This window comes from Molothrus aeneus, chromosome 14 (assembly GCF_037042795.1).
Source record: "Molothrus aeneus isolate 106 chromosome 14, BPBGC_Maene_1.0, whole genome shotgun sequence".
Lineage (NCBI taxonomy): Eukaryota > Metazoa > Chordata > Aves > Passeriformes > Icteridae > Molothrus > Molothrus aeneus.
In genome coordinates this window covers 353,323-489,858 of record NC_089659.1, presented here as the reverse complement: position 1 = coordinate 489,858, position 136,536 = coordinate 353,323, and the positions used below count along the sequence as shown (strand labels likewise).

At 53.6% G+C, this 136,536-nt stretch overlaps 1 protein-coding gene across 1 annotated transcript; it reads right to left on the bottom strand.

The window, feature by feature from the left end:
• Positions 1-41,360: 41,360 nt before the first annotated feature.
• On the bottom strand, positions 41,361-104,583 carry MID2 (midline 2). Its single transcript, XM_066559551.1, has 10 exons — positions 104,499-104,583; positions 88,483-89,204; positions 61,907-62,002; positions 58,222-58,329; positions 55,934-56,082; positions 55,353-55,480; positions 54,232-54,375; positions 50,629-50,790; positions 45,786-45,993; positions 41,361-45,603 (listed from the first exon to the last, which is right to left on the bottom strand). The coding sequence occupies exons 2-10, from the start codon at positions 89,146-89,148 to the stop codon at positions 45,201-45,203; spliced, it is 2,064 nt and encodes a 687-aa protein (XP_066415648.1). The 5' UTR covers positions 89,149-89,204; positions 104,499-104,583; the 3' UTR covers positions 41,361-45,200.
• Between the last annotated feature and the right edge of the window lie 31,953 nt (positions 104,584-136,536).

The following is a 136,536-nucleotide window of genomic DNA, read 5'->3' as shown; positions in this document are numbered from 1 at the left end:
GAGACAGGGATTATGGGGTATCAGGGTGATTGTGGGGCGGTGCCGGAGCCGGGCACCCTGAGACCACCAGTGTGGGGATACCAGGGCTGGACGGCCCCCAGGGCGATAGGATTGGGCTGGGGGCCCTCGGGCTGGGTAACCCCTGGGGATTAGGGATGAGTGGAGGAAGTCCAGGTGGTGGGGCTGGGCATCCCTGAGGCAATGGGGCTGCGTGTGAGGTCCTGGGGCTGGGCACACCAGGGGTGTTGGGGCTGGGTAGGGACCCCAGTGCTGGCCCTGTGGGGTGGGTGGCTGATCAGGGGATAGATGGCAGCAAGGGGTCGGGGACATCTGACAGGAGGCAGAGGTCAGCTCCAAGAGAGCAGCTGGAGTCATGCACAGAGGGAAACAGGAGGTGTTGGGAAGAGCTTTGGGACTGGGTTCGGTCAGGAAACGTGTGTGAGAGCTACAAGACATTGCCAAGGCCAGGTCTGGGGGTGATGTCATCTCAGGTAGGACAAACAGGATCGTCTCTGTCTGCCAGTGCCTCCAAGGTCCCCATTCCTAGTATTGAGAGTCCCGGGCAGTGCCATGACTGCACAAAGCTCAACTGCATGCAGGGACCCCCAGGAGTCTTGGATCAGGTACTGCCCTTGGGTTTCTTCCCCTGGCTCAAACCTCACCATATCCCTCTCATGGGGAGAAAAGCCCTTCTGGAGTGGGGAAACCTCTCCAGCATGCCAAGACACCCACGTGCAGAGTGCTTCACCCCTGGGAGCCAAGAGGCATTGGGATGGCTCAGCCCAGTCGCTGTGTCCCAGGACCGAGCATCCCCGACACATCGGATCTTGGCATCCATATAGCAACAGAAAGGACCAGAAAGCGCTGGGAGGTTGTTATGGAAACAGCCACAAATTGGATCAGTACTTGGTGCAAGGAGCAGTTTGTGTGACTGATGTGGGAGCAGGTGGGTGTGACAGCCGCAGCGGTGCGGGGGTCCCGCAGTGGCACCCCTCTGCCCTTGCTGGGCTGTGGCAGTGCCTCTGCCCTCAGGGACCCGGGCATGGGGCTGTAGGTATCTCACCCAGCCTCTGCACTCCCCAGGGAGGTGAAGGACTGGGACGAGTTGGGGGTGGTTCACAGAAATTCCAACAAGAAAATACTTTCTGCCACTTCCCCAAGTTCCAGCCCAGCCCAGCACACGGTGTCAGGCAGGGGGGCAGTGGCCCCTGCGCAAACAGCCACACTGTGACTCATGGTGCTGCGATCCGGCAGCGCGGCCATTGTTCTGCTCCCTGCCCTGGAGAGCCACACCGGGTGCCGATCACTCCGAGCCACTTGTCACCTTGTGCGGGGCAGCCCCAGACCCTGCATCCTCCTCGAGCCCCGTGGGCACCCACGGCTGCCTGCACTGTCCTGGCCCACACGGCTCCCAGGAGCCCAGACAGATCCGGGTGGCTCATCCAGAACACCGGGCTCACCGTGCCGGGCCAAGGGCAGGGAGGGTGCAGGTGGCTGTGCCGGCGCCATGGCTCCATCCGGCCCGAGCCCCGTGCGGCTCCGCTCTGTGCTCCCGGAGCAGATCCTCTCCTGGCAGAGAACCCAGCTATGAAGAAGCCATAAACATTTGCTAAGTGGCCGAGCTGGTTATTTTCGGGCCAAGAGGCCATATTAAAGCTCACAGTCAGCGAGGCAGATGAGCTCATTGGAGAACAACGGCTTGGGGCCGGGCCAGAGCCGAGGAGCAGGGCCAGGGCTCCCAGCCCCGCGCCGGCACCATGGCTAGTCACTCCCAGGGCTGTACTGGACCCTGAAAGGTGCCACGTTCCAGCAGAGCCACCGGCAGGGTTCCCGCCAAGCTGGAGGGCAGAGCTGGGACACCGAGCCCCACAACACCTTATGTTGCTGAAGGTGACCCCCAAGCTGCCCCCCGGGGCCGGCAGGGAATCCACGTGCAGGGCTGGAACTGCCGTGACACCTTCGTGCCACCTCGAGTCCCCTCCAGGCTCTGCATTCCTAGGATTCCTTCCGTGCACCAAACATAATTGGTTGCTCTGTGTCCTGGTAACTGCGCAGGGGGGCCTGACCATCCCGCCCAGGACTGGCACTGTCAGGGCTGCCCTCCCTGCTCCCTGTGTGCCAGGGCTGCAGGATGCACGCACCTGGCTCTGCTTCACCCCTGGAGCGAGAGCTCGGCATGAAGCGGTGTGTGGGGTCAGGCAGAGGGAACAGGGGTGCCCCAGCCCCGATCACCCCACAAGTGCACCCACACGCCCAGAGCTTCCTCTGAATGCCCCCCTAAACAGCTGTGCCAGAGAGCAGCACGCAGCCAGGCTGCCACCACGTGCCGTGGCACTATCACTAGTACCTGTCATTTGTGAGCCTCTTACGGGAGACGTGGGGTGCCAGGGGTGGCATTGGCACCTCCCCCGCACTGCCACTGGATCCCCCAGCCCCTCTGCAGGAGCACGCCGTGCACCTTCCTCCGGGCGGGGTCTCTGGGGAGGCTTCCTATGCCAGCCCGAGTGGGTGAGGAGGAAGAGGAGGGACACATCCAGTCCTTGGGCTGGGCACGGGCACTGCCAGGGAGCAGAGGGCACCGCACCCTCCCGGGGCTCTGCCTGCCGCCATCATCGATGTGTCCTGCCTGCGAGCCCTCCCGTGATGGGCACTGGGTGCCCAGCTGGCCCCATCCCACCGTCCCCATCCCTTGGTGCGCACAGGCAGGAGCGAGGAGCCGAGCAGGCGGCTGTGCCAGCCCCGGGGCTGCTGCTGCCTGCACCCACCTGCAGTGATAGCCACCATGCCGTGCACCCACGACTCCCTGCCCTTGTCCTGCGGTGCTGCCAGGCCCTCCCGGGGCGGGGCAGGGAGTCCCACAGGCAGGAAAGGACAAAACTCTTACTTACCCAACTCTGCCTCCTCCTCTTCCTCTCCCCACCGGGCCCCAGGCCCGGGGTACGGCAGCTGCCCCACAGCTCAGGGGATGCCCCGAGCCCCCATAGCCGGGATGGACTGGCGGCTGACCTGGCCGGGAGCGGGAGGCAGCCACAGCGCCAGCTCTGGCAGTCGCTTGCTCGCACTAAATCGAACCAGGTTTCTGGAGAAAGGCTGGATGGAAACGCTTCTCCCACCCCAGCCCAGGCCCTTCTTAAAGACATAGCTACACAACCCTGCTGCGGGTGCTGGAGCCGTGGAGATTGAGCGGGGATGGAGCATCCTGCCAGCCGGCGTCTTTCCGGTGGGTCTGAGAACCACAGCAAGGGATGAGATTGGTGGAGAGGAGATGGCATCCATTACCTCTGCTGTCAGCCGTGCCAGCCTGCGTGGGTGCTGTGGGCAGTGCCAGCTGACCCTCCTGTAATTAACAGGGGCCAGGCATCCAGGTGAAGGTTTCCTGTGGCTGGCAGCACCCTATGGCTGTCAGGGAGGGGGCTGTCCATTCCCCCCTCCCCTTGGCTGGGGTCCCAGTGCAGCTGGAAGGGAGCTGGTCCCACACAGGCAGTGCCTTGCAGATGGCCTCGGCAGCCCACGCTGTGCCTGACAGCCAGGACCACCCGGGAGGCTGCTGCCTGCAGCTGTGGGGAGGGAACGCCCGGGGGATGGCCACCCCATGCTGGGTGTGCAGTGGGGGATCTGCTCTCCCTGCTCACAGGACACAGCTATGTGAGAGGCCCTGGGGTCGGCTATGACTGGATGGCAATGGACCTCTCCCTGTCCAGTGGAGAGGTGTGGGCATTGGGCAGCCATGGCCACAGCAGCCAGCTGGGAGGGATGGGAAAGCACTGGAGCAAAATCCTGACACAAGGGGAAGTGATCTCAGGGCTGACTCCACAGTCCCCCCATTTCCACAGAGCACAGACCAAGCACACGACAACTCAGGAGCGTCCTTCCAGAAGCACCGACAGCACAGATCCTGGCATCCTCAGCATGCCAGGAGCCCCCATCTCTGCAACAGACACAAGTGTGCACACTCAGACATGTACAGAATCACAGACACATGTGTGCACACTCAGACACATACAGAATCATAGACACACGTGTGCCAGGGGGGTTTGCTCTGTGCTGGGGATATTTGGTGCACTGCTGTCCCCTTCCTTCTGCCTGGCTATGGGGACACTGAGTCAGGATCCAAGCTCACAGTGGGGCCATGCTGCTCCATATAAATGCAGCCGGCCACTCAGGGTGCCAGGAAGGGAGGAAATGGCCTCTCACAGCCACTTTCTGGGTAACAGGCAGAATTACCTTTTTCCCTGTCTGCTTCGATCTGCTGCCATTAGTTAACTCAAGGAGTAATGATCCTCCCCTGATCCCTGCCCTGCCCACCATGCTCAGTCTCCCCATGCAATGCCATTCCATGTTGGCTCCTGGAGCTGTCCCCAGCTGCCAGACACTGTGCTGTGCCAGGCTGGCATCTGTGAGGGGTCAGGCTCCAGCAGACAGAGGGGACAGTCACCGTCCGTGTTGGTGGGTACTCCCACAGAGCCACATGCCTGCCACTGCCCGAGGTGCCAGCCCAATTCCCTGCCAGGCATCCCGGTGCCAAGGTGGGCAGGCAGCGGGAGAGCAGGAGGAGGATGGCAGAGCCTGCTGGCATGGCTAAGGAGAAGATTCTCCTTGCCAGCATCCTTGGCCTGTTGGGCACTGTGCCAGCTCCTGCTCAATCCAGACTTTGTGCTCGCAGGCAGTGGCTCCTGTGCACACGCGGGGACTGGAGGGTGGCCAGCCCTGTGCCAGCACCTGCAGGGCTGGTGGACCCTGCAGCCAGCCATGGCATCCTTGGCCAGCGGGCATGGCACTGAGTACCCAGGGAGTGCAGACCAGGCTGGGAGCTGGAAACGCATCCCCAAGGGACTGCTGGGTTCCTAAGCAGCCAGGAGGGTTCCTGTGGGTTCCCCAAGGGTTATCTGCTCTCCAAAGCACAGCCCTGCAGTCATTGGTGCCTCGCCGCATGGATAACTTGCACAGGTGCCATGGGGAGCCATCCTGCACTCCCACCTCTGCCTCCATGGAGCACCACAGAGCTCCCTACAGCTGGAGAACCATCCTGCACTCCCACCTCTGCCTCCATGGAGCACCACAGAGCTCCCTACAGCTGCAGAACTGGCTGCCAAGGCACGCTCCAGCGCTTGCTTCCACACAGAGGTGAACGCATCCCACATGCTGACTTAGGATGACGCAAACTCCAAGGAGACACATAGTTGAAGCCAATCCATGTTCCTGGTAAGTGCTGCCATATTCCCAGCCAAAGTGAGGCTGTAAGTGCTTCCTAAGAAGAACCAGGAGCACCGGTGCTCATGGAGTTCCTTCTAAGCTTGCTCTGCAGAGATGGGCCCAGGCAGGAGGAACCAGAAACACCAGGGGTGTCCAAGGCTGCGAGGGAACAGCAGTGGCTGTACTCCCTCATGTTTTCATACGGTTCTTACTGGGTGATGGGAGTCCTGAGGACCTGCTCTCCCCAGGCGACCCATTGCCTCTGAGGTCCACAGCCCAGCTCCTGAGCAAGGGCCACCAGCTCAGCTCTCACACGAATCCTTCCAAAACACCACACAAGGGTGAAAACACTTTTTTTGGAATGAACATTTAGATCCATCTAAGCAGGAATCTCAGCCCTGAAGAAAACCCAGCAGGGTGGAAGAGAGGTTGCAGCAATGAGCTGGAGATGCTATCCTCAACATCAGCTCTAAGGATGTCCCACATGTCCCCCCCAGCAGAGTCAGGCTCTGCAGGAACCCCACACCCACGGGCAGGGGAGCCAGGGGAAACTGTGGAGGTTGGAAAAGCCCAGACAGGGCTGCCCTTTCATTGCAGGAACATCAGCAGGGTATCCTGCCCCTCACATTTCCTGCAGCACACATTTTCAGGGAGTGGCCATCAGCCCACTGCTGAAGATGGCTTTCATCCAGAGCAGGGCCATGGGAGCCGTGTGTTATCCATCCATCCATCCATCCCCCTCTCGCTGAGCCCTCAGACGGTTCCCGTTAAGAGGAGGGTGTGGCTCCTCTCCCCCTCCTCTGGCAACCAAGCCAACTATCCAGCCTTGGTCAGCATCCCATTTCCCACCCACACCAGCAGCCTGGGGAGATGTGCTCGCCCCTCTGACACTGCAATCACCACTGGCTCAGGGAAATGCAGGCAGAGAAAATGTCTTGGAGATCTGGAAGGGTTTTGGGAGCTGCTCTTCCCTGCAGAGGAGGCTGCAGTAGGTTGTGGCTGGGATGAGCAGTGCTGGGCTCCTGAGGGGGAGACCCCCACAAGCCTCTTCAGCATTAATGTGAGGCTTTGGCACTTCTGTGGGGTGAGCAACCCTCACCCCACACTGTCCACAGCCTGTCCTGGTGGCTAAGAAGGTTCCAAGAGCCATTTCACAGTGGTGGTTGTGGCCACAGCAGGCCAGGGCTGCTTGGGAAGAGAGCATCAGGGTGAGCTAAGACCACATCTCACTCCAAAGCGATGCCTCTTGTCCCCTGAATTTGGGACATCTCTTTCCCATGGTCCTGCAGTGAGAGCCCTGCCCCATTCCTGGCACTTTGTTCTAACTTGAAGGGCACTGACCCCATGGACAGGTGCTGACAAGGGCAGCTGTGGGATCAAAGGAGTGAGGCTCAAGTAGGTTCACATGGGTGAGCCTTGGGACCGCAGTTACAGCTTCAGCCCCTGTCCCCTGTCCCAGGGACTGAAGGACAGACAGCCACTTCAGCCTGGCAGGAAACTCCAGCATATCAGAAGGGTTTTTTTCTTTCTTTCATTCCTTTTTAAAAAATCCAGTCTCAGAATATGGGGAGAAACACCTGTGCTAGCTCAGCCAGGGAAGAGCTGAGCAGAGGGTGTGGGGCGCAGCAGCCCTGGCTGGCAGACAGCTCTGTCTATCTCCATGGCTCGTTTCAGAGAAGGCTGGGAGGTCAGAGGATGGGAACACTGCACATTTCAGCAGGAGCAGTAAACAGCTGCTCCTGCCAGCACAGCCTAGGGCTCCTTCCAGAGAACGGTCCTGCAGCTCTTCAGGGACTGCACCTTGAACAGCTCTCGGCGCTGGCCCCATCCTCTGCTTTGCTGAGATTTATTTCTGGAGCTGCAGGGTTCTGAAGAGGAGATTGAGCCATACTGGCATGTGTCACCCTCCAGGACGTGGCTGTGCCAGTGGGACAGGGGGCCTGTCCCTGCTCTGCTCTGGCCACAGTGGGACCCTGCAGCCAGCCGTGGCATCCTTGTCTGGCTGCACCAAGGGATGAGGGATGCTCCCTGCTCCCAGTGCCAGGCGTGCAAGGCCCTGCTCCCAGCTCAGCCGGGGAATGAGAGCAGAGGAATCCAACAGCCCTTGGCTGCCGTCTCCTGCTGGAAACAGCCACACTGCCTCGTCGGACAAGTGTTTCCCCAGCCCTTTGCTGTGTGATTTCTTCATCTGGAAGCAACACTGCTCTACTAGCATTTCCCCTTCCTGAGGAGGATGAGGCAGCTCCCTCAGCTCACAGCCTCTGGAAACACCAGTGGCCATGTCCTTCTTCACATTAGTGACCTGACCTCCCCAGCCATGGGGTGAGGAGGCCCATGGCTTTTGAATCTTTCTAACCTGGCTGGTAGGAACCAAAACGAGGCAAAGGCTCGTGACCCAGCTGATGATACCCACATCTGGGAGCTGGCCAAGAACCATGCTTGGGCAGGGCAAACCACCACAGGCCCATGGAGCTGGAGTCAGGTCATCTGTGAGGGCTGGACAGCCACCCCCATGCCCTGTCTGCACTGCAGCTGGGCTTTGGTCATGCCTGGAGCGTTTCTTTTTCCTGAGAACTGTCTGGTCCCCATCTTGTGTGCTCAGAGGAGCTAAAGGATGGAACTACTCCAGCCCAGGATGATGTCGGGTGTGCAGCAAGGATGTGCTGCGGCCGGTGCTGGGCTGATGTTGTCTCCAGCCCTGCCTGGGAGACAGCTGCTGGATCTCCAGCCTGATCCATCCCTATCCTTATGAGCTGGCCAGACAGGCTGTGACATGTCACCTGGACTCACACTGGCTAAGTAGAGGCTGCGCCAGGGCATGACTGGTCCTGGATGAGCTCCCCTGAAGCATCTTCCATGGGCTTCCATTCAATTTTAAGAGGGAAATTGTGATTTTTGCCATTGGATCCTCTTCAAGAAATGAAAACAGAGGAGAAAATAAGCCCCAAACCCAGTGCACTCCTGGGTACCTTCTGTGCTGCAACTCAGTGGGAAGTTCTTCCTCAAGCCCTGGGCAGCCATCACTGTCCCGCAGTGCTGGGGCCTCACAAGGAACTCCGTCCCCCCAAGACATGATTTGATCCCCCACCATGGGCTGATGTTGGAGCACTCAGCAAAGCAAACTGCCACTGAAGTATCAGTGAGAATTTGATTCTTTACCCAAGTAAGTTCAATCACACTGGAAGCTCTGGCATCCTGCTGGTTGGTGGTGAATGGATGTGGAGCAGGTGGGGGTGAATGAGCTGTATTCCCTTAGGATGCAGGAAGAAATGAACCTCCTAAGCCTCTGTGCCACTGAGCAGCAAGGAAGGTGAGTTTGGCTCTGTTCATACTGCCCCAGCCCTTCCCACAAGATAAATCTCAGCATTTTTATCACTACACACCTCTGACCCCAGCTCTGAGCCAGCCCAGCACATGCTCACATGCATATTCATGGCTCTGATGAGGAACTGTAGCACAGGAGGAGAATTTGCTGCTGCCTTACACACACACCTGCTGCTACTGGTGGTGCTGCTCGCCAGGTGCATGGAATTAGCTGAACACACAGGGTGGGCCTACACACTTCACCTGCCCACAGCAGCTCCTGCAGGGTCCCCTGACAATCCCCCCTGCACCATCCCACAGCTGACCCCTGTCCCCCACCATCTCCTCCATGGTGTCCTCCTCTGTCCCCCCACACTAACGCCCTGCCACCACGGTGGCACACGCACAGCACTCCTCTGGCCACCTGGAGCAGTCCCGGCCTGCTGGCCAGACACAGGCAGTGAGGGACCATCTGGCTACGGGCACTCAGCTCCTCCTCCAGCAGAGCCCATTCCAGCATGTACGGTGATGCTGCTGCCAGGTTTGGCACACGCTGGTGCAGTGCCTGGGTCAGCTTGGGTGACCGTGAAACCTCTGTGTCCCGTCACTCGTCCTGGGCCATGCACAGGACAGTGGGAACCTCTTCCCAGTCTAATGACGGGTCCACAGCGCTGTCAGGAGTAGTGCAGCTCCCACACCGAGGCTGGGTGCTTCGCTCGCTCCCGGCATCCGGGACGCTGGCTGTGAGGATCTGGTAGTCATTTCCCATGGCTCCAGGCAGATGGAGCAGCAGGGGAGCTCTTGCGCGGGGATTTGCCGACAGCAGAGGCACACGCTCTGCCAAGGGCCTGGGAAAAGCGCGGTGCTTGAGGGGAATGTGCTGGAGCAGCGCTGCCCTCCCTGCCCCACAAAGCCTTTAAAATAAACTTCTATAAACAACTCCAAAATGAGCTTATTTTAAGATCTTCTGAAACGGCGCTGCCTGTTCCTGACCCAGCACAGCAGCCTGTGCCAGACCAAAATACTTGGAATGGGAAGTGGAAGCAGTCCAAGGCAACCCAAATCCTGTGGCTGCCAGGAGAGGGGACGAGCTGACACGATGCCTGGATGACAACCCAACATTTTCCTCAGATACACAACACCCCGAGTGAAAACTGCCCCACACTGGGCAGGACAGCCCCCTTGGTCCCCTGCCCCAGGATGAGGTGAAGCACCTGAGGCAGGGACAGTGTGGGGGTGGCAAGGACCGGCCCTGACAGCCCAGTGTCCCCGCTTTCTCAAAACAGCCCCCAATAATTGCAGACACACCATGAGGTGTGCTTGGCTGGCAGCCTGGAAAATGCCCACTGTGAGCAGGGAAATAAAGTCTAGGCAGAAGGAAAGGGTGCAGGGTTTTCCTGGCCTCACCCCAATGTCCTGGCCACCAGCATCCCAATGACACCTCACCCCAGTGCCCGGCACGGTTCCCTGGCCACTGGCACCACGGGCCTTGGCGAGGCATTGCCACCCCCAGCCCTCCCTGCCGATGGAGCAGGGATGATGGGTCCCAAAAGCAGGAGCTGGCATGGGTCACCCGCCAGGGGAGGGGACACGGGGTGACAACGTCGAGGGAGCAGCAGCGTAGTCCTCCGGCACTGGGGCAGGGAGCGGAAGCCCTGGGAGCGGGAAGCGGCCCCAGCAGTGGCGATGGGGCCCGCAGGGCGCCCCGTCCCACGGGGGTGTCCCCTTACCTGTGGCGGCGGCGCGGAGCGGGCGGCCCCGCAGCAGCGACTGCAGGCGGGCGGCGCGGCGGTGCAGGCGGGCGGCGCGACGGGCCAGCGCCCGCAGGTGGCCCTCGATGTCCCCCAGGAGAGCGACCGAGTGGCCGCAGAGCTCGGCCAGCTGCCGCAGCAGGGCGAGGGCGGCCAGGCTGCAGGTGTCCCGCAGATCGGTCAGCGGCCCCGCCGGCCGGACCCGCACTGCCACGCTCCGTCGGTAGAACGGCATGGGGCGGATCGGCTGGGGGCGGATCGGCTCTGTTTCCCCCGGTCCGGTTGCCCCCAGGCCCGGTTCGGTTCAGCCCAGGCAGGCACCGTTCCCTTCGTCGAGCCCCGCGGCTGCGAGGGCTGTGGTCCGGCCGCAGCGCCGGGGCTCGGAGCCGGTCTGTGGGAAGGGGAGGAGGAGGAGGAGGAGGAGGAGGAAGGGGAGGGAGGGGCGGCCCCGCTCGGGGATGCTCGGGCCGGCGGCGGGGCACGGCGGCAGGAGCTGCGGGGACGCTGCCGGCCGGAGCCCGGAGCTGGCGGGCTCGGGCTGGGGCACGGGCACCCCGGCCAGTGCCGGCTGTTCCCTCCCGGTGCCTTGCCCGGGGGCACGGGCACCCATCGGTATCGGCAATTCCCCGCTGCGGGCTCCTCCAGCGCTGTCTCCAGCTGCAGCCGTCCTTCCTGTGCTGGGACCAAGGAGCCCCCCGAGTCCTGCCCCGGCCTCTTCGGGCTCCAGGGCTTCATGGTCCCCCGAGGCGGGCAGCGCCCAGCAGCCGCCGCAGGACAGACACTTAATCCCGCTTTTTCCCCGAATCTCCCGTGGATGTTCCTGCTCTAGCAGCTGCTCCCTCCCCATCTTCCCTGCTCCAGCTCCCGCTAAAGCCAATTTTGTGTGGCCCCGGGGTGGCACCAGGGTACAGTGGGGATGTCTGGGCTGCCCAGCCCCGGGGAGATCCAGGCTCCATGGCTCCTGGCGGCAGTGAGAGCAGCAGCAAAAGCTGAGAAAAGAGTGGCTGTGGTACATCTAAACCTCCAATCCAGATGGCTCATCCAACACCCCATCCCCAGCAGCTCCAGTTGCCTGGGACAGAGCAGGACTAGAATTCCTACTGGGAATTTCTTGTGATACCGTTTCTCCATGCATGGTGAACCTTGCGGGACTCCTGAACTATTCCTGCTCTGCTTGGGTTTGTGTAAATGTCTGTGCATCCAAATCCAGCTCAATGGGGCTGCTACCACTGAGAACTAGCTTTTCTCTTTCCCTTTCCCTTTCCCTTTCCCTTTCCCTTTCCCTTTCCCATTTCTTCTCCCCTTTCCCCTTTCAGCTTTGTGAAGTGCCCTGAGGTCCTCTCTGTGCAGAGAGCTGAGCAACATCTCCTGTAGGAGTCTTGGAGCTCTCCCATGTTGTCATTCCCTGGGCTGATGGACTGCAGTGTTTGCCACCTGCCTGGATGGAATTGAGGCAGAAGAAGCTGAGGAGTGCTGGTGCCTTGGCTCTGTTCCTAGCACAGATGGGGAAACTGAGGCACAGTGGCACACCCTGCTAGGATGTGGGGAAGGATGAAGTCAGCTCGATTCTCTTGGCTTGCGCAGCCTCAATTATGAATCATCATCTGGGTAAGGAGAGCATCTGGAGCCCATCAGGGCTCTGCTCACTCCCCATTCCCAGCCCAGCTGCCTTTCCCAGCACTGACCTCTCCTCCTGCTGGCCGAGAAGGAACACGTGGACAGTGTGCCTGTTTCTGTAGTTTTTTCAACACAGATCTTGAAATTTAAGTGTGTCTTGAAATTCAAGCACGAGGCCTAAACTGTCTTCCTCAACACCCACTTGGGCAATGTCCTGCTGGTCAGGGCAAGGGCAAACAACCCTGCTGAAATGGGAATTTATTGCATTTTTTGTTTGGTTTTTAGGTGGTTTTCCTCTTGTTCTGCCTCATGATGCAGGTTTGTTGTGGCAGCAGTGCCCAGGTCTCGAGGCTGGCTTAACAAGGAGGATTTTAAGCCAGGTAAGTCCAAGGGCTTTCCCTTTTGCTTTCTGATTGCCTTGGACTCATTTCCAAACCTTTTTCTGTAGCTGGAGAGGTGAGAACACCTTGCCACTGAGTGTGAGCCAAGATCCAGACTCTGTCCCCCTAGGAGCCAAGGGATTCCTAAAACCATCGTGCAGTGCAACAACCTCAATAAACGGTAAAAATCTGGTCACTTAGCAACTTAAACTGGCTTTTTTTTTTTTTCCCTAAATGGATTGTGTTTTCTTGAAATCTTCTGTCAAAGATTTAGCGTGAGAAAATGACAAGGGCCTTTTCCATGTGAAGTAAACTGCACCATGAAGTCACCACATTATTGTGATGATCAGGAGTGGGGCTGGCCAGGGTGGGAGGGCTGGAAATGAGGAGCCACAGCCCCGTGATGGCCCTGGAGCTGTGGACAGGCCCAGGGAGAGATGCCGGGAGCAGCGGTGCCAGAGCATTGTTTTGGCTCTCGGCGGGACCGGCTGCCCTGGCGCGGGCAGAGCGGGGTCCGGGGCTGCTCGGGACGCAGTTGCTGTTCCGGACGTGCGGACCCTGGCGCGGGGAGCGACGGGCTCGGCATCCCGTGGGAAACAGCCCCGCTGGCCAGTGGCCGGGCGGGAGCGAGGCCAGTTCTGCAAATACTGATTACAACCAGATGTCACAGGGATTGCCTTCCCTTCGCCGGCTCCGCTCTGCCCCGCGGAGAGCATCCCCTCCGAGGAAGGGGAGGCGTGCCCAGAGGGGACACCTCGGGTGGGCTTTGTGGGGCTTTGGCTGAGTCTCACTGGGGGGAGGGGGTCAGGGGATGGTGGTGCCCAGACCCTGGAGGGGGTCCTGACCTTCTTCCCGCTTTGTCCTGAGGACTCCCACTGCCTCTGCCTTGTGCCTTCTCACCAAACATCTGGTGACGAGTGAGGATCATCGGCTCTCCACACAACTGCCCGTCCCACGTTGCATCCCTGGATGCTGGTGAATCCAGAGCAGTGTCACTGGTTGGGCCAGCCCCAAGACGTTCAGTGTCCAACAGCCAAATTCTCTACTTTTGCAGAACTGCTTCTTACTGCTCCAAGACCTCTGGTGCCAGGGCAACGCTCAGCTAGAGCCCACAGCCGTGCAGGTGAGCCAAACGTGGCTCCTTGTGGACAGCTTCTGATGGGAGCTGCTCCAGCTGCCTCAGCACCCCTCACCACGGGCTCGCTCCTGCTGCAGGGACGCTGGAGCCCCCCGTGCCCAGCGCGGGGACTCTCCTGGCCTCCCAGTGCCCGCTGGAGGGTGCTCTCTGCCAAGATTTGCACCGTGGTTGCTTCTAAGCGGCTCTTGATGAGAAAGAGATGAGGGACGGGTTGGAGCGGTTTTGGTGGAATCTGCGAGAGACAGCACTGGACCCTGATGGGCACCACGCGGGATCCTCACGCAGCCACATGCCCCAGCACCAGGTCCTGCCCCCGTTTGCTTCCCGCCTTGGATTTGTCCTCGCAGGCTCTACTGTGGGGCAGTGGCTCTGTGCCCCAGCCGTGGATGAACGCCTCCAGCCCACTCTGCTGGCCCCAGAGCTCCCTGCCTTGGAGCCTTGGAGCCTGGGAGCCTGTGCCTGCCAGGCCACCCTTTGGGGTGCCTTTTCTGCTCCAGAGCCCGACAGTTCCGGCAGCCCACCTGCTCTCCCTGTGCCTCCTCCAGCCATCCTGTGCAATGGTGCCAAGGAGATCCAACGTGGACACACAGGCTGCCGTGGGTCTGCTCAGACATGATCCCGTGCCCCAGGACACTGAGGCAGGACAGGGAACAGCACCTGGGATCAAGATTTTCTCCCACACCATTCACTGTATTTCCCCAGCTACGTACAGGTTTTTTGGAACTTCATCTGAGGAGCGTGAAATATCCCCAACCAGGCCCATGGATCCAGCTCCCACCACCTCCCAGTCCCTGTCCTCCTGCTAAAAATTAATTGGCACAGCCATTACCCCAAGGGTGTCCTACAACCAGGTCTGGTCACTGATGCCTTTTGCTACCAAAATGTGCTACAGCATCCACTGTTCTTGGCTCACACATGGTCCTAATCATTATAGCAGCTCCTTTTCCCTCCAAATTCATTCCCTCCCACCCTGGCAGTCCCTACCGTGCACTCCAGGGGCTGGGCTTTAATCTCTTGAATAACTTGTTCATTGAAGAGAATGTTCAGCTACAAACTTGTCGTCCACCTCCCTGGCTTGGCTGTTTGGAGGTGCAATGGACTTTCTGAGTTCAATTGACTTCGCTCTGTGTCATCTGTGGACTGGGCTGCACTGCCCTGTCCTTTTCAGATTGTTGTGGAAAACATTAGTGTGCACAGTGGTGAGATCCATGGTGAAAAATTGAATATCAAGTCCCTCAGTTCTCTGTTCAAGTAATTTTTTCCATACAGGCACCATTCCCCTGGCTCTTACCTGTCTATAGTCCTGCAAGCCTCTGGCTGCCCCAACCATCCGCACCTCCTGCTGGGAGCAGGAGCAGGACCAGGGATGTTTTGGAGGCACTGACACGTTTTCCATCACAGAATCCATGTCATCCCATCTGTGCTTCATTAGCCTATTTTTAATCACAATTTAAAGCCATTTTCCAGGAACAAACACAGACTCACTGGCCTGTAACTCCTTCAGCCCCAGTGATGTTTTGGTTCCAGGTATGTGAATTGCTCCCAGGTAGAGTAGAGGCTGCACTAGCAGGATGAATCTTCATAGAATCATGGAATAGCTTGTGTTGGAAGGAACATTAAAGGTCATCTCATTCCATCCCCTGCCATGGGCAGGGGCACCTTCCACTATCCCAGGTTGCTCTAAGCCTCATCCAAACTGTCCTTGGCCACTTCCAGGGATCCAGGAGCAGCCATAGTTTCTTTGGGCACCCTGTGCCAGGGTCTCATCTCCCTCACAGGGAAGAATTTTGAGAGCAGATCAGCAATTAACAACTCCCTTGTTGTATAATTACATTATTACACCCGCTGAGTCACTGTTGCACCAAATTGGTTTTTATTCCCTACAAACCTCAGCTCCTGCAACCCAAGATGCTGAATTCCTCTGATGCCCCAGTTGTATGTGCAGACTCCTGGCACCACAGCCCTCCTGGGTAGGGAATGTCAGGATGAAACTCTGCACTTCAGTGAGGAAGTGATGTGGATTTCACAGGTTTCACGTATTTTTTGAATTTACTCCCTCCAGATTTCCTTCCACACCCGGACAGCAGGTGGTGTGCTTGCTTTGTGATGAGCCCCCCAAGCCCCGTGTTGCAGAACAGCACAAACAGGAGTGGGAGGGGGTCCACGGTTGGTCCCTTGGGGGCTTCCTCCCATGGGAGAGGCCATTCCCTCATACTCACATGGAAAGTGCCCCAGTACTGGAGACAAGCTTGTGCAGTGCTGCCCATGGCTGGTCCCTGTGGGATCCCTCTCCAACCACTGCAGGGAAACAGGGGAAACAGGGGAGGGAGAGAGTGGCAGTGTGCTTCGGAGAGTCTCGGAGGGGGCACTGAACTGGGGGTATTGCTCCTACACCACGAGATCCTCCAAGTGGGAAAACATCCCAGCAAGCACTGTGAAGCAAAGAGCATGTGGGGCAGGAGGAGCCTGAGCAGGAGAGGGGACCTGAGGATCATCCCAGAGGGGCAGGACCTCTGTCCATCAGCACTCACCCCCGGTGGCCCAGCTGGGCTCACAGCAGCGCAGGAAGCAGTCACAGACACACTCATGGACTTTGGGGGGCTTAGAGCAAAGCACCTCTCTGCCAAAATGTGACTTTACATTTTGGGCTTCACACTGTGTCCTTTCCTAATCCAAATTGTTAATGTCTGATGTGGCTGTGAATGGCTGAACTGAGCTGTGTGTGTGATGCAGCTCAGATCCAAATAATAGGGGCTGCTTTACATGCAACCTATACCTCAAAGGCACACTACATCCCAGTGTATTTTTCCCTGGCTTCATATAAATATTTCTAGGGCCCAGAGTGGGGGGGGGGTGGTGGTGTCAGTACATGAAAATAAATAGTGTCACTTTTTTCTAGAACAGAAACGAGTTATTTCAGGTGTGCCTATCCAGCACCAACGCAGACCATGGAAGGGAGAATTTGACCCCGTGCTCACCCCTGGGTGGCTCTGAAGAGCTCCTCTGTGAGGATGTCCCTGTCCTCTCCTTTGGGGTATCCCTGTCAGCTCCCTCCCGGCACTGGCACGGTGGCTGGGTGTGATGGGGCCAGCTTGGGGGCCTCTCCTGTGGGTGTCACTGTGCAATCGCTCTAGAGCTGCTGAGCAGCGCTGCCTGGGAGGGGATTTGGCCCAGCAGAGGGAAGGAAAATATTCCTCATGGCCTGACATGCTGCCAGTGCTGCTGACGGCCAAGAGCTCTGGATTTGGGTGCCGGTCCTCACTGGCCTGTCCTTTTCCAGTTACTCTCCCCCTCCTGCTAAAATCTTGGACGTCACTCTGGTTCTCTCCTCCTGCCTCTGGCTCAGGCTCCTGCTCCTCCTGGGCAGCTGGTGGGGCTCTGAAAGGCTGTGGTAGCTCCTGAAAGTCCAGAGCTGGTGGGAAGCAGACATGGAGGAGAGGACCTGCCATGGGTACAGGTTTATTTATGACCCCCTTTTATCGCTGCTCTGATGCATTCAGCTGTTTTGAGCCTCCCACACCTTCAAAAGCCACTTGTTCCAGTTTCTCTTCAGGTAAAACTTCACTTTTGTGTTAAAAAGCTCTTTTTGGAGGAAGAATTCGATCCACCTTAAACTTCTCAGAACATTTCTTCCTGCCTCAAGACACAATCACCAGATGCCAAAATGCGGGGTGCAGCCTCTGCCTTGTCAGTGCCCAGGCAGCCCCAGGCCCTCCCGCGGGGTAAGCAGGGGCAGAAGATGCTCCCGGAGCCCAGAGCTGTGCGGCAGCTCCGGTGGGAACGGAGCAGCCCCGGCTGGAGAGGGAGGAAAGCGATGGCAGGGAATGGGCGGAGCTATGATTGCTTTCGTCGGGAAATCAATGAATCAGCGGGTCTGGCACTTCTCTGGCATCTCATCCCACTCAGACATCCAGGCGGGAAGCAGTGCAGGGAGCCGGGGGCTCTGCCGTGCAACTGAAGTGGGAATCCAGTAAATACCTAAAAATAGCAACCAGCTGATCCCTGACCCCATTAGTCATCTCCCTCCCCAGAAGTACAGATGAGACCAGCCTGGACTCCAGCTGAAGCCCTGCTCCTTGCCCGAGGGAGCTTTACTGGAGTGCCATGTGTCCGCAGCAGCCCAGCAGTGTCATTCCATCGCTGGTGGTGAAGGTGGGGTGGGAGGAGGGGTGGGATGTGGGGTGGAAACGCCTCTATTTCCTTTTACAAGCAGATCCACCTGAAACAAAAGTTGATGGTTTTGATTTCTCCTTTTATCTCGCAGCAGTTATGACATTTATGTCCCAGCACTTCTGGCCATTTCAAACTCAGCATTCCTGGTGAAATCAACCAGAGGCACTTGATGGTTTAACTTGTGACAGTTTAATTCCCTGTCCCCTGTTTTAGCATCAGCTGGTCTCCGTTTCAGAATTAGCAATGGTAATTGACACCTGAGCACGGGATAACTGCTCCTGGGCTGTGCTCCAGTCAGCCCCAGTGACAGCTCTGTCAGTCACCAGGTGATTTATGCAGGCTCAGGGCCTCACAGGGATGGGTTTTGGCGCTCCTGATGCAAACTGCTTTTATTTTTTCCTCACTGCCTCTCATGCTCACTCACAAGTTGATGCTCATCGTTATTATGGTTTATTTGTCTGAGCACAGAACAGGGTGAGCACAGCATTTGTTACACAGACACAGGGGTGGGCACACCCTGGACCTGCGAGTGAGTCCACATCCCAAGGCTCCTGTGCATGCCAGGAACAGCTCTGTGATGTGCCAGCTGCGGGCACCTCTGGGGGCGCTGGGCAGCATTTTGCAGAGCTGTCCCCCAGCAGGGCTGGGCAGAGGGGTCAGCATCCTGCCCAGCTGTTCTTGATTAGGTGGAACCTGCTTGGATGGTGAGCACCTCAGCACGGGAACAGTGCCCCGTCTCTGACAAGGAGCGGAGCTGCAGTCTGGAGCTTGTCTGGCATCACTGCAGGACCCTCAGAAGCCAGCCTGGGGTGTCTGGCACCTGCAGGGTGCCTGATGCTGCCAGCAGAGCTCCTTCCCCGGTCCTTGTGGGCTGGAAAGAGGTGCTGTCTGCTGGGGAGGGTGGGGAGCTGTACAACTTTGCCTGGACAGGTGTGGTGCTGCCCTGAGGGATGGGGGCCAGGAGCAGCTGCACCCCACGGGGAAGACTCCTGTCCCAAGCACACCTCACTGCCTGAGGCCGGGCACCTGTGGCCGCAGGTGTCCCAGCTCCATCTGGGACACGTGGAGGCAGACGCTGCCCTGGGAGCCCGGGATGGCTCAGCAAGGAGCAGGGAGGCACAGGGAAAGCACACACCAGTGTTGGCACACAGCCAAAAATTAAATAAAAGGCCCTTTGTCCTCCTTCTCATTAGTCTGTGTCTCCCCATGCTGGGGAAGTAATTATGCATTTCTTCACGCCGTTGTGTGTTCTTCACACTGCCTGGGGTTCGTGCCCAAACACCTTGTCTGCAGAGTGAATTGATGCTTCTCACTCCCCCATTCCCTGAAAGGGCTCTGTGTTTCCTGTGTTCCACGTGGTTGGGCTTTGTCTGCCTTTGGTTTGCCTTTTTTTTTTTTTTCTCCCTGGTGCCCACTTAATTAACCAAATAGGGGCAATTTTGCCTTTAGGGCGGGATTATTTCCCTCATGGGAGAAGCAGCTCCAGCTCTCCAGGCTGTGGCACAGGGATACTCACCAGAGCTGAACCAGTGTGGGAGCTCTGGACCCCCAGCTCCAGGATACCTCTCTACCCATGGGATGTGGCCACCTCTTCAGGAAAAGTAGATTCAAGGTTATGAAAGTTAAATCTCTGCTGTCTCCCACCAGATGTTACCCAAGGGAGTCTGAATTGCTGTGACCCAAAGAGCAGGAGGTGATTTTCTGGGACAGCATCTCATGGTGGCTGAGGAAGGAATAACTGGCTGTGCCAGGTTTAATTCAGATGGCAAATTGTGTGCTCAGCTCCTGGGCAGTGTGCGAACTGCCTCAGCCTGCGTGTCCCACACGGGGTGTCCCCGGGTGGGATGGAATGTCCTGAGAGAGATGGGATTCCTGCATGCTGCTTTGACAGCCCTGATGGTTTTCCATTTTAGCCTTGAACACTTAAAACTCACCTCCTGTCTCCTGGTTATGATTAACCAGGAAGATGTTGTTGAATTAAGACTATTGATGTCCCCTCCTGAAGATTGGGCTGGTAATAAAGTCATATGATAGTGTTTATGCTCATACTAAATTAATTACCTGCCATTTTCCTGCCTGTTAATGATTTATTTGTGATGCTCTTCATTGTTGTAATGGGGGACCAGTGACTGATGGACCTCCCTTCTTTATGAGTGTAATTTAAAAGGCAGCAATTAGGGCATTTATGCAGAAATAACAGCCGGGATCCAAACCTTGGGTAGGGTGTGTGATCTACATTGTCTGTTAAATGTCACAGTCACAGTTAGGGGCTCCTGCCGGGCTTTACATCAGGTTGCTGCAGTGGGATGCAATCTTTGATAAATCCATGAATATTTTCCTCATAGCATCTTGGTTTCTCCTGTCCAGAGGGACGGTTTTAAAACTGGCATTTCACAGCTGAGACTTGGAAGTGAGGTTTATTGTAGAACAGAGATGTGATGAGGCTGTTCCCATTGGAGCTGGGAACATGCAGGGCTGCATCCCTGCTTTGCTGGTTTAGGATCTCTCTGTAAAGCCAGGTGTGGAGCTACTCCAGCCCAAGGTGGGGATGCGAGTCACTGAGCTGAGCTCAGCCACATTCCAGCTGGGGCAGGAAGCACTGGAATTGGTGTGGATATTGCACAGAGTCATGGAAAATCCCTCCTCCCTCCAAGTTCATCAAGTACAGCTGTCCCCCAGCACTGCCAAGGCCACCACTAACCCATGTCCCCAAGTGCCACATCCACACATCTTAAATTCCACATGTTTGGGGTTGTCCCTCCTGGCTCTGTCCAGTGCCCTCTGGGGCCAGCTCACAGTGGGGTATGTGGGGCTGCTCTGAACTTCCTGTTCTTGTGAAGCATCTCCAGAGCTCCCCGTTGTCACACGCAACTCTGTCTATCTTGCAGGAAACAAAAGATCAGAACAGGCTTCAGAAGAACGGCTTCTTGGCAGATTGGCTCTGAAAATGGAAATGGGTCCTCACAGAACTGAAGTTTCCGACTCTGTTATAACCACTTCTCAATATTCTAAAAATATTTAAGGCATTTTCTGAACATACACAGGGGATTTACTTTGGGTCTCTGTCATTGAGACCAGCACGGATCTGTGACTTCTTCTGGGGACAAGCTTGTCACCTATCTCTAGTTCCAGCAGAAGATGCAAGCCATCCTCTCACAACCCTACTGTGCAGAGTAAAGCCAGGAAGCACCAGCACTTGTCACACGGCCTTCACAGCGCAGGATTGTCACTCCTGGCACTTCACCTCTTTTTCTGCCACTGGCAACCACAATTGTCCCTAATTTAGTGGGACTGCAGTCAGGGCCAGGGCAGAGGGGGAGCTGGGTGCCCTTCACCCTCCCAGGGGCAGTATGGCATTGGAGCAGATGGGCAGGGGCCACGCCGTGGGGTTCATGTACTTCCCTACATTTTCAGCCAGCACTTATGCAGGGAGGGAACAATATTCCCTGTGTCTGATGAGTATCAAACATTCCCCAAGCCACGAGGTCCTGGGGTGCATCAGCATATGGCAGAGCTGCCTCAGCGCTGGCCACTGAGAGGGGCATTCATTAGTAAGACATTTCTATGCATGAAAAGAAAAACATTCTGATCCCTGTGGCTGGCAGCAGGCTGGTGTTTTACAGTTCTGGGAGGAATAGAAGGATCTGCTTGTTGGCACACTGCCCTGAAATGTTTATCAGCAAACATTTGTCCTTGTTTTCTTAAATAAAAAAATTGCATATTGCATGTTGGAGTAACAGTCTGCTGGAAACGGGCCCTTTGGAAGGGAATGGGCAGTGGAATCTCTGCTGCAGAGATGCACTTCTCTTCCTTTAATCAGAAATATACACATGGTTTAGGGGAGAGTTCAGCTGGGAAGAGGAGTGGGGGGATGGAGGAGGTTGGTAGCAGAGCCATTGGGAACACTGGGAAGCAGAAATGGAGATGCAGGGGTATGGAAGCACCAGGAGCAGCTGGGGATGGGGAATTAGATGGAACAGTGGACACAGATGGAACAGTGTTCCATCTAATGTCAGGCTTGGGCTGACATTAGCCTCTGTCATCCCTCTGGCTGGACCCAGAGGCCAATGGTACCCAGACCACATCGCACACTTGATCAGAAGGAGCCTTTGTTCCAGTAATGGGAAAGTGGCACCAAGGGACAGCATCACACAGGGATTTCTCTTCCAGAGGGCAAATGGTGCATGAAGATGCCCAAAACCAAAGGACAAAACACTGAGCAGGATGGCATCTGGGCACTGAATTAGCAAATGTGGTCCCCAGACAGAAAAACCCCCAGTAAATGCTTGGCTTCTGAAATAGATGAGGTGCTGCCCTAAGCTGCAGGTGTTACAGTGTGATTTCAGGGTTTACCTCAGAACCCCGGGTCCCTCCCCTGAAGATTCCCTCCCAGGTGTGTCAATCATTCTTCCTTTCCCCTCCCTGACCCCTCCCAGCACTGTCTGTCAATCCTGGCATTCCAGAAGGGCCTCGAGTGATTGGCAGATCCAAAGGATGCCCTCTACCCCTGGGGGGCCCTGGGCCATCCAGGTGTCCTTTGTCCCTTTGTCCCTCCCCTCCTGTACCTGCTTGGTGGCTCCCTGCCCCTTCCCTGCCCCTCTCCCCGGGATTAAAGGAACAGCAACCACGGGCTCAGGGAGTTCTGTTGGAGCTGGTGCTGCATTCAGAGGCCTGAGGGCCAGAATAAAGCTCTGGATCCAAACCCTCCATCAGAACCGACTCCTTTCCTTCACCATTGCCTTAAAGCTTCTCCAGCAGAGGGAAACCTGAGGAGCAGCCCCTTTTATGGGGGAAAGCTCCATCCCAGCACCAGAGCTCCTGCAGGCCTGGACTTGTCCCCACGTGCCCAGCTGCAGCGCCCAGGCAGCCAAAAGTGTCTGTGGGGTGAAACACCACACACCCAGCCAGCCAAAAGTGTCTGTGGGGTGAAACACCACAGTTGCCACTATTTGGTTCAGCAGCAAGGGCCAGACAAGCTCAGGCACCTCCTGTCCGGCTGTATTGGTAAATATTAATATGCAGGGGCTGTGGAAACAGCAGCACATGCTCCTCCAGGATGGAGACCCTGAGGTCACCTGCTCGAGGCCCTCCTGCAGTTCCCAGGCATTCCCAGGACCAGCTCCTTTGGTGACACCACTCCCCAAGTCCTTGCACTACTGGCTGCGGGGAGAAAATTGTGTCAAACTACAGGCAGGGTCAGCTCACCTTGGCCTCTTCATGGGCTTGGTGTGCAGCACAGAAAACTTTCTTTTGATCCTTTCCTGAATCACTCTATCTCCTTTAAGGCACTGACGTCACATTGTGGCTTAGAAAAAGGATTGATTCATGTGGGCACAGGACTTGTACAGCAACGCATGGCGGCCGCAGATTATCACTCCAGAAACCTCCCCAGCAGAGGGCCTAAGGGAGATGCACTTTAGCCATGGCCTTGTTGGAAGACTGAAACTGGAGCCCAGCTTTGGAGGAATCCTGGAGAGACCACCAGCTTTTGTCCCCAGCTCGTGGCCACAGGGCAAACTCTGCCTGTGCCGATGCCACTGCAGACACTTCCCCTCCCTCTGCAGCCCGGAATGGATTGGCTCTCAAGGTCCATGTGCAAGGATTTCTCTTCCCTTGCTTCCCCTTTGTTGAATCAGTGGAGGCAAATTAGGTCATGTGGAGCTAAATTGAGCATTAACTGTACTCCCTTCAGAACTGCATCTGCAGCCTCTCTTGGGAAATCAAAATCATTTCAAAATGTGACTGGGATCAGATCCTTTCCTTTCCAGTGCTGGAGAACTCTGGGCTTTTCAGAGGAGACTCTGAGAGAAAGCTCCTCATGAAGAGCAGGGCTTTGTGGAGGCAGGAGGATGCAGATAGGCTGGGAAGGGGCTGGGATGTCCCACCTGCCTTGGTGGCTCCCCCTCCTCAGTTCTGCTCCCACATCTCACGGTGCTGCTGTGCCTTTCCCTTCTTTCTGCACACTCACGATGCTCCTTGTGCAGAGTCAGCAGCTTGGGGTGGTGGGTTCAGTCCCTGCAGTATCTCTGACAACCCAACTCTCTCACTGCTGCTGCAGGACTTGGGAAAGCTGCTGAGAGTCTGGAGTGAGAGCTCCAGAGACTGTCCCACCCCTGTGGAACTTTGTGTGGATTTGACCTGTGCTGGAGCCCCCATCCCTGCCCACTGCACTGCCCACAGCTCAGCTTCCTCCTACAGGAATCCCTGGCAGCAAGGACCGCATGGGTTCCCTGAGTCCTGGGGAACCAGCAGACCCTCCCTTTGGGCACTCCTGTACCACGGGAAGATCTGTGGCTGGAGCTGCTCTCCGTTACCCTGTGACCAGGAGCTGTTTTCTATCGCTGCCTTCACGTATTTCTTCCAGATTAGCAAGCTCTAAAGGCAGCCTGATGGTGACCCACCACCAGCACGTGGAGTAGTGAGGGACGTTCCTCCTCACTCTGGATGCACCTGGACTAGGGCAGCTCCTGCCTCTCCTGGAGGAGCCCAGCCCACCTGGCCAAGCCTGAGAACCCTGGGATCAGTATTTCATAGGCACAATTTGGCCAGTGTTGGTGGAAAGGTGCAGGAAACTCCTACTTGGCACCTCGTGGCTTCTGTGGCACAAGGTGAGAAATCCTGTCTGGAATGGTGCCTGCAGGAATAATGGGGTAAAACCTGAGAAAAGCTGAGTGCAGGGAATGGCTCCAGTAGTGAGGCTGGACTGGGTGGGAGGGAGCCTCTGGCTACACATACCAGAGTCATTCTGGGGCTCTTTCCCCCTTCCCACTCTTTTCCCAAGCTGCCCTCTCCAAAAAGGCTTGTCCTCACAGGCTGGTTCCATGGATAAATTCCAGGTAAGTTAATGAGACCTGAGAGGTGCTCATGGCTGCCTCAGCGTCAGTGAAATGGTGCTCTCCAGTGTGTGAGGTGGTGAAAAATTCAGCAGGAACACCACACCTGGTGTGGGCTGTCCATCCATCCTGCTCCCAGTACCAGCACCAGGAAGGGGGGATGGCAGCAGGATGAGCCCAGAAGCTTTGATTGCAGGGTGAAAGCTGCACTTGGGGCCTGCTGAGGGTGCCAGAGCAGAAGGCTGGATCCATGGAAGCTGCTGACACAGGAGAGCAATGTGTGGCTGGCTGGGCTTCCCTCAGGAAGCATGCACCTGATGGAGGCTTTTCTTGCTGCCTGAGGTGAGCAGCTAAGTCAGGCTGTGTATCTCAGGAAAGTCCACGTGCTCAGAGGCTGCAGGAGCTTCACCAGCCCCTTGGGAACTCTGAGTGACTCCTGGAGAATCCTTACATGTACGGAAAACCCTCCTGCACTCACCAGCTATTCACCAGCAAACCTCTGCCAGCTAAAACCAGAGAACTTGAGTGCTGCACAGAGGAGGAGAAAACCCTGAGTGAGTGGTCTGGTACCTCAAGAAACACCTGATACCCTCTGGAAACAGATTGTGTCTCTTCCTCATGCTCCTGACCTGACCCTCCCTCCCTGCCCTGTGGTTGCTGGTCTCAGGCACTGTCAGGCTCCAGGAGCAGCAGGTCCCAGGTGCTCCTCTTGCTCATTTGGTGGGAATTGAGAAAGAGTTGCAAGTGGTCTGATAAGGTTTGGAAGGAACCTTAAAGATCATCTAGTTCCAACCCCCCTTCCATGGGTAGGGGTGCCGAGGTGCCTGAGGGATTTTCCTGGGATGCCCAGTAGCCTGTTGTAAATACCCTGGGGATATTGCAGAACACACATGGCCTTTGGAAAAACACCCACATTCCCTAAAATAGTTTCCCAGCCAAAGCTGAGACGTTATTTAATGAGCCTTGAGTTTGGATAAGGCTGGTTTAAGCAGATCCTTGGGTTTTCTCAGCTATACAGGGCTCTGAATGAGCAAAAATCCAAGTTTCTGCCAGGAACAAATGTGCGTTTGCACAGATAGGAGGGTTACCTGGTTCTCTCCATATGAGATGTGTTATTTACCATAAACATGTTTGCACTGGAGTTGTGAAATGAAGGCATGCTGATTGAAAACCTTGGAGCAGCTGTTGTCTCGGCATCCCCCAGGAAACTGTCACTGCCAGCTTTTCTTCCCATGGAAGTGACACTGCAGATCAGTCTAGGGAATGAGTGTTGTGTTGAGGAGGGGTTTCTGTCATGCTGCCAGGGGAATAGCAAATTCCTGTTTGATGCATTAAGCAGCATGTAAAAATTTAATCAAAACCACATTTATTATGCATGATAGTGGGGAAAAAAAACCTGGTAAGGGCTTCTACTCTTCATTAACTGCCTTTAAATGACTCAAGAGGAGAGGGAAAGAGCTTCAGCTTAGCAGAAAAGCCTGAAAATAAGAGTGTTGCCATTAGTATTGTTGAGGTGACCCAAAAAGTGTTTGGAGCAAATAAACTCCCCCTGGATAAAGTGCAGTGCCTGAGCCAGTGGTTCGGAACAGCCCAAGGGATTGCGGTGTACTGGGGTCCTCAACCCCTGGGGTGCCTCCTGTGTGGCATTGACTGGAGCTGGCACTGGAGCAAGAGAAGCTCTGTCCCTGGAACTGGCTTTTTCCATGCTGGATGCAGTGGCACGGGCACAGCCGTGGGTGTGACTCCGTGGGTGAATTTTGTTTCTCCTCCAGGAAGGACAGTGGTGTCCCCAAGGTGCATCAGGTGTGGGCAGGTCTCCCTGGCTTCAAGGTGACCTTGGGTGGACAGGAGACTGCTTCTGCTGCTCACAGTGCCCTGGATGCTTCCCCAGCAGACAAAAGCTCTTGTCCCCCTTGGCTGGCAGTGGGTAGACTTGGCTGCTCCTCTGCTCTGTTTAAGTAGAGGTTTGGTGAGCTCGGTAACTGGGCAAACAACATCAGCTTAGGAAGGTAAAGAACTGTTATTTCCAAGGTTACAGCTGAGTGGAGGCATGACAGCATCCTTCATTGGTGGAAGGCAAAACCAACAAGGGAGAGGCTCTTGGACTAACGCAGAGCAGAATGAAAGGAAGGAGTCAGAGCCTTGTGAGGATGAGGGAATGGAAATCTGGGAGGTTTCCTCGGTGGCATTCCTTGTGCTCAGTTTGTCACATTCTCCTTTTCTCCCTAGAGCTGAGGACACCAAGCACAGTGCCCTGGAGCCCACTGGAGGGGAGGGCTCATGCCCAGCCCCATCCAGGCACTGCCTCACTCGGGGTGAGGAGCAGAACCTCATGGGAAGCCGTTCCTGGGAAAGCCTGCTGGGCTAGTGTCCATCTTGCTGGGACAGCAGGAGCACGTCTCCAGCTTCCTGTAGGGAAGGACATGGACAGGAGAGTGTGGAACACGGGAACTCACTTCTGGCAACTGCTGTTATGAGAGCGTGAGGGGCTGAGAAAATATGGGCAGGCTTTTATGGAAAGGCTAAAAGCCTTAAGTGCAGACTGGAATTCTTAATGGAGCACCTCCCTAAGCCTCTTTCCTCATGGTATGCAGCGGTATTGCCAAGGCTGAGAGTTGAGCTGTGCTTGTCTGAGCATGGCTTAAACGGCTGGAAGGGTCTGGAAGGCTCAGCCTGTAGGAGGGGTCGGGGCAGCTGCTCCTGCCCTGCATCCCAGCAACCAGTGCTGTCAGATCCCCTTCATGGGGTGGGAAAGTGCCCCCTCCTCTTAAATAAACGCCTTTTCATTCCCTCCTCTGCCTCTACTCTGTGCCTGCGGCCCTGGGGCAGCAAAGGAAAGGCTGGGGTTGGCACTGCTGAGAAATCAGATAAATCAGGAGAAGAAAACTTTTATTTTTTTCCCCAGTAGTTAAAGAAAATGAAAAAAAAAAAGAAAAAAAAAAAGAAAAAAAAAAAAGAAGAAAGAAATGAAAGGAGAAAAGCTGGTGAGAGGAAAATTAATTTGGAAATCAGGTCTCTAGGAGCCAGGGGGAAATTGTTTTCAGAGAGAAAATTATTGCAAAATACTGCATGAATAGGATTTTACCCTGTCAGACAAAAAATGCAGCTGAGGGAAGGCTGGGCTGGTGGCAGTGGTAATTGGTTCTGACTGAAATTTAAACAAGGCAGAAGCTGCTGGAGCAGGGCCTGGCAAAGACAGAATTCTCCTGCTTGTGAGAGGAACTGGGTGGCCTATTGCTGGAAAACAACTTTGCTGAAATGTTTAATTTTGTGATTTTTTTTAAAGGAAAACAAGCCTATTTCACTTTTCAAACTGATGTTCTTAAATGCAATGTGGGGATTTTTTTTCAGATTAAAATGAAACAAACTCCATCCCAATTAAATAGTTCAATAAGAAAATTGTAATACTTCTATTTTGGAGGAACCCAGAGTTTTCTTGCTTTAATACTGGGCTGAAAAATAAATGCTTTGCCCCGATCTGGTGTGTGTTTGTGGGGGTGGAGGGGTTAGTTGTGCCAGCTGCAGAGTCTGGGAGCCCTTTTTGTACTGAGGGGAGAAAATGTTGAAATGTAGAAAACACATGTCAAGAACAGGATGAGGGGTTGGGAGGTTATTTGGCTCTGGCTGTATTGTTGGGTTTTCATTGGAAAATCAATAATAATGTTGTTCCCACGTGCCAGCAGCAGCCACTCAGTCTCTCGCAGATCCATGGGGATGAGCTGGTCAGTCAAGTCATCTAGATCCAAACCCTTGGAAGGTACTTGGAAAAGGGAAGACTCATTTAAGGCAAACACGATGTTAAAATTATATTTTTTCTGCCAGGACTCCCTGCCAAGGGATCCCTGTCCCCACCACATCCCTTTCACTCCATCCCTGACCCCCCTTGCCTGGAGCTTCCAGCCAGCACCGGGCAGACATGGGAGCTCAGGAGAGCTGTGCCCAAGCACAGCAACAAACCTTTACTCCATGCCAGCAGCACCAGAGGGCTCCCATTTCAGTCCATTTCACACACTGGACTCTCCCAGGGGTTTGGAAATCCGTGGATGTGTCCATGCCTGTGGTGGCAGCTGGAGATGTCACCAGCCTGGGAATACAAGAGAGAAAATTTTTATTTAATAGCAGCTGTTGCCATAAAAGATGGAAATATGGAGTGAATGCCCCAGAACTTCATCACTATCCATGGATTTTACTGAGGGAAGTTACTGCCATGGCTCATATGCAAAAACTGTCTCCTAATGATTCCTGGGCAGAAGCAGTGCTTCCCAATTTGTGCTTTTTTGGTTTAATCTGATGTCCCAGCACAATGCCATCAGAAGGAGCCAGAGCTGTTAAATCCATCCAAGCCATGCTTCCCAAAACAGCTCCTGAATTTCCTTTCTCTCTCTGTGCTATTTATATTCCTTGTGCTTATGGTGAGAACTCAGCTCCAACACTGCCTTTTCTGCGAGTAAATAAACCCTCTATTCTACTTTTGTATTCCTTTTTTTTTTTTCCCCAGTAGGGCTGAAACAGACACTCAAGCAGCAGCAGCAGGAGGCAGGGGGCTGTGAGCTGGGGCTGAAGGGGTGAACTCCCTCTCTGTCCAAAGGGATGAAGTGAGAGGTGTGTCACAGCCAGGCGTGCTGGAGACCCCCAGGCTGGGAAGGATGCCGGAGAAGGGAAGCCCATCACCCCACTGGAGCTCATCAGCCCAGACCAGCCCCTCTCCACATCACACCACATTTCAGCCATCTCTTTCACGGGCAGACCCCCTGGAAGCCCCCGATTAAGCTTTGCCTCATTTTTTAAATTTAAAATCCAGCTGCCTGCAGATGCATGTGCAGCTTCAGTGACTCCTCAGTCCAAAAAGCTGCTGAGTGGATAAATGGCTTGAAATGGTTGATGCAGAAACTGGGTCTTGTCATTTCCAGGAGGAGGAGCTCCCATGTCTTTTCATTTTACAAAGTGCTTGGAAATGAGTTAAAAGATCAGCTGAAATGGAATGGAAATTGTTTGAAGTTCTCTAAATATGTGTATATAGGTACACACACAGGGGAAAAAAGGGAGAAAGGGAGAATTCTGAATTCAGCTATTTTCTTTTTGCCTTAGGTATATTAATTTTATTTCAGCTTTTCATCAGGTTTTGTAAAAAACTCTTGCTTTTTATTTTTAATTTTCTTGAAGATGTTTCTGGGATCAAGATACAGCATCAGCAGCCTGGGGAATAGGGAAGGAGACGGGCACAAAACCTTGATAGGTCCTAAGTGATGGAAAGTACCTGTGCTAGGGGTTAGGGAAGAAAGGAAAACATTTGTGCAATATGAGTGTATCTCTACTAAAGGGTTACACAGCATCCAGACTAAAGGGTTACATGGCAGAGGTGTGATTATGTGGCTCATGCAATTATCACTATCAGGAAGGTGATTTCCAGCACAGGCTGAGGAATTCCAGTGCTGATGCAATTTCCTTCCTCTCTAATTCCTCTAGCCATTAATCTGAACAGACTTTTATCATCCCCTTGCTGCTTTCCTGTGCATGCAGGATGATAAATGATCCACGGGCCACTCTGGGTTGTTGTGTTGTGATTTACTGCACAGCGTTGGCTCTGGGGCTGGGCTGGGCTCTCCCTCCCTGCTGTCCCTGGACCCAGGCTGGGCTGTCAGAGCCTGGCAGGGCAAGGAACCACCACCCAAGACTGTGTTAGGGGACTGGAGGGGGACTTGATTTTTTTTTCAGATAGCAGTTTCTGCTTAATTTTCAGAACTTGGGTCAACAAAAGCATCTTTGGAAGTAATGTAACAACATCCTGCAGTGATGGCAGGTCTGGAGCCAGAGACACTAAGCTTGGGATATTGTGCAGGGAAAAAGGCAGCTGCTCCTGCTCATCCTCTCCATGGCTCCTCTGTGTCACCAACACTCTGTTTTTTTCCCTGTGTTGTGCACCATGTGGCTGATGCCTCCCTGTCCTGGGGGATGCTGTGGGAATGGCACAGGGATGCCTTCCCTCCCTGTCACCGTTGCTCCCATGTCACACCATTACTTGCTTGGGTCAAGCACCTTTGGTGATGGAGGGGATTTAAGCACCACATTTGATGCTGAGCTAAAGGTGGGAATGTGCACTACTTTTTCCCCCAAAAAACCCCACTGTGGTGGTTTATCTCTGTTTAAATCACATTTCTTCCCTGGCAGCCAGCACAGCATGCTGCAACCTCATAGAGGGTTTGGGAATGGGGAAGGATAACAACACAAAGAGGACATCTCCCTGGATCCTCCATATGTGTAGTCCTGTTCAATTTACCAGCCCAATGCTGTGCTGAACTATTTTACCATCATCTGTTCTCTTCCACAACATTTCATTTGAATTCCCAGCCCCGATGTTGTGGATGTGTTGGACATCAGTGAAGCTCTCGCTGCCTCTGAGAGCCCTCCTGTGCCTCACTCCTGTGCTCATTCTCCCTGCTTCGATCACATATTCCAAATGCCTCCTTCCTCTTCTGGCCTCATTTCCAGCACGGAACGTTCCCTCTTCAGCATGGATGCTGCATACCATGGATGCTGCACACCAAACATGCTGCAGAGCCTCTGACGTGTTCAGTTCAAGGTCTTTTCTCTAATGGCCTCAGGTTTATCTTCTCAAAATCTTTCCAAAGATCTTGCTGATGATTTGGGAGGAGCAAGGCATGTGCTTGGTGGTGTCATTGTGGGTGTGAATCTTAATGTCAACCTGCAAGGTGGGTCAGACTGAGGGAGAGGTAACACCCCCCTCTGTGCCACCGTGTACCATTTGTCCCATGTGCACTTGGGGATTAAAGAGACCAGTCTAATTAAAACAATACAAATACGGATTTCCTGAAGTTGAACTGGTTAATGTTGTGTCATGCTGCAGCAACCTGGAGCTGTGAATTAGCCTGGCTGTGCCTGGCCCCAGCAGGCTGCATGGCCAGGGCTGCGAGCACCAGGCTTTGAATCACATCTGCTCGAGGTCTCCAGCAGACTAGAAAGGCTTAATTCCATGGGTTCAATAAATAATGTGTCTGTTTTAAACACAGAGAGTAATTCATGGCCTCTGTGTAACAGTAGCTCAGAGATCTTAATTTAAAAGGTCTTTATAAGGATGATGCTCTCATGTGCTGGGGATGGTTATGGAGTCTCTCATTTTCAAATTACTGGGTAGAACTGAGCCCTGTTTTAATCTGGCCATTAATTAGAGGGAGTAATTGTTGCCCAGTGTCTCTCCAGGCGCTCTAATGTGAACAGGAGCAGTCATTTAGTGTGGTGCTGGTGGACGGACGCCTGTGGCACTGAGCTCTAATTGGGTCCCAGCCCTGGAGAGGATGGGACTGAGCAGAGCTGGAGGCTCCAGACTGCCTCGTTCCTCCCTTTGGTTGTGATGAATTCACTGTCTGACTCTGGTGACCCAGGGGCGGGGACGATGCAATCCGCGCTAATGAGAGCGGGGTTTGCCTGGCGTCCATGAGCGCAGCCGGCACGGAGCAGCGGGCGGGGATGGCGTCCTGTCCCCTGGGAATGGGCTCTGCAGAGCCCCTGCGCCTGCAACCAGCTGCGAAATTGGCACACACGTGCCCAGATAGTGTCTGACACACTCCACGCCTCTGGGCTGTCCCGACTTTGGGGCATGGCAAGGGGCACTCGGCTCCGTGCAGGAGCTGCGAGGGAAGGGGAATGGAGAGGGAGATGGAGCCGAGGGGCAGCTCCCGGGTAAAGGATGCTCGAGCCATGGGGAGCAAGGAGAGGACCAGGAACAGGGAGTCAGCGAGGATTTGAGAGCTGATGGCGGGGACTCAGAGGGACAGGGCCAGAGAGAGCAACCGAGAACAGGCAGAGGGACAGGGAGCAGAGACCAAGCGAGGGTACAAGAGGGGATGGAAAGGAGGGAGAAGAACTGGGAACAGGGAGAAGGACTGGGAGCAAGATGCAAGGGAGGATATGAGAGGTGATGGAAAGGAGAGAGAGAGAGGAACTGGGAGCAGGAAGTGGGGGAGCGTACGAGAAGCAATGGAGAAGAGCCCATCCCATGGAGCAATCGGATCAAGGATGGTCTGAACACCCAAATCACCATTTGCCTTTCCTTGCCCTGTGTCCTGGAGGTGATTTGTTAGAGCAGGGGCTCCCTGGGTCCAGAGCCTGGTGCCCAAGCCCAGTTAGGTTTCTCCCAAAGAAAACATCCAAGATGAGGATGCCAAATCCAGACTGTGTGTTCCCATCTCCCTCTCCACTGGTGTTTTTGTCTGATTCCTGTGCCTCACTCTATCCTAGAGGGCTGCAGTGAGCTCCATTGAGCTCCACAGATTAAGCTCCCAGGATTTACTTGGGGCGAGGGGATGAGCAGAAAAGGTGACTTTAGGAGGTGTTTTCCTTCTGCAGCCAAGGTTTCAGAGCTGTGGCTCTTGGCTCCCACATCGTCCCAGCACAGAGAGGGGGCAGTGGGACAGAAGGAAGGCCTTTGTTGTGGGAAATGGCTGTGGTGGGGCAGATATTTATTGAACCCATTTTCACCAGTGGATATAAAAATCGTTTTCATCCTGATCAGGCTGCAGTTTCCTTCCTCTCCTGTCACATGCTCCTGCTGCCACTCACCCAGTGAAGCACTGCAGCTCAGAGAGGTGGTTCCTTGGAGTGCCCAAATTTTCATGGGTGCTTCTGGTAGAGATGGATGGGGGTTGATGGGGGCAGTTTTCGGGGATTTGGGGCTGCAGCTGCTGAATGGAACAGTTTGAGCAGGGACCAGCATCACAGTCAGCACTTGCACCCCAAAAGTGTCTGAAAGTGAAATGGGGTCATTTCCCAGCAGAGGGGAGAGGTGCTGCCTGGGGGTGGATCCTGTGGAGGTGGCACTTGGGGACATGGATGGTGGTGGGCTTGGCAGTTCTGGGAGCACGGTTGGGATTGATGGCCTCAGAGCATTTTTTCAATGAAAATGATTTCATGTTCCTGTGTGCTGTAGGCTTGCAGGGAGAGAAGCAGGCTTGGAATTAAGGATAATCTCCACATGCTGGAAAAATAGCCCAAAATCAAAGATAGAAAATTCAATAATAACAAGTGCAAAGCACTGCACTTAGGCAGCAGAAAAAAGAAAAAAAGCACACAAGAAGATTAAAGGAGGAATAATTGGCTCTGCAGTGGAGTCCCTATTTTTTTAATTTATTTACTTCTCATTTTTATAAAAGCAACTTCCCAGGCCTGGGGCAGCAGGGCCAGAGACAGGTTTGCACACTTGTGGGGAGCCCAGAGAGTGGGCAGAGGGGCTGGGATATTCTCTGGGTGTCCCCTCCTCCAAGCACCTTGACCCAGTGCCAGGCTCTGCTCTCCCTCAGATGAATTATTTCACAGCCTGACTGTGACTACAGGCAGCCCCCACCCTTCAGAGAAAGCTTGAATGCTTGGGATAAAATGATGTCCAGGCTGCTGAGAGGGACCCTGGCATCATCCCAAATGGGCCCATGGCAGGATAGAGCCAGCCTGGGGCTGCAGCCCCACATCATCCCTCAGCACTGGAGTGACTGCAGGACTGGGAGCTCCAGGCTGCAGAGACAGAAGCACTGGAGTTAATGGATGGGGAGCAGGATTCAATGTGCTTTAGTGTCTGTTTGAAGAGTCATGGAACACTTGGGGCTATTTAATTGAAAGTAACTGTGCAAAACCCAGAATTAATTCTTATTAAACATCTGCAGTGACATTTTCTTAAGTGGAAATTAAACAGGGATTAAGGTGAAGCCTCCTAAGACTCTCCCTGTTGTGACCAGGAATATTTTAAGGCACTGGAGTATGTTAAATTTGAAGAAATGAGCTGATCTGGATGCACTCGTGTTTTTCCCTCTCTCTGTAGCTGCTCAGGCAAGCAGGGGGAGCTGGAAGTAGAGCCATAGCAAATGCAATCATGGAATGGGTTGGAAGGGACCTTAAAAAACATCCAGTTCCAACCCTTGGCCATGGACAGGGACAACTTCCACTATCCCAGGTTGCTCCAGGCTCCATCCAACCTGGCCTAGAACACTTCCAGGGATGGGGCAGCCGCAGCTTCTCTGAGCATCCTATTCCAACAGGAAACCCCATGCGAGCTGTTGGTGTGTTTGAGGTATGAAAAAGTACAGACAAGGAGAAGGCAAGGGAGGGCTGGGAAGAGTGGCCAGGAGGGATGCAGTGTCAGGGAAAGGGGCACCTTGAAGGCTCTATCCCTCTCTGGGGCTGAGCCCTGGTCACTGGAGCAGCAGCCACGTGGCTCACACTGTTCCACTGATGAGAAGCATGACTGGCTGAGAATATAAAAATTTGGCTGGACATCAGGACAGGAGAGCTCCTGTGTATTTTATATTATTAGGTTCCCAACAGAGGCTGTGTGACACTGTGCCCAGAGCTGGAAGGAGAAGGCTGCTGCCCACCAGCTCTGTTCAGCACAAGACTCCCAGCTTCCAGGTCCGGCCATCTCCTCATCCAATGTGCTATTCAATTAATTAAATATTCTCTCTTCCAGATTGCTGGCTGAGGGTGACACATGCTTAATGAACAGCTGCAGGTCCCTAATCACATTGGCAATTAGGAATGTAATTAGAGCACTTGCAAATGGTTTTCATGCTGATAAAACATGACAGAATGGAGCATTTTCACTCACTGTCAGCTGCCAGACAATCTGTTACCCATCTAATGGCAATTTAATTACAAATTCCTCCACTCCCCTGGTTTCCGGTCACTTGGGTCCATGGATAATTGGGCATCTCTTGGGTTCTGCTGAAGCGTCACCTGGCAGCACTGGCCTGGAGCTGGGCATGGAGCAGAGGGATTTCTGGAGAGGAGGTCCAGGACGTGCTCCCCTCCCACCTGCCTCCTGCTGAGCCTGTCTCCACCTGAGGGAAGGGTTCGAGCTGTGCCAGGGAGGGTTACGTGGGAGATTAGGAAAGGTTCTTCCCCCAGAGGGTGCTGGCACTGCCCAGGCTCCCCAGGGAATGGGCACAGCCCCGAGGCTGCCAGAGCTCCAGGAGGGTTTGGACAGCGCTCCAGGGATGCCCAGGGTGGGGTTGTTGGGGGGGTCTGGGCAGGGACAGGAATTGGACTTGATCCTGATGGGTTCCTTCCAACTCAGGAGATTCTCTGATTCTCTGATTCTAAGAGGATTGAGGGGAAACCCAGGTTAAATACAGTGGCAGGCCCAGATACATGGGAAAGGCACAGGGGGTAGATCCCAGAGGGCACAGGGGGTAGATCCCAGCTCCCATGGAACCATGCATGGTAGGATTGGTTACCTTGGCTGATCCAGGGGGAAATCCCACTTGGCTGAGGAGCCTTGAGAACACAGGTGTTTGTACATGACATCTGATGTACCCATGCCATCAGGGATAAAGGGCTCCCATGCCATTAACCAGCCCCAAAGTGCTCCAGCACTGCCTGCCCTGGGCAGATGAGGGTTGCAGTGACACAGAGGGAGCATCCCCACCTGGACACTTCCCCCCTTGCCCACCTTCCCAGGCCATGTGGGGCTTTGGCCATTCCATGCTGGCCACCTTGGGCCCCTGTGGTGGGGACTGGGTTGGGAAGTGCCTGAAGATGTAGCTGGGGCAGTGTGGGGCTGTGCAGGGCACAGGGCTCAGTCTCCATTGTGGCACAAGGATGAAGATGTTCAATGGGCCCAGAGGATGCTGCTGTGTATTTGTGCAGTGAGTGAAATAAAATAGCACTGTAATTTTGTCATCAGCAGCACTTCTCTCCATCCTCCAGGTGCTGTGTGAATGTTAAGAGAGTGTTTAATTCATTATCAGGTGGAGCAGGATTAAAAAGCCCATTTTACAAATGAAGACACCACTCAAGAGAAGTTATTCACATCAGGGTGACACACTGGGAACCGAACAGATGGATTTTAATGAAAAATGAAGGGCAAAGGTCTGCCAAATGATGGACATATATTTTGGTACATGAAAGCTCAGAGCCCAGGTATCAATTAAATCATCAAAGCAGCTGAAGGTGGTGATGGTTCCTTGTGACCATCAGTAACCACGGCAGCCAAATTTGTGGCTCTCATGGGCCTTGAGGAAACTCTGCAGGTAATTTTCTTATTGTTCTGTTGTTTAGCTTCCTCAAATCATGGAATGGTTTGGGTTGGAAGGGACCTTAAAAATTATCCAGTTCCATCCTCCAGTTCCATCCAGTTCCTCCTGCTCTGCCCTGCAGCCCCCTCAAACTACTTCCCCCATCGCTGCTGCCCTGACGGCTCAGCACTGGCCCATCACTCAGGTAATTACTGACAGGCTGTGGAGGCAGAGGCCCCTGTGCTCTGGCAGGGGCACGGTGGAGTCTCTGCCATGCGGCTGCTGAGCGCAGAGCAAAGGCAGCGGCTGCACACACAGAGCCAGGCTCCACCCGAGCATCTGGCTGATCAAAGGAGCCCAGCACAGCTCCTGTCAGCAAGGAGCTGTAATGAGGATTTTCACACAGACAGCCTCTGCACAGAGAATCCCAGTGATGGATGTCAGCCTGCCCGCCTGTGTAAATAAACAGGGACAAATTAGAGCCAGGGAGGCAGGAGGGCAAGGGCCATGTGGAGAGAAGGCACTTGGCTCAAAGCAATGGGGAATAGGGGGCAGGGAGGCTGTGGCTGAGGGAGTTTTTGAGGCTCAATTGCTCACTGTAGCTGTGGAGGTCTGTGTGTGCCTTGGGGACCAGGCAGCCCCTGCTCTGTGCAGCCCTGGATCCACTGTCTCGTGCAGAAGTACCCACGGGAGCCTTCCTGTGCCCCCCTCCCTGGACAGGGCTGGGACCCCACTGCTTTCTGTGACATGTGGTGATGGGGGCTCTACTGCAGCTCTGAGGGTCCCAGGGTCCCCTTGTCCCCCCCAGCTCCTTGTGCCTTAATTTCTGCTGGTGTTTACTTATAAAACTCCTGGGAGTGCTTGGCTCCTTGCATCCTGCACTGACCCAGTTCTTGCTCGTTGCCATGGAGAACTGGACCCAATTCCATTAACAGTCCCTGTGTTGCTCCTGCCTGACTCCGAAGCTTGGAGGATGCAGTGGTGAGCCTGGATGGGATGTTCTCAGGAGAGGGGCCAGGTGGGATTTGCAAGGGCTGATGAAGGGCTGGAGTCTCGAACTGCCTGCTCCAGGTGGGTCAGGACAGTTCCTGCAACTCAGGACAGGCTCCTGGAGCTCAGGGTAGGTCCTGAAACTCAAGATGGGCTCCTGCAGCTCAGGAGAATTCCTGAGGCTCCCCCTGCAGCCATTATTAGTCTGAGACAGAAGCACTGATGTCCTCACCATCTCCTTCCTGCCTCCCTCCCTCCCTTTCACATGCCTTAAACACCAGAATTATTCAATAAAAGTTTCTGGTCTCATTCCAGGCATTGTCCATCACTCCATAGCCAGACCAAGAATATTAAGTGATGCTCAGTCTAATGATCTAGAACACTTGATCAGTTTTAGGGGGTGGTTATTCAGATGAGTATTTAAAATCTCAAGTTCCATTAAGGATTAATTTGGGCCAGCTCAGACTCTAACTCATTCACCCTGTGCAGTCTATGAGCAGGTCAGGTTGTCATTTTCTTTTCCATCCATTTATTTAACTATTGTTTTTTTCCCCCCCAGCCTGGAGTGAAATCACCAGTTAAAGGGATTTTCATTCCTGGATGGGAGAGCTGTAGCATGTATTCCAGTGAGGATTATCCTACCCCAATGCAAGCCATTGCTGCTGCAGATGGGACAGATGAGATATCTTGATGTCCCTCATCATATAAACCCAGTGATTTCTCTTATCTCTTCACTTTGCAGCTTCCCAGAGCAGGGGGGAAGCCCCAGGATTCCCAGGCAGTGTGTTTTTAAGCTTTCTCAAGGGAGGGAGTTTTAAAATTTCCTATTTTGTGAACTACAGAAGAAATGAAAAGTAAAAAAGAAATAAAAGGCCAACACCAACCTTCCACTCAGTCCCCCAAACCTGCCATTAGCCTTCCCAAGCCCATGCCACACTCTGCTTTTTCCCCTTCTGGCTGACTTGTGGAATGCATTTCTGGTTTGATTTTCAGTATTTGTGATGCTGAAACCTCTTGTGTTTAAAGCACATTCCTCGAAAGCAGCAGCAAAGCTCATTCCATCATCTCAGAGCAGCCTTTTCCTTTCCATGAAACAACCTGCCACGTGAGTGATGGTTTTAAATTGGCTTTCACAACGAGGGATGCAGTTTCCTAGAAACCCAAGGTTGACAGGGAAAGGCACCAGACAAAGCAGGAGGAGAAAGGGCAGAGCTCCTTCCTGGGCTCATGCTGACACTGGCTGTGTCACTGGCTGTTTTGGGCAAAGAGGTGACCAGGGATGACATCCTTTGAGCAGCTTCCACTGGTTTCCAGGAGCTGTGCCAGAGAGCCTCAGGTCATCCCCAGCACTGGCGAGGGCTGGAGCAGTGTTTGGCACTGGCTGGAGGGAATGTGGGAGCAGTCCCACGGTGGGGAGGGCGCTCAGGGAGTTTTAGCCACAGCCAGAGGACACACGGGTGGCACTGCCACATTTCTTCTCTGTCAACACCTCAGTACAGGCTGATCCTTTGCCATCTGCTCTTCCCTTGCCTAGCACCCCCCAGTCATGCCCATTCCTCAGGCTGGCACCAAGTGGGCTCTGAGCCAAGGCAGCTTGAGCAGCCCCAGCAGGGACCAGCTCCCGGCTCTGCTGTCCCAGTGCTCCACATCCCTTTGGGCCTTGCCTCGGGCTGTGGTTTGTCCTGGAGATGGATTTCTAGTTAATGAAGCCCATGAGTTTCAGGGATAATGAAGTGCTCCTATGGAAAGCATCGAGGAAAACGCATCCTCCCCTCCCAGGACTCATTTCCCCACCTAACGCGGTCGTGGTCGTTCTAGGGACAATGAAGCAATCTCTGCAGCTTCCTCTCACTCCATCGGCGTGGAGGGAGGAGGGATGGGCAAGTGTGAGTCCTGGCACCCCCGGGACCCTGCTTTGCCAAGGTGTGCCTTTCCCAGCACTTCCCAGCCCTGCCAGCTCTCCAGGCACTGGGCTAACATCCATCCTGGTGATCCACAGCAACGCCCACGGCCAGCCTGAGCCACTGAGACAGGAATCCTGCCAGCAGCATGGGGGAGCAGCGTGTCAGACACATCCACGCAGAGAATTCCTGCCTTTCTGGAAGCTCTGGATGCACTGAGCAGATGGTCCACGCTGTTGAGCTGTTGTGACAGCCGGGATGAGCCCCCCACATGAAGCCCCGCAGGGTCTGGAGGCTCAGCCGGGCCTGCCAGGCTGCACGGGGGCGTTCTCAGGGCAGCTCAGGGTGGGCTGACAGCAGAGCCGGGCAGTGCCTCACCTCTCTAGAACCCAGGCTCTGCCCTTCAAGTGCCCATTTGTGGCCATTTGGGAAATGTTTCTCATTTGGAAGGTTTTATTTTTCAGTTTAAAAGAAAAGAAGGTTCCCACACTGTGTCAATCCCATGGAGGGGGGAGCAGGTTGTCTCCCAGGGAAGACTGTCCCATGGTGAAAGGAGAGGATCTGTGTCCCCTTATATGTGGGAATAGCCAGATTTTTGCTCCTATTGTGTCCTTGCTGCTTGCTGGTGCTCACTGGGCTCCGGGCTGGGTGGCAGGGCTCTGGGTCTCTCCTGCCATGGGGGCTGCTCACCAGGATTGGGGCACCTCTGGCTTTTGGCAACCGTGTCAGGGTCTGTTTGATTAGTGGCCAGAGCTCAGGAGCACCTGGAGATACCTGCCAGACTCCACACACTTGTCCCAGGGCATGCAGCAAACCAGGCTGGAGCAGAGGGATGGGATGGATGAAGGGATGGGGTTGGGACAGCCCCCTGGCAAGCTGTGGTGCTCTGGGGCTACCCTGCCAGTCTCTGGACCAGGGAATAAAAAGTCTGGAAATGGAGGCTGTGGGCCCTGGGCACTGCAGCTCCCCACTCCTCAGTGTGGGGCTCTGGGCAGTGGGGTCTTTGTGGCAGAAGCAGGAGCACCAGCACCAGACCCAGCCCATCACTGCTGCGTGGCACTGACAACCCACAGCAAGGGCGGAGCTCTGACCAACACAAATGCCACAGGTTTGTTCCTAGCTGAACCAGCAACTCATCCTCCAGGCAGGTTCCATGTGCTGGTGGTTTAACAGGAGAAGCCTGGAGCAAAGGCATAAAGTAAGAAACATTTAATTCCACAGTGCTGGTATGTTTTCCACTTAACAAATATTTTAGGCACATGTGCTCCAAAAATGGGCTCTGTCTCCTGCAGGTTTGTGTGCCTGTGCTCCCCCACATGAGGCTGCCCCCAATACCCCTTCTCCAGCAGCTTCTGCCCAGTGGCACTCCCCACTGGGGAGTGCCCCACTGCCCACTGGGCTCTCCCCACTCCCCGGGCCAGTCCTGCTTGCTGGGGACCCTGGGAGAGCCCAGGGATGTGCACCCAGGGCTGGGGTTGGGAGAGGGGAACCACCGAGCTCCTCCCTGCCTCCCTGCCAGTCCCTGTGCACGGTAGGGCTCTGTGCAGGGGGGGCTGTCACAGCCACATCTCAGCCCCATCACCAGCTTGGCCCCAGCACCTGCTCCATCCCCACCCTCTCCAGGGCACTGGTGGGGCAAGAGCACCCGGACATAGCTGGCACTCAGAGATGTCCAGAACCCCTGTGGCCATCCAGGACTGGGAAAAGGGCAGACTGGCACATGCAGTGTCCTGGGTAAGGGAACATCATCCAGGGGCTGGCAGCAGGGTGCTCAGTATTTATGTGTACGGATGTTTTTGGATGGAGCTTTAGCACCCCCTGTGCCTGGCCACCCCACAGGCTCTCCAGTCTGGGCTGAGCCCAGCACAAGGAAAGCTGCTGCTGGGTAGTACCACAAATCCCCTCTGCTCTGTGCGTGCATGGCCATATGTTTTGCTAGGTTTGGGGAACACTGTGATGGCCAGCAAGAAGATCCCAGGGCTGTCCTCACCTTATGGCCTCCCTCACACACAGACATACCCAGCAATGTATATATATTATATTATATTTTTATATTTATATTTTTATATTTATATTTATATATATATATATATATATACACACACGTTAACAAAGAAGTTGCAAAAAAACCAACAAAAAGGGAAAAACCCAACAGGAAGAACAGCCCTCCCCCAAGTAAAATGGAAGCAGGAATGTTACACGTGGAAGGGGAGGCTGAGGGGAGCCAGGAGTCCACACATCCCGAACTTGAACACAGGTGTCACCAGGCGCAGAGGAACCAGCAGCAGCACTCTGGCCCCCCTCCATGTCCTCAGCAGGGCCCAGGGATGGGGCTGCTGCTCCCCAAATCATGGTGACAATTGGGTGGGCTCTGCTTTCAGTACCACAAGAGGACAATGTGGGTGACTGGGAAAGGCCGCCAAGCCCCTGCTCGGGGTGTGGGGCTCCCCCAGTCCCCATCTGGCCGGGTGTGAGACATGTGTGGGGGCCAGGGGGTCCCACAATTAGTGCAATTTCATCAGGTGCAAATGTCACATTAAGGGCTCATGGTCTCTGAGCTGCGGATGCTCCCTGAGCCCATCCCAGCAGCGCTGGCGCCACCCTCGGCATTGCCAAGGCCACCATCCCCCTGCAGGGCCTGGCATCCCTCTGGGCTGGCACAGGCTGAGCAGCCCCATGGGACCAGCACATGCGGAAGGGACTTCCATGAAAAACATCCAACTTAAAAGGGTGATTTAACCTCCCAAAGTGAAAGGGGGCATGAGCCAGGCTGTGGGGATGGCAGGCCTGCCCCTGCTGCACCCTCCCTGAGCTCCTGCACTCCGGGGCTGGGAGAAGCAAACGGAGCTGCTCCTCTGCTCAGGAGGAGTCAAGAAGGAGGGGTGTATCCCCTGTGCCTGCCCTGCCAGGCACCATGGGGAAGCAGCCTGGATCAGAGGGAAAGCCCCCTCAGCTTGGCAGGGCCGGCAGCAGATCCTTCCCCGAGGTGCTGCCCACCTCCCTTTTCCAAAAACCACAGTCCAGACACACAGAGAGATGGCACGCTGGGGAACACTCTCCTCCTGGGCAAAGCTGTCACCACCAGACTCACCAACATGCATCCTCTTGGCCAGGTCACTGGGAGGGGTCACCAGATGAATTCTGAACTGGCTCCGGATGAATTCAACCTGTCTCTGGCACAGCCCCCATGGGATGAGCCCCAAGAGCCCTGTCCAAACCAGCCACTCATCCCCTGAGCCTGGGCTTTAGAATCACAGAATAGGCTGAGTTGGAAGGGGCCCATCAGAATCATTGAGTTGAACTCCTGGCCCTGCACAGGACACCCCAACTATCCCACCCTGTGTTTGGAAACATTGTTCAAATGCCCCTTGACCTCTGGCAGCCTTGGGGCCATGACCATTCCCTGGGGAGACTGTGCAGTGCCTGACCACCCCCTGAGAGAAAAACCTTTTCCTGGCATCCAGCCTAATCCTCCCCTGACTCAGCTCCAGCCGTTTCCTTCAGTCCTGTCACTGGTCACAAGAATGAAGAGATGGGTACCTGCCCTTCCACTCCCCCTTGGGAGGAGTTGAAGATGACAAAGAAGCCTCCCCTCTCTTCTTCTCCAGCTGAACAAACCAAGTCACCTCAGCCACTCCTCACAAGACCCCTCCAGACCCTTCTCCATCCTCACAGGCCTTCTTTGTTCACTCTAATAGCTTCATGCCTTTTTTATATTGTGGTGTACAAAACTCCCCTCAGGGCTCAAGGTGAGGCTGCCTCAGCCCAGAGCAGAACATGACAATCCCCTCCCTGATCCAGCTGGCCTGATGCTCCCAGAACAGGGATTTCCCTCCTGGCTGACTGAGATCCAACTGGACCAGGTACCCCAGGGCCCTTCCACAGCTGCTCCACAGCCTCTCTTTCCCCAGTTCATACACATGATCAGGGTGGCCCCATCCCAGGCACAGAATTTATCACCTTCCCTTGTTAAACTTCACATGGTTGGTGATTCCCCATCTATCTAATTTGTCTGGGTCTCTCTGCAGGGCCTCTCTGCCCTTGAGAGCGTTGACAGCTCCTCCCAGCTTAGTGCTCCCAGCAAATTCACCTAGTATCCCTTCCAGTCCTGCAGGTTGTTAATGAAAATGTTGAAGAGCACAGGGCCGAGGATGGAGCACTTCAGAACCCCAAAAGTGACTAGTGCCAGCCCGATATCACTCTTTGTGCCTGACTCATGAGCCAGTTACTCAGCCACCCCATGATGTGTTTATCCAGATGTGGGCTGGACATTTTGTCCAGAAGGATCCTGTCAGAGACTGCTAAAGCCTGCTAAAGTCCAAAAAGATTGCATCTCATGGCTACCCTGGATCAATCAGGTGGGTTACCCTGTTGTAGAAGAAAACAGAAGCAGGGGTAGTTCCCCATCAGCAAGCTCCACAGGGAGAGGCTGGCAGAGCTGGGTGGTCTCAGCTCAGTGGTTCCCACTCCCACCGAGGCACCACATCTAGAGGAGGAAAAGGGGCTTCAAATGTCACAGAGCGAAGCCCAAGCACCAGCTGCCTTGGGCCACCATAATGCCTGAAATCCCTGCTCCACAATGTCCCAGACACCCACATGCCCACTGGCCCCAAACTGTGCCACAGACCCCCATGGTGGCAACAGGGATTGTGTGCCAGCCCAGCTCCTCTTGGCCTCTTAAATAAATCTCGAGACTGGAGCTTGCCCAGGGGACTTGATGCTTGTGGTTACTGGGAATACTGGAGACAGCTAAAGAGCTCCCAGTAACCAGGGTCTCTGAGCCTCTGGGACAGACTCAGTCCTCTGCCATGGAATAAACAGTATGGCTCCACACTCACACAACCACAGAATCATGGAATAGTTTGGGCTGGAAGGGATCTTTAAAATGCACCCAGTCCAATCCCCTGGCATGGTGGAGAACAAACCAGAAGTCAAGATTCAGTGTCATTAATTGAGATTTTGGGTCACAGAGCATAGAGGTATTCTTTGAGAAGGACTCTACTGTCAGCTTAGAGTAGGAAGATGAGTTTTTGCTGCTGGGACACCAGACAGGGCACTGGAGACCTATGTGGAGCAGGGCACTGCTGGCCAGACACTGTGTTGGGAAGGAGCAGCTGCCAAACCTCTGTGCCAGGGGCCAAAGCTTCTCAAGGATGCAGGCCTCCCTGGATATTGGGAAGCTCTCAAAGGAGGAGATGGTGGGCTGGGGGTCTGTGGCTCTCCACTGCAGGACCCCGAAAATAATCAGGAGCATGTCATCTGCAGCACAGCCAGCCACCGGGAACACCCTCAGTGCCATCTTCACTCCCACAGAGCACCACCCTCCCTCCACAGGACCACCATCCACCACACAGCCACTGCCAGCACTCACCAAGTGCTCCAAGCCTTATCCATCCCACCAGGGAAGCTACCGAGCCTCAGCCACATGGAAAGTCCTCCCCGGAAAGTGCTGCTCAGTGCTCTGGGTCCCTACACCAGCTGTCAGCGGGCCCCAGAGCCCATCCCTCCTGTCCCAATCTGTGCCTCGTGGTATGCACGAGCCATTCCCTGACCACCATGGCACCTCAGGTCACCCTGAAACCTGCCCTGGCCTTTCCAGCCCCCCAAGGGAAGACAGAACCATCCAGGTGACAATCTTCTCGGGGAGAGATGGGAGCAACCGCCAAAGAGCTGCTCCAGCCACTCTTGCACACCCTGGAGCTCACCAACAGCAGTTCATTTCCAGCTGTGGTTTGAGGTTCTTCCACTTTTTCCATTAAAGTAAGATGGAACTGGGTGTGGATGGTGCTTGACTGCTCAGGCGCCACAGTGGCTCTCTGGCACGGCTGCCAGTGGGCAGCTCTGGCCACCTTCACCCACCGGCACGGCCAGTGCTGCCACAGGGCACGGGCAGGCCTGGGCAGCCTAGTGACAGGCTTTCATTCCTGACACGTATGGGGACTCCTGGGGCCGGCAGTTACACTCCTGCTGTTCGGGGTAATCGATGAAATCTGGGGCAGGCAGCCCCGAGAGGATCATCAGGGATTTGTTCCAGATGGTGAAGGTGGGACACACTGGCAGGATGAATGAGACTTCAAAGGTGTGGAGGTGGAGAGAGTTGGCTGGGTCGTAGAAGGAGAGGGCGTTGTTGTCGTAGTCCAGGAGGACACCGAGGCGCTTCATCTGTGGGTGCACCTCCACCAGCATCTCCTTGTTGTTGTGCCGCACCACAAAGTTGTTGTTGCAGCGGGAGAAGACCCAAGAAGAGGAGTTCTTCCCAATCCACTCATTTTTGGGGGCTGACTTGTAAGCCACGCCAATAGCATACCTGCAGGAAAGGAGAAGCTGTGCTCAGCATCCTCCAGCCTCGGCCCAGCACCAAGCCCAGCCCTGATGGCTACAGCACCCTGTGCTTTCAGAGCCCACCTGCTGTAAAGGGGCACAGGGTGGGCATCTCTGGCAAAGGCTGGACCGGGAAAGCATCCCCCCCCCACACAGGTGGTGCCTTACCAGGTGGAGGATCCCACCACCACCTCCCAGTAGTGGCAGCCGCTGTCGATGAAGATGTTGCCGGCCACACCGTAGCAGCCTGTCCCACTGAACCGCTCTGGCGTGTGGCTCTTCTTCAAGGAGCTCTCGTCCTTCTCCATCTGCAGCCCGTCATTGGAGATCTTCAGCTTCTTGTGAGCCATCTTGGGGTCCAGCTTGAATGGCTGACCTGTAGGGAGGAGACACAAGGATTAGGATTTGTGTTATTAGCATCATGGTGCAGGAATCGGGCTTCTTCACATCACATGTTCTCAGCTTTGCATATTTAATGGCGGTTTGCTTGGATGTTTTCCCCAAAACCAGACCAGATCTGGGTGATGTCCCAGAGCTTCAACCAGACTCCTTTTTTGTTCATGATTTCCCTCTGAAAGTCGTCAGTCTATCCCTGAATTTGCAAACAAAACCCCAAGATGCTACAAAGAAGTAAATTGAGTTCAGGTGGGTTTTGCTGCTGTGGTTTCATGTGAGATGCAGTAAAGTGCACACAGGCACCAGACAGCATTTCCATAGGGATTCACCTGCTTCAGGACAAAGAAAATGACAGCTGCAGAGAACACCCCAAATTCTACCAATATCTTCAGCCTCATGTTTTGGTACCCAGCTCGGGGCATGACTAGATGTGTCCTTCACGCTCTCATTTTTGGCTGCAGACACAGAGTCCCAGCAAGAAGAAACAATGACACCACCACATCAATGGGGTCCTGAGCCTGGGCTGGGGACCCCCAGAACAGCCTGAAAACCCTGGAAAGCCAGGAAACACACAAGGAGAACACCAGGACACCTGGGAATGTCTGCAAAGAGCTGCAACATCAGCAACCATTGTAGCTGCAGAGCGGAGCTCATCTGCGCTGTGCTCTGTAACCTGATGGTAGCTTGTGCTGGTTTTCCTTGGAGCCCAATTTGCTGAATAATTGAGTTGAGAAGCCTGAAAGTAAAACTGCAAATTGGGAGTGACCTGCCCCCTCCTTCTTTTGGCTGCTCTGATCTTTCTGCTGTATCTTTTCCTGGCAGTAATGCAAAGAGACAAGCTCTGAGGAAGTGAGGTATAAAAATACTTGGCTCCATCAGGACAGAGACACTCACAGCTCTGTTTCCGAAGGCAACCTCTTGCTAAGGTCAGTGTGAAGAAGTGGAGCCCAGCCCTTATCACTGGTTTGTGCTGGCATGTCCTGGAGCAAGTGCTTGAGGTGCATGCACTGGCAGTGAGTATGATGGGCAGTCTTGGAGGGGTCGGAGGGTATTTCAGAGAACACAGCCAGGCACCTGCTATCCTTCCCAAAGTATCACTCTGGCACTGGGAAAAAATATAGACTTCACAGAGGTCATAACAGTCCCAACCTCAGCCCGCCAGCGTGGGAGCTGCCAAAGGAAGGGGGGTTCTGACTGTAGCCTTCACTCCCTGCTCCCCCACCACCAGCAGCCTCTGTGCCTCCCAGTCACTGTTCTCCAGCCCTGCCCTGCAGAGAGCCAAGGCTTGCAATGATTCCTCTCATCACTGATGATTCCTCTCATCATTAATGTTTCGTCTCATCATTAACATGTAGCTCCTGGGCCGGTCACTCAGATTACCTTTATCCCACAAATTCATCTTGCTGGGATATTCCTGATAGCCTTTTGCTGTCATCCCTGCATGAGGCTCGGGAGTTGTGGGGAAGCAGCTGCCTTCAGGGCTGGACACAGCCAGCTGCACCCCTGGAGCATTTATCAGCTGGATTAGCCCTCCCTTCCCAGCAGAGCCAGAGTGAGCAGAGCAGAGCAGAGGAAATCCTGTCTGGCACTGAGTGTGAGGGAGCAAAGAGGAGGCAGCCAGGAACATGGTCAAGGTCAGTGGAATGCAGGGATGGAGCCAGGCAGAGAGAGGTGTGTGCTGGAGCTCCATCCCCACCCTGCAGGACCCCAGACACCCACCCTGCTCCCCTGGACCTCCCAGGGCTCCTGCATCCATCACAGTGAGCAGGGGCTTAGGACACTCCTGTCACCCACCCAGAGGAACAGCGAGGACAGGCTGCCTGCTGCTTTACATAACAGCTCCAGAAATAACTGGAATGAGATCCCCAGGAGCAGGAGACAACATTCAACACAGCCAAATCCAGGCCCAGCAGCCCAGCCCAGGGTGGGGGTCAGTGCAGGGGTGCCACTGGTGCCCTGCAGCACAGCAGCTCCTCTGTGCCGCACTCCTCTGGCTGCAGAGAGGGTGGACAGCTGGTGACTGCGTTTGGCTGAAAATGTCTGGAGAGAAAGGAGGGATGGATATGAACTCTGCACCCAAGGATGCTGCAGGTATCCACCACATTCTGCCCAGAGAGCAAAGAAAGCAGCAGGGACACAGGAACACAAAGGCAGCTCTCCTGCATTCTGTGCCTCCTCTCTGCCTGTAATGGCAGTGGCAGTGTCCCTACACCCACCAGCTATCTAAGATGCCACATGTGGGGCACAGGACACCCACAGAGCAGAGCTGCCAGCACCATCCTATCCTCCCTGAAGACATCACCTTCAGCAAAGAAAGAAACAAAGATGCTGAGTCATCAAGTCATAGGAAAACCATAAATACATCTTAATTTTCAGATTCCCTGCTGGGAAGTTTTTGCAGGAATCATCCTGTCATTAAAAACACCTGCACTAACATGATTCAGTCAGTAATAGGGACCTTGCAGCCCATTGCTCAGGCAGCAAACACACTCCTGACATCTCACATGGGATGTGAAGGGAGCCATCCTGTAGCACATTAAGGTCTTGCCAAGATATGCAGAAATTAAGAAAAGCCAGAATTGCGAGGGAAAATAAGGCCAGGATGCAGTGGCCAAGGCAAGGGCTGGAAAACCCATTTCTCTGCATTTTATTTATGTCCAGAGCTGGGCCTGTCCCTGCATTCCAGCATTTTCAGCTACTTTTGGACACTTGCTCCTAAATAAGTCCTGCTCAGGCCCAGCCTCAGCAGAAGATGGTCTCTCTGTCACTACACCAAACATGTCCTCCCAAGCTGCTCTGTTCAGGAATGCAGATTTAGTGCCAGCACTGACAGCGCTGATGCTGCGGAAATCGATGTGTCCTGACACTGACCTTCTGGCCATGGAGAGATCTCTCCAGACATCCCTTCAGGAACAGAACAGGCTGTGAAATATGTTAATGGGCCGTTTCTGTGTTGAGCTGCTGACACTTCCACTGAGGTTTCAGTGGGAAAGCATGGGTGTGATATCCTCTGGATATTGTCCACTGCAAAAGGAGAAGCCCTGGTAGCAAATACCAGCAGGAGGAAAAGCCAGTGGGGGTATGCTGGGGCTGCAGCACCACTAGACACCCAAAGGAGCCCTTGTCACCTGAGGATGGCCACAGAAGGAGAAAAATCAATATATATGGCTAAATCAAACTTTCAGGAATTCAGAAGTTTCCACAAACACAGATGGCAAAGGAACACCAAACTGGTGGCAGAGAAGGATGTGCCCATCAATGCCACATGCCTCTCCTCCCCAACACCTGAGTGGGAAGCAAGGTCCTTGTGGAAGGGGCTTTAGCACCCCCACAATCACACATAACCTGTGCAGTGTCTCATGTGGGGCTGCTCCAGGTTTCAAACATGCAGAAGCTGCTGCAGACACATCCCTGCAGCAAGGGGGGCTCAACACCTGACAGGACTCTGACTGAACCCAGTCCATCCCCAAGCAGGAGCGCTCAGAGCTGTGCTGGCAGCTCAGTGACTGGCATTGGGCTAGATCAGAGAGACCAGACCCTATGGGAGCTGCCACCACGGCCACCCGCCCTTGCTCCCAGCTTCCCAAGCCACCCATCCCTCACTCCCAGAGCGAGCACCTTTCAAAGCCAGGGAAGCACTGAGAAACAGCAGCTGCAGGAGGGATAAATTTTTAATGAACAGGCAGATTGGGATGAAGTTTGCTCTTCAGCAGCTCCCTCAGCTCCACTGTCTCAATGTTGTTTTATTCAGTTTAATGTCGCACAAAGAAAAGCAGGAGGTAGAGGTGATAAATCATCATGAAAGCCTTGCTCAGGCAGAAGCAACTGTTGGGAGAGGGACAGATGGGAGGGCTGTGCTCACCAGGACCACAAAGAGACATGCAAGCACTGGGAAGGCACGAGCACAGGGCAGGCAGCCTGGAGAGACAACTTATTCCTCTCCCAACATCTCACACTGTCCCTCCCGTGTCACCCTTCAGGGCATGGGTGCCACTGCTTCTGCTGTCTTTCAATGGAAAAAGGTTTCCTACCACAAACCCTGGAGCTCTGTCTGTTACAGCACAGACAGGTCTAGCTCCACTGCTGTCAGAGCTCAGCTCTCCCTAAACACATTTAACCTTCCTTGGCATCCCTAGGGCACTGGAAAGAAAAATCTTCTGCTTTGTGTGTGGCTGCAAAGTCCCCATCCACCACCACGGAGACACTTTTCAATCTTATGGCTTTCCAAACCACAACCCTCTGCAAGCTAAGCCACACACAAGAACACAGTTGCTCTGTGCCCCTTGCATTGGCCCCAAAAAGCCCAGGGATGTAAAGCCACCAGAAGAGTGGACCATTATGACCTAAGACCCCAGGGATGGGTGCTGACTAGAGCAGAGGGCTGATGGGAGCCCCTGGCACCACATGGGGTATCAGGAGACCATCCCTGAGGTAGGGAAGGAACAGAAGCACCAAGGGAGATGGGCACTCCAGTGATTTAACAACACAGTGTTTCCATCTCGCTGCCAGCCACTGCCCGCTCACTGGGAGCACCCAGCCATACCCCAGGCACCCCCGTGCCCTGGAAACTCTCCTCCCCCACCTGGCATGGCCAGCTGAGTGCCTGGGCACCTACTGTTGGTCTTGAGGCGGGCAGGCTCACTGTTCCTGCTGCCTGCCTGGTTGATGGCTTTCACCAGGAAGATGTAGCGGGTGCCACTCTGCAGCCCGTGCACTGTGTAGTGGTTCTGCTTGATGTTGGGGACGATCATCCAGCTGTCCATGGAGTTGTAGAGACCTGCAGTCAAGAGAGGGGCAGAGATTTATTCCCAGGGAAGGACAGAATACAAAGCTTTTGTACTGCTAATGCAGAGCTCATGACCATGTGTCCCTCGGAAGGATTTACCACCTGCCTGGGAGTTCAGAGTGGCAGGGAAATTTCCAGAGATGATAAATCCCAGCAACACAGAATCTCTTCCATTATCACACAAAGGCAGGACCAGGGCTGCAGCGCTGGCATCTTGGGATGCTGCCATGGGAAGTGATGGGGAAAGGGTGCAGACAAAGGGAAATGCAGCCAGCAGCACCTTCCAGCCAGGGCAGCTGGCAGACGAAGCTGTTGGTGCCTGGGAGGGGGTGATGGCCACCATCCTTCCACCACCATCCCACCATCACTCTGTCCCACAGGACAGCCTCCCTCCTGCTCAGTATGCAATTCCAGCAGCAGAAATGGATGCATTTGCACCCAAATCAATGTGTTTGCAACTGAATCTTGCTCCTGCCCCGTCCGCAGCGCTCCAGTGTGGGAAGTAATAATCCATGGCTAAGGGAGGCTGATGCTTGGCTCCCTGAATAGACTGATCTGCAGAGTGGTTCAAAGAAAAAGAGCTCCCACTGAAGGGATCCAGACATTTGGAAACCATTCAGCAGGCTGAACTCTTTCTGGAAATGGGAAGGAATGAAGAATCCAAGACCACGGAGGTGCCAAATTGACTGCTGCAGTGATTTGCAGTGTCAGAGCTACAGGGCCTGGCATGTGTGGAAATGTAGTGCTGTACCTCAGGTGGGGTGGCACAGTGCTCCAGGAAAGGGGAAAAGCCTTACATAGTGCCACAGGCTGCTCCTGCCATTGGCATCACTGGGATGAGGATCACCTGCAGCTGGCACGAGCACTCGAGTAGCTAAACTGGGGGACAAAGATGCTCTGGGGCTCAGGGGAAACCGGGACAGCTATCACAGCACAGGGGTAGGGCTTTGAGCCAAAAGGAATAAGGAAGCGTGGAAGAAGTAGCTGGAGGCTTCCTAGATCTGGTGAGAGGTAAGGAGTGCATTGTGAATTTGGGGTGACTGGAGAGGGGGTTTCAACATGTGCAGGGCTGGGAGGCAGGAGCTGGGAATGCTCCATATCTTTTTTGCAATGGCTTCCAATTCATTTCTCTTCAGTGGCTGGCTCAGCTGCAGGACAAGGGCAGGTTGCAGTCCCTGTCATCCTCAATTTGGTTTGGGATACACATGGGAATGGCCGAGGGGCACAAGGAGTGTGATGTGAAGTAGAAAATAAAACAGATGTGATCCTGATTGCAGCCTGCACGCGGAGCTGCTCCCGTTGGAGCACACAGCTTCCAGCCCGGCCTGGTCGGTGTCACCTTCCTGCAGGAAGAACCAGCTGGGGATGCTCCATCAGGAAGAACAAGGTGGCTAAGATACAACAATGAGAAGGACTTGACCTTCCAAGTAGGTTTCTTTTGCAAAACAACCTAAAAGAGCTTGGCCTTGAAGACTAACCTCCTCGCTCCTATCCTCGCCAAAGCTTTAAAAAATCCCTTTTATTGTAGCATTTATCCTCCACAAAAATGTCTGGCTCTTGCCAAACTCTTGGCTTTGATGGAAGTGTGAAGGGGATGGGTTCCACAGGCCAACTCTGCACACCTTGGAAAGGTATTTCCTCTCCTGGTCAGGGTCCCAGGCCCTGTTCAGTGTTCCAGTGTCTTTTCACATGAGTTCAGCCAGTGCTCACACAGTGCCATGACCCAAACTGTGCTATTGCGAGGGACAGTAAGTTATTCATTTTCTTCTCAGGGATTTAACTCATGTTTTCTTCACTCATCCTACAAAGAGCAACCTGGAGGTTGCTGGCTGGCCAAGGAGGACACTTCTGACATGTGACCCTCTGGGCTCTACTCCAGCACTGCCCTCACTGTTCCTCACTCTCATGGTCTCCACAGCTCCTCCTTTCCCAATGCCTGTGCCCCACCTGCCAGAGGTGGGCAGGTGACTCATTCCCAAGTCCCTTGGTGTATGGGACTCCAAGCGACATGTGTCCAAAGTGGCATGTGGGAAAAGGTGAGAGTAGATCCTTCCCTGGCATCATCCCAGGCAAGGGCACAAGCTGCAGCAAAGGAAATCCTGAGTGGAAAAGGGCAAAATCCTCCTAACTGAGGGTGAGGAAGCACTGGATGCTCCATCCCTGAACAGCCCTTCCTCAAGAAGCAAGCCCTGAGCAACCTGTCAGCCCAAAGTGCACAGAGCTAGCACAGGGACCTTGAGACATCCCTCTCTACCAAAACCACATGGTGACACCAGCAAGTCCCCATCCTTGTGCTAGATTAGCTTGTGCTAATCTTTCACAGCTGGAAGTGCAGGGGACATGGAGCTGGTGGCCATCCAAGAGCAGAGCCAGAGAGGTGGCTGAGCTCTCCAGGCTTCCAGAGGACAAAGTGCTGGAGACAACGTGCTCTACCTGGGAAGGAGAGGAGAGCCAAGCAGGGCGGGTCTGGCTGTGGCAGCACCAGCACACAACAGCCACCACGGAAAGGAAATGCATCATCTTGTTTTCCAAAACAAGGACAAAGGCTGGGCCAGGGCTGGGGAGGTGAGATCCAGCTTGGAAAGTCACAGGGAACTTTCTCTGTCAGCTTCCTGCACAGTTCAGAGTGCACTGAACAGCCTTCCGGAGCCGTGACACCGTGCTGCCGGTGCCAACGTCTTTCCAGCCAGTGGGACAGACCGACGGCAGCCCAAACACCCACTCTGAGGCACCTTGTCAGCACTTCTCACAATGGCAAGTGCTGCTAGGAAAACCAAGAATAAAACTTTCTCACAAGCCACAGACCATCAGTGATTCTGTCTTCAGTCCTCAAATCAAATCCCATTCCTGTGAGACAAATCTGTGGTGCTGTGGAAAAACAACTAGGTATGGCAGTAATTTTAATGAAAAATTACCTGGAAATATGCCTCAGAGCTGTTCCAGAGGGTTTATAAACCACCATAGTTATCAGCCATGGAGCAGCCAGCGCTGCCCTGCGTACGATCCCAGGTATCCATGGATCTGGGAGCTGTGAGATGGACAGGAGCCTCCAATGTTCCTGATGATTCACCAAGTTGGGGCCGATGACACCAAGTGCAGACCAGAGCACTTCAGGGATGGCCCCCACAACATGAGGAGGTGCCTATTGCTCTGATCCACTAGGCCTTGGTAGATCCTTTGCTGCTCCTCCATAAATACCCAGCCTTTAAAACCACTGATGAAACTGAGAACCTTTTCCTTACAGAATCCCAGAATGCTCTGGGTTGGAAGGGACCTAAAAGCTCATCCAGTGACACCCCCTGCCATGGGCAGGGACACCCTCAACTATCCCAGGTTGCTCCAACCTGGCCTCGGACACTTCCAGGGATGGAGCAGCTGGAGATTGTGTGGGCAACACGGGACTCCTTGCTGAAGGGAAGTGTGGTGACTTACTGATGAAGTTGGCCTGGCCGGTGAAGATGGTGTACTGGAGCTCGTAGGAGCTGACACTGAACTCATCCTCTGACATCCAGTGCACGGTGATGGTGTCATGGGAGGCTGTGCAGAGCTCCTCACGGACTGACGGGGGGTTCGGTGCTGTGGGATGGCACAGACCACAGACTTTGGTCAGTTTGGGCTTTCCTTCCTTAAAAACCCAGGCCTTTTCCACTCATGTTAGGACTGAGATGGGCTTGTGGCAGTAGTACTATCAACACCAAAACCTCTCTCATTTAATCTGTCATTGTGTTTCCCACTGAACTGAACCTTTTAGTTTAACAAGGCATCCAGAGGTCAGAGCACAGGGTTTTCACTGCTGCTCCATCAGGTCTGACACCCCCACCCTGAAACAGGCTGAGAACCCACTTCCAAATCTACTTATTTCCCTGCCCTGGTTGTGGAGTAAGTATTTCATCCCATAACTGATCTGGACACGCTTGTGCTAATCTTTCACTGAAAGCCGATCTGCTTCATGATGATAAAATCGGATTTGGGTGAGTGAAGATGTCCTTGCCTCCCTTGCCTCATCCCTCCAGTGCTCCAGCACAGGCTGATCCAGCAGCCGTTGCTGCTCCCAGACCACCGAGGGCAGCAACCAGTCTGTGCTGGGGCATCAGGGCAGCCCTGAGGGGCCCACTGAAGTCCCACCCAGAAGGGTTCATAATTTAGAAGCAAGTGACCCAGAAAAAGGGCAGGAAAACAGAAATGTTAAAGCACAGAGTGCCATAGAAGTATAATAATTAGTTAATTCATCATTCCTCCCCTGTAATCCTTATGGACCCTCATATAATCCTTATCCTTTTTGCATCCTTATGGACATCAGCCTCCCCCACCAAGTCATGGAGACCATAATTTTTAAGCTTTCTGGTCTTTTCCATGGGTCCTCCAGGAACAGCAGGGTGAAACAGAGGGATGGGGACCTATCACTGTCCTGGGGACAGCACAGGCCCTGCTCTGCCACAGATGACCTGGTGCTTGTTACTGGTTAAATCCTAAAATAGGTCTGCCAGCCCTTGGCGGAGCACAGGGCAGGGACTGAGGGGAAGATACAGAGTGGAGCACACCTGAGCACTCACCTGTTAGATAATCCAGTCCCTCCAGCAGCTTCTTCTCTCTGGAAAAATCTAAAGCAAAGTTTTCAAAGGCATCATTAAAATTGATATCTGGTATCAGGACTTGAGAGGATGCAGTTGCCATGGCGACCCTGGAAGGAAAGAGGGGACCATCAGTATGCAACAGGGTGCATGAGGGAGACACAGGGATGGAGACAGCCTCACTGTGCCTCACCTGCTATCAGGAAAACAGCTTGCACCTACAGACCACTGCCCCTACCCAGGAGGGTGGCCTAGCCTGGGGTTCCCTGAGAGTGGGAGGGCTCCACCCCTGGGGTTTACAGCTTTGACTGGCCCCTGAACTCCCTTTGGACTGGCATTTCCACCACTTTCCTACCCCAGGGAAGGGGGCTTGCTTCCACAGCATTGTTAGGACCTGCCATGCAGCCCAGTCCTGTGAGGGATGGGAACCTGATCACACAGTGGGAGGCAGCAGGGATGGCTGGGGATCTCCAGGGAAGTGACTGAAGGGGACTTGGGTCACCTCTGGGCAGGGACCTGCAATGGGGGCCACCTCCAGCAGCAGTGTCCTGAGCCCAGCCCACCTCTCCGCCACGTTCCTGGCAGTCTGCAGGAACCGAGCGTGGTCGTTCTCCTTCAGGATGTGCTCGGCCTGGTTGATGAGGACTGTGGAGCGCTCCAGGCACTGCCGGCAGTTGGCAACCTGCTGGGCCAGCTTCCGCAGCTTCATCACCTGCCGAGAGCAGAGGGGACAGCGCGGCTCAGGAGCCTGAGAGGCACAGAGGGAAACCCTGAGCCAGCAGCTGATCATGGTGAGCAAGGAGCTGTGAAAGGGCACGGGAATGTCCCAACGGCTCTGGGGAGGGAGCTCAGCAAAGCACTTTCCATGTGAATTTTGCTGGGGGTGGGAAAGCCCCAGGGCACAGACTGTGCTTGCTCTGAGGGTCCCATATATGCTGGACCCTGGAGAACAATGCATCCTCTCTCCACTCCTCCCATGCAAATACCATGTCCCCTCATGCCAGCCCAAGGAGAGCAGGCTGCCATGAGACTCCTCTCAGCCATTCAGCACAAGGCAAGGGAACCTCAGGAATGGGGGCAGTGTTTACAGAGCTGATGGAAGAGATCACATTCACAAGTGATGAACTGAACTGCTGGGTGACCAAGGTATGAGAGAATCTGCATATTTTCCCCCTCCCTTCTTCCAGGCTCCATACATGTGTTGGGCCATTTGTCAGGCAAAGCAGGGCAGAACAAATGGAAAACCAAATGGCAATCCATCAGGAAAGCAGAATTCCTCGCTCCTCAACTGGAGGAATTCTGAACCAGCCACAGCCTCTAGAGGTTGCTCCTTTCTCCACTGCTTCTGCGGAGGGTTTGGGCACTAATCTGTGCCCTTCACCTCTACCCAGCTGCCAATTGTAGGAAAACAACATCTTGGAGCTTCCAGGTCTTTCTAAGCATGGCTGGAACTGGACAGCAGAGACTGGAAGAGTCAAGGAAGAGGGTGGGAAGAGCAAGCAGACAGACAGATGGACTGGCAGACGGCACCGTTACATAAAATATGTTCCCTGGAGTGCTTGGGGTAGAAGCAGGATTTCAAAGCTCCCTCTGCTGCCAGCGTGTCCTGGAGCTGTGCCGGTGGCTCTTCTGCCTACACACATGGTGGAACCTGCTCCTGGCAGCATCTGGATTTGGGGCTTGGCCATGGGTACCGTGGTGGGACCCCAGTGCATACCAAAGCTCACTGAGAACAGTAGTGGGGTCATGCAAGCTCTCCTGGGCACCCTCAGAGTTATAGCCCTCCACCCCTCTTGCTGATGCACGTGGAGAGCCCAGAAGGTGAGGGTGATGTCTCAAACACGAACAGCTGTACAGCTGCAGAGCCAGCTGAGGGTTGTTGGGGCTGGAGAAGGGGCCCCAGGGAGGTAGGGCAGCACTGTCCTGGGACAAACATCCTTGCTGTGGCTCCTGGCAATAAGCACAACACAGCACAGCACAGGAGCAAGATGAAGCAGTGGCATGGACTGTAGAGGAATCAAGACCACAAAAGACCCCTGAAGCCTCTGACCCATTTCCAGAAATGTCTGGAAGAATGGACTGTGCATGAGAAGTGGTTTGCAGAGAAGGTGAGAACTCCCAGAAGGCAAAACTTACCTATAAAAAGGTCCCCCCTGTAAGCACAGACAGTGCCCCCAGGACCCTGACCCGTTTGTCATTCCTTTCAACCATGAGCCTCTATGAATCTTGGGTCCCTTCCCCTGTGGAGTGGGATGCTACACATAGAAACCACTGAGAAACACCTGGAGCCACTGGAGGAAAGGTCCAACACTCGCACAAAGATGAGCGTGAGAAGCAGCTCCCCCTCAGCTGTGCTGCAATGCAGAGCATGCAGCCTCTGCTCTCACTGCAGCACTGGACTATGGTCCTTCAATATTAATTCCACATTATTCTATTCAAACCACAGTGGTGAAGAGCCCTGAGGAAGCTGTCTGGAGTGATCCAAGCCTCTCCACCAACGTGTCACGCTAACCAACACACAGTTCCTCCTCCAGCCAGCACATGCTTTGTCCTTGGCAGAGGAGCCCTGGGGCAGCAGCAGTGATGGACACCTGGATATGGGGTGGCATGGAGGGCAGCACCAGGGGACACCAGGAGCTTGGACAAGGAGATGCATGGGTGCTGCTCAAAGCAAACCCTTCATGGCAATGCAACACGCGCTGCTGCAGCCCCTCTGCCCAAGGCTGGCACATCCCAGCGTCACTGGCTGCGGGAGTGCTGCTCCTAGACAGGAGGGGCAGACCCTGCAGCGGCCACCCCTGGGCACAGGAGGGGACCTGTGAGCAAGGACACATGAGCTGGGACCCCTCACCTTTGTCTCCTTGATCTTGACGGCGATGACCTGCTTGCGCTGGCGGATGATCTCCATCAGCTCATCACACTCCTCCATCAGCTTGGCCTCGTGCATGGCTGTGTTCACCTGGCCAAGAACAGCAGCACACAGGTGTTGGGAGGGACACACAGGTGTTGGGAGGGACACAGAGCACACAGGTGTTGGGAGGGACACACAGCATGCTCTCATGGCTGTGCTCACAGTGGGGCACACACAGAGTGCAGTGGGGGCACAAGCAGAGGTTCCAGTCCTCTGCCTCTAGGGAAGACCAGTATCCATGGGGGGATGGACAGGACAGGACAAGGGGGAATGCACTTCATGGAAGAGGACTCTATCCCTAGCACTGCATTAAAGCACACTACAGGACAGAAATCAGTTTTCCTCATTTTATACTCCAAATCCCTCTGAAACAAGGCAGCCTAGAGTGAACCACATTTTTGCTACAGGATCTTTTTTTAAACCTGGCCAGCAGATTATGCAACACTGGAGTGGGAGACAGCTGATGGTCTGCAAAGAGAGCTCCACTGAGGAAAAACAGTGGAAAATCTTCCCAATCTGCTGCATGTGGAGGGAGGGTGGGGAACAGCCCCAGGGTTTGGAGCCTGCAGCAAGCTGCTGCGGCACTGCTGCTGTGGCACTGCTGCCGTGCTGTTGTGGCAGAGCTGGCAGCACCCTGGTCCCTCAAAGCTGTGTGCCCACAGGGATGGCTGTCACCCCAACTTCCCAGGAGCACAAACCTGAAGCTCCTCTTTCAGCTTCTGGGACACATGAGGGTGAGGGAATTTGAGGCTGAAGGCTGTGCACAGCAAGGGGCGAGAAAGAAATGTTGGGCCAAGGACAGGAGGGGAGATTGGGGCACCTCAGCTTGGCCCTGGGTCCATCCCTCCAACCAGCTGCTGTCCAACAGTCCAGCTCAGGCCTGGACTGTTCCCCTTCCAGGATGGTTACAGGACAATGTAAATCTGTAGCCATCCACAGCCTGCCAAGGGCAAGAAATCTCCCCTCAATTATGTTGATGTTTAGGGGGGCTGAAGGCAGGTGAAGTTTCAAAGGACACCACAGTCCCTTTCCCAGCTGCCTTCTACCAAAACAGGAGCATTTTCAAGGCTGGGGTTCCCTCAAAGGGCCAGCAGAGCATGGAGGGAGTACTGCAGACCAGGACTGCTCCACTGGCAAAGCCCTGGCTCAAAAACACCTGGACACTGGCCACAGCACTCTGTATGGATGAAACAGCTCCCAGGTAAATGCTGGGTTTGGGGGTGAACACTCAGCAGGTGCTATGGCTGCAGGAAAGCTGGGCAGCTTTTAGTTGTAAAAAGGGAGAGAAAAAATATTTCACCCACCTAAGTGCTGGGGGAAAATGTGCTAGGGACAACAGTCCTGGAATAAACCAGCTCTGTCCTGCACCTCATGGGAATGAGAAGCAGCATCTCAGCCCACAGCCTGACTCACACGCAGGCAAGCCTCCTCCCGGCAGCTCGGGGATGGAGCAGAGGACTCCATCCTACCTCCACAGTCCTCAAGAGGATTTTGGCTGTGTAGCAGCTGTGCCCTGGGGACACCAGGAGCTCACACTGAGGCTGCTGTGACACAGTCCCACGGCACACCTGCAGCTTCTGCTCTCCCCACAATGGGACATTGAGCTGGTACTATCCCTGTTTTACAAACTCAGCTTCTCTGGAGGGTTGTTATCTGCCCTCCTTGGTCCACATTTCCTTCACTGCCAGAGGATTTGGCCATTTCAACCTCTCTCAGTACAGCCTCCCATGCACCAGAGTCACTCTGAGGGGCAGCACAGGCTCAGGGCCTTGAGGACACTTGCAGTGCCCTTCTCTGGGGTTCTTCTCTCTGCCCTTCTCACCCCTGTCCCTCAAGGTGTTGGTGGCACCATTCTCTCTGGACATGCCATGAGATTTACACTGGATATTTCTGGGGGGCAGAGTACATGGGAATTGCATGTGCCTGCCTGTGTGCCATGTCTGCAAATATCTCAGAAGCAAAATTCCCTAGAATCAGATTGATGGAGAGCACAGATATTTTCTCTTTCACAGTTTACTGTGCTCTCTGTGAAGGGGCCTCCAAGGGCCTGGCTGTGCATTCAACATAGCTGAGAAATGTTATTTGAACTGTTATTTTAAGCAGAGCATCTGACAAAGCTGAAAACTCACAAACTGTGTCAAAAATGACAGCTTAGAGGTCTCAGACACTGAGGATCAGACAGAAATACCAAATATCTTTCAATTTATCCTATGTCAGGTCATTAAGACATTGGAGCTGGATTCAAAGGAATCCAGGACATCCAGCCACATCCCTGCTCTATCTCTGGTGGGTTCTCAGAGCCAAAGCATGGCCCATCAGAACAGCAAGGGCTGCTGACTGCCACCAGAGCTCTGCAAGGGCATCCTGGCTCCTTCTCTCTCTGCCAAACATCCCTGCCATCTGTATTCCCAGATCAGTCCAAGCCCACTGAGCCCTGGGGAAGAGGAAGCCCAGGAGAGACCATTCCAACAAAGCCATTCCTACTGCAGAGTGATGCACAGGCAGAGAGAAGCAGGACAACATCAGTGACACAAAAGGCCAGCAGTGCTGCAGAGCCAAGTGGGATTTTTCTGCTCCTTATTTTGGCTGGAAGTTCAGAGCATCTCAGCCCCCTCCTCCTTCTCTTTGCACGTTGTGTCAGTGGCTGCCAGCTGCTGGCAGCACACTCGGCCCTGCTGGCACTCACAAAAAGGGCTTCTGCACTCACTTCCTCTTGCCAGATCATCAGGACATTATTGAAGGAGTGAAGAACAAAGTGCTGATGCTGCCTGCAGAAACCACAGGGTCTGAAGCACCTTCACGGCCCCAAACCCCAGCTGCTCTGAGATTCAGGTGGTGAAGGACAAGCTGCAGCTCCCTAGGCAAAGGCATCATAGATGCTCTGCTGTGGGCAAATGGCTCCACCCTGCACAGGAGGATCCCTTGTCCTGCTGCAGCATCCTTGCATCCTGCTGCAGCATCCTTGCATCCTGCCACAGCATCCCTCCATCTTACCCACAGCATCCTGAGGCAACATCCCCACATCCCACCACAGCATTCCTGCATCTTGCTGGGCCCATGGGATGGCTTGGGGGAGTGCAGGGGAGGCACAGGACTTGCACACCCTGCAAGGCCTGGGGTGCTGTGGGTGAAGTAAACAATTGTTGTGTTCTCTCAGGCACTGGCAAACTCCCCCTGAATCCATGGCTGGGATCCTGGCAGCAGCCTGGGGTTCAGTCCTGAGGGAAGCTGGTGGTTCAAGGAATTGCTGCATGCTCAGTGTCACCCAGCTGATGAGCCTTGTTACAAGCTCAGTGTCACCTGGCTGAGCCCTGTTTTCACACTCAGTTTCACTCAGTCTTCCACCAAAAGCAGCTGCTGCCCCCAGCACAGAGCAGCAGGCAGGTCCTCCTGCCTGGAGCCAGCTCAGCAGCCCATGTCTCTTCTCAGTGGCTCCCAATCATGACAACTCCTTCGGACCCCTGGGAACCATCCCTGTGTCCTCCACTGCTTGGGACTACCCCCCACACTCATCTCTGCTTACAGGGAAGCCCCAGGAAAGGACTCTGGGGTGATCCATGCATTGCTCCCCTAGAGCTGGGAGCTGCCCCGGGCACCTCCCCCAGCCCCCCTGGTCCTCACCCACCTCCACTTGCTGGCAGATCTGTATCAGCTTGGCCATCTGGTTTTCCAGTTCGCTGTTGCGTTTAACCAGGTTGGTGAGATTTGTCTCCAGGGTTTGCTGCAGGTCCAGAAATGGGAGAAAGAGGAAAAATAGAGATCAGCAAAGCTGGAGTGTCCCCAGTCCCCTGCCAGCAGCTGAGACCCTCTGCCACCAAGCACACTGCTTGAGGGAGGGACACTGGAATAACCTTGGGCAAAGGCTCTGGGGGTCCTCAGCAGCTCCTGCCCGTGCCAGGGGGCTGTGCCATATGGGAGAGCCCAGCACTGTGGTGACCCTGGGCTGTCACTAGCTGGACAGGACAGCATGGGTGTCTGCCCTTTGCCACTCCTTTGGAGAGCAAATTTTGACTATTTTCATCATCAATTTTGTTCTGCACAGGGTGAGGGAGATGAACAAAAGCCTGATGAGCCATGGGAGAGGGATGTCTTCTCTGCCAACCACTCCAGCTGGAGCTACAATGGCACAGGCAGGGAGAGCTCAGCTGCACTGTGCTGGCTTTCATTCCCCAGCCATGCTGCCCTTTGCTCACCAGAGCAGATCTCAGCCAGCAGATCACAGCCAGTGGATCTGGGCCAGAAGATTATGAGCAGTGGATCATGGCTGGTGGATCCCAGCCAGCAGCTCTTGATCAGGAAGTCATGACCAGCTCATGGCCAGCAGATCTCTGCCAGCAGATCATGAGAGGATAGGGATGCAGGGCCTGCTCTGGTGCCCACAGGCTGCACTGCTCTGGGAGAAGGAGGGGATCCAGTGAGGCACCAATGAAGACCTCATTTGAGGGGATATTGATACCTGTGGCCATGGGGGGAACACAGTTTCTGGGTGTTAACAATTTCAGAGACACAGCATTGCCAGTTCCACGTGCTCTGCTAACGGGAATGCTTTACAACAAAGCACTTGCTACTTGTTGCAGCGCTTGTCAGGAAATGATATCCTATTAATATTTTAAACTCCAGGGCTGGAAGAGGGTCCCTGAGGTGGTTCATTTATCTGCATGTAGGAACTGCAGTCTGAGGCTTTCATCTGACTCCAGCAGGCCCATAAACACGGCCCCTCTCCGTACACATGGGTAATTGGGGGCTACTGAGCCAGAAGAACTTGAATTACAGGCACAGAGCACAGGCAGAGCACTCATTCCTGAAAAACCACTGGCTCCTAAAATATCCCAAGCTCGTTTGCAACCCTGAAAATTGCTGGCCAAGGGCAAGCAAGGCAGAATACAGGAACAGGCTGGAGAAATGGAATAAAACCCAGAGAGCCTTGGTTATGCCAGAAGGGTTTGCAGAGTGGGGCTGTATGGACAATGGAAAAGCCAGCTGCTCCCACCCCCCTCTCCTCATAACCCAATATTATAAACATCATTTCACTACAGCAATGAACATTTCACTTGCTAATTACCTCCCTCATCACCAGTGTGGCTGCACTGAGGTTGCAGCTTTGAACTTGCACCGATCTGCTTTAATCTTCCAGGCTGTGATGGAGGGCAGGGCGGGGGGCTGGGGTACAGCTTTGAAGCACGCGTGCCCACACCCCATTTGCAGCATCCCAAGTTTTCTAGGGGATGGCATCACTCCTCTCATCCACAAACACACACAAAGCCCGTCCCTGAGCACCAATCCCTTCATCACACATCCTCTGTGCAATGCTGAGGCAATCAGAGGTGCTATACTGGTGTCAGCCATGGTTCCACAGCCCTTTGCTGCTCCCCTGCCCCTCAGTGCACCCACAGACCCTCGCTGCCAACCCCTCTGCTTCTCAGGAAAACATAGACGGAATGTTTCCATCTGTTTGATGTGCTGAAATTAATAAAATGGGCTTGAAGCCTGGATCACACCAGCTGGTTATTTTGTAGTATATATAAATTGCAGCAATTACAGGGGTTGGGTTTTAATTGCTTTATAAAATGCCCGTCATTTCCCCAAACCTCCACCTTCTCTCCTGAAATACCAATAGGTGATTTCTCTACAACTGGGGAGACAAGTGAGAAAAAGTGATAAAAGGCCTTGAGCAGGAGTCACTGGTGCTGAAAGGGGAGGAGGGCCTGGGTCACCCAAGGACAGCAGGACCAGAGAAGGAAGTGCCCAGGCACCTTGGGACAGGGGCTGAGCCTCCCCCATGCTGAGTGTCAAGGACCCACAGGATCAAACCCTCCCACAACTCCAGCAGAGCAGCTCAGCACCTGCACCCCTTTACTTGCCAGTCACCAGATACAGAATAAATCCATTCCCACTCCACCAAAGGAGAGTAATCACACAGCACTGACCTGCAAGTACCAGTGCTCATGTTTCTTCAGTTATGGGCACAATGGGACACAACTCTTTTTCCTCCAACTAAAGATTTATTTCTCTGTTAGAAGAATCCATCAAGGTTGCAGGCTCAAGACAACTTCAGGAAGTATAAATACATGGTGTCCTCCTGGTCCCTGTTCTTCATCGAACACAACCTTGCCTGTGCCTGGTCACAGTTGCCCTCCATGGCCGGTTCCCAGCCCATCCACCAGTCTGGCAGCTGGTTCACTCTGAGAAATGCTGTCAGCCTTGTGGCTTTAACCAGCTGAGAGATGGAACAGAGCAGGCTCTGAGCCCCAAACAGGTGGCCAAAGAACAGGCTCCCCACATGTCACACAGACCTGAGGGGAGTCCAAGTCCCCAGGGGTTTGGGCCATGCAAGCCTCAGATCTCCAGTGGCATGAACTTGTGGGTGTGGGATGGGAGGACCTGGAGAACCCTGGAGCTGGGGAAAGCCCTAGGAATGCAGGGGTGGTGGGTGTCTGCTCCATCCCTCAGCACGGCTCTGAGGGGTGAGAGATTCAGCCTGGCACAATGGCAGGGAGGGTGTCTTTTGGCTCTGCCTTACCCCAGAGAGGTTTCTGCATTTATCTTCATGGGAAGGCAGCCAAAACTGGAGAGTGATACTTCCAGTGATTTACTCAGGGCTTTTCTCATTGCCTCTGTTCATCTACAATCACTTCCAGTAATGGAGGTGAATCCCTGCCCCGATCCTCCTGCGCACCACAAACACATATCATGTGTGCATCCACAAACCATGTGCAGGCACACAGGCACCAAGTCAAACCCACCTCAAAATGCATGCCAAAGTGTCAGGAAAACCAGCTCCTGGAAGCCACCAGTATTCCCCAGCCTCACCTGGACAGGGCAGGGAATGAGCCCTCGCAGCGGCCATCGGGATGGCTGCCACGCTGGGGATGCACAGTCAAGCCCTCGGGGCTGAGGATGTGCTGCCAGGTCCCAGCACGGGGCACGATTCCTGCTGCATGTCCTCTGACTTGTTTTGGAGCAGCACAGGGAAGCCAGATGTCACCAGGACATTGCCCAGAGCATCAGGAGTCTGCCATGGAGCTCCGGAGGGAGTTGCTCACTTTTTAAAACCCCAACGTTGTTGATAGCATGAGACATTTGTAATCGCATTGGAGCTGTGGGAACCTCCACCCATGTCCCTGTTCCTGGCCAAAACACTGCTCTGCACTGAGCTCCTGCCCCAGGCACCCACTGTAGGGATGATGGAACTGATGTGGTTTGTCTCAGGAATGCTGGGATAGCTTTCTGGGAAGCAGCAGCTGGACAGGGTAATCTGCAGGTAGCTCCCACCAGGGTCATTCCAACCCCATCTGCTCTGGGGGGATTTTGGAGCAGGACAGTGACAGTGGGGTTGGTACAGCATCCTCTCACTCCACTGGCAGCTGCCTCTGCACTGCCAAACTAAAATCACAGAAGTTTGGAAGGGACCATAGAGCTCATATCATAGAACCCCATCTTCCACTGTCCCAGAGTGCTCCAAGCTCTGTCCAACCTGGCCTTAGACACTTCCAAGGCACTGACAGCACTGCACAGATCAGGCTCCTCTCAGTGGCCACAGCAGGTCCAGAGCCTGGCATTGCTCCTGCGCCAGCGGATGCTCCCACTCCCACCTCCCATGGCTGCACAGAGGGCTCACCACAGCACTGCTCACTGCCAGCCCTGGCAGCAGCACATCCAGGTGATTCAAACTGGAAGAGGGGAAATTTAGGTTGGATACATGGAAGACATTCTTCCCTGGGAGGGTGGGCAGGCCCTGGCACAGGGTGCCCAGAGCAGCTGTGGCTGCCTCTGGATCCCTGGTAGTGTGCAAGGCCAGGTTGGACAGGGCTTGGAGCAACCTGGGATAGTGGAAGGTGTCCCTGCTCAGGAAAAGGGGTATAACAAGATAAGCTTAAAGTCTCCTTTAAGCCAAATCATTCTGTGATTCCACAATTCTATGTTTAGTTAAATTCCCACCACCAAGAAAAAAAAAAAAAAGAAAAAAACTTTGGGGAAAAATATGCAAAGCCAGTCAGCTACCAGGCTTTAGTCAGAGAATGTCCCTAGACAATGGCACAAGTGACAAAGGGACAGGACTGGGCTGCCATGTGTGACATTAATGCATTTTAAGTCACTTTGGAGCCAAACAGACTGAGTAAGAGCTGAAACTTCTGCCAGCATTTGGGGCTGCTGTCACCCACTGGCAGAGCTGACCTAGAAACCAAGTGGCTCTGCACAGCATGGGGGTGGGGGGGCTCTGATGGTGCTGAAGAGTCAAGAGCCAGAGCCTGAGCCAGGCAAAGGGACTCTGGCAGTGACCCTGGCATGGAGGGGATGGGGACCAGGGGGATGCACTCGACCAACACACACCTGAGGGTGCGGTGACTAGCCCCATGTCCCCTGATCAGTGTGAGCAATAAAAAAGCAGTTCCAAATCCATTAATCAGGTTTAATCCCTGATGATCTATTAGGCTTAAACCCTGACTTGCTCTTTCTACGCTCACCTTCAGTTGGGAAGCAGCTCTGGAGGGAAGCTCCCTGTGGGGAGCAGGGCTGGGGATGCAGGTGGCACATGGGTAGGTTTGTCACAGCAAGGGCTCCCAGCCACATGCACCATGAGACCTATGGCAGGAGTCACCCATGCTACCTGGGCACACAGTGCTCCAGCCATGTCCCCAGTGCCCAGCTTGGGGGTGGCCCCAGCCTCTTCACCTCACAGAAAGCACAGGGTAATCCCAGCCTGGCAAGACCTAAGGCTAGATCCTGCCCACAGTGGGGTAAATCCACCACTTCAGTGCCCACAGTGGGGTAAATCCACCACTTCAGTGGCCACACTCCAATTTGTAAATGGGATGAAAGAAAGGAAGGAACTGTCAAGAGCCCACAGGAGCAGCTGTGCTGGGCTGGGCAGGGACTATGGGGGCAGGCAGGCAGGTGGGATCCATGCTCCTCCACACAGCATTCCTGCGTGGGCTGCACCAGTACAAACTTGTGTTTCCTTGGGAATTTAAATTGAGAGAAAAACTCGAGCAAACAGGGTGAGCTGAGTATGGGATTTGCAGGCGCTGCACGTGCTGCTGCCGAATCAGCACATCCTGGATTTGTGTCTTGTCGGCTCTTCTGCAGCATCTTCTCTTGGGCTGAGCCAACCAGCATAGCCCAAACCTGCCTGGTTTTGGGGAGCAAAACCAGCTTGTGCCACCACATGAGCTAAAAGCACACTCCGAATCTGTCATGCAGCTGCCTCACCTATGGGGAGGTGTCACTCATACCCACACTCCCATGGGAAACCATTACCAGCACACACATCTGTGGCAGCTCCAGCATTTAATTATGCCTGCAGAGATCCTCCCTTTCTAGGGTACATCTCAGCTGAAGAAATGAGAGGGACAGAAATGGCTACAGGTAAAACTTGCTCCATCACCTGCTGATGGAATGACCTAGGGTCCCGCTCACCTCCTCCCAGTGCCTCACTCTTTGGCCTCTGTTACCCAGGAATATGACCAAATGTTCCTGCTCCTATGACAACCTGAGGGCCAGGGAGTGCTGCTAGTTCTCCTGTAAATCAAAGTATCCTGGGGAAAAGTCACAAGGGGGAAAAGTCACACAAATTACTTTAATGGTGTTGTTTCTCCAAAGTCGCTGATTAGTTACAGACTTGGTCTGAGCATTGTTTTGGCAAGGTTTGTGTCTGGCTGCCTGGTGCAGCTCCAGGGTGCACATTCCCTGTTCCTTGTTTACCCCTGTCCCTGTGCAACTTAACAGCAGCAGGGGCTTCGGTTCCAAAAATATTCCTTCAGGCAAAATACCGGAAGAGCCCGAACACCTGGAAGTCCTTGGAACGGCTGTCCTCCTCAAGGCAGGGACAAGAGAAATGGCTGTGGTGGGAGAGAATCCCTGCTGCTGGAGCTTGGCCACGCATGCACATCTTCCGTGGAAGGAGCTGCTCCTCATGTCTCCCATGGAACCAGCTACTCCTCGGCACCCACACCAGGCTCTGGTGGCAATCAGCACACACAGGTAACCAGGGGATGCCAAACCACAGCGGAAATGCAAGGAGCAGATGCATTTCATTACCTCAGTGCTGGGTAGCACAGACACACGGGGACACTGCTCCTTTAGGCTCAGCTCATCCCAGCAGGCAGGGCTGCCTGCCCCAGTGTATCAGAGGGCTTTGTGCACACGCAGTTTATCACAAGGCTGTGTTTTTATGGTCTGTCTCCCAGCAGGAGGCTCCAGCATGTCTGTCAAAGTGTGTCACCCCTACACAGGAATTCTACTTCTCAAAACAGGCAGAGGATGAACAACACTTGGCATAATAACACACTGATGTTCTTAGCATTCCCAGCTGCAAGGCCACTGAGCAAAAGTATTCCTCCTCACCAAATCTTCTGGTTTTAACCCCTTCCTCCCAAAAGCTGTTTTCCTGGCTATGAGAAAAAGGATGGGAATAAGGCAGCTGACAACTTTCCTGTTAGGGGGTGACCAGACCTTCTCCTACATCCTAAGTGTGCAGCTCCACCCAAAAGTCAGCACAAGGCAGAAGCCTGGCAAAGCACAGCACATTTCTGCAGTTCTTGGAACTGGAAGAAAAAACCAGGAGCTGCCCAAAGACAAGTTCAGCTTCCACGCTTCCACCAAATACACTTATAGCAAAGGCTGGTTCCTTTCATTCCTGTGACAGGGCACAGCACAGCAACTTTTGGGTGTTCCCTCTCCTGCATCCTTCCTTATCAACCAAGACATTTTGGGACAGATGTTGGCACCCACTTCCAGGCCATGGAGAGGCAGGACATGTGTCAGGTCAGCCCCTGGGCCCCAGCCCCCCCAGCAGTCAGAGGGCACATGTGAGGCCCACGGCTGCTGGAGCACCAGGCATCCCCACCAGCCCAGGGTGAGGAACTCCTGTGAACAAGCAAGGTGGCAGCAGCTCTCACAGGACACCCAACAGACTGAAGAGGACATTTTAATGCCACCCTGCACTGCCTGCTGCTTTGATGGGTATGATGGGGCCAGCAGCACCCAAGGCAGCTGTTTGCATCTGGGCAGGTCCCCCAGTTCCCCAAGCATTCACCAGAATCAGTGAATCCTAGAATGGTTTGGGTTGGGAGGGACCTTAAAGCTGATCCAGTTCCACCCCCTGCCATGGACAGGGACACCTTCCACTAGACCAGGCTGGTCTAAGCCCCTGGCCTTGAACACTTCCAGGGATGGGGCAGCCTCTGGGCATCACAGAGGTTCATCCTGGCAGAAACGTGTATGGCTGATCCTGGCAGAAACGTGTATGGTGATCCTTCAATCTCTCCAAAGCCATTCTTCTCCGCTTTGCGTATTATCCTGGTTTTCTGTACCATTACAGAAGTATTGAAAATGGTTTAAATATTTTATTAAATTCGTCCTCACTGTGACAAGCCAGTTTTTTTTCCTGAAGTCATCTAAGCATGATCTGCTTGTCGGAGCTGTCCTAGTTAAACACCAAGATTTTACTCCCCAGTTCAGGCCGTGTGTTTTTCAGCTTAAAAGAATTTGATTTCAGACATCTTATTAAATGTGCTACATTTGCTATAAAAAAATCCCAAACTACAGTGAGCCTGGAGCATATTTGTGCATTTCCCACTATTTTTATTTATTCCTTTAAAAAGACAGAGTAGAAGGAAAAGATTTCCAGTGCTCCAAGCAATGCCTTTTTCCAGGAATTTTTCTCCAGTGAGTAATTCCTGGTTCCTTCCAAACCAGGAGTTATAGAGGGATCATTTTCTGATGCTCTGCTGTAGGAACCACCACAGCTGCACAGCCCAAGGGAACAGTTCCCCATTTCCCCTCTCTGAGTTCACTGCAGGATGGGTGATGGTGAGCAAAAGAAGCCAGTGCTGGCAGCAGCCCCAGAGCTCCCCACCAGCTGTGGTCTCCCCAGCTGGCCCCAGAAAACCCCAGAGCTCAGTTTGGTAGGAACTCAGGAAGCAGCTCTGTTGTCCCCAATGGAGCTGAATGTCACTGGAATTCCTGCTTCCCTGAAAAATCCCTTCTGTCAGAAAAGTAAACCATTAACAATGATCCTATTTTATTCTCCCACAGTGATGAGACCACAAAAATAGAGGAAAGAGAGAAAAAAACTGAAAGGAGACGCTGCAGATGTCCACCTGCTCCTTCAGTCTCAACCATCCAGCCTTCCATCCTCTCAGGTTTCTGTCTCTCCTGTGCAGCAAAAGGGACTCATTTGTCACCCCCTTGGGTCACTGTGGCCTTGGGGATGATGCCCAAAGCCCTCCCTGGGCAGGGGGATCGCTCTGTGGAGGCTGCAAGGGAGCAAGTTCCTTCTACCTCTTGGGGTTCCTGCTGCTGGAGCTGTAGGATCCAAGTGCTGGCAGCAGTGCAGATCCTTTCCAAGATCCTCAGTGTCCTAAGGACACCCAGGTGAACAAATCCCTGCTGCACATCCTGCCAGATCTGGGGTCTGCAAGACCCCCAAGGGTGGATGGCTCACAGGGTCCCATTGCCAGAGAGCTCCAGCAGCAGCACTTCAGGGAGAGCAGCCCAGCAAGCCCCAGAGCAAGGTCAAGCAGGAGTCACCCACAACCCTGGGAGGACAGAGATTTCAAAGGACAGGCACAACCCACAGCCTGAAACACAGAGCAACAGTCTCAGGCACGGGGAAGGACTAGGAGCCAGAACACACCATGTGCCTGGAAGGGCTGTCAGAAGGCAGAGGGATAACCAGAGGACAAACCAACAACAACGCAGCTCAAGGAGAGATCAGACCATGAGACATCTTGAGAGCCCCACATTTGAGGATTGACTGTCAGGCATAAGCCAGCACCCTGGCACTGCTGGCTCTGAAGGCAAAGTGAACAAAACCCTTTCAAAGTATAAAAGACAGAAAATGCTTCATGCCATAAATATGTATATCCTCTTGGAAGAGCCAACTGGTGGAAAGAAGATGCATCTTTTGAATGAGTTCTATGAATACATGGTAGGCAAAGAACACCATCAAAGTTTTCCTCAAAAGAGACGAGTGGAGAGGAAAGGAGAGGAGGGTAGGGGAGGGAAGAGGAGGGCAGGTAAAAGGAAGGAAGGACAGGGCAGGGAAAGGCAGGGCAGGGCAAGACACTAACTCCAGTGAACAGCAGTCTCCAGGGGTGCTCTAAGGACACTGCAATCACGTTAACTGCTCTTGCTGCAGGTAACTGTCTGGCTGGGAAGAGCCCTTTGGAATACTCTCAGGGTGTGTGAGAATTCAGAGATGGAATTTCCAGGGAAAAAGCCTGACACATACTGATGTGAGGTACACAGGTGTGTCTGAATAGCAGGAGATTCAGTGTCACCAACAATTACTAAAGGCAGAAGAGGATAAACTGCCTGAAAGAGCATCACTTTTTCCATTAAAATTTCCTCCTCATCCTCTGGGGTTCCATGTGTGATTCACAACCAGGAGTTTCATTAGGCAAAGTCCTGTGATATGGGACGTGTTCTCAGGAGCCATGGAACCATCCCGTGGGCACCTGTGACACTGGCTCAGAGCGTGGCTGGGGTTCCACAGGGTCCAACAGCCTTTCCAAGCAGCTATATAATCTCAGGGGCACAAACACCCATCTGAGGCAGCTAAAGGAAATCTGGGATTTGGCAAGTCATTTATGCAAATTCCTCTCCACACTTAATAAACATCCAAGCTTCTGTGGCAGAAATTAAAAGATGCAATTCAAAGGGAATACACTGAGCAGGGAGTTTAGTGCTAGAGAGAAAATCATGGAAGATTCATACATTCCCAAAGAACATCTGGTTCCATTCAACATCAAAAAAGCTACTTTGCGATTTTCACCAGATAATGGGCTTATCAAAGATTTACTAATCACTTCATTCAATTCCTATCTCACCTCCCAAACTAAATTAGCAAAATTTAAGCAAAAAGTAAGGAAGAATTCTGAAAAAGGTACCTGCTCCCCACCTCCTCACTATCTGGGCTGCACATCAAGATTGAGATCTGGCTGCTCCCAAACTGAACGGGAAACACATAAAGTGGCTGAATTCACGCCTAATTCACACCTAAACATCAGGAAGAAATGGTTTGAATTACAAATACAAAATTAGCCGAGTGAAGCTAAAGCTCCTGCATTTTAAATTACGGCAGGAGTCAGAGGAGATCACTCTACAGAGATCAGCCAGACCTGGCACCAGAGGTCGGTGACAAGTGACAGGGGTGACACCAAGCCTGACTTGTGCTGTGAGCATTCCACAGGATTCAGCTTCACTGAGCCAAAATACTGCAGAATACAGTTTTAATCTAAAATGTTACACTGCAGAACAAGCTTTAATCTAAAATATTAATTGGCAATAAATGCATAAATTATGCCTGCAAATGGTTCAGGCTCCAGCTCGCCTGTTTGTCCCAGCCTGAGGTTTGTTTGGTGTCTCGTCCTCCTCATGCTTCTACTGCCTTTATCAGCACCTCATTGTTACCTGCCATGGCACTGGCACCCAGCTCCTGTCCCTATGGATTACTTCTCAGTTCCTCCATCTGGGAGCTGGATACAGGCAGAGCCTGAAATCAGACAATCCATGCTGGAAGGGATGAGAGCTGGAAGTGCACGGGGAATGAGGGCTAAGGAGGAGGAGGAGAAAGACGAAGAGGTTGTGCTGAGTGACAATGTCCAAGGATGGGGGGGGAACCATCTGATAGGAAAATCTCAGTAAGAAACCCAAAGGGAAGAAGACCACCCTGCCTACATTCATCTCTGAGGCTGAGACCCATCTTGGGGCTGTGACACCCATCTGTGGGCTACAACAGCCACCTCTGGGCTGTGACAGCATTTCCGGGGCTGAAACACACTGTCTGGAAGATGTGACACCCATCTCTGGGCTGAAACACCATCTCCAGGGCTGTGATAGCCATCCCATCTCTGGGATGCATCCCACTCGCAGGAACTGAGTTGGGCAGCCACAAGTACCAGAACCACCTGCCCCAGGGAGCCCCCTCCCAGCATGACACAGGGCAAGTGAGTCATTGCCAGGACTCCTGAATATCACCTCCTCAGCCCCCTTTTTCACAGCCTCCCCCCTCGCCCCCATCAGGGGCTTGTGCTGGAAAGGGGCCCTGAGCTGGCTGCCAGCGCCTGAGAACAGAACACAGAGCCCGCACTCGGGAGCCTTCCCTCTCCCAGCATGCCCTGAAAATTCATCTTCCAGCTCCGATGATCAAACAAGCTGATCAAATGCTCCAGCAGCTGGGTTTTAATTCCCTGTTGATGCAGCTCCTGCGCACACTCAGGAGCCTTCCCCGTTCCTTCCCCCACCTCTGCAGCAGCAGGTGGAGGAGCGGGAGCCACCGGACAGGTGAGGCAGAGCAGCAGCAGGAGAATGTCAGGAATCACACACATCTCCTCACCTGTCCCAAATCAAAGAATTGCTCTCAGGTTAAAACGTTTTCCAGGCAAAATACCAGAGAAGCTCCTGCAGATGCCAGAGCAAAGATATACTTGCTTTATTTTAGCGGGCAGGATCTTCCAAGGATTGCCTCCCTTCTGAGGGAGAGTCTGATGGACAGGAAACCCCCAAAACAGGGAAGATTTCCCAGAGAAACATCCCTTGCATTTGGTGGCATCACTCTCAAAAGCTTGGGCACGTGGGGACAGTTTGCTAATGAGGATTGCAGTGATTAGGAGCATCAAATTATCTTCTGCAGCACACAACAAACAATGCTAATGGTGGGATAATGTCAGGCAGAATCACAGTGGATTGGAACAGCACTGATAGCACATGTTAAGCAGACATATAATTACCACTGTGGCGCCTCGATAATATTAATAACGCTCCTAATTAGACCGATATAAATAGCAAGATTAATTGCCACAAAACTTCAGTGTCAGGGTTGAAAGGCAGCTGCAAACCTTGCTCTTGTGTGAGCACTCAGGCACCGGGGCCATAAGAGAGAGCACCCAGCACCGATGGTACCAGAGTACCATGGTACTCCTCCCCATGGAGGGAGCTGGCATGAGGCAGGCAGCAGCAGCAGGAAGACACAGCCCAGCACTGAGCAATACAAAGTCCTCCCCATCCCAAAGATGCCTGAACACTCCAAGGACAGCCAGGATGATCCTGGAGCATGTCCCCACGCAGCCCTGGCAACCTTATTTTTTTCTGGATTGACAAGGGAACAGCCTGTCTGAAGGAAATAACCTGCCACTTTCCCTTAATACCTTGGGGAATAGACAAAGGGGAATAGCATTGGGAGCCATTGATGAGTGTTCTTCCATGGGGCCTTGCTATGTTCCTGCCCAAGTGAGCAAGAAGACCCCCCCCCCCCCCCCCCCAAAAGGATGGTTTAGAAACCCACATCCCACTGCTGGGAAAGGCACAGGACAGGAGTAAATGAGGACAATTAAGCCCAATGAGCCCCTTGGCAGACCTCCTCTCTCACCTACAGTTATCTCCTGCTGTGAGAGGCTGGCATGGAGCAGCATCAGGCATAGGCTGGAGGGTGACACCACAACCTGGGTCTCCCTTCCCTGCCTCCCCTGGAAGAAGAACAAATTTGGATGGAAAAAGCTGGCCAGAAGGGGTGGGTCCCTTCCAACACAGGATATTGTGTGATCCTATGAAGCATAAACCCCATGGAGACTGCTGCATAAATAACCTCCTCCCAAACTGTTGCTTTGGGTGGGACATACCTGCACTGAACCAACTTTTCCACCTTCTCAGCAGCAGCACAGTGTGAGAGCTGCCGGGGGCACGTTCATCCCCACGCTCAGCCGGGCCATCCCACATTTCCCGGGGAACCTGCCCTGAGTTTCTCCCTGGCTGGCTGCGAGCCACGCCGAGGGGAGTGGGAGCTGCTTGGCTGGGTGAGCTCTGTGGGTGCTCCAGGCTCCCTGCCCCAGCACCTGGCTGCGGGGGCAGCAGGCAGCATCCTGGGAACGCGGGGAGCTGGCACAGGGAGCACTCCCTGCTCCTGGCCCAGCCATGCCCAGGCGGGCAGGGCTCCGTGTGGGCGCTGCCAAAGCATGCAGGAGGATGCAAACCCCTGGGTTTCTCTGAGAAGTAGAACCAACACACCAACAACTGCCTGGGATGGGGCTTATTTTGGCTGATTTGTTGCTTATGTAAAGCCACGGTGAGACTGTTTAAACCAGCGCTGGAGATGCTGAGATAGATGTACTCGGTACAAACTGAGCCTCAGGGTGAATGTGCCAATGCTGGAGAAGGCTTTAACCCCTTGTGCACACGCAAGCAGAGAGTCCCAGTCCTTCTGCCTTTATCCCTATGCTCTTTTACTTCTGGAAAAGTAAACAAAATGCCTAAACCTACCAAAAAGTCACCAAAACCATCACCAAGCAGTGGCACACATAGCATTTTTGGAGTTTCTTCTGTGGCCAGAGCCTTGGCGCTGCCTGGGGACTCCTTTTGCCTCTGCAATGCACGTGGTGCTAGAGGAGACTTGACAGAGATGTGGAAGGGACACTGAATTTCCAAAGCCTTTGTATCCCAGAGTCCCACCAGACCACGTGGCACTGTGGCTGCCACAGAAATCCTGGGCCAGCAAAGCCTGTGCACTTCCCCCTGCACAGCCAGGGCACCACTGGTGACCCTGATGGGTTGAGGCCCACACCAGCCCGGAGGTCCCAGCCCATGGCCTCCTCCAGCACATCCCAACACGCTCCTGGGCTGCCAGTGCCAGCTTATCCAGCAGATCTTGGGCACCAGCCCCATGGATTACTCAAGCTCCAATATCTTACGGCAATGGGCACGAGAGAAAATGCCTGAACAGGTTTTCCCTCCTGGAGCACACAGCCCTGCCTTGGGCGCCTTGGGGCGCTGCTGGCAGGTGCCCCAAGGCAGCAGCTCTGGGCAGTGCAGAGGGAGCCCGTGTGCCCAGCCTGCCTTCAGCTAGCCCTGCTGCCCCTCCTTGCCCCCCAAAACCATGACCACATGCCAGCCAGTGGCACCAAGCACCCCAGGAGCTCCCTACCCCGTGCCATGGCGCTGCCCAAGCCTCTCTACAGAGTACCTTCAGGAACTAGACCGGGAACCAACCCAAGGCAGACTTTTCCAAAAGTTACAACATCTGGGAAGTGCGGAGGGGAGGGACCACTGGAGCCTTCGTGCTGAGCACAGGGTAAGTGTTCATGCCAAAACCTGCTCCAGCTGCTTCAAACTTGGCTAAAGCTGCACCCAGCGAAGTGCAAAACTCCCATCAGCCCTTGCTCACTTTTCCAGAAAAAGCCCATCAATTTCTGATAAAAGGAAAGTCTCCTTCCCTCCTCTGCACCAGAAAGGAAACAGATCTGCTCTATGATACAGCCAGTAAAGGGGAGCCTCAACATTGTAGGTAGGACCCCAGGGCCACCCATGGACCCTCAGGTGGGTTGATAAGGGGGCAGCATCGCTGTCACCCCCTCCTCACAATTGCAACCATCTCCACATGCACAAGGTTTCCCAGTGTGGACCAAGAGCATCCAGCTGTTTCCCTGAGAGAGACCTGGGTCAGGCTGGAGCCACCATCACTGGCATGCAGCAGCAAGACAAGGGCTCTGGAGGGGGAGGCAGCAGCCCCCAGGCAGCCCCTGCCCACCAACCCTGGCTGCCCAGCACAGGCCTTCCATTCCATCCCAGTGAGTCAGACAGAGCCTGAGGGACTCATGAGGCTGGCTGGAAAATCCCAGAGTTTCAGAAAATAAACAAACACCTTGTGGGTTTGCTTTGTTTTTGGGGTTTTTTTGGGGTTTTTTTTGGTTGTTGTTTTTTTGAGTTTTGTTTTGTGGGTTTTTTTGTTTTTTGTTTTTGTTTTTTTTTCCCAAGCCTTTGGAGTGGATTTGAGTCAAGGTTTGAGCTTCTCTCCAAAGTCTCAGCATAACATACCAGCCCTGGGATGCTTGATTTGACATGATTTTCATTTCACATCCCCTCTCCTCCCAAAGCAGGGGCTTCCCAAATCCCCTGAATAGCTGGGATGGAGCCTGAACCAGAGGCACCCTTCAGCCCAGTAAGTCCCACTGGGGCCTGGCTTGGTGGGCAGCAGACCAGCATCACCAGCACAGGGAGCTGCACAGAGCATCCCAGCTCCTTGGGGTCTTGGCCTGACTCCCAACTCCCAACGGGAGAGAGAGTCTGGGAACCCCAAAGGTCTCTGCAGCAGCCCCCTATGAAGTCCAGCAGTGGAGCAACACCTCAGGAAGACTATGCACATGGAAGGAACAACAGGAACTCCCACATCCAGGAAAATCGGAGCCTCACCTCTTTGTATCCTTTGCCACCACATCAGGAGCTCAGCTGCACCAGCCAAAACATTTGGGCCATTCTCTGCAGCAAATCCTGAGTTATTATAATGAAAGGCTAACACAGGAATCCTGCTCCCTGCCTGCTCCCAACCCCTTCCCTGCCCACTGCTGGCCCCATCTGGCTCCAGCAGCCCCTTTCCTGCTCATCCACCAATGGGTCTAAAGACTATTTCAGCATTGAACAGTGTCAAAGCACAAGAGTAACCCTCCCACACTGGGAGACCCCAGCCTTGAGGGTCACTCACTGAACCTTGATCTAATTTGCTTTTCCTCCCTTTCTTCCCCCCATTAGTCCCCTCATCTTTCTTTAGAGACTATCTTTGCCAATGGGAACTTTTTGTTCCCTCTGACGCCACAGATTTATGTGCTGGCAGGGCTGCTGTGAGCAACAGCTTCCATGAGAGGCCTCAGCCTGGGCTCTGGAACAGTCCCATTAGAACTGAACTTCTATTTTTCGTTCATGATCTTTTACAACAGATAAAAAGTAGCTTTTGAGCACTAAATAACTCACCACAGATCATACTAGAGGTGTGCAGGATCCCTTCACTAACCCAAGGTTACACGAAGCTCAGCCGTGGGCAATTTGGACAATAAACTCCCTGGCTGGGCATGACTTGGATTTAAATTATTCCCAAACCGTCACGTTTATTACTCTCTATTCTCCTTAATTTTCCCCGCTCTGCCTGTGCCTCAGCCCAGCAGTGAATGGAGCTCAGTGCCAGGGCTGCCTCTCAGGCGGGACCCCCAGGCATCCCCTGTTCTGCTCTGCTCACACCCAGTTTGGATGAAGGGATGGGAAACCCCCCAGCCTGACCCCTGCAGCCCAGCCGAGGGGAGGTGGGGCTGGAGAACAGCCCCTCCTACCTTCCTGCTGCCCAGAATGGGAAGGGTGTGGTTACCCCATCGGCTTCCCATGTCTCTTTCTCAAGGCTGTGGTCCCGTATAGTAAGGGCTTTGTCCCTGCTGCTGCGTTAGAACCATAGAATGGTTTGGGAAGGCATGGGTTAGTGATGAACAAGGTGATGGTGCTGATGGTTGGACTGGATCTTAAAGGTCTTTTCCAACTTTAAGGACTCCATGTTTCAGTGTCTCAAACCCTGCACTCAGAGTTTTGACCCAAACCCCCGCTCACCCCATGCCCCTCAGAATGGAGCTGTCACCCAGGAGCTGCCCATGCATTGCATTAATTAATCCTGAGGAGAATATAAAATAACTCAGCATCAGTCTGAGGCACAACCCCCATCTGGCACGGCCTCCGACCAGAACCCAGAAACAAAGCAAGAGAGAATCGAAAAAAAAAGGAAAAGAAAAAGTGGGAAGAAAATGGATTAAACTCCAGAGTTCAGGGAGTGACATGCTTAATTGCTAATGTGGCTTTGGGATTATTCTTTTTTAAGACTTTTTTACCAGCCCAGCTGGTGTCATTCTCTAATACCCAGCAAGCAGCAAACAGATTGTGGGAGATGAGTTGTGCTCTCGCTGCGCTTTCTGCTAATAAACAAACAAATAAATAAATAAATAAATAAATAAATGTAGATCAAAGGAGTGAAACAAACCCCTTCTGGTAATTTTTTTCCCTTCTGTTTCCCAACTGGTCCCAAACATATTTCCTGCTGGGACTGACAAGGAACACTGTGAAATTCAGAATCACAGCTTTAAGAACCAAGTGGCATCAGATGAAACAGAAATGCTAGATTTAAAGAAGAGATGAAGGGGTTGAGCAAACACAGTCTTGGGCAGAGGCCTGGCCTTCCCAAGGCAGGGGCATTAAAAAGGGTGAAGGGAGTCCCTGCTATGGATGGAGGCCTTGGCCTCCCTGGGACCAGCCCCAGGCTGTGCCACCCTCCTTCACCCTCTTCCCAGTCCTAAACTTTAATATCGATTTTTTTCCAGTTGCCACACTATCACTGTGTGGGAAGGGAAACAAGAAATTTCCCTCTCATTTCATCAGGAAAACAGATAAAAATGAGCTCAAGACAATAATTTCTCTTCTTCCAGAGCATAACAACTATGCTACACCTGAGGTAGATTGCAGGGCTTAGAGATGGTGATGGGGAGAAGGAGGAACAGAGATGCCCAAAACCTCCAAAACCACTGGCTTCCATGGGGATGAACTGCTGGGAATGCTGCCTGCAGGGTGGCTTCCCCTGAGGGGTGCTTGGGAGATGTGTCCAAGGAAAGACCAAACATAGAGAAGACCAAGAAACAAATAACCGGCACTTTATCTCCAGTGGAAGCACCAGCCAAAGGACCAACACCAGATTCCTCTTTGAGCACTGCTCTGGTCCCCAGCAACTGGCACTCAGCAAGCTCAGCACGGCCTGTGGGCATGCTCCTAGGGGAAGGGAGAGGGCATTCCCAAGGGAAGTGCTCTGGCCCCTTGGGTGGAGAAGCTGGCACATCGAAGCTCACACATGGGACTGGGCAAACTATGCACAGTGGGAGACTTCAGGCTCGCACACATCACCTGTAGCCTGGCTCTGCTAAAAATTCACCCTTTCATCTCGTCACTTGTAAGATTAAAGCAAAACCCCAGGACTCCTCCAGCAGCAATGGAATAGCACCGGCCCCCTCCGAGCCTGTGGCACTGTGAAGTGACCCACAGCAGCTGTGAATCCCCCCTGCAGCTGATGCACTGTTCAGAGCTGGCACTCCAAAGGCGCAGGAAGCCCAGGAGCATCCCATGAGCAATCTGCCCCTGGGATGGCATCAAAGCAGGGGCTTGCCAAGGCCCACAGCAGTGTGATGCCATGTGGAAGCCACACCGCAGATACACACAGGCTGTGGGAGTGGGCAGAGCCTGACCTTGCCTGGTGAGAGGACACTGCATGCCATGCCATGCTCTGTTCCACGGACCCTGGAGATGGGCTGAGTCCTTAGTTTATTCAGTTTGCCTGTTTCCCACCACTTCCAGAGCCTCCTGAGCTGGAGGGTAGGAATTACAACCCCTTAGCTTTTGCCAGTAGATTGATGCTTCCCAAGGGGCTGGGGAAGAGATGCCACTGCATCCTTTTCTCCAGCCCTGCCACTGGAGGACAATACCTCATGGTCCCTGTACTGGTGCCTGAGAGTCTCTGGGAGGAGAATGCAATGAAAGCCACAACACACGTCTCACCTCCATCTCTGCAATGCATAAATAACCTGCTCTGTCCTCACCTGGCACATTCCAAACAAAACCAGTGAGTTTATGTTGCAAACAGCATTCCTAAAACACATTCCTAAACCCCCCCTGCTCCAGCTGCTTTCTCCTTAACACCCTCTCTAAGCATCCTTCCATTTTTCAGCCTTGCGTGGCTTCCTGCTGGATCTGACTGTCAGGAGACTGCTAACAAAGCCACGGCTGTTGGAAGCAGATGTAAATTCAGACTCTCCTGCCTTTAACCTAGTCATTAGTCTCCTAGAACATCAGCATTCTTGACTGCACCATGGGCTCACAGCTTCCCAACATCCTGGCCCAGCTTTATGCCTGCAGATGCCATCAGGGAATAGCCAGCTTTCAATTTCTGCACCCAATAAACTCACAATCCTCCATCCAGTGTTAATAAAAAATGGTTCTGTGCACCAGTTATCCAGGAAAAACACCATTTTGAGAAGTATGGAAATACTCAGGGTGAGTTATTTTGAGATGAAACTTTACAAACACACTTCAGAAAGAGGTATGGGTTTTGTCAGGCGTCATGCTGCAGCTCCATTACCCCTGAACCATTTGGAAACCTCTCCTTCTCCATAGTACAGGGAGAGCTTCAGGCAGGACACGGCTCCTTCCTTGGCAGGCCAAAGAATGGACTTGTTTTTTTCATGTTTTCCATTATAGGCTGGATTTTTATGGATCACTCTACCACAAGCATCTGACTCTAGCCAGGACACAAAGCTGCAGTGAGCACATCCATCAGGCTCTCTTGTCTCTCGACCTTTAGTTTCCAATAACCATCATCACAAAAATAAACAAACAAAGCCAAAGAACTCATGCTGAAAGACAACCCGTGCGTGTTTTCTTTTGGATACCGGATGTCTGGTTCCCAAAAGCCCTTTGGAGAAACAAGGGAGGAATCTGGATTTATCATTCTGGCACATCCTGCATGACACACACCTTATTCCACATTATTTGCTGAGCTTATCCCATAAACCAGAGATGTGCACAAGAACACAAAGGGGTTCAGCTGGCTCACAAGTATTTGGCTGCATATCGTGATGATTTTGAACACTAAAATGCCCAAATCTCAGCCTTTTACAAGCAGATGTGAATGCTTGGAAAAGTTGGAGTGCTCAGAATGGGCTCAAAAAGGGCCATGCTCAGAGGAGATGGCAGGGTGCATGGGATAGCTGTTGGATAAATCTACATCCTGCTTTCTCAGGAGTTAAAGGTGTTTCCTGCTGGGACATCCCACCCAATTCCCTGGCCACTGTGGCTGCTTGCACCTCTGGCCATGGGGCAGGAGCGCGTCCTGCCCTCGGCTGCCCAGGTTTCTCTATCCTGGAAAACATTTGATGAAGCCCCACATGCAAAGAGCTGATGGAGGTAGAGCCAAGGGGAGCTCACACCAGTGGTAGTGTTTGATATCCCTCCCAAGAACACTGCTAGACGTGTTCCCATCAAAGCAAAATACTCTCCCAAACCAACCAAGCGAAGGGAAGGCAAGCAGCGGGACCAGGAAATGCCTAATCCCTGCCATAGAGACTAAGATGATTGGAAATATCCCCGCTCCTCATACCTGAGACTCTGTTTGCTCCATGCAGCAGAGCCAAGGACATTGACCTATGCCCCAAAGGGCCTGGCTCCCACAGACACTGTGAAGACCCAAAGACAGCCCTAGTCCTGCTGTGCATGACCAGAGCCCAGCACAGGGGACAGGCAGCTCAGGGGCACTGAGTGCCTCTTTAGAGTAACAAGTCAGCAGGAACTCACACGGCACCATTCCAGTGCTGCCACCCAGCCTGGCTGCACAGCCTCCTCTTCCACCTCCTGACAAAATGCTCTACCTCACACGTACAGACTTTATATGCTCCCATTGAACATCAAACAGCATGGCAGGGGCATGACACCCTGCAAGAACAGGGCTCCCCAGCTGCTCCAGCCCTCCTATGACCACCCAGCCAAGAGCTCAGAAGCAGTATCAGAGGTGCAAGAACTTGTTCATCTGGAAGCCAGCTCAGAAAATTTTGGGGACACACCTCTTCTTTCCTCATCACAGACCTACCTGTTTGTTGATAGAGATCAAACCCAGATGGGCTGATCTGCTGCTGCTCACAGAATCCTTTGGGGTGGAAAAGACCTTTGAGGTCAAATGAAAGGTCACAGCTGCCATGGGGAGGAGAATCTGTCAGCTCTGGGGGATGTGCCCAGCTCCACAGTAGCCAACAATCACTTTTCAGCAAGAGGATGGTTTCCCTGGAGGTGCTGAAAGCACAAAGCAGGAGCTGGGACACTCAGAAGAACCAGCCTACAGCTCATAAGGTAACCCCACCTCCTCCTTCTCAAGGTCCTTGAGATCAATCTCCACTCCTGACACAGGAGGATTTATCAGCAGATGTGCTGCTACTGCATATTGATTTCTACAAAAAGGCACATCAAACTACTTCAATTGGATATTCCAAGCTGTTTTTTTTTAAAAAAAACAACACATCAGCTGTCAAGGTAAAATCACTTAATTACACCTGTCAGGTGTTTCATAGGCTAATGTGATAATAATAGCAATATTCAGTATCAAAGAGCAAGGTTTTGAGCCTTCTGAGAAATTCATCTGACACTCAACTGCACGTAGCCGACCTTCCAAATTACTCAAAGCCACTGAACGTTGCTGGGACCCATTTTTCAGGGACACACATGCCAGGAATCACCAAACAGAGCCTGAGAAGAGCCAGCATCACCCCCAGCACTCAGCCAGCAGCATCAGCTGAGCTCTGCTCATTCCCACTCTTGAATATTCATTGTGCCCAAATGCAATATATCCTGAATATTAAACAAGAGCTACTCAGGGCAAGAATATCAATCCCTCGGCAAAGTTGCTGGGTGTTTGGGGAATGGAGGGCTGCCAGCTATGGGGAGAGGGACAGCATTGCTGCTTCTCCATCTCCCAGGGAGGTGGTGCAGGGGGAGGAGCACTGGTGGCCTCGCAGCAGCCACCGTGCACGCAGCCCAGGAGGGGCAAGGGCACACAGCCCCGGGCACAGCCCTGCAGCCCAGGAGGGGCAAGGGCACACAGCCCCGGGCACAGCCCTGCAGCCCAGGAGGGGCAAGGGCACACAGCCCCAGGCACAGCTCACTGACCCAACCCTGCAGTCCAGTGCTGCTCTCAGGCCAGCACTGCTGCCCAGCCTTCAAGTAGGGCTACGCTCTCCAAAACTGCTGGCCATGCCTTTTTTAAAAGCAAAAATAGACTTTGTTTCCCCCAAATCAGGTGTTCACAGGGTGGCACCTTCCAACATAAGCAGCTTGTGACCCCTGGTCCCATCTCACTGAGCTCTGCCCAGCACAGTCTGCCTTCAGGTAGGGCTTGTCACTGACATGGCTGAAGTGCCCGGAGCAGAAAGAGGGAAAAAACCCAAATAAAATATAAAATGCAGCAGCTGTAAGCTCTCCAGAAATGCAGCCACTGGATGGGGAAGGATGGAGACTCGCACCCTCCACAGTCCCTCTGTGCAAGAGGGTCACCTGAAAGGGAGGCCTTTCTGAACAGCTCAACAACCTACAGAAGGGAAAAGCAGACAGGCAACCACACCCTGCTGCAGAAACACAAGGACTTTGATCAAAGAAGGTAACACCTGTTATTTAAAAAGAACCTCATCTACAAACCATCTTTCTCCCTCCAGAGAGCTTGGACTCCACTTCTGGGCTGCCATCTCCCAGGATACAAAGGCTAGAGATGAATCCTCCAGCCTCATCCCAAACATAGAGTCATCAAGGGATTTTCACACAGTTTTATGCTTTCATTTTCCAGCTCAAACTGTTCTTGAGATAGCAACATTGAAATCATCTTGGATGTGAACGTAGGTTTGGAAAAAGTGAGATTAATCTAATCAAAGCAGTTTGCAGCTCTGCTACCTCAATATCCATAATAGCTTAGTTATTAATAAGATTAAAAAGGAAAACTCTCCCTAAAAAGAAGATTTCTGGGAAGCAAAGCAAATTATCAAAGATCCCAGCCCTCAGTGCTGGTTCCTGGCCCCCGTGACCTCCAAACAATCAATATTTAAGCAGGGATGAGGAGGATCTTCTGGGTGTTCAGTGTCAGCTGAGCACTTGCTGCTCTGCCTCTGAGGGTAGCGATGGGGATGAGAACCCTGTGGTGGGACCCTGGTGTGTGGCACAGGTGCCCCTGCTCAGGGAGGTCACTAGATAACAGCGTGGCTCTGAGATAACACTAAAAACACCCAGAGCTGTTGAGAAGCTCATGGCTGAGCTGGGGGGCCCAAAGGCCCACACAGCTGAGGCTGTGGCACCTGAGGGGACACGGGTTCCCTCCTCAGGTCCCCACAGCAGTGGGGGGTTCCAGCCTCCAGCACCACTGACTTGGAGTGAGCCTTGGCTGGGGCTGCATCCCCTTCTCTCCCCTTCTGGAAATAAAGCAGCCAAAGCATCCCTGGTTCAGGGCTCAGGTGCCAACAGCTCCGACACCACCAGAACTCTATTCCTGCTGGGAACTGCCCCCATCTGTTCTGTGGGAGTCTCAGCAGTCACAACTGCAGCCCTTGTCCTCAGCTGACTCTTCTTGGTGTGAAGAAATAAGAGATATACACACCAAAATTCCTCTGAGCACCATGGCAGTGCAGTAAATTATAAATCAAGCAGCAATCTGTGACTCACCCTGCACTAGTGGGAACACACTCGCAGCTCCCAGGTGAACAAGTCCCATGGGGAAGTGTGATGGAGGGTTTTCCTCAATTTTCTACCCTACCACTCTCCTAAAAGCCTTGGAATCACTACCAGCTCTCTGCACAATTTGTCAGCACAGGGAGGCTTTGTTAATCCTGGTCTCACTCCCACAGCCCCACGGGAGGCAGTGCTGCTCTGACAGGTAACAGAGGATGGGTTTTCCACCTGGCTCATGGCTCTTTCTCCAGCAGAGAGCAGATGTGTTACAAAACACCACACTTCTCTTTCTTTTGCATATTTCCAGCCTGTCAATCTACAGAAGACACAGCACCAGCAAAGGAAAAGCCTCCTCAGAGCTGGCCCTTCTCTGGCTCTTTAAAGGGAGAAGAGCTCACAGAAAAGCCACCGACAGAGGCCAGTAATTAAGGCAAAATCCTTTCTTCAAATACTCCTTCCACCAGAAATCGTGGATGGGGGAGCCAGCTGGAGCTCTGCACACAGAGCTGCTCTTGCTGTATCCTCCAGTGTAGCTCTGCCCCAGCCTCGGCATGGCAGCAGCACAGGCAGGACTCAGGCAGGCACTGCAGAGAGGATGCCAATTACAAATTTCTAGCAATCTGAATTTATAATTGGCTGAGATTTCACTCAGCAGATAATGCACTGCTGTCCTGGGCACTCGCTGTATCTAGGTCAGGCCATTAGTTTTGCTCTTAATCTACACACAGTTTTAATTTCGTCTTTAATGTCGACTTCCAGCCAGTGCTCAGCATCTCGACCCATCCCACACCCACAGAGAGGGAAAACCAGCAGCACCATCCTGATAGATGCTCCCAGCCATGCTCACACAGCGGCGGTGTTGGTGCTGCCTCAGCACTGGGCAATCAGAGAACCATGGAATGGTATCTGCAGCTGATAACCCTTGACATGAACCTTCCCAGGTAAAGAAAATGACACCGCATCCATCCCTGGCACCCCAGCTTCAGAAAGCTCCTGGACATGATTCAGCACTCCATCCTCTGCCCCATCCTGCCTGGCATCCCCATGGTCCCTGCTTAAATCCAGAAAACTGCTCACACTGGCTGGAATTGTAATTTACAACATTAACAAATGGAATTGAAGATGCACAAAAAAACCCCATCACATGCATTAAAGGGATTAAAGATGGTTCCTAAAACATCTGGAGGTGTATAACACAGTATGGATGGATCATCAGAGCATCCACAGGGAAGTCAGGCTGCTGGCATATGCTGGAGACTTTACATGTAAAACCAGCTTGGAAGAAAGGGGAGCACTGGGAGAAGGTTTCTCATTTACACACACTAGTCCAGTTTCAGGCACTCAGCTCTTCTAAAGAGACAAAAAAAAATTCCCCACCAAAGATATCTGTGGAAAGCACAGCCCTTCTGACAACAGGAAGTTACTCACTTCAAAAACCCAATTTTTCATCAAAAAAATCTAACTTGAAAGGCGTTCCCAGCTCACTCAGGATGCGGGATCAAAGCCAGGGATTAAGTGCATCTGCTCACTGCTGGCTGCCTGAGAACACTGCAGAGCTCTGGGAGCAGCCACCGAGCTCAGCAGCGACGTCCTGAGGAGGGGACAGAGGGGCAGAGCCCCACCATGGGCAGGGACATGGGGCAGACCCAGGGAGGCAGCAGCTGCTCCACTGGCCACAGATTCCCAGGCCGCAGCATCCTATCAGCACACATTTAAGGATTTCAAGTATTTCAGGTACTTGCAAGGATTTTCATTGCTGCCAAGGAGCACACAGTGGTCGGAGCTTGGACTGAGGCCATGTAAGGAGATGGCACAAGATGCCAAAACAAATACTGGCTCTGTTGGTGAAGCCCGGCATCAATCCTGAGCAATTTCTGCAGTGGAGGAAGAGTATCAGGAAAAGAGACAGCCAAAACCAGCCCCACCATGGCACAGCCAGAGGCAGAGATGTGCTGGAGGATGAACCAGAAGAAGGACACACATTGAGGTCCTCTCCAGGCAGCTGCGGCCACCCTCAGCCCTGCTCCCCCAGCAGCTCCAGCCCTGCAGAGACTGAGGAGCTGGGCAGGATGAACAGCACAGAAAGAATGCTTTCAGCAGAAGAGAGCTTCCATCCATGGCCAGAATCACTTAAGACTTATTTAAAAGGGAAAAGTGTTCTGGCAACCTGCTAGGCTTCCTCAAAAGGATTTGCCTGGCTGGCACAGGCTGGATCAGGGAGGAATATTCCAGGGTTTTAATTTCTCTGCCCAGGTTTTATTGCATGAAAACATACATGGTCACTGCTTTTGAAGGTTTCCAATTTGCTAATTGAGACGTTTCCTCATGGAAAAAGAATGTCCTGGACTACGGACACGGCTGCTGGCGCAGCTCTGCACACCGGGGAAGCTTAGGTGAGGATGATGAGATGGGAGACAGGCAGGCAAAGCAAGCTCCCCAAGCCCTATTTGGCAGGACTAGCCCAAAGCCAAACCTGGTGGCTGGAATATGAAGAAGAAACACCCAGGACATCCCATGCCATTCCTCATGCCATCAGGGATGTTAAGTCACAGCACTGGGCACCTTGCAGCAAGTTCAGGAGAGTCTGGAGATGGGGAGATAGGAAACCAGCCCAAGAAACTGGACATCTAGGAAGATTTCTTTCCAGGCACCAGTTTGTTTAAAAACAAGGAGGAAAAAATAATCTGGTCTGCACAAAAAAAACCCCCAAGTGTTCTGTGTTTTTGCTGGAGCATTGAAGTATTCCTTCTGCCCTCAAAATACACGAGAGCAGAGAGAGTGGTTTTGTTCTGAACATGAACAGGTCAAAGATCCCAGAAAAGCACTTTTGGGGCAGAATGAGCCTGGAACATGAAGGGAGAAAGGCCAGAGGAAGCAGCAGCTGAGAAAGACATGAACAGGGTTCTAATGGGAACATGACTGCTGCCACAGTCACGCCTCACCAGCATGACCTCAGATGGGACTTGCTGTAATTTTTTTTTCATTAAAAAAAAGGAGTGAAAAGTGTTTTGCAGGCTTATTCAGAATGCACAGGGGGTGGAGAGGGAATTCAAACTTCATATAGGTCAAATATCATCCACGCAGGTTCACATCACATTCACTGCAACCTCCGCTCCCACACAGACAGCTTCAGAGCACTCTGGAGGAATCCTGCATCCTTACCTTCAGCTTCTCGAAGCGATCGCTGAGCGATGCCACTTGGTGGTCCCGGTGGCGGCCCACCAGTTTACATAAGGCACAGATGAGCTGGTCATCAGCGACACAGTACATGTTCACCTTCTCGTTCTCGTGCTCCAGGCACGTCAGTCCACGGAAGTGCGTGTCAGGCACGGGCTCCACCAGCCGGTGGCTGGTGAAGGGCTTCTTGTTGGGGTGGGTGGCGCGCAGGCAGCGGTCGCAGTAGGACACCTCGCAGGTGATGCAGGTCTTGACGGCGTCGCGGGGCGGATCCTGCTCGCAGAACTGGCAGGCGATCCTCTCGCCGGCCACGGACATGGTAGGGCTGTTGCGATAGGTCCTCTCGCGGCGGCTCTCGCTGGGGGAGTTGGGGCCGCTCAGGGACGCCTTCTGGAAGCGATCGATGATGTTCTGCAGGGTCACATTCCTCTTGAGGCCCTCCAGGCCCCGGTGGTTGAGGGAGATGACATAGCGGCAGGTCGGGCACTGGAAGGCGGTGATGGGCTCGATGGACTCGCTGGAGGAGCAGCTGGACACCAGGATGCGGTGGGCACAGCTGAAGCAGAGGCTGTGGGCACAGGGCAGCAGGAGGGGGTCCTCGAATAACTCCAGACAGATTGGGCAGGTCAATTCTGACTCCAGTGTTTCCATCTTTAGTTAACACAATCCTGATTCAGCATCAAAAACCAGGGAAGGTTGTCAGGAACCTGCAAGGAAGGAGAGCAGAGATGTGAGGCTACAGCTGCACTCCTGGGCTGCTCCAGTCCTCCAGCAGCAGGTGCGTGGGGGGTTGGACACATCACCCATGCAATACCTTGACACCCTTTGCATTCTGATGCTGTCAACTCCAGCCCTGCCAGGCCCCTGCAAGCACAGGCTGGAGCTGTCTCATCCCACATGGAGCAGAGCCTGGAGTTGCAGTGGGACAGGAGCCACATGGAGGGGATGGGAGAGGAGGAGAAGCAGCTCCTCTCACACCTTCCAGCCCAGCCAGGGCAGGACCTGGACCACAAGGCTGGAGACAAAATCAGGAGAAACCACATGATTTCATGTCTGTGTTGGTGTGTGCTGCCAAGACCAGGGTGTGGCCGTGCTGGCGTTCCATGCTGCTCTGCATGGCACAGAAAAACCTCTTATCCCCTCCAGCAGCTCCAGGCCTGCTTCTCGTGAAGGAGAAAAGGCAAATCATGTCGTGGAAACTCTGAGCAGAGCAGGTTGGGAGCTCTTAACATCCCATCCTGCTCCCTGCTTTTCCTGGCCATTGCTTTTTGGAGCAGGGTGGGGAGGGCATAGCAGTGAAATTATACTTGGCAAAGTTCCACTACTGGCTGTCCTCTGCTGCACTCCACAACAGCCAGGGATACCTAAATCAACTCCAGCTGGAGGCAAACAAGCTGTATTTTTAGCTCCCTTCCCTTGCACGAGGCTGGAAAACAGCTCCCAGCAGGCAACTCAACCTGCTGCTCCCAACTCTGGTTTGCAGAGCACCAGGAGCTGCATCCCAAGTGCTACCCAGCCTCTGCCAGCATCCCAGCATGTTCCCAAACAGTCATGCAGTGACATGGAACCAGATCCAGCCGCTCCTTTCTCACCCACCATCCAGTGCACAAGTGGTACCTCCTGGTTTCCTCAGCCAGAGCAAGACAGGCTCCAAGTGATGCCCACTGTGGTGTCCCTCATTGTGGATGTAAGGAGAGCCCTGTTCAGTCACAGCCACAGGGACCCCTCACCCTGGCACTGCAGGAACTGACCCTGTGGGAAGCAACATGGTTGCTTCCAGCCTAGCTTTGTTTTCACCCCTGGAACACCCTGGTGTGGTGCACAGGCTCTGCTTGGGGATAAGATGGAAAACCCTTCCCTGTGAGGGTGGGGAGGCCCTGGCACAGGTTGCCCAGAGAAGCTGTGGCTGTCCCTAGATCCCTGGAAGTGTTCTAGGCCAAGCTGGAGGGCGCTTGAAGCAACCTGACATAGTGGAAGGTGTACCTGCCCATGGCAAGGGATTGGAATTGGACGAGCTTTAAGGTCCTTCCAACCCAAACCAGCCTGGGATTCTATGAAAAAGGGCTGTAACCAAAGCCTAGGGGGATAACCCAGCAGCAGGAGAGGGTCTAGCTGCTCGAAGCCCCAGGCTGCTGCTAGCACCTGCAAATGGCAAATTGCACAGGTGCCACACTGGGCCATGCCCATCCCCATCCCACTGAACATATCTGTTCCATCACCCCCACCCCACTGCACCATGTCTTCCCTATTGTCTGAAATAGGATGTGCAAGTGCCTGGAGGAAATCCTGAGCTCTTCCCTGCACCAGCTCAAGGGGCTTATAAAATAAATCCCTTGGATATTTTCATACGTTCATGCTGAAGCAGCTCTTGCTGGCCAAATGCAGCCTTGCAAACACATACACACATTTAAAATTATTTTTCTTTCCCCAAGAGAGACAGTGGAGAAAGTGGATCGCTGGATCCAAACAAGCAGAGGAGAGTGAGGGCTCCCAGCAGCTTCCTCTGCACAGCCCACGGAGGGTTTCTGAAGCCTCGGAGCTGCCACAGCCATGGGAAAGCAGCGGGGAGGAAACTGCTCCTGGCCCTGAGCCTGCTGGCTGCTTGGGCTGCCCTGGATCCAGTGGGCTCCCCATGCTGCAGGCCTGGCAGGATGAGGGGTCCCAATACACCCCCAGTGCTCCAGGCACCTCCCACGCCAGCCTCTCCCTGTGCCAGAGCTGCAGCCTGGCACCAAGAGCCCCAGACCAAGAATCCCTGTGCCAGCCCAGCTGGGGGCACAGCCTCTCCTGCCTCCCATCACTCACGGGTTCTCCCCGGTCAGCAAACACAAAGATGAAAAAAAAAGAAAGGACAAGAAGAGGATTTGTTTCATAGCCTAAGACTGGGAAAAGAATTTAAAAATCAGGATTGACGTGAAAGGCTCCCCAACACCTTGCTAGAGCCAGATGTCCCACGGAGCAGCATCTCCCATATCCAACTTCAGGCTTCACACGCAGCTCCATTGCTATCCAAGGGAAAACAATGCAGAAAGTTTAAACAGCCTTTGGTTTTGTTACTGAGGGACATTTGTACATTAATCTTGTTTTCCTTGCTGGGACAAGACCTGTGACATACCCAAGAGGAGCCTCAGGCTGGGACAGAAGCTGGAGCCCTCTCGGAGGAGTGGAGGAGGCACAGGAGCCTGCTCAAAGGCAGTACAGCAGCAGGGACAGGAGCCTGTCTGGAGCTGCAGGAGCCCTGCTGGAGGAGCCCCCTCAGAGGAGGAAGTGGAGCCCTGCTCCAAGATGCTACACCTGGCAAAGCAGCCATGCTGCCATCAGAGCCTTTCATGCCTCTCACTTTGATGTTCTCTTTGATGTCCAGGACTGACACAGCCCATGGAATAGCTGATTAGATTAAAATGCGTTTTCTTTAGAGTCATTAACTCCCTAAATATAAAAGTTATAAAATACTACCACTGTTTATAGACAGCCCCGTGTCCTTTGTGCCCAAGAGTCAGTGGCCCTGTCCATGCTGGCCTGTAATGACACTGTGCAGCAGCAGCAAGTTAACAGCATGTGACATCCAACCAAACATTTTTCTGTGTTGATCTGAGCTTTGCCCAAAACTAAGGGAAAAGGGGGAGGGGGTGGGAAATCAATGACTAACAGAAAAGATGGGGAAGGGCAGCAAACCCCAGGGGGGCAGAGCTGAGGATGATGCAGGCCCAGTGCAGAGCCAGTGCCAGATCCTCTGGGACACAGTGACTGTTGCTTTTACTTCCAGCCCAGATGGTCTCCAAACACTGTGTGCCAGCCTGGAGCAGCAGGAGTGTGGTGAGGGTACATGGGTCACCCTTGGCAAGTTACACCAAGGGTTCCTAGATACAAGGGTTCCCCCATCTCTTCTCCCAGATAATTATTTTCACACTATCAAAGCTCTTCATCACTGCCTCAAGCTCACGGGTTTGCCAGGAGAGATGCAGAGGTTTGGCACCAAGGGAAGAAGGAAGGAGAGATATTGAAGGAGAGATGCTGCCCACATCACCCCATCCATACCTGGGAGGGAGACATCCTGGTGTACATCACCTGAGGCCACAGGCACCCAACCCAAAATTCATGCTTTCCCCTTGAGCAGCATCCAGGCCCCATTTTTACCCATGTTTTCCAAGTCCACATAAAATTCCCTCTGGTCTCCCCCAGCATCAACCCAAGGCAGAATTTGGCCAGCCTTCAGAGTCCCACACCAGGATATCCAGATGTGTTCAGACAAATGTTAATTCTGCAGGTTGATATTTTCCACACCAAATATGATTATTTATTTCCCCTTCCCCTTTTTATCCCTCTTTTTTTTTTTTAACTTCTCTTCCCCCTCAAAAAAGCTCCAGCTGAGATTGCTCAGCTCCTTCCAAGAATGAGGCTTTAGAAGAGCTATGCTGCTCCACCCGTGCATTAACGAAGAAAGTAATAAAATATGGCAACCCTTTCCTTAATTGGCATAGTGACAGCAGGATACAAAATCTGGGCAGCAGTTGTCTCCATCCTTTTTGTTGTCCTTGGGAAAATTAGTTCAAAACCGGATCAGTGTTGAGGGGAGGACAGAACAGCCCGTGCAGCAGCCACATCTCGTTCATCTCACTCCTGAGGAGCCCGGTGCAGCCCCCACGGCAGCAGGGACCTATTCTGCAGCTCAGGGGGAAGAGGTCCCCCCTTCATTTCCCCAGCTCTGTCAATGACCCTGTGCTCCTGCCAGTTCAAGCCTTCCCAACCAACTTGCCTGAATCTGCCCTTGGGATGGGCCTGTTCCAGGAGAAACAGGGTCCTAGGAGGAACACAGCCCCAGCTGTGTAATCAGCAACAGCTTCTGACCTAAGGAAGGCACCCCAGGGAGAGGGAAGGCCTCCAGGCTCCTCCAGCCAATTCACATCCACCGTTACTTATTCCTTCTGTGCTTTATTTCCATCAGCTGTGCATATTTAACACCAAATTTGAAGCTCAAAGCTGCAGCCAGCAAAGAGCATCCCTTGGCCACATCATCACCTCTACTCCTCCCTCCCAGAACACCTGAACACATCAAACAGAACTTGGCCTTTCCTCCCACCACTCCCACTGTAATAACTCCACAGATTTGTCTGAGGCTTTCTGAAAATCCCAATGATCTGTCTCCCAGCTGCCCTCCCCAATCACTTTACTGCCATACTAGAAAAAGAACATCACCTGCTGCAGTTAAACTGGATTCCCCCTATAAAAGCTGTGTTGCTGTCCCTAATCCATCAAACTGAAACAGCATTTCCATACCAGCTTTAATTATTTTCCAAGCCAATTTGCTTAGTGCTAAAGCAAGGTTGCTCCACATAATTTCCACTGCTCTTCCTGCATCTCTTAAATGAAGGACAGAGCCAGGAGGCTGGGTTCCTGTGCAGCAGTTCACTTCAATGAGAGACCCCTGTGTGCTGGCAGTTCAGTTGCTTCATTCTTAAACCCTCCAGAAGAGCCACCAGAGCCCAGCAGGCACTGGCCATTTGTGCTCTTTAACTCCTCCATTTGCACTGCACCTTATTCCCTCTGGGAATTTCACCTTCATCACTGCCTTCACTGATGGGATGAGACCATTTTGCTCCATCACAAAATCCCTTTACTCCTGAATGTCTCCTGTCAGGCTCCAAGGTTGGGAAGGGCTGTCTTGGGTTTTCTGCACGGGACAAGGATGCTCCAGCTAAAGCCTACAAGGCCTCCACCTCATTCACCTCCATTATGTCAGAGAGGCAAGCACCAAGAAAAGATCCTTTGTTTGATCTCTAGTGATATCCTGGTACAAGGGAAAAGTTTGCCTCTTTTTGACAAATAGCGCCCAGGAAGGTGACAGCTCCTGGAGTGCTCCCACAGGACCTCAGCACAGCATGTGTCCACAAAGGGCTCCCAGGGGATGCAGCATTTTGGAGCCCTTGAGCTGCAGGTTGGATCAGGAAGGGATTCCCTGTAGTTTGCTCCCTGGCTCCTGCAGCCATACAGCAGGAATCCTGCCATGTGGATTCCTCATCAGCTGGAGGGGTTTGAAGACACCCCAGGCAGCAATGGCACACACTGTTCTCCAGGACATTATGGGGCAATTGCCACTGACACCATGTGGGAACCTTCCCCTGCCATCTTCATCAGTGGCCTGGGGGTTGACAAGACACAAAAGGCTCAGGGCACCTCTCCAGTCCCTCCACTGTGGCAGATCCCTGGAGCACAGCACAGCTGCTTCCAATTCCTGGGGAAGACAGCAGCTCCCCAAGGTCCCCAGCACTTGCCTCCCTAATCTGTGAAACCTGGGGCTGCAGCAGCCAGTCTCAGGCTCTGGCAGGTCGCAGACCACAGCAACCCTCCTTCCCACACGCTGCATATGTCTGTCCATCCGTTCATCCACCCCCCCTGCAATGAAACCCACAGTCCCTACCTCTCTGCCAGCAGCTGCCCCCACAGCTCAGGGGCTGAAGCTGGGGGGGGTCACAGTGACTCTGAGGGCTGGGAGGGGGCTGTGGCACTGTCAGGGACAGCTGCAGGCACGTGGCTTTAGCAGGAGCAGACCCACCAGGCCATTGCAGAAGGGAGTGACCCCCTTCCAGTCTGGCCCTTGAGAAAAGCAGCTGGTGACCAGGCATGCCACCAAAGTGGCACGTCCGGCATTCACACAGCCCTGGTAGCCCTGCCACCCCCCCTCCCTGCAAATTGTCCCTCCCCTTCTGCCACAGAACTCCACTGTTCCAGGTCTCACCACCCCCTCCCCTCCCTTACCTCTCCTGCAGCTCTGTGCTCTCCTGCCACCCTGCTCTGCCAGCCTCTCCAGCTGATGCTGTACAGCCGGCAAGCAGACCCAGCAGCTCCTGAAAACAGCCCCGCTCCCAGCTGGCTCCTGCCAGAGCACACATGGCAGCAGCCTTTTGATCTGAGCCTTTCTCCAGGCGCACCCTGTGGCTCTGCATCCTTCCCCTCTTCCTCAGCCACCGCCTGCAATGCAGCTCCAGCCCAGCCTCGTCCCTACCACAGCCACCAGCCCCCAGGCCAACAAAGATGAGGGAGGGCATAGCTGCAGTGGCAGCTGGTGCTCTGGAATAACCTTTGGGCTCCAGAGCAAGTCATGGCAAGTCATGGACGCTGCAGAGATCATACAGGCTCGGCACAGAGGTCTGCCTTGCCGAGGAGGAGGGCACTGCAAGGCAAACCCCTTGGTCTCTCCAGAGGCTGGAGCAGCAGCAGCCAGCTCCTGTGCTCACAGTCCCAGTGCTGTACTAGGGGACCAGCATCCTTCAGGGTCTGCACCCCACGAGGCACACCAGGGTTATCCCCACTCTAGTGCTTCCTAGAGGACACCAAGCGCAGGACACTGGCACAACTCACCCACAGAGGAGTGGAGTTCAAAGAGGTGCAGAGACATGACCAGAGTGAAGGCAAGGCTGAGCTCGTGGCAAAGCCCACCATGGGAAACAGCCAGGAAACACAGACCCAGACCTGGGAAGGTAGCAGTGCTGCTGTCACAGGAGCGTGACCACAGTGAGGGGCCAGTGCACCCCAGCAAAGGAGCTGGCCCCGCACCAGTGCTCCCCAGGACCCCTCCTGCTGTGCAAAACTCAAAGCTCTGCTACAGGGATGTTTTCAGGGGGGTAGAATAACAACAGATCCTCAATCAAAGAAAGGGGGGTTGCCCCTGCGCAGCACAGTCTCAACCCAGCAAAGGTACAGAGCCCAAGAGGGGTATCCCACCATGGTACCCCCAACCTGTTCTGGGCATTGCCCCTCTGCACCACCTGACTCATGCTGGGAAGGGAGAAAACTGAGTGGGGCCAAGGGAGCCAGAAGGGCTCCAGAGGGGATGGGAGCTGCTGTCTGAACCAAAGGCTCTGTCACGACCCTGCTGGCCCAGGGCTGCCGAGTGTGCTGATGGAGCTCTGAGGAGCACACGTAACCCCGGCACCACGCCAGCCCCCAGCCCATGGGACACACGCTGCCGACGGCATCGGCTCAGCCCCATTTTGCTGCTCAGTGCAGCTGCAAAAGCAGCAGTTCCGACCCCCTGGCAGATCCCGGCCTCACTGCATGGAGGCTGTGCAGCCAGCCCGGAGCCTGGTCGCGGACCCAACCCAGCGCCCTCTCCAACTTCCCCGCCCCAAAGCGACAGATCAGCTCCACTTCCCCGAGATACCACGGGGCCGGGAAATCCAAGGGCCATTGTGCTGCTCTGCACAAGGTTAAATATATCCGCACAGCTCCTTGGGCTGCATTCCTGGGAGGCTGAAAGGATAAACAACACTTCCTGCAGGAACTGGAGACAATGGGGGGATAATTAGTGCTAATGCCCAGTGCAGAAACAAAGCAGGTAGCAGATATTTGTCCACTCTCCTCCTTCCCTGTGCACCCCCTTCCCACCCTGCAATGCCCAGGAAGAGGCACTCAGACTGGCATAACTGGGCTCCCGGGCCACCTAAAAGAGATTAATGATTTAAAAGGAGGAAAGCTGCCTCTTTCTAAAGGGGCTTCACCATTCCAGGCTTCCAGGCACACGAGCACAAGTCTTGGAGACACGTTTCTCCCAGAGCCAGCCTGGCTCAAGCTGGGCCCATGCACGGAGGGTCCCAGCAGAGGAGATCTGGAGATGGAGCTCGCAGCAGGGCACAGCCAGCAATGCCAGCGCTGCTCGGGTCAGCCACGAGCAAAGCGCAGGGAGAGCTCCCATCGCTGCGGGAAGGGACCCACGGGCCCCCACGCCTCCCTCCACAGCCAGCCGGAGATCTGCTCTTCACAGTTAGCTCCTCTCCATCACAGCGAAGGCCCAACTAGGGCTTGTTTTCAAACTACAGCAATTTTTAATCCTTTTTCCTACCCCAGTCCCTTGGGAGTGCTCCACAGACCAGCCGCATTTCCTAATCCCCCTCCTGGTGCTGCGGAATGACAGAGCGACCCAGCGCTCCCTGGACACTTTTCCAGCGCATTACACAGGTCATTTAAAGCCTTTCAAGACAAAATGCTCCCACGCCCTGAGGTGACTCAAAGCCATTAGCATCTCTTTGGGGAGACCTCTCCACTGCTGCACAAGAGCACTTTTGCCCATCATCTCAAAATAAAATACATTTATAAACAAAAAAGCACCAATTCCCCTTGGCTCAGCTTCCCCCTGCAATATCCTCTGTCAAGGGGCTGGATCTCTAGAGAGGAGGAGGAGGAGGCTCCAGCACACAGAACGGACAGGTATGGCAGAGCCATTGGCTGTCCCCATGTCCCATGGTCTGCTCTGAATGTCATCGACACCCACAGTGCTGTCATTCGCACTTTATGAAGCACATCAAAGGATGCTCCACCAGCAATACCACTGCATCCTCTGGGACCAGCCCCAGGCTCACTCCCCCAGCCACGCAGGAGCGGTTTCCTGAGCCAAGGGCACCAGCACAGCCGTGCCACTGCAGGACGTGAATTCCATGGCTCATGCCAGCATGGGGACTAACTGCTGAAGGCAGGCACGGAGCTCACAGAGCGAGGGGAGAACCATGCAGCTCACCCCATGGATCAGCCTGTGGCAATGGACCAGGGAACAGCCCTGAACCCAGCACAGGCTGCATCCCAGAGCACACTAAACAAGTCCACCATCCCCACCCAGTTGGGTGGAGAACTTGGACCATGCTGGTTGCCTCCATCACCCCTGTTCCCAGCCAGCTTGCCTCCACCACACCGCATCTCTCCAAAGTTCCTTCCCTGCTCTGAGGGGCAGCCAAGGTAATTTTGGGAGCTCTGGATCTGCCTGCCATCCCTTTCAGCTCTGCTCAGCTGCAATTCAGGACATGAAGCAGGTAACTACAAAGGTAATTTCCTCCTGCCATCCCTGCTCCCTCCCTGTGGGCTGCCAGAGGGAGGCAGAGGCTTCTGGCTGGCGAAAAGAGGCAGGGCACAGACAATACCTGCTCTCACACACTGATAAGTTCTTTAATGATCTGAAAGGAGCCCAAAACGTTCCAAATTTTGCATCTGTCATGATCACAGATGATTCCAGAGCCTCCCTGGGGGTTTGACACACCAATGTGCCTCCAAGAGCACCTGACACTCCTGATTCCCCATGGGAAACGACTGCGGCTCCACAGACAGGCAAAGCACACACCTGCTGAGGAATGACAAGTGGACACAAATTCCTGCAGTGCTGGAGGGAGCACAGCACTCTGCAGGGTCACTCCAGGACTGACCACAATGGTGGCCAGAGGCTTGGGAAAGTACTAACAGGAGCAAAAGAGTTTTAAAAAATTCCACCTTAAAAAAATTAATAGTGTTATGCGTATAGATGTATATTCAGTCTGGCAGGCCTGTGGTCTGCCTCATCCAGGTGCTGGAGCACTGAGCAGCACAACAGCCAGCAGTGCCAGCACCACAGTGTCACGCTGGATCCCAGCATCAGCACAACAGTGCGGGTGGCAGCCTGAGCCAGTACAGCATCCAGTCAAAACCCCAGCCTCCTTAGAGAAATGTTGAGCCAGGTCACCAAGCAGTTCAAAACCCCCGCCCATTCCTCCCGCCAGGAGGCCCAGGGGGCAGTGAACGAGAGCAGCTGCTCACAGCCCCATGCCCTGAGCTCAAAGGCCAGTGCTACTGCCCCAGCCCACCCCTGCTCTGGGTTATTGACCATCCTTGAGACCACCCTTCCCCGCCTCGCTGCATTCAGTCCTGTTATACAACCAGGTTTGTGGGGTTCTTTGAGGATCATCCACAAAATGCATTTAAGCTGCTCTGTGTCTCTTTGAAAAAGGAAGCTAATTTATTCCTCAATATTGCTGCTGTGGTGTCAGAGGATGCTGCAGGCTCCACCTGTGACAGCTGGCACATTGTCACCTCCCCTATGCCCCCACAGAACCCCACTCCAGCCAGGCCTCTGCCTCCTGCCTGAATGCAATTTTCCCCCTTCAGTCAACCAATTCAAAATTGGGTTTGTGTAGTAGTTGATTTCCTGCATCTGCAAAACGAGAAATAGACTGAGCAATTTATTTCTCTCTGAGACACAAATCTCAGTTATAAACACAATAATGACATTCTGCAAAGGCAAGGAGCCCTTTCATTTGGAATCCCACAGAAAGTGTGTGAAGCTGGGGGATCCCTGACACAGCTGGCACACAGACCAGCTGTGTGTGTTCCTGCATGGATGCAGCACGAGTCCCTTGGATCTGCCCTCAGTTTCAGTGATGCAGCAAGTTTCCTTGTTATTTCTCACATTGGCTTTTCACAAGCCTGTGGGTGTGGGTTTTCCTTCTCTAGCAGTCACCAGATAGTGAGATCTATAAAATACAGTTTTGAGACCTGAGAGTTTATAGCATCCAACTGCAACATCTGTAAAAAAATCCCAGAAAAATCAAAAACTCCAACTCCTCCAAACAAACAAAAACCCCCCACAACTCTCCCCTCCTCTCCCTCTCCCCCATTTCCCTTCACTCTACTGAGAGTAAAAAACTCGGAAGTTGTTTAACCCACACAGTGGCAGCAGCATCCCCATTCATTCACAGGCTGCTCTGGCTGAGATTCCATTCCAGCCAGATCCCACCCGCACCCTTTTCCTGTCCAAGGGTGGAAATCCCACGGGAAATGCCCAAAAGGAAGCAAACCAGATGCCACCACCCAGTTGGGAAGACCTGGCGGCAGCGTTGGGCTCCTGCAGCAGCAGCCTCTCACTGGGACCTCCCAGGCAGCCTCCCGTTCAATAATAAACAGTTTCCATCAGAATCACCACAAGCCTTTTCCACTTCAAGAGACTCCCCAGATTCAGCACAATCCAAAATGCTCCTGGACCTTGGCAAGGCAGCCTTGGCTGAGGTGGGAGCAGACACAGAACACACCAGGCTTTCCCACACACCTGGGCAATGGGGGACCTGATGGCACCTGCAGTGGGGCAGTGTCCCCTCCCCAGTCCTGGGCTCTGGGAGCAGTCACTGGTGTAGCACCAGGGGGCATTTGGGACAGCCTACATCCCCTGTGAGCAAACACACATAGGAGAAAGGGACATCATTTAGGGGGAGGGAAAGGGGGACAGGGACATGATATTTAAGCTGGACATCAGGAAGTGTTTTTTCATCCAGCAGGTGACTTGAAACTGGGACAACCCCCGCCCCCAGGGAAGTGGTGATGACCCCACGGCTGTCAGAGCTCATAAAGCACTTGGACAGCACTTTCAGGCAGATGATGAGATTCTTGGGGTGTCTGTGCAGGGCCAGGAATTGGACTTACTGATCCTGATGGGTCCCTTCCAACTTAGCCTATTCTATGATTCTGTGACAGGGATGACAGCAGCACTGAAACACAGGGAACTCCCCCAGGAGAGAAACGTCCCCTGCCCTCCTGGCACCCAGGGCACTTCAGGTTTGTTTGCTGTGGGAGGAAGCCAAGCCCACAGTGACAGGGGGATCAGTGAGCTGCATGGAGGCTGACTGGCACGACAGAGCTGAGACTGCAAGAAAAGAAGATAAAAAGTGGTCCAGCCTGACCCCCACAACAGCATCCCAGATTTTTGTCGCTGGAGCAGGCCTGGGGGCCAGCAACCCACTCCTGTCCTTGCTGTGTTAAAAGGCATTACTGGGGGCTGGGGGCTGCCTTCCCCACAGCAGGGAGCTGGTAGCCCCAGAAAACAAGGGCAAGGGTGTCCCCATCCTGGTCACAGGATGCACCTGGCCCCAGGACAGGGGGCCAGAGCAAGGCAGAGTGATGGACTGCTAGCAAGCCCAACTGGCTGTTTCCTGAGAAAGTGCAGTGCATCCAGAGGCACAAAAAAGGGCAGTTCTGCCACTGGCCATGCTCCCTGGGCCAGGGGCTGGGACAAAGACAGCAAAGCGCAGAAGACGAAGCCCCCACATCCTGCCAGCATTGGCAGGGCCCCACCACTGGCACCCCAAAAGCCAGGGCTGCAGCATGCCTAGCTCTGTCCTGCATTCTCCAAAGGATGATACAGCCACAAGCTCCGGGCTCAGCACCGTGCCCCTCCCTGCACCCAAGGACGAGAGGCACGTCCAGGGCCACTGGCACGAAGGTTCAACCCAATGTTTCCAGCACTGTGTAGGAACACACGCAGGCGCCCAGGATCCCAGGGGTGAGACGTTCCCTGCATGCCACTGGAGCCCCCTGCCCTCGCACAGCACAAGGCGCCTTTCAGAGCCACACAGACACACCATTCTCCTGCTGGTGACCTCCTTGCCCTGGCATTTCTGGGACCCAGGCTCCACAGTAGCGAGCAATGGCATTGGAAGCAGCAGCCCGAGACTGGTCATCAGCATCCCCACGAGGGTGCTCGCTGGTCAGAGGGGCTGCCAGGGCTGCCTGACGGCACAGCCAGGCACTCATTAGGCTGCAACACACACCCGCTTTCCAGGCAAAGAACACTAAAAACAAGGGAAAGCAGCAACACAGGCTCCAGCCTCCCCAAGGCTTTGACCCCCTCCAGAAGGGAGCTCAGGGGAGCAGCCACAGACCCTCTCACCCCAATGTGGGGAGCACCAGCCTCAGAGGGGTTCCGAGCAGGCTAAGGTGGGTTTCTAATTGGCAGCGGCAACTCCTTACAGAGGAACAAAATAATCACACTGCTCATCAGCTTCCTTTAATGAACCAGCTGTGCAGCCTGCAGAGACAGTTCTGATTCCAGCATCTCTGACGGAACAGCCTTGGTCTCTCCAGTGACCAGCCTTTGGGATGCACAACCCCCTAAAGCCAGGGGTTGACCCAGGAGCTAAAAGGCTTAAGGCGCCCCTCCCCAGTACAGAAGCCCCAAGTGACAGTTCAGAAACCCACGGAAAGTCCAGGGGAGTCACAGCACCTGGCCCCTGGGTTTGGAAACACCTATCTGTCCGTGGAGGGGATGGAGCAGGAGACAACATAATCCTGGCTTTAAAACTAAGTCATTTATCAATCTCACATGGTCCCAGGGCTAATCCCACTCTGCTCACAAACTGGCACACACACTGACACATACCCCTGAGCCGTGCCTGTACCTCGGGGGCCAGCACAGCTCACCTAGTGCATGCTTTGCAAGGCAGGGATTTATCACCCACTGCAGCTCCATCTCTTTTGCAAAGCAGCACTTCCAAACCAGGCAGGACGTGGGCTGTGCACAGGCACGGCCTCCCAGCCGCCATGGAAGGCTGCACAGGGCACAGACCCAGCTCGGATCGCAGCAGCCAGCACATCCAGGGCTCTGTAGCCACCTGCCTGAACCGAGACAGCTGCTGCTGTCACTGGCATCAATTCATCCTTCCTCCTTGTATTGCTATTGCACTTACTGTCTTTTCCCAGGAGCATCCTCAGGGAACATCCCCTCAGTGCGAGAGTATTCCAGCACTGCTGCCTGGGCCAGCCTCCCTCCTTCCCTCCCTCTGTACTCTGGCCTGTTTTACTACCCCTTGGTCAGGGGCACCAGCCAAGCCTCGAGTTTGCTCTTCGACGGTGAAATGCAGCACAGACAACCTCAGCACAGAGCCCATGCCACCCGGGGGAGCGGAGGCAGCTCTGCACAGCCCCTCCAGCAGAGACTGAGGGTCACTGCCCGCTGCAGCCGGGGTACAGGAGGGAAGGGCACTGCAGAAGGGTCTGGGAGCAGCTCGAGCCCACACTCAACGCCCCCCCGGCAGGCCGACAGGTAGGTGGCAGCTCCCAGGTTTGCCAGATACTGCCCGATGATGTCCCCCTGCAACTGGGAGCCAACAGTGCCCTGTGCTCCGCCAGGCACCGCTGCCAGCTCCCACCCGGCTGCGGCAGCTCCTCCGGCAGAGCCGGTCTCCTTGAAGCCGCCTTCCGACAACAAAAGCCGAGCCGAAACCTCCGGGCTGGCTGGGGAGAGCTGGGCGGCAGCCAGGAAGGGCAGGAGCCATTAACGCCGGCGTGTCCGGACTTGAGGGAATGACGGAGCAAGCAGAGCCATCTGCCCTCGCCGGAAACTCCGCAGACCGCTGGGCAGAACGGCCCTTCACCGCACTCCAGCCCTTGCCAGCTGTGCTCCAGCCCTCGCCTGCTGTGCACACAGGGGCAATAAACCTGTGGTTGGGATGTTTTTGAGGCAAAACAGGAAAATAAAGCGCGAGAACGAGGTGACACTTGGGCACGTTTTCCAGCAGCTGCACAGGTCCTCGGCTCAAGCAAACACACTCCGCTGCCAGCTCAGCAGTGACACCCCAAAGCGCGGGCAGTACCCCGGAAACGTCTCCCGACCCCCGGTGCCCGGGGGGGCAGCGCTGGCAGACCTCCCACACGTGCCCGTGTCTCTCCTCTGCGGCTTCCGAAGCACCGATCACGGAGCCCGCTACCGATTAACTTCCGTGGCCCTGGAGTTCATCAGATTCCAGCCCCGCTGGGAGAAGGGGTGTGGGGGGGGATCCCAGCAGGATCAGGGCAGCACCGGCCCCGCACCGGCTCTGCGGCGGCGACGACAACCCGGCACCACAAACCGCTGGGAGCTGGCACGGGGCTGGGCAGCGAGAGGGGATACGACAGTCTCCGCCGTGAAACCCGGGGTGAGGGGGAACGGCGGGGGCACGACGAGGTGCGCACGGGGTCCCTAAAGCCGCGGGCGGGGAGCCGGGAGCCGGCCAGTTCGTATCCGCTCCGCCGGTAACGCACCGCCGCTCCCCAGCAGGACGGCCCTCAGCGAACCGGGGGAACGGGAAGGCCGCGGGGAGCCCCGAGCGGGGACAGGCCAAGCGGGTCTCCCCGCTAAGCGGCGGAAGGTGACGGAGCCGGCTGGCAGACGCACCCGGCAACGGGGAGAGGCGATCGGGAGCGGGGGGAGCCGCCAACGGCTCCCGGGAAGGGCGGCAGTCCCTCGCCCCGGCACTCGCTGCAAACCGAAGGGCCGCGCCGGTGCCCCGACGGCCAGGTTCGGTGTTTCCTCCCGCCCCGGTACCTACCAGTGTGTCGGGGCATCCCCTCCCCGACTCGGTGCCGCCTCCCGCCCCGATGCCGGTACCTACCGGCGGCCCGCGGGAGCCCCCCCGGCCCGCCCCGGTGCGCCCGCCCGCCCCGGTGCCGCCGGTACGTACCGGCGGCCCGCGGGAGCCTCCCTGCCGCTGCCCGGGCATCTTGGAGGCGCGGGGACACGGCGGCGGCGGCGGCGGCGCGCGCGCGGGGCGGGCGGGGCGGGGCCAGAGAGAGCGCGCGGCCCCGCCCCTCCCTCTTGGCCCCGCCCCGCCGCAGGTGAGGCCGCGGCAGCGGCGCCGGGAGCGCGCCCGGGCCTGGGCGGCACCGTGGGGCGTGGGGACACTGCGTGCCGCTCTGGGGACACTGCGTCCCCCTCTGGGGATACTGCGTGCCACTCTGGGGTCGGCGCAGGGCATGTTCTGTGGGCTGGGGATACTACATGCTCTGAGGGATTGGGGGCACTGTGTGCTCCCTTGGGGCAGAGGACAGAGAGTGTTCCCGTGGGGTGGGGGGCACTCGGTGTTCCTGTGGGTTTAGAGGCACTGTGGGTCTTTATGGGATGGGGACACCGTGTGCTTCTGTGGGGTGGGGGGCAGTGTGTGTCCCTGTGAGATGTGGGGAGCTGTGTGTTCCCATGCGATGGATGGCACTGTGTGTCCATGTGTTTATGGTGAGACTTGGTACCTTGACAGCGGGTCTTTCAACGGATTTATTTTTTTCAAAGCGAAAAATGAATTAAATGGGTTTTTCACCACCTGGTTCAGCATCACAAAGGGACGTCCCACCCAGTGTTCTCCATACAGCAAACCAGCTCTGGGTGGATTGTTACCTGCAAAGTGCACATATATATGTATCCACAGCAATAACATCAAAGGGAAACATGAGAGGGGGAACCCAGAACTGTAATTTATTCCTTCATAATATGGAGACATGTGGCACGGGTTATTTATATTTGAAGGCTGCCCAGAGTGTAAAATGAGCCATCTTTTAAAAATAAACCTGAGGAAAAATACATCCAGGCTCCTGGTGCATCTGAAGGTGAGGCCGGGCAAGCTGCCGGCAGGTGCTGGAGGAGGCGCTGGGAGTGAGCCGGGACCAGCAGGCGCCTCCTGTGTGCCCTGAGCACCATCATCACTGCACACACACACAGGCACCGTGTTGGTGCGGGTGGACGCTGAGCACACGGCAGCAGTCCTGCTGTGGCTCTCCAGCGGGACAGGACACATGCAAGGCTGCTGAGCAGCCAAGGCTGCCTCCACCACCATGGCTGGCCTGGTTCTCACCTGGTTCACTGTGCAGAGAGATCACAAATGCTTGCTTCCAGCAGGGTCTGACAACAGGGGAGTTAATATGCACCATGTTGTTTGCATTAAGCCCCATCTCTGATTTTCTAGCAGTGAAAGCACAGCCCAGGCAGCTGTGGCCAAATCACAGAATCTAGAGCTGTCCTGGGACCAGCCTTTGTCTATGTACCCGTGCAGAGCAATGTGAGGTGAGTGAACAGCCTGACCAGAGCCCCATCCTCTGACCCTTGGACAGGCAGGAAATTAAAGACACTTTTCCAAATTCAGAGCCACCCGTATCCCACAGCAGGTAGCCAGGGGTGGGTTCAGGCTCTGAGCAGAGCTGGAGCCCGTGGCTGGGCAACAGCAGAGATATGCAGCCCCCAGACATGGCACATTAGGCTGCAGGGAACTGAGAGCAGTGACAATGAACAGATGGCTGGAGGTCACAACAAAGTCCCACCACCAAGGGACTCTGGGCGACAACCTGACTGCCCAGCACTTGCTGGAGTGCAGATACCAGTGGCAGCTCAACCCTGATCTCTGAGAGCCTCAGCCTTCTTCCCACAGCAGCCAGGGACACAAAGCCCAGATGGCGGCACTGCGCAGTGTTGGCCAGCTCCATGGTGTGCCTATGTCCCTCTAGCTCCCAGCTCCAGTGCCAGCCTCACTGCAAAATGAGCAGGGCCAGGGAGCAGCTTCAGGGGTGTCACAGCAGAGATCAGTCTCAGTGTCTCCTCTGCACACTGGGAACCAGCTCGTGGGGCTGGAGCAGCTGCTGGGCTGCCCCAACGGAGATCAGCCCCTGTGGTTCCTCTGCTCTGCAGGATCTGGCTGTTGCTGGGGCTCCCAAGCCAAGGGCTGTGCCGGATGTGCACAGCTGCGGCTCCAGCTGCCGAACAGACCCAATGCCAAGGCCCACAGTGGGCTGGGACCCACCAGATCATAGCTCAGAGACACAGTATATTTAAGTCCCTCAGACAGTTTTCCTCATGGATCACTGCAGATGCCAGCCTCCCTCAAGGCCTGATGGATGCTGGATTAGCTGGGATCCTGCATTAAATCGGCAGAGGTGGCAGAGGTGACCTTGGGCAAATATTTACAATTACTGTGGTGTTGTGTCTGTGCATGTACTCAAAACACAGAAGGGGTAGGGTTCAAATGGCACTTTAATGAGCTGCAGGGCAGCAGGAGGGTAGACCTCCTCACACTGATGTAGTAGTCCAGGGTGGGGGGATCATCTGCCCACAAAGGAGTGTCGTTGTCAGAGTGGCAAGTGCTCAGCAGCCCTTCTAGTACCTGTGCATTTTGAATAGGGACCACCTCAGTTTCTGCATCACATGGCTGTGAGTGTGTTGCTTGGAGTCAGGGAATTGTGATTTTCCTGCCCAAGGCTGGTCTGCACTCACATCTTCATTGCACAGACAGGAATGGAAACACTTGAGTTGTGCCATGTGCCTGGGATGCCGACTGAATAAATAACACGAGGTTATAAAGCAGGATTCCCCCTTGAAAATTTGTTCTTCCAGTGGAAAGCAGAGAGGAAAAAAATCCTTTTAAGCTCTGCATCCATCTTCCCACTCCCTCTGAAGAGCAGGCAGGCAGTGTGGAGATGAGCAGGGCTGGATGGATGAATTCCCCCAGAAGAATTTCTTCTCGATTCTTTTATACATTTTGATGATTTCATTTCTCCAGTTCTCATTAGCACCTCCTTTATCCCCAGTTTTCCCCAAAGGCATTCTGCTCTGGCTCCCTCCTGCTGCGAAGGGAGCGGCAAAGCAGGGATAGGAGTGGATGCTGTGCACCACCTCATGTTGAGGCCTGGAATTTCAGAGCCTGCTACCAGCTCCACCTCTCTCCCATGGCGAGGGAGGTGGAGTACTCATCCGCCCCGGAATTTACTCTGCTGGATAACAGCGATGCCTCATCCTCACACAAGGGCTCAGTGGCAGTGTTAAGACCTTTGTTAAGGCCCCGTGGTCTGACAGACCTGCCAAAGCCCCAGCAGCCAGATGAGCTGTTTCACAGGCTCTGAGGGTTGATTTCTGAAGAGGAAAGTCTGTTTTCCCAAGTCCATCCCTTTTCTGCATTCAAACCAACCCTGGATGCTCCCCAATCCAGTCCAACTCTTTCAGAAGAGTCACAGGATTTTTGTGTCACCCTGTTTGTGAGCAATCCCCTGCTCTGCCTACCTCCCCCAGGACCCTCAAGAGGGAAAGGAGGCAGGCTTTGATAGGTGAGAACTATCCAGCCAGGTTTCCAGCCATCTCCTGCACATCTCTGTACTGCCAATGCCATTTGCACTCTCCTATGCTGGAGCTCAGCAGCAGATTTGCTCACAAAGACCTGCTGTGCCAAGGAAAAGGCTCCCAAGTCCCTCAGGTCAGGCATGCAGAGGGATGACACCCTGCCTGTACTTCTCCCTGGCATCCTTGAGCTTTGGGTCCCCGCTGTCACACATTCATGTGGGAAAAACCTGCATGATGCTTGCGGAGCTCAGGGGTCAGTGTCACACACCTGTAATTCTGCATTCTGCACAACATCCCATGCACAAAGCCAGCTGTGCTGGCCTGAGCTGCACCTGTACCAGCCCATGGATGGAAAGGGCCCAAGCCTGTCCAGCCTTGCACCCAAGGGTTGTAGTGGGCAGAGGTGGCCAAGTGCCCTGACCTTCCCAGAGAAGTGGCTTTAAAAGGCATCCTGGGTGCACAGGCACGTCTCGCTCTCACAGCCACGAGCGATGCAGAAGGAAGGGATGGAGCCCTCCTCTGGGGTTCCACAGAGGGTCTTTATTGAGCTCTTACTACAGAGGGGTCCGGGTCCCAAGAACTCACTCAGGCAGAGAGAGCAGGGGTTTATACAGGGATAGTGAGGGGTGGAGCAGAACATCAGAACGAATGAGATGAGGGCACAGGAATAGAACTAAGGGGAAGGGCCAATGGGATACATGGAATCAACATAAAACAACAATGCATTCTGGAGGAAGCTTCTTTTCTTTGCCATGACCAAGAGGTTGTTGCCCCTCCAGGGGAGTGGGGTAAGCTTTTTCCCAGACGGTTTACTGGCATCCATACCCAAGGACACGATTTTGACCCCTAAACAATCAATTGAGTAGGAAATAAAACAAGAAGGAAGTATAGAAGTTACTCCCAAGGGCACGCACTGCAGATACAGTGCTGCACTCAGTGGGACATGCACTGCAAGGAGCAGGGCAGCCCTGCTGGAGTGTTCCCCATGAACTTGATTTCAGCTGCTGGACCTGCTCAATGGAGCATCCAAGGGGAATACTGGCTCTCAAAGCCCAGAGATTTCTAATGTGTTTTTATGAGAATTTCTCCTCCCTCTGACATATTTCCAAAGCTGCATTTGAGAATGTCCCTTTGTACACACATATCCCTGTGATAGCACAAAGGGAAAGGGAGGTTACACCACACCTGCATTCACCAGGTCCTAGCCAGGGATAGCTCAGGCTGCTGTCACGAGGCTTCCACAGTGACCACACCGGCTTGGGGAATGTTTCAGACCCCTGTGCTGTGCAAAAGAGAAGCCAGCTCTCAGCAGCCAAACCAGCCTTCCTCAATCCCAGCTCCTGGCATCACCAGGGCTGCCCTGACTCACCATGCTGCAAGGAGCATTCCCCCTTCCCAGCTCATGGCTCACACACACTCAAGGCGGCCCTTCCATGTTTACATGAACCTCCCACTTTCTTTGAGCCTCACACACTGACAGGTAACAGGTATTCCACTACTATAGTTTTTTCACCCCAGCATTAGGCTATCTTAGCAATTAAACAAAGCAAATATGCACTTAGTAAGACCTAGGTCAGGCTTATAACCAGAAAAAAGCAATATGCTCAATTCAGAGCACTCAAAATTTCCTCAACAGTCATCACTTGCACTCAAAGGATATCAAAGACTTTCCAAAAAGGAAAGATGTGCTCTCCCAGCTTATATATTCCCCTACCCCCTTGCCTGCAGCACCCAGCAAGTGATTCCTCCTCCCTGTTCACGCCTCATCAGCTGGAAGTAGAGAGGAAAAAAATGAATGCTGAGCTTGAGGGAATTTAAAGAGAGACAAATGACAGCAGATCCTGCCTTGGGGTTCACAGTAGCACCTCTGGGTAGGAGCACGTGCTGGCCAGGGAACTGGAAAGACAAGGACTGAGGTTTGCCAGAGCAGGATCCCTGTTTTGGCTGAGCAGGTGCCCATCCTTATGTGTGGGGCCCATGAGGCTGTCCTGAGCCCACTGCCCACCCTCAGTAAATAACTCATGTTCCTAAACAGCACTGTCTTTGTTACTGAGGCAGAGGAGGGAGCAAAAGGCACATTGAGGGCATTTACTGAATCAGGTTGTGAAATAGAGGCTGCGTGGTCTCAGACATCAGCGTGGGCTGGCTGCCACAGTCTCTGCGCAGAGGTGGCACAGGCAGAGCGGCTGCCAAGGCACAGGTGTGGGGATGGCGAGACTGCAGCCGGTGAAGCCCAGATGTTTATCTGGGCAACAGGAGCAGGCAGGCCTCCTGGGAGGCAGCTAACCTTAGGAACAGCTGAAACCCAGGGAGAGAGCTGGACACAGCCCTGGGTAGGGAGTTGGCTCCTCTCCAGCCAGGAGAGAGGCCAAGAGCTTTTAGGCAGCCTGGAGAATGGAGCTTGCCTCACTGTGTCCAACTGTGGCAAGCCAGTCAGATGAGACTGGGGCAGGCCATGCAGAACAGAACAAAATGCAAATCAGAGCGAGAGAAGCTCATCTCAAGGATAATGTGATGTGCTGCTGTTCAGTGAGAGGAGCTGGGAGAGCAACTGATGCTGAAAACACAGTAAGTGAGGCTGCATGAGGTGACAAGGACATCAATGGATGTGGCTGAGTCTGGTGGGAGAAGACCCTACCCATGTGTTGCAGTGTGATTTCCTGTTTCACCTATCCCAACCCCCCCAGGTGTGCCAACCTTCCCCCTCCCTCTTTTGCCCTCCTGCCTAAGAGCTGTCCATCAATCTTAACATTCCAGCCAGGGCGTCGTGTGGTTGGCAGAATTTCAAAAGATGCCCCTCAGGTCTGGGCTCATTGGCCTGTCCAAGTGTCTGTATCCCTTGAGCCTTCCCCTCCTCACACCTGGTTGGCCCCTACCTGTCCCTTCCCCTCCCCCTGTCCCCAGGGCTTAAAAGGACACGAGACCATGCGGCCAGGAGTTCCATTGCGAGCTGTTACCACATTCAGAGGTCTACCATGCTGAAATAAAACTCTGGATTAAGACTCTATGATAGAACCCGCTCTTTTTCTCTTCACCGTCGCCTGAACCTTTTCCACCAGAGGTAAACTGAGTTCCTACTTTGCCTGGATTTGTTCTGAGCGCCCAGCTGCAGCACCCAGCTGGCCAAAGGTATCTCTGGGGTAAAACGCCACAGCTGCCGCCTTTGGCCCAGCAGCGAGAGCTAGACGAAGCCAGGCAGGACACACCCGGAAACATCAGGATTATTATTCTATACCCATGAATATGGTTGCCCCCTCATGACAGGTTGTCAGCCCTCAGGTCCACATGCGAGGTTCAAGTGAAGCCTCCCTGAGCTCCAGCCCCTTCTTCTCCACTCTCCTCCCCCAGCCAGCTATGACTCCCCCGGTGTCAGGAGAGGAATTCCCTGGGGAACAGGCACCTGGCCCAGCAGGTCCAACAGGGTGCAACTGCCTGCTGCTCTGCTCCTCCCTCGGCAGGCATGGGGCTCGGGAGCAGAGTTGTGTGTGCCGGCTCCAAATTAAAGCGATGTTCAGGCTTGATGGGAAATTGAAGTCTGGAGGAGGAAGAAGAGGAGGTGGAGGATGGAGCCATGCACAGGTGTACACATACACTGACTGTCTTGCTTCCTCCATTGGTGCTGGGGCTGATGAAGGGAAGGGACATCCCTTATGGGAGCTAAAACTATGCAGAGAAGCTGAAAAGCTGTGGTGAAGCTTCAAAATTTCAGCTACTTCCCATAGCAGAGGACATGGTGACACCAGTCCAGCCCGTGAAAACTTGCATGGGGAGCTGACGCTGAGTGGGAAAAGCTTCTTTCACCTAGCACAGGTCTGGCACAAGAGCTGAGCAGGGAGTATCAACCAGCAGTTCAGAGGGGAAACACAATTCACTCAGCTCATTGGGAGGGTGATTAGTTACTCAAACCATTTATTGAGGATTGTGGTGGGATCTCTACCACCAGCTCTGAACACCACCAGCCTGTGCTTCATTCCCAGAGAGATGGAACCCAGAGCTGAGCTGATCAGTGTGGTGAGCTGCCTGGTCACCCCAGCTGCCCCCACTCTCTGGGGATGCTCCATTCAGCTGACACGGCAAAACAAAAATATTGTTCTTTTGGATGGAGATAAAAGGTAAAAACTTCACATCTAAGGGCTTGGAAGTTGTTATGGAGGTGGTTTATCTCCTTGTTTTCCTGAGAGGCTCCTGCTTGACCAAACCCCTGTGCAGCTATCTGAGCATCTCAGTCTTCAGCTGGCGCCAAATTCCTACAGAGCAGGGCACTCACACCTATTTTTGTTACTTTTAAAGCTCCAGCAGGATTGTCATACCTCACCACCTACTTAAAGTAAGGCAAGTTTCTTGCCTTCCCAGCACCTGACAGTTGCAAAGGGAATGTCAGTATAAGGTTTTAAGGAGATCTGATGCTTGTTTGATGGAAGTAGACTTCCCAACACTGTCCCTTCATGCTGGTCGCATCCTGAGGTTTGTGGAGCTGCTTTGCTGCTGCTGGAAAAGTTGGTCTCCCTCTCACACAGCTCATTATTGTAATTGCAGCTCTCACAAGAAATGTGCTCCTTCACAGGCACATCCATGTAATGGCTTCTGCCTCACTGCCAAGGATAAATCATCACAAATCAGGGCTACGAGGACTTTTGGAGAGCACTTCTGCTTCAGGTGTTTCACTCTGTCAGTGAAGAAGCCCTCTGAGACACCCATCAGCCAACTGAGAGTTGTGTTTGGGGAACACATTGCTGGCTTGACAGAGTGAGGAAAAAATTGCTTTCAATTCATTTTCATAGTGAGCAGAGTGTTCAGAACTGCACTGCCTGGTACCCCCTCCATCAGGCAGCCCCAGAGAGTACCTGGGTCAGTCCTCACAGGTGCTGCAGTGCCCTGGGTGAGTTTTTGCAACTTTATAGCCACTCACAAAGGTTTACAGGTCTAACAAAAAGTATTTCCACCAGCTCAGGAAGGCAGAAGAGCTGGCTCAGTGCATGGGATGCTGCTTTCCTGGGGGGATGTTGCTATTGGAAGGGGTTGGTGCTCAATGGACTGGGCTGAACTCAGCACCTTCCCAAGCTTTCTGCAGGAGATGGGGGGAACTCCAGGGTGCTGCTGTGTGGGCTGCAGTGGGCAGAGGAGCTCCAGAGCTGCCCATAGCCTTTGCAGGGCATCACCACAAAATGCCACATGCTCCCACGGCTTGCCTGTCCTGATGGGAGCAGCAGCACAACCCAGAAGAGTCCCAAGGGACTGGGTGTGTGCTGGGCCCAAGCACAAACCACAGATGGGAGACTGAGGTGATGGAGCTGAGCTGATATGGCCTCATCCTCAGCCATCATCTCCATCCCTATGCGTAGAGAGAGATGTGGTGCTGAGGGACCAGAGCCCAGGGGTCACCTTAGGGGGACCAAACCCAGTCCTGAGCACAGCAGGGATGAGCACAGTGGATGTTTGCAGGAGAAGGTCTGGCTGAAGGTGGCCTCACCCCCTCCATGTTACCAGTGGGATCTGCCCCAGCAGGACTCCCCCAGAGGCCCTGGGAATGCCCTTGGACACCTGCAGAGCAGTGCTGCACAGCCCTGCCCACTGCCTGCACCAGAATCAGCCCTGGGTGGGTTCCCACCCAGTGCTGCCATTATCTCTGGCTGGGATCAGGTGGTGCCAAGCCCTTTTTGGGTGTGAGGCAGCTCTCCTGGCTTTGCAGCACGGCAGGAGCCATGCTGGGAAAACCAGTGAGGACGAGGGCACTGCAGGGCAGCTCCCTGCCAGCCCCTCACCACTGACCCTGGGCCATGGTGCCTGCCCTGCCCCCTTCGGCTGGATGGGACACCAGATGGATGCACTGGATGGCCACCAGAGCCACCCAGGGCCAGCCCAAGTGCCACTGTCCCTGTGCTCTGCACACAGAAGCACGGGTTGTCTGCCCTGCTCCACAGGAACCAAGAATTGGGGCTTTCCAGAGACCTCAAGGGGCGCAGAACTCTCCCCCGCAAGCCAGAACATCAGCGACAGCACCGCGCTACTGCCAGGAGCGACTGTCCTTCCCACTGGCTCATTCCCGCAGGCACAGATAGATTTGAGTCCTTCCAAACTTAGCAAGAGTCATGGAGGGTTTTCCAAAAATCATTCATCAAAATTTCTGCAGATAATTATGAGTTTGTTGCTCATTTATTAGCACCAGGCTGTAATTACTTGGTATCCAGATGATTTGCTGCACAGATCATGTGGTGCTGAGTAGGTCAGATAAGTACAACACTCAGATTAGAATTTTTAAGTGTGTTATCCCAGGAAAGTCTGCAATGCATCCCTAAATGCTGGGATAGCTGTGGATAAGCCTTTATAGACAATTTTGCTCTCTTTTGTTCAGCTATAGCAATGTGGGTGCAGGGACATTTTGCTTTGTGTTTTCCAGGTGTGTGACACATGCATTCCTGTGACAGTTTGCCTGTCCCCAGCCAGTGCCTTTTCAAGGCATTTTGCTGTTCAGTGGCCGGATGCAGCACATAAGTGGCCGTGCAACAGCACTTGGCCAAAGCCCTGCCCTGTGACCCTGTGGTGACCCTGTCTTCAGCCATGGTTCTGCTCCCCATTCTTGGGACCAGTCCTGCTGCCAAAGCTCCCAGCCCTGGGGCTGTGGTTGTGCCATGGGGTGTGCAGGTGGTGCTCCCAGTTTTTAGAGGAGAAGGATGCCATGGTGCTGGAACTACCCAGGAACACAGGGAGCAGATCCTTTTGGCAACAGCTGCTCTTCCTGACTCTGTTTGGATTGACTCTGTTTGGATGCTCTGACTGCCATAAAGAGCCTGTCTTGTTGCTGCCCCCCCCCCCCCCCCCCAGCAGAGGCAGAGCAGGAGCTGCCTCTCCAGCTCAGTGGGGAACAGAGACCCCAGGAGCTGTCATGGATTTCAGGAGCTCTCACATGGCAGGGGAAGCTCAGCTGGTGCTGCCGCTTTGTGTCAGGGCTGGTCCCAATGGAGGCAGAACCCAGACTGCCCTGGGCAGGACATTCCCTGTGAGAGCTATACAGGATCCCCCCTTATTGTGGGGATGGGTAATGCCATCTGCTCAGTGTCCTGGAGTCCCTCTGCATGGCTTTGGCTGGGCTGGCTGGGCTTGGCAGCACAATCTGTCCCGGCACTGGAGCAAGAGAGGGGCTTCCTACGTGCAGTGAATCACCTACAGAACCCAGGGAGTTCTGGGCTGCCTTTGAAGCACTGGTTCATCTCTTTTTTCAGCACCCTCTGGAGGAGTTGGACATCCTACATACCTCAGACCAAAGGTGCTTTGAGGGGAACCAAGGTGGGATCACTGCCTGGCTTTGTGTGGGGCAAGTCAGGATAAGCTCTAGCACCTCCCAGCCCTGAAACTGGCGTCAGCCTGCTGCCCACAGGAGTTTTGCTCCTGGAAACCACCCTCATGGCTGGCCACAGCCGCCCCAGCACCTCCAATCCCCAGCACAGTCTGATCCCTCTGTGGTGAGTCCCATCCCTCCCCTCCCTTCCCAGCTCTGTGTGTGTGGGGCATGTGGGGCTCAGAGGGTCTCCAGCAACCCTACAGCATGAACAGCAGTGGAGACTCTTTGCCTCCGGCTGAGCAGGTGTCAGTGTGGCCTCCTGAAGGGCACATTAATCTCTGGGAATGATGCCAAGCAGGAAGAGTGAGCCACACATCCCAGTGTAGGAGTTAACTTCAGTGTCTGTAGCTCCATCAGGGCTCATCCCGTACTCTCCACAGCATCCTCCTCCTTCTCCTGCTCGCCTCTGGGCAGAGGATGCTCCATAGCCTGTTCCAGAGGCAGCACATGTGACCACATGTGCTGTTTCCCTGTCCCTGGCCAGGAGTTGTCGTACCATTTGAATGACTTGCCTTCAGCAGTTAAAATCCTTTGGCCAAAATCCTCAACTCTTCAAAAGGCTGGAGGGCAGCTGTGAGATTCCCTGAGGAGCCTCAGCATGGGCAGGAACAGGGAGTTATGCCACAAGACCAGCCGTGGGGAGCAGGAACCCGTGTGTTCAATGGCTCATAGGAATCAGCTCAGTCACTTGGAAAAGGGGACCAGGAGAATGGCCCACCTCCCACAGCTGCTGGATGGATCCCCAGGTGCAGCTCCTGTGCCTGTGGATAACGAGGAATGTCACCACTCCTCACCTGTCGCACGTCCCGGCTGGATGGTGACAGTGGGGGGGTGACAGTCCCCCTCTCTCGGGCTCCGCAGAACCCCAGCTACCAGCGGAGGCAAAGCGCGGAACAAAAGGGCCACAGCCACAGCACGGGCCTGGGGGACACTGGGTTACTTTATTTGATGGTAACACTCCCTGAGTCCTGGGGTCCCAGGCCCCGAACTGGGGGCAAACGGAGACTTATAAAGGGGGGCAGGTCTCAAGGGAGGATACAATGTTCAGCTAATCAGGAGAACTGGGGGTGGAACACAAGGTAGGGATACAATGTATAAACCAGTGAAGGATTTCAAGGGAGGAAAACTGCTTGGGATAGGAGGGGTTAACAACTGGATGGGGGGGAAGGGGGTTTGAAACTTGGCAGGGAATATCTAAGTAATAAACAGATAAACCGACACCCGGCTCAACTAAACAACAAAGGCAGGTCTGTGTCACTCTAAAAACAGGGAGAGAAAAAACCCAAAAGGACTACCAAACCCAAAAGGACTACCAAACAAATCAAACAATAAACATGCCAAATAAAAACTCAACACCCACCCTTTGGTCAGACCATACTGGTTGCAGTGGTGGAGGGGTCCCTGCTGTGGGACACCTCTCAGAAAAACAGTGAGGATGATGCCAAGATCTCTTTGGAATTATTTGTTAGAGCCACCAGAAATACATGGGAAGATTATATCCTTTCCCATGGCAGCTACCTGGGAGACACATCTGTTTCTGTCCTGGTGGCAGACAGGGATGCTGCCTCCCCACAGAGTCCAGAGCCCTGCACATGTCCTACGCAGTCCAGAGATGTACAGCAGGGCCAGGGATGTTCCAGTAGCCCGTCTGGGAGTTTTACTGCAACTTAGAAATGAACAAAACCAGACCAACACCAAAGGGGCTGGAACACTCACCAAACAGAAGGCTTTAGGGACCTCTGGGGTGAAGTACGAGGCATTAATCACCACTGGCTCTTCCCATGCTAGTTCTGCGCAGACTTTGGGCCTGGCAGACTGTGGGCATCTCCAGTACCACCAGCCACCTCATATGACGTCCTGGCTTCATGAGGGGATGAGGCAGACCTGCTGGGGCAAAGAAACTTCAACTATTTATTTTTTCAATGCATCTTCCCTTTGTTATTGATATACCCATTTCCCAGTGGCTGCTGCCTTGGAGAGGGAAACCCTCTGATTCTGTTCTAGGCATTTTTCAGAGGGTTAGGGTATTTTGATTTCAGGTTTCCATCCAGATTTCTGGTTTTAGACAAGAACTAACAAGCTGCTTGTCTGGGCCTGGCTGGCAGTGCCCGAGATGAGCAACCACAGGGTTTTACACCTTACTCCCAGTGCGAAAATACACTGTCCCAGAGCAGGGTGCTGGGAGCAATGCGACCTCCCTCCCTGTGGCTGGACACAAGGTCAATGACACCACACAGGTGATTAAGTGATGGGCCACTTGCTTGCTAATGAACTTGCTTGTGGTGCAGTGAGTGCTCTGGGACACATACCCCTGCTCAGTGTGCCAGACATTGCTCTGCTGGTGCTCACAGGTCTGTTCTGTATTCATATCCTATGGGTGCAGCATGGGACTGTGGGGTCTCTCCCATACCCACGGTATAAAAAGGCTCTAAGCTGATCTCTGCAAGTGTTCCTATTCATATCCTATGGGTGCAGCATGGGACTGTAGAGTCTCTCCCATACCCATGGTATATAAAGGCTCTAAGCTGATCTCTGCAAGTGTTCCAACACCTTTTGATCAAAACGCTTTGATCAATGCACCCCTCCAAGGAAATGCAGAAGGGGCATAAAATGAGCCCTCTGGAAATTTGGAGAGCTGTTGGTGCACATCACACATCCCCACAGCCCATGGCAAGGGGAGGGCAGGAGCAGGACACGGTTTATGCCTTTGTGTCAGCTCAGGTGTGCTGGGATGGCAAAGACCCACCAGTCCCTCCTGGCCCCGATGGCCACTGCTGGCTGCATTTCATGGAGCACAGATCTCAGTTGGACTGACTCCATCACTAACCACTGCAAGTCAGAGAAAAGAGAAAAAGAGAAAACCTTCACCTGTCCTGGGCACACCTAGGGAAAAGATGGCTCAGAGATAGGGGTCTGCATGACCCCTGAGCCCAGGTCCAGCTGGGTCCCAGCAATGTCCTGCTATGTCTGTCAGTTCTCGAGTGCCAAAACACAGAGGTGTCTGGGCTAACAACTCCAGCAGAGACAGGAGCTGTCAAGAAGTGAATCAGGAGGATTTCCAGCTTGACTGGGCACCTTGGGGAATCTTCCATTAGCGGCTTTAAAAGAGATGTGTCGATGGTTCTTTCCCTGTCTCTTTATTTTTCTCTCCTTTCTTTGGAAAGAACTGAAACATTCTGGGATTAAAATCCCTGCAAAGATCCCTTTCCACTCTGCAGCTTTAAAGCTGATCTGTCTGTACAAAGTCCTCCCTCCATCACACATGGAGCCTAACCTAAATTTTTGTAGAATCGTATTTATGGCTCCTAATTAGGGGAAGAGCCATTGCAAAGAAGAAAAAACAGATCCAGGTAAGGAGAAGTAGGTGTCCTGGAGATGTGCACAGCAAGTGAATACACCAGACATGGATGGCCAGCATGAAACACTCAGAAATCCTTTGTGCCATGGGCAGCCCATCCCTTCCAGACCTGGAGCATAAATACAGGAATTATCATCACTGTTCCTATGGTGCTGCAGACTCCAGGATTTGGGCTTTGAGGAGTTAATTTGAGGCATTTTTTGTCTCTAGCTCCAGTGCACAGTCTGCATCCCCAGCACTAATCCAGGGTTGTCAGGTGTCTGGCATAGGAGATGCTTTCCGTGTTTTCTGCCCAAACTGGACTTCAAGAGGAAAAAAAGATGCAATGCTGAGGGCAGGTGGAGCAGCAGTGTTGGCACGGCCCCAGCACAGAGCCATGGCAGTGCATCAGCTGGATTCAGCCTATGCTGATGCCATTGTATCCCAGTGCATTCCTAGATCTGGGCTGTGTATCTGTGGACAGCAAGTAAGTTGTTTTTTTAATAAATGGGAAATTCTAGCTCTTGCTGCAGTGCTTTGTCAAGGACCGTGTTATTTCATGTATCTGGGTCAAGCTTATTCCTTCTTCAGTAGAATATTTGAGGAAGCTGAAAGTGCTGCCCTTCCCCAACATCCAGCTGTGCTTCATTGCCATCTCCTTCCAGGGTGATTCATTGGGACAAAACTCTCCATGGAGCTGTTCTTTCCCAAACAAGGACTCACAATGGGAATTTCTCCCAGCACACCTAAGGTCAAACCTTGAGCCAAAGGCAGAATCAATTCAGCAGGGGCTGAGCACATCCATGAATCCCCTGGCATGCTGGGCTCCACTGGACTGCTCTCTCCCAACAGGGAGATGCTAATGAGGAACCAAGAGGTCTTAATACACCTCCAAGGTCTTTGCCAACTTGCACTTCATGCTCACAGCAAGGAGAGATCAAGACCCCCATTTGGGGCCCTGTGAGGTGAGGGATGCCCAGTGTGGAGCCCTGCTGGGCTCAGCCTGGGGTGGGGGGGAGCAGTGGGAGATTAGGATTCAATAACTGCCCCTCATCAACATGCTGCTCCTTTCACAGTTCATGCAGCTTGTTCTGGGGGAGCTAAAAATAGGGCAGTGAGCAGCTTTTGATAGCACCGAAAAATTAAACAAAAATGCTGGGTTTTGTTTTCATTGAAAAGCATTTTTGAATGTCCTCATGGCTGTATCAAAAATGATAGACAGTGAATGGGCTTCAACAGAAAAGTCTGGCCCTCAAGGAAGATGTGTGGGGCAGGTGGGGCAGGCTCAAGCTCTCTGTGGGGCCGTTGGGGCTGGCAGCTTAAGCCCTCATGGGTGTCTTGGCCTGGCCAATTGGAATTCATGCCCATGAGCTGCTCACCGCAGTGCTCTGTGTAGCACTCGACTGCTGGGGATTCCTTAGCAAAATGTCTGCAAAGTAAAAACAATGCCAGGATCTCACACAATGTGGAGATAGGTGTTCAGGAAGGAGACAGAGGTGAATGCTGTGGTGCTGACCAAGACTGCCCAACATCCATCTGGCAGAGGCTGGGATTCAGAGCCATGCTACTGACATGTTGTTGCAGTGTGATGCTATTTCCTGTTTCACCTATCCCAACCCCTCAGGTGTGCCAACCTTTCCTTTCCCCTTTGCCCTCCTGCTAAGAGCTGTCCATCAATCTTAACATTCCAGCCAGGGCATTGTGTGGTTGGCAGAAGTTCAAAAGATGCCCCTCAGGTCCGGGCTCATTGGCCTGTCCAAGTGTCTTTATCCTTTGAGCTTTCCCTTCCTCCCACCTGGTTGGTGGCTCACCTGTCCCTTCCCCTCTCCCTATCCCTGGGCTTAAAAGGAGACGAGACCATGTGGTCTGGATTCTGTTGGGAGCCGTTACAAGATTCAGAGGTCTGTCATCCTGGAATAAACTCTGGATTAAAACTCTACAGCAGAATCCTCTCCTTTTTCTCTTCACCGTCCCCTGAACCTTTTCCACCAGAGGTAAACTGAGTTCCTACTATGCCTGGATTTGTTGCGAGTGCCTAGCTGCAGCATCCAGCCGGCCAAATGTATCTCTGAGGTGAAACATCACAGCTGCCGCCTTTGGCCCAGCAGCAAGGGTCAGACGAGCCCAGGCACATCCCACCCGGAAATATTGGGATTAATATTCCATAACATGTGACTCAAGAATGGCGATGGTCATGTTGCACATATTATTCAGTTTTCTTAAAAATTCCTCGGCCTGTGCATGCTGAGGTTGTAGCTGGCAGCTTTGATTGGACTCACCATGCAGCTGGCAAAAAGCTCCTCCCTGGTATCACAGAATCACAGAATGCTTTCTGTCGGAAGGTGTTGCAGTGTGTCGCCATTTCCTGTCTCACCTATCCCATCCCCTTCAGATACGCCAACCTTTCCCCCTCCCCCTTTTCCCTCTTGCCTGGAAGCTGTCCATTAATCTAAACCTTCCAGCAAGGTGTCGTGTGATTGGCAGATGCCCCCCAGGCCTGGGCTCATTGGTTTGCCCTAGCATCCACATCCCCTGAGCCTTCCCCTCCTCACACCTGGTTGGCCCTCACCTGTCCCTCCCCTCCCCCTGTCCCCGGAGCTTAAAAGGACACGAGACCATGCAGCTGGGTTCGGTCTCTGCCGTGTCTGTCTGTCTGTCTGGAGCTGTTGCTAGATTCAGAAATCTACCATGCTACAATAAACTCTGGATCTAAGCTACACGGCAGAACCCACTCCTTTTCTCTTCACTGCTGTCTGAACCTTTTCCACCAAAGGTAAACTGAGTTCCTATTTTGCCTGGATTTGTTCTGAGCGCCCAGCTGCAGCGCCCAGCCAGCCAAAGGCATCTCTGGGGTGAAAAACGCCACAGCTGCCGCCTTTGGTCCAGCAGCGAGGCCAGACGAAGCCAGGCAGGATACACCCCGAAACATTCGGGGTTTAATATTTAATATAGGAAGGGACCTTAAAGTCCATCCAGTTTCACCCCTGCCATGGGCAGGGACACCTTCCACTGTCCCTGGGTGTTCCAAGCCCTGTCCAGCCTGGCCTTGGGCCCTTCCAGGGATGGGGCAGCCACAGCTACTCTGACAGGTGGATGTACCTCATGTCCTCAGCTTACTTGCAATCTCCTTCTGTGAAACATTTGTAAAAGCAGGTTTTCCCACTTCAGAGTTAATTTCCCACTTCAGAAAGCCACACCAGCTTACCATTTGGGGTGACAGTAGACATGCATCACCTCAATAATTTGTCACACTTTTGGTCACACATCCCTGGTGTGAGAAATCCCAAGGAAAGCTCTTCAGGCAGGATGGAATGCTGCTGCTCTTCCCCTCACTGCACTGGAGTCCTGGTCAGAAGTTGTAGCACAGGACCATGTCAGGCAATGACCTGAGCCCCCAGGATGGGACCAGGGCCACCACCACAGCCAGCACTGCACAGAGCTCCCTCCACAGTGCTGAGGCAGCACAATGCGCTCTGAATAATTGAGAATAATGAAGGAATTTCTGCAAATCAAAGCACTTTTTTTCTGATAACCTGCAGACAGAATTACTGCCTGAATTCCTCAAACAAATCACTGGTCCTGATGTGCTTCCTCATTTCTGATACTCTTACTGAACCTGTTCAACACTGGTTCAGAACACTTGCCTCTCTCAAACAGGGATACAAAAGTGCCACAGGTGCCTCCTGCTTGGAAGGAGCCTCTCCAGGGCACTCTCAGTGCCTATCTCAGAGCTCACTGTGCCAAGACTGACATATTCCTCTGCTCCTCTGGATCCCAGCCCCTCTCTGCAGCTTGTTCTCACAGTAGTGATGCTCTTTCACAAGGCTCCAACTCACCTGGATCCTCAGCTTGGTCTGACAGTGATCCTTCTTTCCAGTCCTCAGCATTCCCACTGCTCCCATCCTATGCATGCAAGTCAGTTTAAGTTAGAAGACAACTCCGGAAGTGGATCCCAGCACCAGGATGAGCTGCTGTGTTCCCCAATGCCAATGAGCCCTCCAGAACACTGTGTGACATGGGTTATTGACATTACAGAGCTGGTCAATGCAGCTGCCACACAATAGTACAGATTTAAAAGTTGAAAAGCCTCAGGGACTTAGGGAAAGAGTGAAAAAAAAAGAACATTCATACAAAAGAATTCTTTGGCTTTCACATCACCCTCCTGGCCCCACGAGCCCTGGGCAGTTCTGTTCTGCACCATGAACTAATAGCTCAACCTTTTCCAGCTAAAGTTGAAACAGTCTGGAGCTAGAGAATTGTCAGAAGCATGTCTGAAGAAATGCGTGCCCAACTCCCCATCTCCTCCACTGCTGTTGGTTATGAAACATCTTCAGTTACCTGCTCTGCCCTGCCAGGCGCTGCTCCCAGACAAGTGTGTGGGGCTGTGCAGGCAGTGCCTGCCCGGGGGCTCCGCACTGGCACACGGCAGATTGTCCCCATGTTATCAGCCCTGACACCTGCCCACAGCCACAGTGACCTGGGATGTGCCACTATTTGATTCAGTTCTAAGGCACAGATCAAGCCAGGGGCCTCACTGACTCACGTGTGGCCAGTAAGGGTTGTAGCTTTGGCAACCAGGCAAAACCACGCTCCAAAAATCTCTGTGAGGCAGGTGATCTTCAAAACCCCCATTATCCACACACCTCTGGGGACAGAGAGTCATGGAATGGTTTGGGTTGGAAGGGACCCTAAAGCTCATCTCGTTCCATCCCTGCCACGGGCAGGGACACCTTCCACTGTCCCAGGGTGCTCCAAGCCCTGTCCAGCTTGGCCTTGGACACTTCCAGGGATCCAGGGACAGCCACAGCTGCTCTGGGCAACCTGTGCCAGGGCCTGCCCACCCTCACAAGGAACTAATTCTTCCATATATCCAACCTAAATTTTCCCTCTTTCTGTTTTAATGCAGCACTCCCTTCCTCAGGGACGACAGAGGCCCTGACTGTACCAGTCTGGGGGGGAAACCTCCTGCACCTGAGCATCCTGCTGTATGTGTACCAGGGGACTGGACATGGTGAGCCACAGGGAATGGCAGGGAGCCTTCCAGAAGCATCACAGATGGTTTCTAGCCTGGGTTCCCCCAGTTATCCCAATTTCCCACAAGTAAAAACAAGAAGCTGACAAGACCTCATGGACTGTATCTCATGACAACAGCAGCTCAGCTGGGCACAGCTGCCTGAGATCAGCCAAGCATGCTCTGAGTCATTCCAGAGATCACCCTGTGGTCATCTCAGAACCCTGGAAATAAAATCCTTGTGGGGTCTGGCTGCTGAGCCAACATCCCCAGAGTGTGTGAACAAACACACACTTTGGCAATCTTGTTTGCTGAAATTTGCCTTCACACCTTGGCCCCCGTGCTGGCAGGGCTGGGTTGTGTCCATCTGTGCTGCAGCTCTGCCCCACAGCACACAACCTAAAGGGATCAGAGAAAACCCATTTCCAGAAGCAGCTCCCAAAAGCAGTATCATGATGGCAGACACGGGGTGAGGGCAGTGTCTCCTGTCCAGCTCCCACAGGATGCTACTCTCTGACATTCCTGAAGAGTCCCTAATGGTTTCAGACAAAACTCCCACTGCCTTAACCTCTGGGTTTTTTTTCACAGCTCATGCACCCTTCAGTGAAACGGGAAAAGGAGATAAAAACAGAAAGAGAAGTTTTCAGTTTTTAATTTTCTTCCCCAAAATTTTGCCCATTCATTCTGGGCGTAGGGCCAGAGAGCAATAAAAATCTGTTCTGTTTAGAAACAGCTTAGAAACATATAAATAACAGCAGTTTGGGGTGATGAGAGCTGCAAATACAGTGAGTTGTAAGTTCTTGAGTTTATTAATATCTGAAGGGCATAACAAGAGCTTTATAATGGCTAATTGAATTAAACACTCCAATTTGGAGATGTAAAATTTGCCATCATGAGCCATAATTATATACCTTCCTGGCACTGTTGCTGTTTCTCTGCAAGTGAAAAAAATATGAGGAAGTGCTGTTTTAATTGATGTAATAGATGAATTTGTGCCCATTGCTCAATGATTTGTAAGTCTGGGGAGGGCAACTGTGACTGGGGCTGCTTGGGCAAGGTGTGCAGGAAGAGAAGGGATTCCCTGGCACCCCTGTTTCCTATCTCCTTTGGCCAGCAGGGAAATTGCCTTCAGGACTCAGGCCTGGCAAGCTATGGTCACCTCTCTTGCACTAATTGAAGCAAGATCTAATTTTTAGCCAGACCAGGGACAAAGGTCCTCATTAGTGGGTTGTGAATGTTTCCAGCCCTTGGAAGCCCTCGCTGGAGTGCATGGAGGGAGAGCAGCCCCAGGAGAGGGGAAAACACATGAATATTAGTGAAGAGGACAGGGGAGCTAATGCCACCAGGGCTGAGGGACTCAGCCATCTGTTCCCAAAGAAAGCTGCCATCACCATAACCAGGCACAGCTGGGCTGGCATGTGGCACTGGGAACCAGAGCAATATCTCATGGCAGCGGAGAATAGGAAGGGCTGTGAGTCTGCTGGGCAGTCTGTGTGGAAGGCCAAATCTCTGCCAGTGCCGGTAATACCAGAAGAGAGCAGACCCACTGCAATTAAAAACCTTTTCTCCTCCATCCAGGTTTTTAATTTCAGTCCAGGTTCTTTGGAAATAAACACATATCAAAGGCAAAACCCAGGAGTGCTGGCCTTGGCTCTACTGCTCGCCCACACTGAGTTTGTTTCCCTCTACACTGGTCCATGGTGCAGTGAGATGGAGGATGTGGAGCTGCTGTGTCAGACTGGCCATCCCACACATCTGCACTGTGGGCCAGGGCCAGGCAGGGAACCTCAGGAACCATGCACAAAGAGCCCGCTGGAAATGCTGCCACTGTCCCAAGATTACATGTCCCTGGTTTAGAGGAACACTCAGTATCAGAGAACTGGGGTTGGAGTCCAAAAATCAGTCCTCTTTACTGGTGCTGCTGTGATCCTGGCAGTGATCCTTCTCCATTAGGATACAGGAGAGCTGGCTCCTTGTTTCCCAAGGCAGAGCAGCTGCTTTGCAGCATAATGCCAGTCCCCAGGGTTAAAACAAAAAAGTTTTCAGTTTAATTCCAGTATCTGGTTTCTGATATGTTTCTGCTGAATCCTTTTAGATCACCATCCTGGTAACACCTCCCTTTCCAAGCCAGATCCATTCTTCACACTTAACGCACTCACTGAATTCTCTGAGAAAATACAAACATTGAGAACATGTCAGGAATTCCACAGTGCCATGGACCCCAGCCTGGCTACACTGTCAGAGCAGGAGCAGAATGAGGATGGTTGTCATCTCTCGGTCAGGGCTGCTGGAGTCACCTTGTGTCTGGGAGACAAACCCGGCCACCCCATACCCAGCTGTGCAGACACTTCGTTCAGGTAACAAATAGCTTGTTTTCCTTTGGCTGCTTGAGGTCCCTGGTTGTGCCATCCAGGGACCCAGATCAGGGCAGGATGGGCTCTAGGAAAGAAGGGTCAATATTTGCCACATTGCCTCAAATCTTCCCCAGCCCTGACTGAATCTTTGGAGCTGCAAAAAAGATAGAAAATTAAACCACGTATAGATTATGTCAGCCATAAAATATAATCAAATTTCAATTAGAGTCACTTACATGTCAAGTGGGTAACTGGTGACTGGCATCAACCACAACAGGGGAAGGATGCTGTTGGTAACAGATGGTGGGCACTTATATTTCTCCCTGTTTTCAGGCTGGATGTCTAAAAACTCAGACAGCAATATCCCCGGGTGCAAATAATAATCCAGGGCACAAATCCCATTATATAAATCATAGAATCATGGAATCACAGACAGGTTTGGTTTGGGAGGGACCTTAAAGTTTATCCAGTTCCACCTCCCTGCAATGGGCAGAGACACTGTCTTCTAGACCAGGTTGTTCCAAGTCCTGCCCAACTTGGCCTTGGAGACTTCCAGCCATGGAGCAGCCACAGCTACAAATACCCCAGGGTACAAACCCTAGGGTGCCAAAGCTTGCTGTCTGTGCCCCAAGGGCTGGCTCTGCCTCTGCCTGCAGCCCAGATTCAGAGTCTCCTATCCCTTCTGGAATTCCCACTGTGCTCGCGTGCTGTCTGAAGGACACGCTGGGTGTCAACTGGGCTGGAAAGCCCTGAGGTTATCACACTGGCCCCCAGCCCATGCCCCTGTTCCTCTTGACACAGCTTGGCACAGACCTCCCATGGCTCCAGGGACAGTTTGAGGAGTTTGTTCTTCTGCTGTGCCCAATCCTTTGTGACCCACAGCAGGGGCAAAGCATTGTGAACTAGAGCAGGGACAAATCCAGCTGAGAAATAACCCAAAGAAAAAGAAAGGCAAGAAAGAAGGGTTATTTTTCAGGCATCTGATTTCTCAGCTTGGTTCAGTCTGTACTGGCTGGATACAAGGACAGGGAGGAGATGGCAACTGTGAGCAGGGCTTGTTCTGGACTGACCCCTTCTCCCCCTTCCTGGACTGTTCAGAGCCCAGAGTCTGGAGCTGGGAGCTGCCCGTAGGCTGGAGCTGAGCCAACTCTAGCACAGGTCGTGAACTAAGAGTCACCTCTATCCCTGTCCATAGGAAAGGCAGATGTGAAGGAACTCAATTACCTGGGCAGTTCATGGGTTACATGTTGCAGTGTGAAGCAATATCCTGTTTTAGCTATCCCACCTTGGGATAGCTAAAACAGGATATTGCTTCACACTGCAACAGTTACAGATGCCCAGTCCTGGTCATCTATAACCTACTCCCGCCACATTACCTGGCAGTCATTCCTGGGTGGGATCTGCAAGCAGACATGCTGTGTGCTTCTGAGGAGAGATATTTTCAGCATTGACAGGTACTGAATGGCCTCTCACAAGAGATGCTTGCTCCTGAAAAAAAGTGATGGGATGTGCAGTGTTAGGGCAGCAATTTGCCCACTGAGGTCCCCAGCTGTGATGCTCAGTGGAGCAGAGGTTTGCTGAGGACTTGTGGCATGATTTAATGCACAAGAGGCCAGTGCGGGGCTTCCTCTCCACTCTGTCCCATCCTCTTCTTCCTTCACCTGACATTGAAGTGGCTCATTGATCACTGATGGATACTGCTGGGGCATGTTAGCAGCTGAGCCTGGCAGCAAGGGCTGTGCTGCACAACATCCCCACCCTTCCGACCAGCATCCCCAGCATTCCCACCCCAGCAGTTTCCCAAACTTTTGATACTTTCACTGCTGATGGCTCTGTCAATGACCGGTGAGAGAGCAGCAGGAGAGAGACCATTTGTGCTGCTGTGACACAAAGAGCACAGCGCAGCTCCAGGGCAGCTGTCTGCACCCTGAGCTCCTCTGCTGCCCATGTCACTGCCTGGAACCAATGGCACCAGTGGCACCAGGGTTTCCTGGTCCCTGGGCTGCCTTCCCTGATAGCACAGTAGACTGAGCCACCTGTCTCCAATCTCTGAATAAAAGGTCTTAAAGACCTTTGTGAGAAAACATGATGCTACTGGGGGCCAGAGATGCACTTTTCATGTGTCAGCCCCTTCCCAGACCCGGCAGAACCTTTCTCCCTGCACTAAGGTCATGTAGGCTGCTTGTTCCTTCCTCCCAGGCAAGTTTTCTGGGAGCAGGGAGCAGTTCTGCCCCACAAACAGCTCCTGTGTTCTAGAGGATGGGTTTCTAGGGAGTCTTGCTGTCCCTGAGCAAGGGTTTGTGCTCCTCCAGCCAAGGCGGCCCCATGGAGCTCCATTGAGGAGACAGAACCAGGAGGTGAGCCTGAGAGCGCGGGAGCAGCAGTGGGAGCCTGGAAGCAGTGATGCAGATGGTCAGCTGAGCCCCAGCACAGCAATCCTGCCACGTGCCTCTGTGCTTTAGCAGACTGATGTGAGTACTTGTGACAAGCCCACCCTCCTGTCACTGGCTTTTAAGCCTCTCCCACCCCCTCAGCATCTTGCCATGCGCAGGACAGGCACAGGTGTCCTGGCTCCGGAGCAAAGGCAGGAGCAGCTGGATTCTCTTGCACAGAGTGGAACTGCACCCACACCACTGGCCAGTCCTGCTCCCCTCTGGCTCCCCACCACACTGTACATCTGCCATGTTTCTATTGATGTTTGAAACCCCAGCAGCCTGAAATCCCCCCTGAAAATGCCTCTTTCCTTCCATCTCACTGACAGAGCACTTGGACAGCACTGAGTCAAGGAGAGGGTCCCCTTGCAATATGTCCCCTCAGTGTGATCCCTTCTGGCTCATAAGCAACCTCTAGCAGCTGAGAAAGGTCTCATGGATTTGGTCTTTGGTACCCCAGTGGCACTGGGCTGGAAGCTTGGCTCTGGGCACATGGAAGGGAGCCCCTGGGCCCTGGGGGAGCCCTGTTCTCCTGCACCCCAACAAGGGGGACAGTTTCCATGGTGAGCTCTCTGAGTTCCTCAGGGCCAGTGGTTCTGTGCTGCAGGTGGGCTCTTTGCAGCACCAGTGCAGGTAGTTCTGCACCCCCCACTTTCAAGGGATTGGTGATGAGCACATGTCCTCCTCTTCCCTAATCTTCCAGAGGTGGAAGCACGTGTGTTCATCCTCTTAGCCACATCTGAGCACCAGAGGTGCTGTTGCTGCAAGTTTACAAGATGCTGGAGGGGTTCCATGGACACCCTCATTCCCAAGGCAGGGGTGTAGAGGACAGCACCACTCCAGACACAACCCCAGTGCCACTGTGCCATTAATCCATGTCACACTTTCCTGAGCACATCCCGAGTCACAGGTCTGGCCCAAAGGCCCTGCTGTCCTGGGCACACAGGGAATCTGGTCTCCCATGGGTGCACTGCCCTTCACCTACCACCTCTCACTGATGAGAACAAACCCATCAGTGCACCAAACCAGGGCACCAGAGGATCTGGCCTAGAAAATAAGCTGCACTGATTTATTTATTAACCTAGATCTGCAAAAGCAGGAAGAGAAGCTGCAAAAGCCAGAGAAAATCCTGCCCTTCCTCCCTGATTCCCTGGGGGAAAGATCAAACACAGAAGCAAAGCCCAAGCCCTTGGTTCAGGCCAGAGGTCTCCCCCTGAGCATTGTCCATTCAATCTGACTGACTCCATTAAATCTCCTGCCTGTCCCCTCCCTGTGCCCTGCTGCTGCAGCATTGGTGTGCAGCTCTATCCCCAAACAGACTGCAGAGGATTTGGGTTAAAGCTGACTGGGCAAAGCAGAAAGGCAAGTTCTACTTCCAGTGTGTCCTGGCACTGGGTCCTTACAAGGTCACACAGGCACATCCCTGGGGGAAGGTGGCCCCAGATCCTTCAGCAGTGGAGTTTTGCAGGGTTCCAGGCTTTTTGATGGTCAGGGCTGCTGTAATTGCACAGGGCTGATGGATGCAGCTGCCAGCAGCTGTCATCCTGCCCTTGCCCTATCCCTGGGCTTGCTAGCACTTTCTAAACCCTTTGGGGCTCACCCTGTGAGCTGCTGCTGCCAGCCCCAAGCCAGGTGCTCACTCTGTGGCAAATGCCTTTTCCTCTTTGTGTCCATCCCTCAGCAATATCATTTTGCATATAAGCCTTGAAGGAGGAAATATAATCCCGTAACTCTCAGAGCAACTCCTGTTATTTGAAGAACAGAAAGGATGTAATTTATTTCCTTCTCAAAGATTGTTGTTCTACAGAAATGATGTGTATGTGACAGGACATCATGAGGAACAAGGACTCCAGAGAAGAAATGTGAGGGAATGGTGGGTTCAGAAATATTAAATGATTTTTCAGAACAGAAGATTAGTGCTGCAATCTGTGCAGTGCAGGGAAACAAAATGCTTAAAAGAATCCAAGAACTGTGTTCAGCATCAATACTGCCTACTACATCTTGGCAAAAGCAGCAGGGAAAAGGAGACCTAATTCAAGAGTCCCTTTGACAATGATCCATCAGATGCCTTCCCTGGCGGAACTGGGAGGGACAGGGGCTGGAGGATGGCACGAGTGGCCATGGTGGGGTTGATGGGACCCTCTTCCACGGCAGCAGCCACCAGTGAGCTCTGAGTTCCACTGCAACCCTCACATTGCTCTGTTGGTTGGGAGTGGATGTGGCCACAGCTGAAGCCACAGAGCGAATTCACTGCCCAGCAGGGCCCCTGTGAGGAGCTAATGCAGCACCCGCGTGCCCTCCTCTGTATGCTCTGGGGGGAGCATACAGCCAGCCTGAGGGAACATCAAACAGTCGTGGAAAGCAAATGCTTTTGATGTTCTAAGCTAATCCCTTTCAAACAGGGGCTGGAGAGGGAAAAGCAGCAGTGTTGGAGTGTCGGTAGACAAGCCCCTCTCCCATCCTCCAGGAATGGCTGGGAGCCCTTTCCAGAGCCAGCTTCTCCCTGCACATCCCCATCTGTTGGAAACTGGGGACACACTGGCTCTTCACCACCACATTCATACCAAAGCTTGGGCTGGGTGAAACATTTGTTTCTTCTTTGGGAGGAAGCTAGAGTACATATTTCATGTATTTTGATATGAAATGCTCTTTTAAACCAAAATAATCCTTCCAGAGAATTTGAGGCAGTATATTTTGTTCCTCTTGAGCTGTTCTCATGAAAGCTTAGGAGAAGTAACACCACCCATGGCACAGACCTGGCTGGCACAGAGCCACCTCACTGGGATGCCCAAGTGCTGGGCGGTCTTAGAGGAGGCAGGGGACAGTGACAGATGTGGTTCCATCATGGCCCTTCTGCCATGCCAGGAGCCACCAACAGCCACCGACAGTGTTCTTTATGAGAAAATTAAGGAGAGTAACAACCTTGCCCCCATATCATAATAGCTTTTCCTAATGCCAGAAAAAAACCCCAAAACAAAGCTATTTCATGCTGTAATTACAAGTAATAAAAAGCTCTGTGCTGACAGATATACAGCACCCCAGTACCCGCCTCTGTCAGCCTGGCCCCAGCAACACTAATCACCCTAACAATCCCACAGGAACTGGATGTAAGGCTTTCCCTGACATATCTTGCTCTGCATCTGTTTCACTGCAGCCCCATACAACCTGCCCTTGGACACTTTCAGGGATGGAGCAGCCACAGCTGCTCTGGGCACGCTGTGCCAGGGCCTCAGCATCCCCACAGGGAAGAATTCCTTCCTGTGACAAGATTATTCTTATCTGGCAGCAATGCCTTGAGCTGGAGTGTTGGGGTGCCTGGCTTGTAGAGCATCTGCTGGCTGTTGGTAACCTGGGGCATCTCTGGAGCTCTTTGAAAGACCCTGTCCTTGAGGAGTACTGGGAAATATATTCTCAGACACAAAGAAAGTTCTCAATGTGTCCTTGCTTCTCCCTGCCAAAAGGAATAGGCCTGCTCTGCACAGTGCAGATGTGTGTGTGCCAGCAGGTCTCACCAATGCAGGCACCCACCACCCCTGGTGCCAACACCACCCTGGGTGCCACACACGACTCCTGGTGTCATGCTGCCTGCCCCAGGCTGTCCCCTGCAGTCCCACAGCTTCATCCATTTGGTGGCCCTGTGTGCCAGAGTGCAGGGACAAGTGGGTTCCCTGGGAGCTGGTGCTGCTGGTTCCAGTTTTTCCTCCCACTCCAGACCTCTTCTGCTCTCCTGCCTACACCCACCTCTCTGCTGACTCCCATTCACATCTGCATACCATGCATATTCATGGCAGATGTAGATAATAAAATATTTATGTACACAGTCATTGAACTTGCAATTAATCTGGAACTTGCTGCTCTTCTTCCATCTCCCCCACCCCACAAGGAGCCACGGGAGGCTCTGGCTGCCGTAGGGTGTTAGGCTTCCCAGCTGCTGAGCTAAAGCCCAGAAGAGAGGAACCAGCACATCTCTCTCACCCCCTTGCTGACCCACTTTTCCCAATCCATGCTGTTGTGCAGGAAGGAGATGAGAAGAACCATTAGCTACCCTTCTTGCTGCAGGGAGCCCATGGTGCCTGCTGGAAGCACAGAAACAGGGCAGCAAAATTCCCTGTGCTGTAGGTGCAGGAACTTTGCCTCCAGGCATAGCTGGTCTTAGGGTAAAGCTGTCCCCAGCTACCACCAGTCCCTGTGGAGGTACAAGTGGGTGCAGGGTGAAGGCGAGGGCAAGGCTGATGGTTCTCACCAACAGAAAGGACATTGCCAGGGTTTTATGGATGCTGCAGTTCCTCCATAAGCCCCAGCCCAGACTCTCAGTATCCCAGCAGCTGGCTCCTGCTCCAGGGTGCTGAGGGGATGGAGCCACTGGAGCTCCTGCACAGAGCCCACTCCTCACTCCAGGGGCTCCCAACTTGCTGCCAGCCCAAAGCTGCTCCTGCAGCATTTCACCACATCTCCCACTGCTCCTACAGACTCTCTCTATTCACCACGTGCTTATGGTATGTCAGGAGCTTCTGCTTCAAACCATAGCCAGCCTGACAGCCCACCCTGGAAAAGAGCTTGAAACAGCCAGAGACTGACAGAAACAGAACAGAGATGGGATGGGGTGCAGAGGAAGGGAGGAAAGTGAGCACAGGGCTGTGGAGGTCCCCAGAACACTTGGTCAGCCTGCTCTGCCAGCACCCTGAGACCAGAGAGCCCAGCCTAACTGGTGCTGCAGCCATATCCCCCCTGCACCCCACACAACAGCCTCCCTGGTCATGCACAGCATCATCCCTGGCCACACACAGCATCATCCTTGTAGTTATCTCTGGACCCATAGGGCCCCACAGCCCTCACAGTCCTCACCAGCACACTAGGATGTCATCATCCCCAGGGTCCCAAACCTTTCTTTTCACCCCAGACCTATGTTAGAACAACACATGTGACCCCCTGATGACTGTGACCCTTTGAACCATTTCTGGAGCTGTTTGATTAGTAGTAGCCAACAAAAAATGCAGGTCGTGTTGCCTGACCGCTCTGGCCAGGACACACTGATGTGCTGGCTGTGCTGGGTCTCCCAGACAGCAAGAAACTGTTAAAACCATCAAAAGTGTTTGTTAAAATTTTCTCTAGTAAATCCCTCTGTGTGTTTTGGAGGCAAGAATTGATCCCCTCAGGGCCATCACAGGTGACCTAGAGAATGCTGTGGATAAATGGCAGATGCTTTGAAAACATTGGCAAAACAATCCTGAGCATCTACTTACCTAAAAAAACTTTTCCAGCAGCATTCACACCCTTCCTTTTGTACTGTCAGTGATATTCTCATCTACTGCTCTTCACTATACAAATGGGTTTTGAAAATCATCTCCTTGAAAATCCCTTGTTTAAAGCAGGAGAAAACATCTGGCAGTGATACAAATCGTGGACTTAAGATTGGAGGTAGTTCAGCTGAAAGGGAGTAAGGTGTTGAAAGGGAAGCCCAGGCACAACTCAGAGCCCCCCAGCTCCCTGCACTGATGATGACAGCTCTGCTGCCCCAGGGCACTGCCTGATCTCTCTCCACTTGCCCCCAACCACTGCCTGCTCCTGAGCGGGTTCTCACTCTTGGCAGTGCCCATCTGCCTTGCAGCAGAAGTGATGAGTGCTGGTGGTTTTTCAAGGTAATAAAGTTATTTTCTTCCTGTCACTCAAAATCACCCAGGGAGCAGGTTTTATATCAGCACATATGCAGGAGACCTAGTTCTGTGGGAAGAGCAACTCCAAACACATCACAGCTCCTGCCAGCGCAGGGCAGTGCTCTCCTGCTGTACTCCATGGTTTAGCTCTAATTATCTCATCGCTGTTTGCTGCTGCTGGATAAAGACACTCAGAGCAAACCCAGCATCTGGGATGGCAGAACTGGTTTGCAGAGCCCCAGGTCAGCCACGGTCTGCAGCAAGACACGCTTGTCCCTCTGCTCAGCAGCACATCCTTGTCCCTGGCACAGGCCGTGGTGTGTCGCAGCACACATCACTCGCATATGTGTAGATATGGGTGTGGATGTGGGTGCAAACCCTTCCCTGACTCCCATTCTGGCTGGTGAATAAGACCCCAGTGTGAGTCTCGAGGTCCCCAGTCATACCCAGGGCAGTGACAAGAGGGGGCTGCTCCCCACTTCCCTTCTGGAATGGGAATGGAGATGTACCCCAGGTCCCAAAGCGGGCTTGAGTGGCGGTTCCAGGCTTTGCAAACTCTGTCAGGACTGGAGTGGCTCAGGGGAAGTCTGAGTGGGCTGCAGAAGGAAGTCTGAGCAGCCAATTAACATCATTTTGACAATGATAAGCCCCCATCCTTCCCTCCCAGTGCTCTGAAGGCAGCAGAAAACAACTGGGGTAGTGCTGGGATTTTGGGCTGTGAAGAAGAGATCCCAACCTGGTTTGCTGCAGGACAAACAGGTAGTGAGGGACATAGCATGTCCCCCAGTCTTCTCTGCAGGTCCTCTATGAGCCCCAAGCCTTCTACAGAGCTGAGAGGGGTTCGGTCACTCCACAGCCTTCAAGCAGTGATGGACACAGGCACAGCAGTGCACAAGGATGCACCACCAAAATCCTGGTGAACCCTATGGTCCTGAGGCAGTGACATCCCTACTTGGTACCCTCTGTAAACCAGATGAGGGCCTTGGGGCCACATCTACAGTGGACAAGCCAATCTTGGGATGTGTTCCACAACAACTGTGCTACAGCCCCAGCCGTAAGCAGCTTCTTCTGGCATCCCAGAGTGTCTTGGTTTGAAAAGACAGGTATCTGCTAAGGAAGGCAGCAGCCTCCCTTGAAACAGAAAATGCAAGCTCCCTCTCTTCAAATTATTACAATTTTGAAATTAAGGGGCTCTCTATCTCGGCAAAGATATGCGAGAATATCAGTTCTTTATCAGGGAAAAAAAAAAGTAGTAATACAAGACAACACTGACAGAGTCAGAATAGGAGCTGCCCCCCTGTGTGTCAGGGTGGTGGCACAGCCCCATCCCATGGGGGCTCAGCCCTCCTGCAGTGCCAGCTGTGGTTCTGCTGGAGCAGGGATCCTGCACAAGGGGGGAGTTTTCCTCTGCAGCTCCAGGGCTGCTGGAGATGGGCCTGGGCTCCCTCTGGCAATGCAGGGCAGCAGAAAGCGGCTCCTCTGGGAATGCACTGGGCAAAGGCTGCTGTGCTGTGCCAAAGCTCAGATTGGATCCAGGTAGGAATGCTTGGCTCCTCCCCTGGGCGCAGCATCTCCCCATGGGATGCTGGAATTGGATCAGCCCGGCAGGGACACTCAGTGGCCATGGACAGCAGAGATCTCCTGGAGGGATGATTGGTTGTGGAAGAGATAAAGAAAATTGCCCCACCTGGTTTTAACAGGTGGCCCAATTAACAGAGGATAACTGCCCCATGTCTAAAACAGATGGTAGTAGAATACACACTGTTATAAACAAAAATCTGCCAATTTTTTGGGGAAAAAAAAGAGTTGCAAAACCAGTCAAACCAGCTGCTGCCAAAGTGAAGTTCTACCTGTTTGTTATTGTAATCACTGGTTGTAGCTAATTGCTCCTTTTGTATCGGCAAGGCCCTGCCTGGGGCTAAATTGTCCTTCTCCCGGACAGTGAGGGGAAGGGACATGGGGGGGGGGGCATCAGAAGATGCAAAACAGCCTTGAGACCAGCATGCCATGGGAAGGAACCTCATCAAACTTACCAAAAAGACCCCAAAAACAATGAGCCAATACAGAATTAAGAGATTAGAGTGATGTCTGGATGTGAGGAACAGAGTGCTGAGCCTGCCTTTGTGGCCCCTCACCCTGACTGGAAGACTTCAGCTGAGGCCAAGACCCTGGCTGGAGCCGCGGGTGAGTGGGCCAGTTGGTGCTATGCCCACCGCTCTCATGTGGATGGGACCCCCAGCTCTGCCTCCCAGGGGACAAAGATGCATCTTCCTCCTCCTCCGAGTCTCCTGGGGAGCGGCAACTGCAGACTGCAGTCCCCTGAGCTTCCCAACCTTGAGCTGATCACTTTTAATAAAGGCATTAAAAGGAGATAAAAGCTCCTGCCCTGTTTATTTCACACATCCCTAGCCACATCTTGCATTTTCCAACCTAAGACACAGAGTCACATCCCACCATAATGGTCCTTCCTGCTGGCATTGCTGAGTCCATTCTGCATGACT

Excerpts from the sequence above, each read along its gene's own strand:
- MID2 (XM_066559551.1), bottom strand. The coding sequence starts at position 89,148 with ATGGAAACACTGGAGTCAGAATTGACCTGCCCAATCTGTCTGGAGTTA. Across the intron at positions 62,003-88,482 it reads ATCGCTTCGAGAAGCTGAAG|CAAACCCTGGAGACAAATCT; the intron begins GTAAGGATGCAG and ends CTGGACCTGCAG. Across the intron at positions 50,791-54,231 it reads CGGCCAGGCCAACTTCATCA|GTCTCTACAACTCCATGGAC; the intron begins GTAAGTCACCAC and ends TCTTGACTGCAG.